Genomic DNA, 124069 nt, shown 5'->3' with positions numbered 1-124069 from the left:
TCAGGCAGGTCAGTACTCCCACCCAACTTGGTGTCATCTGCAAGCTCACTGAGGGTGCACTCGATCCCCTCATGCAGATCGTCAATAAAGATGTTAAACAGGACTGGACCCAGTACTGACCCCACCAGCTGGATGGAACTCTAGTCACCACCACTCTCCGGGCTTGGCTGTCCAGCCAGCTTTCATCAAGTGAGAGGTAGATCTGTCCAAGCCATGAGCAGCCAGTTTCTCCAGGAGAATGCTGTGGGTGATGGTGTCAAAGGCTTTACTAAGTTTCAGGTAGTCAACCTGCACAGGCTTTCCCTCATCCATCAGGTGGGTCTTCTTGTCATAGAAGGAGATCAGGTCTGTCAAGCAGGACCTGCCTGTCATAACCCCCTGCTGGCTGAGCCTGATCCCCTGGTTCTCCTGCATGTGCTGCATGATGTAGCTCAGAATGATCTGCTTCCCATAACCTTCCCCAGCACTGAGGTCTGGTTGACATGTCTGTAGTTTCCCACATCCTCCTTCCCGCCCTTCTTGTAGACGGGCATCACACTGGATAACCTCCAGTTAACTGGGACCTCCCCAGTTTGCCAGGACTGTTGATAAATGATGGAGAGTGGTATGGTCAGTTCCTCCACCAGCACCCTCAGCACACTTGGGTGGATCCCACCCAGCCCTATATACTTCTGTACATCTCATTGGAGCAGCAGGTCACTAACTGTTTCGTCCAGGACTGTGCAGACTTCATTGTACTCCTCTTCATCCCTGGCTTCCAGCTCAGGGGGCTGAGTACCCAGAGAACAAATGGTCTTACTATTAAAGACTGAGGCAAAGAAAACATTAAGTACCTCAGCCTTTTCCTCATCCTTTGTGACAATGTTCCCTGCTGCATCCAGTAAAGGATGGAGATTCTCCTCGGACCTCCTTTTGCTTCTAATATATTTGTAAAAACATGGCAATGGCCAGTCTGAGCTATAACTGGACTTTCACCTCTCTTAATGCATAACCTGACAACTTCCTTAGTCCTCCAGAGTTGGGTGCCCCTTCTTCCAAAGGTGGGAAACTCTCCTTTTCCCCCTGAGTTCCAGCCAAAGCTCTCTGTTCAGCCAGGCCAGTCTTCTGCCCCACCAGCTCATCTTTTGCCACGTGGGGACGGCCTGCTCCTGCACCTTTAAGACTGCCTTCTTGAGCAGTGTCCAGCTTTCCTGGAGCCTTGGCCCTTCAGGAATGTCTTCTAAGGGACTCTGTCAACCACACTTCTAAACAGGCCAAAGTGAGCCCTCCAGAAGTCCAAGGTAATGGTCCTGCTGACCCCCTCCTTACTTCTCCGAGAAATGAAAACGCTATCATCTTGTGATCGCTGTGCCCAAGATCTCCTCTGACCACCACATCACCCACCAGTCCTTCCCTGTTTGTAAACACCAGGCCCAGTGGGGCATCTCCCCTGGCTGGGCAATGACCACCTGTGTCAGGCAGGTATCTTCCACACGCTCCAGGAACATCCTGAACTGTTTCCTCTCTGCTGTGTTGCATTTCCAGCAAATGCCCAGTAACTTGAAGTCTCCCACAAGAACAAAGGTAGTGATTGTGAGACTTCTAGCTGCTTGTACGTTTCGTCCACCTCTTCATGCTGGTTGGGTGGTCTGTAACAGGCCCACCAGGATATCCCCCCTGTTGGCCCTCCCCCTGATTTTTACCCATAAACATCCAACCCTGTTGTCACCATCATTCAGCTCTAGGCAGTCAAAACACTCCCTGACATACAGAGCTACCCCACCACCTCTCCTTCCTTGCTTATCCCTAAAGAGTTTGTAGCTAGCCATTGCAGCACTCCAGTTATACAAGTTATCCAACGATGTTTCTGTGATGGTGACTATGTCAGTCTCCCTGCTGCATGGTGGCTTCCAGCTCCTCCTGTTTGTTGCCCTTGCTTCAGACATTGGCATAGAGGCACTTCAGCTGTGCTGTCCATCTCACATCAAACACTGGTATGCCACTCTGAGGCTCATCTCTGATGATGATTAACAATTTTGTTTTATTCTCTTCACCCTTCCAAACTCTCCCGATGAGCTCTGTGAACTCCTGACCTGGGATCCTTTTCCCACTTTCAGATAGGTGAACCCTATCAGCTGCCATGTAAACTGACCCATGACCAAACCCCCCAAAATTTAGCTGGTGACACCAGGCTCGGAGCCAGGTATTGATCTGTGTGACCTGATCAGATGGCCCACAGTTCCCTGCAACTGGCAGGATAGAATAGAACCCTACTTGTGCTCCTGATCCCTCAGCCATTGCCCCAAGGCCCTGAGGTCTCTCTTGATTGCCCTCAGACTTCTCATTTGGACTTCATCATTGTCTGCTTGGGGATTTTCTAGTAACATCCCCTCCCCAGGCCCCAGGGAGGCAGCAGGCTTCCCTGTGGGTTGTGTCCAGCCAGCGCATTGGGCCCTCCATTCCTCTCAGAGCAGAGCAGAGCCGCCAATGACAACCACGTTTCTACTCCTCCTAGCAAAGCTGGTCGTGAAGCCTGGGGGTGACCGACTTTCCCTAGGCAGCTCCTCCACCCGGGATGAATTTTCATTCACATCATCATTTTACTGGCCCTCAGGTTCCAGAGCTGCATACCTATTGTGTAGGGGCAACAGGTGAATCACCTCCCAGCCTACTTCACCTTCCCAGGTACCTGAAGGAAAGAGTTTCATTCCTTCTCAGCTCTTGGGAGCACCCCTTCTGCCTGGTGGTGAGAGGGTAGGGGAGCCTCCGCTTCTTGTGGTGTGCCCATGCAGTGCATTTACCTCAGTGACAGCAGAGAGCAGCTCCGCCAGTCTCTCTCCCTCTCTACTCCTTAAACCTTTCTGCTTCACCTTTCAGCTCTGCCACCGGCCTGAGCAGATAGCCCACCTGCTCTCATCTCACGCAGGTGTTACCCCTGCTGCCCTCCGCTAGCAGCGGCAGGCTCAGGCAGCCCTGTGGCTGGGACAGTTACATGTTTGCCTGGAGCCCTGTCTGGGTTGCCACGTGGCTTCTGGCACTGGCTTTTGGCTGAGTGGAAACCATGGCTAGGTTTCTTCTGGGGGCGGGGGGCGATGGCCACTACCAGGCCTCACCCTCTGGAGCCATCGGGAGGACAGCCACACCATGGTCCCTTGGGGCTGCTTTTGCACATGTGAGGTTTGGCCGCCTGCACTCCTGCGTTCATGGTTTCACCGGTTCACAGAAAGCTCCCCACAGCCCCTTGGCATGCAATGCTCTGCTTTGGAGCACCTCTGCAGCAGTAGCACGTCTCAGAGGCTTCCTGAGATGCTTGCTGCCAGGGAAGACTGAGATGGTGCGTGGTCTTTGGCTCAGCTCCTATTCAATAACAGCTCTCTGAAAGCTTATTTCGAGGCTCAGAAAAACAAACAGTGCATCTGTGTGAGAAAGAACTCCAGTTTGCACTGGAGCCTCAAATTAGAAAGAAACGGCTTTGACTTGGCCTGAAGGATATTTCTAGCTCCTTGGCTAAATAATAAGGCTTTTTGTGTATTTATTGCCCAACTATAAACATTGCACTGGGAAAATCCAACTTCGTATGAAAGGATCCATTTGTTTTAGCGAGCCTGCCTGGTTTGACCAGCCTAGTCCTTGTTGTTAACCCTTTTATTCCTTCTGCCTCCTATCTCCCATAAGACATTTGTGAGGGATAAATGGGAGATTCAAACACTATAAAAAATTGTTTCTGTCAAAAATTTATCTTTTCCTGCCCCTTTATTAAATTCTGCCTCCTCTTCACTCCAGCACACTCATATCAGCTCAGCTTTGGTGCAGTTATTTGATTTCCTGCTCTTTCTCAGGCCTGGAAAAAACTATAGCAGCAGTAATCCTCGGCTTCCTCAGGCACTATAACTGATATAGGAAGGAGGAAAAAAATGAGGGAGCTATCCTTAAACCTATCAGAATGAGATGGAGAGAAAGTTCCTTAGGTAGATAGAAATTTCACCTAGGGAAAAAAATAGCTTTAGAGGAGAGGAGAAATTATTATTTTCTTCCTTGGGATCCATCACTGACTGAATATTCTGCATGGTGGTCGAGCAGGGCAGGGAGCCAGGCAGACAGAGGAGGTTCCCACCAGTGCTGCTAAAACACGCACAACCCGCATCACAACTAGGCACCGTGTCCAGAAATGGCTGTTTCTGGGGCTGGTAACCCATTGTGACCTGGTGGGCTAAAAGAAGGGTAATCTCAGTGCATTCCTCCAAGTTCCTTTGTATATGGCCCAATGTGAAAATTACTTGGTTTCTGCCTGAGCTTAAGTAAAAAGATTATATTTGGCCTCTGCAGGTGCCAGTTGACTTAAAAAATGTCCAGCTCCAACTCATCTGAATATCTATCCATCCTTTCTTAAAAAGAGAAGTTCAGTCAGCCTCAGAAGGTGAGAGGAGAAAGAGGGGTAGCAGGATGGTTACCAGTACAGCAGGAGGAAATGTGAAGGGGAGGGCATAGTGGGAAAGAAAGGCTACGATAACCACCTTTTACAAAAATCAATGACCCACAGGATAAGTAACGAGGGACAATTTGCCATTTCTCCTGCAGGAGAAAGTTCCAGGAGATACCCACTGCTTCCCCGCTGCTGCCTGGGACGCCCAAGTGCTTCTCATACAAGCACACAACGAAGCTGTGCAGCAGGCTTCCACACAGCCTCACTAAGGCAGAAACATTTGCGGGTGAGACCCCAACAAGAAGGTGCCCTTGCTGGGCCTTTCTAGCCCCGACAGGGCTGTCGTGCTCACCTTGGCACGGATGGCATTTTGGCCAGATACCGTTCCTGCCGATTAGAGGTGACAGGGGCCGCCAGGCAGAGGCCTGGGAGAGCGGACACTGGGAGGGGTGGGCTCTGGGTCAGGTCAGTGCGACAGTTCAGACAGCAAAGGGCACAAAGGTTTTGCATTATGAGCTACATTCTTCTAAGTGTGTTGTGATTTTTCAGGTCCCATTTCATAGCTCTACAGCTGTATACATGTACTTAGTAAGCATACTTCTCACACACACTCATCAAGACGCAACACTATCCCCAAATTAGAAAGCATATCCCCAAATTAGAAAGCACCGAGTATGTATTAGAAACATCCGTCACTTTAGATCCTGATCTTTCCACACCACAAGTTAACAGTGCAAGTAACCCCCATGTTTTTTCACAGAGATTTCTATCGACAGATGCAGTCCACCGCCGTGGCCAGTAAGAGCACATGACGGATCCTCCTGGAAGGCATCTCAAAACCCACGGAAGACAGGGAGGTGATTAGCGACAGCCAGCAAGGGTTCACTACGGGCAAATTGTGCCTGACTCCTCTAGTGGCCTTCTGTGGTGGAGTGGCTGCATCAGCGGACAAGGGAAGAGCTACCGATGACATATACCTGGACTGCTGTCAGGCCTTTGATATGATCCCCCACAACATTCTTCCCTCTAAATTTGAGGGGGATGGGCTTGATGGATGGAGCAGGAACTGCCTGGGTGGCCATGGGCAAAGAGTTTTATAGTCAACAGCTCAGCATGCAAGTGGAAACCAGGAACAAGTGGTGTCCCTCAGGGAGGGGTTTCTACTGGCACTGGTAGTACCTCCACTAAGAGCAGACAGTGGGATTTGGTGCACCCTTACCAAGTCTGCAGTTGACACCAAGCTGAGCAGTTCAGTCGCCAGAGGGACCTTGACAGGCTTGAGAAGTGTGCCCATGTGAACCTCATGAGGTTCACCGAGGCCAAGCGCAAGGTCCTGCACCCGGGTCAGGGCAACCTCCTGGTATCAATACAGACTGGGGATGGAGAGCAGCCCCGCAGAGAAGGACTTGGACATCCCGGTGGGTGAAAAATCGAACTTGTACCAGCGATGCGCACCCACAGCCCAGAAAGCCAATTGCATCCTGGGCTGCTGGGTGGCCAGAGGGGCAAGGGAGTGGATTCTCCCACTCTGCTCTCCTAAGACCCCACGCGGAGTATTGCATCTGGCTCTGAGGCCCCCAGCGTGAAGCAGGTCCAGGGGAGGCCCACAGAAATGATCAGAAGGCTGGAACACCCTGGAAAGGCTGAGAGAGTTGGCCTTACTCAGCCTGGAGAAGGGAAGGCCCCAGGGAGACTTCACTGTGGCCTTTCCGTAGATAAGGAGGGCTTGCAAGAATGACGGAGAGAAACTTTCTACAGGCCTTGGTAAAGCCAGGACCAGGGGCAACGGTTTTAAAGGTAACAAGGGTGTGTTTAGATCAGATTTAAGGAAGACATTTCTAACACTGAGGGTGGGAAGACCCTGGAACGGGCTGCCCAGAGCAGCTGTGGATGTCCCATCTCTGGAAGTGCTCAACGTCAGGTTGAAGAGAGCTTTGAACAACTTCATCTAGTGAAAGATATCCCTGCCCATGGCAGGGGGTTGTACTAGATGATTTTGAAAGGTCTTTTCCAACCCAAACCGATCTGTAGTTCTGTGTTTCTATGAAGAACTACCGTGGGATAGTTTTTAACATGACGGGAACAGAAATTTGAGGGGAGACATCCTTTAAGGCAGAAATAGGGTCTCATAACTTAATCAGTGCATTTTTTACATTCTTACTAGAAAAACAAGCTGCTACTAGATAAAAAAAATTAAGAAATACCTGATTATTTAACGTTCACATACTACAACTGATGTCAAGAACTCATTTGCTTTTGCCTAAATACCAGGTACAACTACTCACACATGCAAACACCTTTGATTTTGGACATTGAATTCTGTACTTCAAGTAGAATTGCACTCTATTGTTTACAGCCTATAGTAAAAGCCCAGAAGAGTAAAGAAACTTATCATTATGCCACCAACTGCATGACGCCAGGTGTCAGAGTTCTAGCTTACAGCCACATCAAAGGTATATGACATGCAATCGTATTCTAGTTTACCCTTCTCTTTCCAAATACAAGCTAAACGTTCATATGCAGTTCCGACTTCTGTCTGGTGTATAATTTTTCGTGCTGAAAGGCCCAACCCCGGTGCTCTGGGGTTATTTGGAAGGCGTTTGATCCCTCAGAGGCATTTCAGGCAGGTATCTTAAAAGGAGAACAGCAATCACACGCTGTCAGCTTTGTTCATTAAGTGCAAAACTGACTACGTAAGAATTTAAGTTACATAGAAGGCAGATTTCTACCCACGAGGAGTGATCTTGGTTGCTAGTTAAACTTCTTTCCTGCTTCCTCCTGCCAAGAAAGTCCGTAGAGAACAGCATCACACAGATCACGAGAAAGGCAGGAGAGTTCCCAGAACAGTTCACACTGGTGTGGGAAGTGTCTGGACAACGTGTTTAAAAAAAGACATGACAGAGAGACTTGTGAGCAACATATATGTAGAACATAATTAATCGGGACAAGGTAGAGCTCTCCTGCCGTCATTCTCCATCTCAGAGCAGCAATAGAAAGAGGTTACTGCACTAAACGTTGTCGTGGTACTCCTCATACTTCGCTGTGACAGCTTCCTCAAGGTGAATGGCTGCGCCACCCATTAAGGCAAACATTGGGTACATTATGCCAGAGCAGTTCACCTTGCACTCATAAAGGCATTTCATGCGGCCTGCGTCATAAAACCCCACCTTGCCATTGTCACAATCAAGGCAGATGCCCAAGCACGATGGCAGGGGAAGGATTCTGCTTGCTGGATCCTTGGGGGCAGCAGGTGTCGTGGGGATGAAGAACTTCTTCATGCCTAAAGTGACCAGAGTGCAAGGCTTCGATGAGTCAGAGAAGGTATCTTCACTCCCACTGTCATGACCACTGTCTTGCTCGTATCTGGAACAGAAAAACAACTGTTTGTTTTTGTGGGAACAGTGATGTGAAGTGGAGAAAACACTTCCATAAGATACGTAACACTACACAATTACCTGGAAAACCTTGTGGGGTAAAAATCTACCTAAGCCAGGAGGGAAGATGCCTGTCGTAGGTGGAGGACACTCACATGGGCCACTTCAAACAATAACAGCTAAACACTAATACGGATGAGACCACAGAAGGCTTTACTAAGGAACAGGTGTATCTGAGTGTACTCATGCTAGGCAATCATTAATGAACCTACAGGAACAGTAAATTAGTTAACTTGAGAAGTAATTTAGCGAAAATGACTAACCATTACAGACAAGATACATTTAACTTCATTTACATAATGTTAAGCGACACCAGTAAATACGTTTAACATTACTGTTGTTCTATGACTTTTCCACACCACTGCTGTATTACATTGCCTTTTAAAATTCACAACACAACACGGTAGGCTTCGGGTTTTGGTGCATCTGGTTTGTTTGGCTTGCCACTTTGTTTGTTGCTTTTAAAGTGCACTGCCTGGAGGCTTCCCTGAACCCCTGTTTCCCAGCTGGTTACTGGGGAAAAGTTTGTAGCCAACTTTGTTCAGTCTACTTGCTTTTCCCCCTGCTTCTGTCCCCAGAAGAAGCCAGACTGCAGAAGCAGACATTCTTCTGTGCAGACAATTCCTACCTAGATTTGCGTTTCTGGTGGGAGGCTGGACGTGTGTCAGCTCAACTTTTCCAGATATTTGTGTGGATACGGAAAAAGAGATCAGGAAATCAGGATCTAAGTCCTCACTTTGCAAAAAGGCTCCATCTGACTTTAAGCAGCTCAAGACATTGGCTTTCTTACACTTCCAGGAGGAAGCCAATACATTTGTCAGATTCCTGGAAAAGTTCAGAGTCCCCAGCAGACAGCCTCCCAGCCTGCAGTTCTTAGGCACGTCCAGGCTTAGTACAGCTGTAATTGAGAGCTGGAAATCTTTTTTGCTCGTTTGTCCACTGTCCACTGAGCTTCTCCTCAGTTAGCACTCCAGTACCACATGCAAGCACACAGCCTGGGATAAGCCAGTGGCTTGGAATCCACCGTGACACAAGCTACAGCAAAGATACACAGATGTGCACAGTGAACATCGTACCTCTGAATGGCTGCCAAACTTAGCATGCTTAAGGAATGAAGGCAGAGTCTTACTACTGACAATTAAGCATTGCTTCAATCTTGCAATATTTGTCTTTTTTACCTTCTTGCTTTAAGTGACATATCTTGACATCTATAGAAACCTGATTTCTACCCTCAAAAGAAAGAAAATAGGACTCTGGGTAACTAGCACATTTTCCCCGCTAACTGTAGACGATGAACAGGACAACCTGCTTACACCATATCCTTCAAGCTACTTTGCACTCGTTAGGTTCACCTTGTGTACTAATTGAGGCCAGAACCGCTCTTTATTTATATTTTAAAAAAGACATCTCCTTCTATAAAACATGTGTTAAGCAAGAGTATGCAATTTACCTTGGGCTGGTCACGTCATGGCTATTATGGAACAATTTATTTATCTTGTGGCTAGAAACAACTCCCACTTTCACCAGGTATGAATAGGCTTCCACGTGAAAAGCCCAGAAGTGCTTCCCTTTGGCAATCCCAGTGTCACCAATGATGTAATCCAAGGTTGTGTAGCATCCGACCTGCACGCGCTCAGATCCCAGCAGCAGAGGAAATCCAGCCCTGCTCTCCACAGAGGTTCTTCCTGGGTTCAGCAGGAGATGTTCACTGTTGTACCCACATTTGTCATCAAAAAGAAAACTGAAAACTGAAAAACAGTATCCCAAAAAATTGTCCTCTTAGTTAGGTATTTGGCCTCCTGTGCTTATAAACTACATTTGCATATACACTGGCACTGGGATTTCCCACTTCTGAAGGCTACCAGGAACATCATGCAATTTAACACAGTCTCAGCATGCTACCTACTTAACCCATTAACAGTGCTTCTCAACATTTATGCAACTAGTAACTGTATAGTCAAAGTCTGGGAGCTACTGGAACTACGTACGCACAGCTCTCAACACCGACAGACACAGATCCAGCACCTTGCGGAAAGAAGAAAACCCCATACCTGGAGCTGGAGGAGTACGCAAAACAACTTCTCGGCTCCAAGGGCTACAGATGGAGCCTTTATATCCACGAACTCTAAAGGCATAGCTGCTGTCGTCATCAAGATCAGATATTACTTTGCTCTTGCTGCAAACTTCGACCTGCCACATCTCAGTCTCGTCTTCTCTATTAAGCTTACGATATTCAAGGACATAGATATCAGCCGAGTCGACATTCCCAGGGCATTCCCAGCTGATCAGAGCTTGGTTGTATATTCTGCTTTGCTCTTCATTGATCTCTGGTATTTCCAGACCTGGAACGACAGAGACTCAGGAGGCATAACCCTCACATTTAGATACACCTTGGTCTAGAATTCATGTACAAGCCCTTTGTTGAGTGGCTACAGCACCATGAGTCGCAGGGGGGAACCTGGCTCAGTTCACGAGTGCAGATGAGCATGGTTCTGGATGTGCACTTAAATAAAACCTTCGCTTTCTGTTTTTACTTTCAAAGTTGTATCGTTCGTTTCTACTGGCAGCTAAAAAAGCGTATGAAAACTGTTCTTTTTTGTCGTGCAACAAAAAGCATCTGCAAAGACCTAGTAATACTGATCTACAATATTTTGGAAGCCAGTGTTAACTGGCACTGAAAGCAATGGCGTCTTAGCTTCGTTACCAAAGCTGAAGCTTCATTACATTGCTGCCAGGTAATGCCTTGTGGATCACAGAGACAGAAAGGACAACACAAGTCACAAGACTGACTTCTGCAGCTGCAGCCCTGCCTAAGTTTTGCCTCTTTCAGAGCAGCCCTTAAAGCTGTAACTTGACAATGAGCTGGTGTGCTCGCAACTTACCATTGGAATGGAAAGACAAGTCACCAAGGATCTCTTCTTGCTTGGCGATGTCCACCACAAAGTCTTCAAAAGTAGCTCCAGCTGCTGGCCTGAAGCTCTTCAGAGATTCGGTAGCTTTTTGGATTCTGACAGCGCAGAAGCAGAGGCATGGCAGAAGAGAGAAAAGGGAATTCACGTGTGTGCATTCCTTAAACAAAATTGCTAAGCTTTGCTTTCCAAAAAGTTCCATCTTCATATAGTTACTGATACCTCCCAGAAAGTTCTGCCTCTCTAGACAGAATTCAAAGGCAACATTTAAAGGCTGTTTGTACATCCGCGTAAAGGTAAGGAACAGGCAATTCTCTTGGCAGAGCATTTTAACAATTTGAGGCATTATGCTCAAAGAGCAAAATAGGTGTGAAGCACTCATGGAGAGCAGCCATTAAGATGAAAGCGTTTAAAGCCGGAAGAGACATGTTTGATTAACTTGCAAATACCCGATACAATCTCTGAGCAAAGGAAAGCGGCAGTGAGCTGAGCAAGCCACCCTTCCACTGCAGTCCTACTGAGGGAGGCTCGGTCTTGCCACAGGACAGGGCCCCTCCTGCGTGCTGTTTTTGAACGCACACTCTAATTACTGCTACTGAACGGTACCGGGACCACCTCCTGAGCCTCCGCAAGACATTCCGTACTTTGCTAGCAGGTGTCAAAACGATACGGCTGACCAGACATCCTGGAAGGGTACCCGTCCCTCAAACAGAAGGTAACTCAGATACCTGACGTGAAGTTGTTTTGCTGTTTGAACAAAACAAGATGGATCAGTCTCTTTAAGCACTTCTTGGGCATATCCGACAAGGCCATTATTTTCCAGGAGCCCCTGGCATTCTTCTGCTTGCATTTGCAATTTCTCCAGCCTTAAAGTCTTAGAAGCTTCAATTGCCCTAAGGGCTGCAGACTTCTTCTCTTCCAGGACATGAAATAATTTCTCAAAACTCTGAGATGCTTCTTCTTTAGCCCTTTCACTGTTGCACTAGAAGGGAACAAAAGACACTCGGACAGATTCCACAGCTGCGGCTGTGTACAGAAACATACATAAGGTTGTTCAAGGTATCACAGCAATCTAGTCAGGCGCTTGACAGACAGGACTAATGAGCTCTGTTGTGCTCTTTGGGACTGACAACGCGATCAGCGCTGCACCCAAGCTAGCGTTTAGTACCCTAACACCGAGAACCAAGAGCAGGAAAGTGTTCCTCTGACTGCGCCTTGAGTTATGCATGGCATTTGTCTAAACAGCTCATGGAAAAGCAAGCAGGTCAGTCTCAAAGTCTTTGTGCCCAAGAGCTAGGTGCTCTTCCACCTTCCCCCATCACCCTGAACCGGAGGTCCAGCCCAGTTTCTCACGGATGCCCTCAGAACCGTAGTGCTACCTCTGACTAGTGCCCTGAACAAAAGGCACTGAGAAGCACTAAGACACGCATGAGTTCTGTGTTTTCCTTCTTTTCATAGTCCTGAAACTGTATTTGCCCTTTTGGTCAATACCGAATATTAAGCTGACATTCACAAAGGTGGTTCCTGCAGTATTTTCCACACAGTCCTGTGGTCTAGTTGTACGTAAGCCATGCAGATAAGGGTTTCCCCACCTTGTGTGAATTCTGCATTTGTTAATGTTGAGTTTCCTCTGCTCGTTTACCTGATCACTTAGTCCTGAGGCTCTCCTGCAGCTCGTCATTCACTCCTAGACTTGAATGTTCCCGAGTAGCTTCATAAGTAACACAAATGTGATCCTTTTTTGTTTGCTTGCTTTTCCAGATCTTGGAAAGTTGTAAGTGAGAGTCAGAAAATCTCTTTCTGCTGTTAAAATTGGTTGTTCCTTCTACTTTTTTCCCTCTCGTTTAATAAACCATGATTGGCTGGGCAAGCGCTGAAAACCTTTACACATTACTACGCTGTGTTGAGTAGGTGGCTGACGTTCTTGTGTGTGTGAGCCCAGCAGTCAAACAGACCCAGGAGACAGGATTCTCTCTTCAGTAGCTGTGATTCTCCCATTGCACAGTCACCATTTGCCTGTTCATCTATGAAACCCAGTGTCTGTCAGCTGAAGGCTGTAGATCACAGTGTTGAACTTTCCAGTTTGTTGTTCCCAGGCTAGATGTCCTTCCATAGACAAATGCATCATTTTTGGTTCCTCTGTTTCAGAAACTGGTCTAAACTAGAGGTTTTGCGTCATGGTTAGCACTGCCCAGTTCCACATTTGGATGCACCTGGACCAATACCATGAGGCTGCGGCGTTTTGTTAGTTCATAGAAAGATGCATAATCTGGAACACTCCATCCTGGACACGAAGACGGTCTCTCAGACTCATTTATTAAAAGATAAATTGAGATTTACCGGTTTGAGAATATAGAAGTAAGACATAAAAAATTTGTCCTGTCTTCCGCCGCCCCCCCCCCCCCCCCCCATTAGCTTTATCTAGCTTTATCTTACTTTCATTTAAGATTTGCTGTGCTATGCAATTACTTACTCTACTGGACAGAGCCTGATACTATTTTAAACATTTATCTGCCTTTTGGTATGTCTGCTTGTATTTATTTCGTTCTGAGTTTAAAAATGGATTTGGCTTTTGGTGTTACTTGAATACTTGGGATGCATTCATGACAGTACTCTGTGGTGCTTACTCCACCGTATTAAATGACCCCCCCCCCCACTGTCAGAGGCACTGGCAACTCACTGTCAGAGTTGTTCGGCTACAATGGAAGCGTCACATTTCAGAACTACAGTTCAGCAGTACTTGGCTATCCAGATACTTATTTTTCCAGAACAATTTTCTTCCTACGGAACAGCACTTTACAATGTAGACTAAGCTAAGAATGGTGTGGTATTGTGTGGATCTTTGTGCAATATAGCTGTTTGGTGACTACTGTGTGATTTGCAAAGCTCCATGCAGGTGTGAATCATGTAGACACTTTTTAGATATCTAAAGCTTTAAAAAAACAGCCTTGTTTAAAAATATCCTGAAATGTAAACATGATGTGTGTAGTTCTTATTCTTTTTTTTTTTTTTTTTTTTTGAATAAAAGCTGAAAATACAGGAGCTGGGTCGTTCCCATTATTACATTCCAGCTCTGCAGTACCCCAGCTGGAATTGTATTTCTTACAATCGATGGCAACAGGTGACTTGCAGGGAAAAAGTTCTCAAGCGTGCCCATAAACCAGTCACTCTAATTTGCGGAGAGGCTAAAGAATCTAGTTTGTCCTAATTGCCACATCAGGCTTTTACTTAAGCTGCTCTTTAGGAACTTGGCTGCCTGAGGGTCCCTCCCAGGGAGGGGAGGACAGTGTGTGTGCAGAAGAGCGTTGGCTCTTTGGCCTTTTCAAGGGAACCTACCCTTTCCCTAACGGAGGCAGAAGATGGCCCTTAGCTCTGCAGCTGAGCAGCCCAGCCAAGAGACCTGAGTGCGGTTGGACGGAGCTGCCTTGCTCTGCAGTTCTGCAAATTGGTGCCAGTGCTGGAATCTGCGTTTATTTGAAAGTATGGTGTTTCCATTTGTCAACGCTGCTGCTTTTGGGATGCTTTTAAGTTCCAGCTTATGGTGGCAGCTGCCTTCAGGCCTGCTGTATGTGCACCTGCGAGTGCTGGAGGCTGTATTCACAGTGAGTGTCCTGTGACCTGTGCTGGTGTGGTTAAAGCAGCCGCAGAGCTGATATACGTACGTGTATACTCTGGGACAGCAGGGCTGGAGCTCCTGGGAAAGCAGGAGTGTTGAAACCAAGGGCAGTATTCTGCTGCATTTTCTCAGCTTTCCTGTTTGACTGCCATCCTCACGTACGTGGTTCAAAGACACAAAAGACATGTTCATTGCTTGAAGTGGAGTAAAACCACAAGAGAGAAGGGTGGCTGAAGAAGCGCAGGAAGCAATATTCCTGGCACCATGTCAGCAAATGAACGCAGAGCTGGCGGGCACTTAGAGCCATAGAATCATTGGGGTTGGAAAATATCTTTGAGATCATCATGTCCAACCGTTAACGCAGGACTGCCATGTCCATCAGTAAACCGTGTGGCTAAGCACCGCATCTATGTGTTTTTGAAACAGCTCCAGGGCTGGTGATTCCACCATGTCCCTGGGCAGCCTGTTCAACGCTTGGCCACCCTTTCAGTGAAGAAATTTTTCCCAATACCCAATCTAAACATCCCCTGGCATAGCTTGAGGCTGTTTCCTCTTGTCCTGTCACTTGTTATCTGGGAGAAGAGACCAACCCCCACCTACCTACAGCCTCCTGTCAGGGAGCTGCAGAGAGCAGTAAGGTCCCCCCTGAGCATCCTCCTCTCCAGACTGAACAACTGCAGTTCCCTCAGCCAGTGCTCATACAGCTTGTGCTCCAGACCCTTCACCAGCTTCACGGCCCTTGTCTGGACACGCTCCAGCATCTTGACATTGCTCTTGAAGTGAGGGGCCCAACACTGAACAGAGGACTGAAGGTTCAGCCTCACCAGTGCCCAGTGCAGGGGGACGGTCACTGCCCTGGTCCTGCTGGCCACACTGCTGGGGACACAGGCCAGGGTGCTGCTGGCCGCCTGGGCCCCCTGGGCACACTGCTGGCTCCTGCCCAGCCGGCCGTCACCCAGCACCCCCAGGCCCTTTCCCACCAGGCCCTTTCCAGCCGCTCTGCCCCAGCCTGTAGCGCTGCGTGGGGCTGGTGTGACCCAAGGGCAGGACCCGGCACTGAGCCCTGCTGAACCTCACACAACTGGCCTGGGCCCATCGCTCCAGCCTGCCCAGGTCCCTCTGCAGAGCCTCCTGCCCTCAGGCAGGTCAGCACTCCCCCGCACCTTGGTGTCATCTGCAAGCTCACTGAGGGTGCACTCGATCCCCTCATGCAGATCGTCAATAAAGATGTTAAACAGGACTGGACCCAGTACTGACCCCACCAGCTGGATGGAACTCTAGTCACCACCACTCTCCGGGCTTGGCTGTCCAGCCAGCTTTCATCAAGTGAGAGGTAGATCTGTCCAAGCCATGAGCAGCCAGTTTCTCCAGGAGAATGCTGTGGGTGATGGTGTCAAAGGCTTTACTAAGTTTCAGGTAGTCAACCTGCACAGGCTTTCCCTCATCCATCAGGTGGGTCATCTTGTCATAGAAGGAGATCAGGTCTGTCAAGCAGGACCTGCCTGTCATAAGCAGGACCTGCCTGTCATAACCCCCTGCTGGCTGAGCCTGATCCCCTGGTTGTCCTGCACATGCTGCGTGATGGCGTTCAGGATGATCTGCTTCCCTGGCACTGTGGTCAGGCTGACAGGCCTTTAGTTTCCCATACGCTTCCTGCCCTTCCTTTAGATGGGCTAACCTCCAGTTAACTGGGACCTCCCCAGTTTGCCAGGACTGTTGCTAAATGATGGAACGTGGTTTGGTGAGTTTCTCCTGTCACTTCTTCCCTTATTTAGAAAGTGCCATGTATCAGGCATCCCCTGATACTTCAGGGTGTTTATGCAGGTGTGAAGTCATTCGTGCAGGTTTTATTAAAATTTTTTCATGCCTCACAGCGGAACAGCCAAACCATTACTGAAATTAAATCTCAAATTGTTAATTGGTGGGGTTTTTTTTTCAAATGACAATAGAGTCTATTTTAAAGAACTTCTGAGGCAGAAATATAAAGATGAAGAAGGGTAAGACTAGGACTTTTTATGAGAAAAAAGTCATGTATAATACCAGGTTTGTACTATTTTAATTTTATTTCAGTGCACTTTGTTTCTTTCAAACATAAAATTTATGAAAAAATCATTTTCAAGACACTAGCAAGGAAACATTGTACCGGTAAGATTTCTCTCTGCAAATCCTATTTCTTCTCTGGACACCTTAATTCACAGCTTTTTTTAAAGATTTATTTTATGTAGCTTTTATTTTGTCAGGCTCCATGGAGGCAAGCTGTCATTGCTCTGAGCCCCATCCAGTTCCCCATGCACCAGGCAGGTCCTGGCAGTCACATCACCCAGACTGGTGTGCTACTACTGTAATTAAATAGCAGTAACATAGAGCATGCAGTTTTGCAGGGCAAATATATTCAAGTGCATTTAAACATTAGTTTGTCTTTCATCACCTTTTTTTTATCTTGTCATGAGAGCAGCCAGTACAACAGGACACATGCATGGGCTTGGGGGGCCTTTCCTCAGGGTTTTTCTATCATTTTTTGTTCAGTCCCAGTTGCTGGTTTTTGAGCTGAATGAGCAGAGCTGAGCATGTGGGTAAGCTCTGATTTCATTGACTTTCTAGTGTCTCACCCTTTATTTAGATTTTCCTTCTCAAGTTCTTCTGCCTAGCTAGTTGCTGGATTTCTAGTGTGAATGCAAGCAGAAGAGATTTTTTAGAGAAGCAGTGCAAAGAACGCGCCCTTGGAGACCATGTAATCACTCATGAAGTTATTATATATAATGAGGAGAAAATACTAATATTCACTGGTTTAGTGTATTGACATACAACCCATTTTAGTATTTTATTATTTACAGTGATTTTTTTAAAAAGATTGCTTTATGAGCTTGATTATTTTTTAACTTTAAAAAAGACCTTTCACTACTATTTTTCAAAGTGTAGTCAACATTGTTTAAGAAATACTAATTTCTTAGTTGTGATTTTGTGGTTCTGGTCCAACCATTAACTGTGCCTGTTTTCTTTTCAAAAAGGGGGCAACAGCAACGAGCATTAGCACCAGCTCTGAGCTCAAGCTCGTGCTGCAGTGTTGTGCATCCCCTTGACTCACCCCCTGCTCACCCTTGGGGAGATCTTTCCTCACAGGACCTCTAGCTCCAGGATCACCCTAATAAGACCAGTTGCATCCATTGGTGTGACTGGAACATGTAGCAGGGCAGCAAGGAAGAAACACTGAAATATTTTTAGGGACATCTGATCAAAGCATATTGGCTGATAAGTAGAAACGAGAATAGGAGAGGTGGGCTGTGTGGTTGCACACCAGCCATTGGCAGTATTTCCTGGGAGACAGGCTGAGCCTGCTTTGTTCAGCTCATGTATAGTCAGTGTGTGCTTTGCTTTATACACTCTGCGGTCTCATAAGTGCTCATTTACTTCTCAAGGGAGAGGCACAAGATTTGAGATTGCGTGAAGTGCCCTTTGACATGGGACCAACCCAGGCCTTAATATATTTTCCAGTGCTGCTGGTAGCGTTGGGCTGTCCTCCACAAAGCATAGAAGAAATGCTAAGGTGCAAGGGCTGGCTGCTTTGAAGTAAGTCTAGAAAATGTTTCTTCTGCTTTGAAGTGCAAACCTGATGGCAAGCCACTGCTCCAGTGGCTACCATTACTTTTGATATGGCACATACAATGCAAATGAATGCTGGCAAGTGACAATCAAAAGGCTTTGAGAAACAGAGGACCAGAGAAAACTTATTCTTACTTTCCACAGCTGTTATGCTAAAGAATACTCAACATGTTGAAATAGAGTTAAGCAAGTAGGTCTGCAGAGACCAGCTTGTTGGAAATAAAGTTAAAAGCCTGCATCTCCCCAGTGTGACTCAACGGATGATTACACTATGTTTCACTGTTGAGATCAGCATTGCTCACATTTGCAACGTGTTTGTAATGAGAAATCTGCCAGAAGTTATTAAGTTGTCATTAGGGTGAACTCTGAATTAAGAAGAATATTCTTTATCAATATGAAAAAGATTTCTTAGTCATCAAGTTGACATTTTTTCCTGTTGTGGATTTACCAAAATGTAAATTCCTTACACTTGGTTATTTCTTTTTAAAATGATACAAAACTTTTTTTCCCCTATGGTTCTATTGTTTGCTAATGATACCAAACAAAAAAGCAAGTTCTACTGAGAAAAAAACCCCAAACAAACACCTGTTTCTAATTTAATTATATTTAATTATATTTATTTAATATAATTATATTTATATATATATATATATTTATATAATTATATTTAATTATATTATATTTAATTATATTTAACTATATTTAATAACTATATTAAACAGCATTTTAACCATGTTCTTCAACCCAGCATAGCTATCTTTATGGTCTGGATTTATTCAGTTTACAAAGCAAGCTTGGGCTTCATTCACACCTGTTTACATCATGTGTGAATAAGCCCAAACATGCTTAGTCCCAAACTGGTTGAAGTTATGAAGTGCGCTCTGTTCCAAGGCTTGCCAAAACAAATAAGACATAAAAGGAAAGCAGTTTTAATTCAAGATACTGGCAAAGAAAAAAGGATATGATAATAAACTGTGCAGAAAATTTAGGAAGTGTACAACCTTGTCATACTGGAGCCTGCCAATGTTTGCTTCTCTCATCCATAACTGAGTTACTGACCAGAACATTTATATCTCCCTGCCCTTCCCTTTCTTATAGTAGGTTTAGTCTAAATGCTCGCAGAATATTTTATGTGTTGACATAAATAGTGGCAGAAATATTTAACACAATTAATTTTACGTTGTTTTGTTTAACAGCTGGGGCTTTTTATCTTATCAAAGCGATAAGACTGCAATATTGCAAGTTATCAAGCTATTTGTTGAAAAGGAAGGAAAACACTGTTCTACACCTTCATTAACAAGTGCTGATTTTATCCCTGGGTAGTTATAATTTGTTAACATTAATGTTACAGTTAACGTTAACAAGCTTCAAATTCTTCAAGTTTTGTGGTATTTTTTTCACATCTAATTATTAAAACCTATTTCTGGATTCAACAGAAGAGACAAAATATGTGTTGAGCCTCCATCAGAAGGTATTAAATAATCTTTCTTATTTTGAAGCATAGCTAAAATTGTCCTGGCTTCAGCTGGGATAGAATTAATTTTCTTCTTAGTAGCTGGTGCAGTGCTGTGTTTTGGATTTGATGTGAGAGCAATGTTGGTAGGACACTGATGTTTTTAGTTGTTGCTGGGTGTTGTTTATACTAAATCAAGGACTTTTCAGTTCCTTGGGCCTTGCCAGCCAGAGGGCTGGAGGGACATGGGGAATTGGGAGGGGACATAGCCAGGACAGGTGACCTGAGCTACTCAAAAGGATATTCCATACCACATGACATCATGCTGGGTATATAAACTGGGGAAAGAAGAAGGAAGGGGGAGACATTTGGCATTATGGTGTTTGTCTTCCTGAGTAACCATCACACAGGATGGAGCCTGGCTTCCCTGCGGGTGGCTGAGCACCTGCCTGCCCATGGGAAGCGGTGAATTAATTCCGTGCTTTGCTTTCCTTGCATGTGCAGCTTTTGCTTTACCTGTTAAATTGTTCTTATCTCAGCCCTTGAGTTTTGCATTCTTTTCCGATTCTCCTCCCCATCCCTCTGGGTGGGTGGGAGTGAGCAAGTGGCTGCCTGGGGCTTGGTTGCTGGCTGGGGTTAAACCACCACAGTCAATGCAAGCAAATATAAATTGGCTACTATAAATGAAGAGTTTCTAAATGTCAGTGAGGAAAAAAAAAAAAAGGAACAAAGACTGAAGGCTAGCGGTATCTGAGCTGCCTGTTCCAAAGGGTATCTGTTCTCAAGCACTCGCAGTGACAACGATTTAAAAACTGTTGCTTAAAAGGATATGACACTTGCTTTGACTTCAGCTTCAGTGTGTCTGGCCATCTGTTTGAGATAGGTAGTTGTTTTTTGTTTTTTTTTAGGAATGTGACCCTCCCGATGGCTTTGAAATGAGTCAAGCAAACAAAGCATGTATAAATGTGGCCCAAAACGGCTTTCGCTGCGGCACACCCGAAGTGAAATCCCGCTGCGTTCAGAGCCAGCTTTTCCGAATTGTGATTCAAGAGACCCAGCCAAAGACCGGGAAAGCCCAGCGGCAAGCTTGTCAGTGTAGCGGGACTTTCTGCCCAGCAGCCAGCCGGGGCAGCCCTACCGCTCGGACCTTGTTAAAACCAGTCCCGGCGCTCCCCGGAACGCGGCGCACAGCGCCGGGCCCCGCTCCGCGCCCGGCCGTGGGCAAAGCGCCGGCCCGGCCGCCGTGCGCTGTGCCGCGGCGCTGCCGGCAGGGGGCGGCCCTGCGCCGAGCCGCTGCCGCCGGGACCGGGGGCGCCGCGGGGACCGGGGCGCAGCGCGGCGGCCGCGGCCCTTGGTCGGTGTGTGCGGGGGAACGGGGATGCAAGCATGGGGGCGGCGCTGGGCTGCTGCTAAAGCAGCCCGACGTGTGTCGTGGCGGAAACCCAGGGGGGTGTCACAAAACTGTTGTGCCAGGGTTCAAACAGGTTCCTCCATCTCCCAGGGATAAAATCGGGCCACCCCCTGGGCCGTGTCCGAAGAGCAGCTGCAGGGCTAACGAACGGACACCGCGGCACTGGCTCGCAGAGTCTTGCTTGTGTCTTTGCCGGGTCCCCGGTGGGGTGCCCAGCCCCACGCGAAGCACCTGGGAGTGCTGCAGCCCCTCCAAGAGCTGAAGCGCAGCCGAGAAACGGCTTTGCCGGCAGATTTCCACCAGGAGCAGAGGCAGCGAGGGCAAAGCCGCCCCTGGCCTGCCGAACAGCTGCTGAGGCTGTGCTTACCCGCAAAAGTCTCCCACACTAAAGGGCGACAGCTGAACCCCTGCGCTACATCGCTGCCAGCACTGAGCACCGTGCTGCCTGGCGTCAGTGGGCCGTCTGGATGTGGCAGAGGACACGGGACTGCAGATCCCGCACCCTGTCGCCTTTTGTTGCACTAGTGCTAAGAACTGGTTCAAAGTGCAAGAACAAATTGCAGGTTGTATACACTAGGTGTACATTAGGTATTAGGCAGGCTACACACATATATGTTTATAGGGGTAAAAATTCTGCTGTGCCCTGGTCCATTTAATTAAGATAGATTTCAAAGGCTACCCAGCAGGTAAACATAAGATGGATGCAGTGAAGACAGATATAATGGAGGAAAAGCATGTTTGTTCACTTGGCAGTGCCAAGGAGCAGGCCTTTTGACAGAAAAAAAAAGATTTCTGCCTGAATTTGTTTAATGCATCTAGCAAACACACTTCAGGCCCACAGTTCAGCTCTCTTTAGAAATGCCACAAGCACTCAGCTTCGTGCCACCATAAGCAGGAGTGACCAAAACAGGGTGCTGCACTGTGCAGTAGGTCTGCTTGCTCCACTGCTGGATCAGCAGGTGATCGAGGGTTGCTTGTGTGAGTGCACAAGCCAAACAAAAAGGATATACACCTTGTAATTTGCTGAAAGAGTTCTGGGTTCTGAGCATGCTTTTGAAATCCCATTTTTTTTCCACTTAAAAGTAAAGTTGAACACCTACCAACTTTCTTCCCTCCTGCATCCCTCCCACGTTCATAGTCCAGAGGCAGTGTCCTGTTTACAGTGCCAACACTTCCTGCAACGCCTATGCACTGCCTTTGCTCCCCCAGTCCCGTGCCTGCCAAACACAGAGGGAACAATATGGTCTGTGGGCAGTAAGCCACCCCAGGTGAGACAATGTGTAACCTTCCTCTGGCTCAGCAAGCAGGGACTGTGCTCCGGTGGTCTCGGGTGGAAGACATTCTTGGCATATGTCCATTACGTTTCTAGAACACACAGCTTGTTCTAATACCAAACATTCAGTTTACAGTCACTGTGTGTCTGAGACAATAAATAATTGCAAACCCAAAGAGCCTGGAGAAGACCTTTTCTTAAACTGCAAATGAAAGTACAAGAGGGACACAACAGCCATTTATACTGCAGGCTTCTGAGTTAGGAGGACAATTTCTAAATTTGTTGTCTGGATGGGCCTACAGCCATCTTAAGCAGTTCCTTGGGTATCTGAACACCTTTGAATCGTCTGCTAAGAAATATAACTGTCCAGGTTTGGAAAGGACACCTGCAGGGTGCTGCCAGCTGGCAAGTATACCAGCAAGAATGTTTATGAATTTTTTCCTTTCTTTTTGACCACACATAGAAGAAAAAAAAATCTTTCATGATCAGCTCTGTAAATGATTGCTTAGTAATAGGGAGTGAAGTATCAGAATAATCGATCCAGGAGGGTCCCGGCCATGCTGTGAGGTGTGATCATTGATAACTACCCTGACAAAGGATTACCTACCATGTCTTTGGCCCTTCCCAGCATGGGAGTTTCCGCAGACTCCCTAGATAGTCCTGGTTGTGTCTCCCTCTCCTGCAGCAGTGTGGCTTGCCTGATGAGGTTTTATGTATGATGGAATTGAACAAATCATCCCTTTTTCTATGCAGAAATGTCCTGAGTTTTCTAGGACTTTAATCACATCCTCCTTTGTCGCTTCTTTTTTAAGTGCTATTGCCCCCAACTTCTTTAATCTGTCTCCAACATGTTTTCTAGCTTGCTGACTGCTTCCCCCACCCTTACCCTGTTCTAGGCCCTCTCAAGCTGTTCCTTTTTTTATGGAAAGACAGCTCTAATGCTGAATCTAGAGCTGGGGAGAACAGACAACTGCTTCACATGTCTCATACATGGAAACCTATGGGGTAGAGTCTGAATTATTGGTGTCTCTTTCCCCACACTCTTGATGACTTCCTGTCTGTAAATTCAGCAGATATATGTATTTTTTCTTCAACAGGAAAGAAAATGAATTTAAGAGGAAAACTGCTGCTCTGGGGGCAAACTAGAAACCTTCTAGTTAGACACATAGAAGTTATAAAACTAGTGCTTTTGAAGGAATTGATCGGAAGACTATTATTTCACCTGGCATTACTAAGCCAGCATCTCAACACCTGGGGCTTGATACCCCTGGTTTCATAAACTGTGTGCTTGAAGAGGGCTGTGGGAGAAGGATGGACTTGTTTTTGACAAGTTCAGCTACTGCAATGTCCCTGAGTCTTTCATGGCTCACATTTCCATGTCACCCAGCATGCTGACTCTGTATTCACCATGTATTTTACCTGCTTCTCTTGTCTTTGTGCTTTTTTTTGTTGTTGTTTATTTCCTCAGCCCTACTGAGAAGCATCATGAGTCTACCCTACAATTAGCACATAAATTGTTGTAGTCATCTCCTCTCTGACACATGCACACTTGTTTCTCTGAAGCATCTGTGTTTTAGTTAAGGGCTGTGCCATCAACACTGTGGTGTGACTAAGTGAAGGGATTTGTTTCAGGTCAAGGCTGCTAAGTCACATGTTCTGTAAAGAATAATGATGTAATTCTGTATTATGGTTTCAGCAGCAGAGCTAGCTTAAGATGTTTCTGGCCACACTGCCACCAGCTACCCCTTCCTCACACCCCCAGCCTATTGTTTTTAAAGGAATTGTGACTGATAGTCCATGGATGAGAATGAGCAACATGCAATGGGAAAGGGGTAACTTCTTTGGCAATAAAACCATGTTACGAAAATCTAACATGCAATTATGTGCTAGATACTCCGTAACCAACTACCACTAGAGGCAGTGATCTCTTCTTTGTAATTTCTTTTTTATTGTATGCTATATTTTAATCCTGATCTCTTCTAGTTGACATTGACTATAAGCAGTGCTGCCAGGTTTGTGGTATTCTTTCCATTATTATGCTGTAATTTAACAAGATAAGCAATTTTCTGATAGCCAACCTAAGCAGCTTACTGACAGCCTGAGCAATGTGATCAGCACTGACCTGCAGAGCAGAGGGCCCTCTAGCAGTCTGAAAGCCCAGCAACTTCTTAAAAAGAGGTATTTATAAATAGTGTAATAGAGTGGGAAATAATTTTACTCCCCAATCTGTTTCCATAGGTGTTTTTAAAGTCTCTTCTGGCAGTGATTTTTTAGCACTGTGTTGCTTACTCTCTTGATCTGCTGATGCTAACTCATTAAACAGCGGAGAGCTTTGTTACAGTCCATGCCTGCTCCTGAATCAGGGTGCAGCGGAGGATTTCCTCCACAAATAGCTGAATAGTTATTTTATGTTGAGAAGTATAACCAAAATAATAAAATAATCCTGGTGGGGTGGCAAGAAAGCACACAACCCCCTGCAGGCTCCTTCCCAAGGCGTCCTGCCTGTCCATGTGTGTCAGGGTACACTGGGGCAGCTGGCTCTGGGAGCAGTGGTGGCAGAGTGGCTGCATGAGTGCTGGCTGGCTGAGGGTGCTGCAGGAAGCCACCTTGTCTGGGAGCGCTGCCTGGGCCACAAGGGAGTGACAGTCATGGGAAAGGGCTCTGAGGGACTTGGCAGCTACAGTAGTACAATGTCATACAGCAGAGATTTTTCTCTGTGGAGGGGAAGGTTCATCTAGTGTGTGTATGTGTCATGGAGGGACAAGCCACAGAAAACTTCAGTAAGCTTGACCTGTAGCATCTTGGTCTGGGACTTTGCATAGAGATGTGAGGGTTGTTTTTCAGGACGGTTCTGAGAGCCAGGTTCCCACATACATGAATCATGAGTGGAACCTTAAAGCCAGGTAACAGCAAGAAAAAACAAAATATTTGCCAGGTTCCAACTTTGTTTATATGGTTGCAGAGACTGTATGTAAATGCCAGTATTTAATGTGGTGTATGCTTTTGTGTGAGAACAAATGTGTATCACTTAGGAAAAGTGATCTGTTTGTGAGATCTGTTTCTTCCTGGATGTTTAGAAAGATACCCTCATAATGGTCCTTACTTTATAAATAGCTTCCTTTAACTGTTGCAGTTATTTGCTGTCATTCAGTTAACATTGGGAGATTCCCTCAATTCCAGACTGACAGGCAAAAGAGACTTCATAAACATTACATTATTTCTCTGCTTCAGGACTTGATGTTATCACAGTTAATGCTTTGTGAAGGTAGCTGGTAAGAGGAATAAACATGGATTTTATTTTCTTTTCAATTCTTGTGTCATGACACTTTGTTCTTTGTTTGGAATTGCAGTGAAGTGCCCCAGCCTCAGTCAGTGTTGTTCTGCTTCCACAAAGGAAGATTTCATGAAGACATCGCTTTTTTAAAGGATAAACGGTTTCCCATCAGTTTCTTATGAGTACATTCACAGCTCGAATACAGGAGACCACACAAATACTTGACCGTACTGTCATGATCAAATACCTGTGTGTACCAAGCACCTGTCTACTCATGCTCAGAAATAGGTTGCTGCAGTGCTTCTCAGTCACTGCTCCTCAGCCTCTTAGTGCTTTGCTGATGAACTCAGCGAGGTATCTGTTGGAGATTTTTTAGCAAGGTGTATATTTTTTGGATACAGCAAGATGCATGGGATGGCTGAGGTGCCTTTCAAGCACTTTGTGTCCTGTGATGATTTTTCATTCTCGTAAAAAGCTGCTTTGGGGGCTGAAGTGCTTCCTCATCATGATATACATTCAGCTTGGATAATGAGTGTGTAAGCTTCCCTGTTAGTCATTCTGGCCCTAACAATTTTTGCATGAGGAATGACAGAAAATTTTATTGTACTTCCATGTTCACACTTCTGTCTCCGTTTCCCCACTTTGGAGGGATCCTGTGATATCATTCCATGGTAGGTTTCCCCTGGCAGTGAAGGCAATGTAGACTCTCCCTTCCTGGTTGCTAGTATCTATCTTATGCTATAATGCATTATGTACCTGGGTCTTTGTGGAGCTACACTGAGGATTCCCTCAGACTTCAGGTTGATCTATGAAGCTTTCTACAAAGTTGGGAATATGCCTAAAATCCATTACCTGCAGTCATAATGGCCAACACAAAATCAGCTGGTGATGGAGTCACCAACTCACCTGTTTTGGGGGTTTTTTATTGCTAGTGTGTGGGAAATCCTTGCATAGAAGTGGAGAGTGCTGTGGTGAGGGTGAGGAGTGTGGTCAGTTGCTCTTGACCAAGTCCATGAGTCCCAGGGAGCTCAGGGCTTACCTGCTCCAGTGCTAAGCCTGTCAGCCAAAGGAGGTTAGCCAGGGGTGATGTGAAAGGATTTGGGTAAACACTCCCATTAGAAGAGGCAGAACCCTTCAGTGCACTGAGCTGTGACAACTTCCCTGTTTGAGGAAAAATACCTGCTTTCTTAACTTTGATTACTCTCTGAAAATTGATGTGCAGAGGGTGCTGGAAGGAATGGTGGTTTTGTGAGCTGACTGTGACACTGAGAAGAACACTTCATTGATTAAGTAAGAAGTAATTCCCTGAGATACAAAGAGCTGTGTGTGTTACACCAACGAGTGTGGCCCTTTTTTGTTAATGACTGTGTGCCTCTGCATGGCAAGCCTTCAGTTTGGATGCTGATGTCCTCTCCAGATTTGACAGTATTCTGGGGTTCCTTTCTAAGTACAGAAAAAAATGAGGTTCTGCTCTTGCTCCAGTTCTGCCTAAAGTGAAGTCTGTGCTTACGTCTCCTATTTCCTAACTCAGGGACCATCTCAATCTGTTATTAGCAAACATAATTTCCCCCAGTCTTGCCACAGTTCACCTGGCCAAGACATAGATGTGTGTCTGAATACTCAACCTGATCACCTTCAATAGATTGCTCCTTAGCTTGCTTCCTGGCATAGCGTGGATATGTGAATCTCATTCTCCTGGCAGCCCATACATCCTTCGCTGATTAAAAATAGAGTAATGAATATTAACAAAAGAAGGAGAAAGCCTCCTGTGCCAGGACCACAGCCACCAAACAGACAGAAAACCAGTCACTACCATCTTATCTTTCAGTGGTCCCTCTGTTGTTAGGATTACTCTTACAGCTGGATGAAAGGTGAAAATAGATTATCTTAAAGCCAGAAAAAAAATCTGTGCCCTTCCAGTACCCAGCTCTGCTGCACACCTGGCCACTGTCTTCCACTGGTTTTGCTTCTGAATTTCCAATCTGGATGAAGGGCGTAGTGACCTAGCAAGTCAGCTAAAAAAAAAAGAAATTAAAAAGCACAATGCAGGTCACTTCAAGAGAGAACCTCCCCAGTCTGAAAGGCTGCTTATGTTGTGATATTTAAATAGATGTTTAGTGCAGAATAGTCAATACTGTTCATGTCTTTAAAATAGAGATTGATAACTAAATAATAACAAGACCATTAAACCAGTTGTTTTCTGCAATGGATGCCGTTAAGTAAGATGCTGGACGATGGAGGAAAAAAATGTTGAGCAGGCAGCAAGCAGTGATCTACCATGAAAAATACATTTAATGTGTAGTTACCAGATACTGGCAAAATAATCATGAAGTCTGGGCCTTACAAGCCTCAGCAGAGAGCTTTACCTTTGACTTCAACGTGGCTGAAATGCTCCTCACAGTTCTTCCTCTGGCCTTACAGGGGACAGTGTGCCATGCCATGCCAGGGCCTTGTGACCTTGGTACCATGATTCATTTATTTCTTAGCACGTCTTCACTGGAAGTCCTACATGGCTTTGTGCATTTTTGCTTTCATGTTCCATAGCAATGTGAATGTGACCCATGAAAGCTCCCTCTGAAGATGTCAGTGATAGGCTCAGTTTGCTGAATTGTCCTGAAAGTTAGAGATAAGTCTGTTACATAAGGAATCGCTGTGTGGGGAAATGTTGCAACCGTGCTTATCTGAGGCTATCCATGTCTCTTACTTTCAGTCATTTTCATTTAACGGTTGGGATTTTCAAGCCTTCTACCAGTCTGACATGCATTTTGTTGTAAGTACTAATTATTTTACAGAGACTAAATACTATTCCAGTCTATTTCCCCCTCCCCAATACTTTTTTCTGATACACTAGGGTTTTTTATTATTATTATCATTATCACCATCAACTCTGGAGAAAGAAGGGTTTTGATGGGCGTGGCTGTTGAGGTATTCATTATGAAGAGGGCTCTTTTGCAAGCAATGAGATGAGGTGGTGTTCAGAATGAAGGAGCAACAAAACCCAAGGTCCTGAAAGGAAAATTAACTTAAAAGAAGTCAGAAATTTCCGACTACTTCAGTTAGAAAGAAGATGTATGGAGAGGGATAAATCCAAAACCAAACATCCTGGTAATGCTATAAAATGTTAAGACTCAAGTATTGGTTCAGAAGGAAAATATAGTGTAAGCAGTGTATAATCCAGGGTCAGGACAAATTATATTTGAGGAGAAGTCGCTTATTTTACTCAATGGTCTTGCATCCCCCCATGATGCAATTTATAGTTCATCCTAAGGGGCAAGTCCTCTTCCCTCCCCTGTGTATATTGACTTATGCTGCTTTCCCAGCATCCAAGCTCTTCTTCACAGGGACAAGTGACAAGCCCAAGGAATTTTGCAGAAGTGCCTATTGCAAATCTCTCAGCATAGGGTGGAGTGCACCTGAATATACATTAAAATTCTGAGGAGAGAATGGCCAAGGCAGGTGTATGAGAGCAGTATGGATTAATGAGATACCACCTCTCAAGCTGGAGCAAACACCCTCAGGTCAGGAAATGTACAGGCTGGATGTCCAAGTTCCTGTAACCTCTTCCATCCTTTTGACTCCAGCAAGGGTACCGAGATGACTGAAAATTGCTTGTGTTTGTGGTAGCCATCTCTGGGCCAAGTGTACACTTTCTTGTAAATTTGTAACTGCATACATTCCAAGAGGCTAGGGACAGTATGAAAGTCATGACAATATTTTTAGAAAGGTAAGTGAAATGACCTGAGTAATTTGAGGCCAAGCTTGCATTGATTTGTGGCCAGAAGATGGAATGATTAAAAGATTGAAGTAGAATTATGTCAGTCAATAGGCCTTAAAAGAAAAGAGGTCTTGTCAAGTGTACTTAATTTAATGGCTTGAGATCACAGGTTTGGTTGATGAAAGTATAATGGTTTCTTGGCCTTCACTTTTTTGGATGTATGCCAGTCCACTGTATTTCTTCCACAGCTTTGCCCATTGTCTGCTTTAGGATTTTGAGGAGATTTAAGACGTTGTCCCTAGTTTGGTGGCCATTATTTGTAACTGTATGACCCTTGGCATGCAGCTGATCAGGCAGCCTTACATTCAAGTCACAGATACCTTCTCTGAACCCCAGCTAGTTAAGTGGCCTTTTGGAGTACAGCAATTCCCACTATGTCTGCAGCATAGACACGTTTTTTTCCTTAGATGCTATTCTTCATGAAATTGCTACATTCCTTTGTCATCTAGTGTGGATGCAGTTACTCATGTAGGCTGTTCTGGTGTCTAAAATTAAACTGAGTTTAGATGCTCTTACATTGAAATGGATGGTAAAAATATGTGGGGCTAGGAAAGCACCACAAGAATGTTTTGAAGTCTGATCAATGGCCATACAAAGGGAGATTTAGCTGCTTGGTCTCTAGTTTATTTTATGGTACAAAAGGGTTTATCAGGGATGTTGCATCTAATGCTTTGCATTCTTATAATCTAACACAAAATTATAACGAAAAAGCATAAAAGTCAAAATGAGAAAATACATGCCTTGAGCAATCCCATCAAGGACTAAGATAAATGGTCAGTAATTCAGGGCACTTATGCCAGTTGACTGATACGTTTCTTCATGAAATATGTAGATTGGCCTCAATTTTGGGGCTTCTGGCAGAAGATGCTTAGTGTCATTTCATTGCTTTTGCTGTTTGGTTTCATACATTTACAAACCAACCAAACCTATGGCAGTAAACACCTACCATTAATTACAGAAATACTTGTCTTCTGAGGTCTGATTCTTGGCTGAAATGCCTGAGCTCATACTAAGATATACACTATGCTAGATCCTCAGCTGTTAAGGATTTATTTAGCACCACCAACTTATCTGGGGCTACAGTCATTAGCAGAAGTTTAATTTTGCTTATGATAATGCCAATCAAAGAAAGGCAAGCACTTGAAACTCACTTATCTCTGGTATCTATATTGAGCATCAAATGGAAAATTTTTATCAAAGCAGACATGTCATCTCTTGGGAACAAACAGAACTCTTGACTTCCTTCTACAGCAAACTTTTCACTTACTATTTTGTAACATGGCTGACTAGTTTAATTTGTCATAGTGCCCCTGTAATTCAATGTTCAAATCCAAACATGACTAAAGGAAAATAAATACTGTACCCTTTCTTACACCCTGAACCATCAAGGCCTTCTTCTAACCACTGCTTTGACTATACCTACTGCTTTGTATAGAATAAAAACAAAGACACATGGACATAGTCAGCTATTGTGTCAGCTCTACAAGGCCAGTATTTGACACAGCTAGAGGAGTACAAATGTACACAAAATTCAACCATTTGAAAGCGTAACCCTTTTGCAAGTGTAACTTGCAGCATCTATCAAGGTCATGGAAAGTGCTGTAACCCAGTGAGATTCCTACAGAGATACTGGGCTGAAATAAAGATTCACTATGGTTCTTAAAGCAGTGAGAATTAAGCACATGCTTAATTTTTTTAAGTTTTAAGTTTTGCTGACTGCAAATGTACTTGAAAACTTACCTGAACAGAAACAGACAACTAAATCAGGCCCCATAAGATTTCTGCTGATATTGTACCCATAACAAAATGTATTCTATGAAATAAAATAAAGATGCTACCCTTCTCTCTGTTCAGCATCTCTAAACCCTTATTTATTTTTACCTCCTGTCATTTGATATTGCAGCAACAAAATAACAGATAGCTAAGTCTGTCTAATAAATTATAGTCTGACTTTCTTATATATATTGACTAGATATGCAAGATGTCTGGTTAATTCTTTAAATCAAAGAAACACAGATTTAGAAAATTCTGCACAATTACACTATCATAAAATTTGCGAGTAGTTTACTACAGAGAAGATAAAATTACATACTTTTAAGATCACCATAGGCATTATTACTACTCAATCTTGCAAGATGTGTTTGCATTCACTGTACTCAGAAGCGTCCCCAGCTTCATTATGGTAATTTTAAAAAGCGAACTGTATTTTGTATCCGAGCATTTTTTGTGAATAGTTGTAATATCCACTCATTCCCTTCAGTGGCTGTGTTTGTAGAGAGAAGAGGACACCAGGCATATAAAAGATTTATCATTCTGCACCTGAAAGAGTGATTGTGCATGACTTCTCCTGTGCTCTCTTCCCTTGCAAATATACTTGCCCATTTGTCATGGCTGGCAGTCCTGGTCTTTTGGCTAGTCAATTCAATGCTTAGTTTAGAGGCATGTTTTCTTTCTCCAAAGTTATTAAAAGAACTCACAGCAGTCAATAATCTATATCTGTATCTCAGTCAGGTTCCTGATGGACAGCCCAGAGAAAAAAAGCCATTGGGAAGAGCTCTGCTGAAGTCAGAAGGCTTTGGATGGCATCTTCAGTGGGGGGATAGCAAGAAAAGAGAAATGACATCTTAGTTTTAATTTTGAGTGAAGAAAGTAGGTTATTAGGTCATGCCAGTTCAGCTATCTAATGGGAATTGCTCTTTTATGCTTTCTGGAGTTCCATATAGCTTTTTATCTAGTGGGCATGCACAATTCATAAGCAGCTGAAACAAACGAAGACAAAATTTTACAGAGTAGAGAAGACATAAAAATATAGAAGACTGTAAGACAGTAATAACTGGAAAAAAATAGATTAACAATATAATAGCAGAGGCAGCCATTTCCTGCTATTAATCATGACTGTAGTTTTGAATGTTAATAAACCCAAATAGCTGCATCTGTTAATTCATACTTTACCTTTTAGAAAGGGATTTCTGTCATCAAAGACAAGATCAGTTTTCAGCTGTAACTCCTTGGCTGGTCTGGGAGATATCTCAGTCCACATTTCAGTCTTTCCTCTGTTTCATCAGCTTGATCAGATGAGGCTGATGGCTCCTGTCTGAGATTGTAGGGTAGAATCAGTGAGACAATAACCGATGAGCCCTGCTTCAGGGTTCCTGAGTTTCTACCTGGTGGCTGTGAAGCAGGTTTTGGTTTACCAGAACTTGGCTTATAAAGGTGGTATTATGCCAGGAAAGAGAAAAAGAAGAGGCTGTTAGCATCAAATCTGAGCTTCAAAAAGCATCCCATCACAGAAGAAGGAGGGAGGGGATGGGACTGTGGATCTTGAGAACCACCTAGGCAAATTGATACAAAGCTCAGAGTTCTCTGGGAGATACAATGGCCAAACAAGTTACCCCACTTCAGGAGAGGCCATACAGCTCCTGAATTAGGGTGCAGCTCAGGTAAGCAGAAGTCTACTTTAGGCTGTGCCTAAAACATATTGGTGATAAACAGTACTGGCACTGGGGGAAACAAACCAGCAGTGCTCCACAGACAGCCCAGTTCTGGACACGTAGCTCTGAATTTTGGTGGATCCAGAACCAGCCCACCCCATCTCATTGCCTGCTACAGGTAGACAAGATTAATATATATGATTAGAGGTCCATTTAACTTACAGTTTGAAGGGCATCAAATAGGTCCCCTAGAACAGAACTCCCTTTCATTTCAAAGGGTGAGCCTTTATAGCTGTGCAGAAAATAAGTGTAAAGAAAAATAATGAGCTGAAAGCAACCTTTCTGACCTCCAGAGGACTGAAACAATTGAAGGGAAAGGTGTCAAGTGCTACATCCATCTCAATAGACCAGAACCACAACCTAAAAATGGTCATTTAAATCTCTGCAACTACAAGCCAAAGACTTCAATGGTCTCATTCGTCTCCAGGCAAAAATTTCCAAGATATTAAAACCTCCATTTCTTTCCCCAAACAACTGCTCCAGTTCAGCTGTTAAATATTAAAACAGAGATCTGCAGGGAGCTGCCTGTCAAAAATGTGGGGACAGAGCAAATCAGGAGTAATTGAACAGGGACGCTGTGCTGCAGGCTGAACAGCCTGGGTGATGAGCACTGCCTGATGTCTCTGCCAGCCAAGGACAGCTGCTGGGTGCTGTGAGAGGGCTTGTTCCTGTTGCAGTCATCTGAATGTACTGCATGGGCTTTGTACACAGCTTTTGATTTTTGTCTTCTTGGCAAGCTGGGTGTGTCAGGAATATCCGTAGTGAAAGGCAGATGAAGGTTTGGGTGTGTTTACTTTGCAAGCTATTACATGCAAACTGTGGGTAGCTTTTCCAAAGTATGTTTGTTTTTTGAGTATTTTCCTCTCTCATAGATATACAATGCATTTGTTGTTACCATTCACACGGGTTCCCCCAAAGGATCCTAAAGCAGGATCCAAACATTAACATTAGCATATAACTGGCTACAATATCCTACTGTGAAAGCACAGCCAACCACAGAAACATTCCAGGATCCGACCCCTCAGTCTTGATTCACTGGGGCTGTCCCATCTCATGGGTAATCCCATTCAGCTAAATATTTGCTACTGAATACTCACTACTTTTTAAAGTTGTTTTTGTGTTATTATATATATATACACAATCTTGTTTTATTCCTATTTTCAAAGGTAGTACTTCAGGAAATGGAACAAAGCAAAAATATGTCTTGGACTGTTCTATAAGTTTATTTTTGTAACTCCGCTCTTCTGATGCTTTCTTGGTTTTTGTTATAACTTAGATGTAAATGTAGCACTGCTGAGGCAGTACAACACAGGACAAATGACCAGCAAATCTAGAAATATTTTAGCATTTTTTTTTCACACTGTGACTTGCGATAGTGATAGCATGGAAACCTGGGTCCGGAAAATACTTTCTGAATGTCTCTGTGCTCTTTCATATTTTAACAACTGGTATGCTATTAAATATTTTATTAAGAATATTTTCTTAACATTCCATATTCTATATTTATATTCTATATAGGAATATTCTTAAGAATATTTTCTTAAGCTTCTCATACCTTTAGGTAGAGAAACACAAGAGGGCACTTTAGTCCATTTATTTAAGCTGGCATTAAGGAGAATCCACTACTCTCAGCCCTGAAAGAGTTAAACCAGTGAAAAGGCTTTTTTAACACTTTTCTCCCTTGCCTAACAGAAAGAAACCACAGAGCACCTGTAAAACTACCAGAGGTGGTGAACTAGGCAAGCGAGTGACAAGAGAGAGAACTGGGAAGAAAATGCATGCTGTGCTTGGGGGATGGAAGTTGCCTCTTGTTAAACAGCTGGTGATCATGCCTATTTGAGCTGTGCTGGTCTGAAACACTGGGATTAAGCAGGGGTAGTTACAGGCAAGGTTAGAAAATACCTTAGGAAAGGTTTTAGAAAATGGGTAGCTGATTAGGTGACTTGCTTGCCTTTAGTTCAAAATCAGGCTGAAAGTACCACTGGAAATGTAAGCACATGAAGTGTAAAATCAATGCTTCTTTTAGACCTTTAGACTTTTAGAGAGTTTTCTTAGGCACAAAGCTGAAGCTAGAGGACCAGTAGCAGTCATTTTGCAATGGAAGTTCTCCTTACCTTCTGAGTTGCACAGTGATTATGAAAATGGGGTTATTCAGGTGAGTGTGGCTATATTCAGCTGCAGAATGGCTGCTATATTAATCAGTTGATGCATAAAAATTAAAAAAAAATTTTTTGGGAGAGGGTGCAAGGATAATGGCAGTAAACTATTGCCTCAAGCGCCAAGATTTCCATTCTGCTGCCTGTAATCAGACACTGTCAACAGCACTGCACAACCAGAAAATTCCTTTAACCCTCCAACAAGCTTTATGATATATGTTGGTTTTAATTTTTTCTCTTTCTTATCCCCATTTTCAGCCTTTATTATTTTGGAGCAAATGGGGATGTTCCACACTCCCTGAAGTTCAGTTGTCCTTCATTATGCTTCTGTATTACAAGGAACATTTTGCTGATAGTGGTATTCCCAAAGCCCCTTTCTTTCCCTGTCTCACTATAGAAACGTGCTTTTCAAGTTAGTAGTTGGGCAGACTCATCTTAAGTATGTAGTTGTATAGCTACCTGCCACAATGTGTTGCATGCCTTATTAGGTTATAATAAGGGTTATATCCTCTCTCTCCAACACCCCTGTGCTCCTGCCTCCCGTGGTTTGGGTGCATTTCTGTCTGGATAATAGCACTCACTCTTCATAGACATATTACTGTTTCTGAATTTGATTAGATTTATTGACAAGGAAGCACAGAGTGTAGAAGAGCTTCACCATTTTCATTTCACCATTTTCATTTCACCATTTCACCTACCACATTGCCAGAGGATTCTTCTGAGGACCAGAAAGGAAGACAATTAGAAAGGAGCTCAAAGGAACTTGAGGCTAAACTGCACAGGATGCAGTGAATTGCCCCTCATCAGTTCTCATTGGTATTGATAGTTGCATGGCAATGAGTGGACAGATTTGAAAGTGACATAGCACATGCTTTTACTAGTTTAGATTCCCTAAAAATCCACTCGCCCAATTTATCGAACAGTGTGTATGATGTCTATCCATTGACAAGCTTGTTTCCTTAGTTCAAGCTGAAGAGAGATATGAAGGGACTGAGTGATAAAGGTTGCTAGTTCAATTCCTAGTGTCAGCCAGGTTGAAGATACATCATATATCACAGCAGCAATATGACATGTATTGTATATGATTGAAGAATCCCTTGAATATTAAGCAGTGCATAGTAAAGTCAAAGGGAACTACAAACCAAATTAAAAAGACCTAATTTATTCCTCATTTCATAGCAAATCTAAATATAGGCATACGTGCAAGGCACCAAGGAATAGATTTCTTACACATGAAAGATTCAGACATGAGTTGCTATTCTTTTTTTGAATATTAAACACTCATATGTAATAAACTCTCTCTCTCTCTAACTATAACCATGTGTAGAAAAGATGCAAAATTACAGAAGTGCTAAATTTCTTAGGCCCAATATTGATCTGATAAATTCTTTTTAGCCTGTGAGATTCAGTCTAGTTTTATTTGTATTGTTTATGAAGTACCCAAGACAAAGTTTGTAATGGAATCCCACTAAGATGATAAATTCACACCTAGAAAGGAATGACTTTTAAACCTGTATTATTGAAATTGATCAGAGTACCCGTGGTACATAGGGTGTTTTTTGAAGCATGCTACACTTGACTGAGGATTTTTTATTAGTGCTAGTAAGCTAATTAGAGCTGAGATGCCAAAGGCCAGAGTGAGCCAGGGACATGACCCTTAGCTTTGAAACTACAGGCAAGGTGGTGTATATTACTGTGCCACATTTCTTACTATTCAGTTAGGATGAAAACTAGCAAGCATACAAAAAATGCTGTAGAGCTATTGTATGTATAATACAGGAATATACAGTATGCGTATACTAGAAAGAAAACATAGTGATACATCTATATGCTATATATAAGGCAATATTTTAGCTCTAATGCTATTGTGCTATTTTGGTGTCAGACAAAGAAAAAACAACAAACAAACCCCAGCTAAAACCAAACCCACAAAAAATCAAAAACATTTTGGAAAGTGATCCTCTGGGTGTTAACGGCCTTTGTCATAGAACACATGTATTTGATTTACAGATCAACTCAGTCTTATCTGCACAGCTATAGGGGAATAAAAGAGGTGAAGGCAGGAAGATACTGTCATAGCAGGGTGTGTGCAAATATATTAACAGCAGACATATGCCTGAACGTATTCACATTTTTATGCTGGTGATAAGAATGACTGGTATTTATGAAATATTAAATTTTTTTTAATTTATGTTGCAAAATAAAGTATAAAAATATATAAAAATGGGGAAAAAGGTCTAATTTTCATTCATTATAAAGGTGTATATATGAAGAGTTTATGAGTAGGACTATAACTTAAATCACTGGTAAAATATTTGTATTTAAGTAAAGCCTGCTTTCCATATTCCTTTGCGAAGTGGATGGGATTCCTTTTATCTATCCTTTACAAGAAGATGGGGCTCTCATTCATTCAACTCATTCATGCTTTGAGATTTAACTGAGTCATGAGGGATTTGCAAATGAGCAAGGCAATGCTTGCTGATGCCAACGTTTGGACATTTGCAGTCTCTGCAGATGTGTGCTTAGCTGTGCCTCTGCTACACTATCAGCTGAACTCTTTCTGGCCTTTCCCTGTCCTACCCCTAGGACTTTCACTGCTACTTTGCAGGTCAGGAGAACTTGAGGCCCTTATATTGTTTGCATTGCTGTGCTAACACAGTTATATAGGTGGGCAGGGGACATGCTACTGACACCCCTCTGGTCTGCCTTGCACTTATCTCTGACTTGCTCTTGCTTGCCCTTTCCAGTAGTCAAAAACCTGCAGGTTCACTGTGGGAAGGCTTATTGAAATTCGAGAAAGCTGAAGAACAGCAAAAAGGCCAGGAGGCAGCAGGGCTGGCAATTGTGAAAACCTAATTTATTGCTCTGACTCTGTCACCAGCTAGCTGTATAACCTTGAGAAGGTTGTTTTTATCACTTAGCCTCTGAGAAAAAAAGTGAAGAGGACTGCAGAACCTCTGGCTCAAGAGATGCGATAGCATGAGCCCTTGTGCAGAGGCAATATGATTGTTACTACCAGACTCTGGGCAGCACAGATGCCCCCATCAATTCCTGGAGCTGGGGTGGGAAATGACTCTGTGCTCAGAGCAAGGCTCAGGCTGGTTGACTGCAGCTTGCAGCAGTGCAGTTCTGTGCCAAAGGGGCCTACTGCACGGTGACCTGCGGTGAGTGGCTTCCCTTGCTGGCAAGAAGATGGAGATGCTAGCTCACAGGAGTGATGGGTGCTGCACTTAATTACATCCAGGACAATTGCTGCAAAGTAATAAGATTAAAAGGCAAACTGTTGATGTGTACTGATATTCAAAGAGCTTTGTCACACCACATCTGAGAGTTACTGACTTGACAGAAGTGCCAGAGGTAACAAGCTGAGGATTTTTGACATTTTCTTCCTTTGCCTTACTAGTTAACATATGAACTTTTGCAGGTGCAGTAGCACAGTGTTTTGCTGCTTCATTGCACTTTCACTGGGTTGTCCCTGAACACAGATGAAAATATTCAGACAGGCATTGCTTTTTCTGAGTTGTGTCCCTGTAAAACCCAGGGGCAAGGGGCTTACCTCCACCTTGCCCCTCAGCCATGCCCCGGCTCTGGTGCCAACACAGCAGCGAGGAGAGTTTTGCTTCCTTGGAAAAAACCCCGTACCCTTAGCAGCTTGGCACACTTGTTTAGGATTCCCTAGAAGATTGAAATCAGGTGGAAAGATAAGCTGACACTGCCATTAGCTTTCAGCTAAAAAAATCAAAGTGTTCATAAATTATCTTCCCAGTTGGGAGGCCATACGAATGAGGTCAAGTACCAGTATATTTGAGCTATACTTTTTTTTTTTTAAACCCAGAGGAGGAATCAAAAACACACAGAGGTCCTTCTCTGTACCCCAGGAAAGCCATCCAGGATAACTCGGCCACCTGGGCTGAGAAGGGTGCCCTGGGCCTTGCCCCCACTCTGGATCCGGGCAGATGGGGCCAGCAGGGCTGAAGGAAGGTTAATGCCAAGTTGTAAAGGCTTTTACTGGGCTCATGGTCTTCACTTGCAGGCTGCTTTTGGTGCGGTTGGGTGGAGGCAGTAGGGGAAGTCTGTTGGCGTGGGGCAAACTGAGACATGCTGGGGCAGCACGCTCCCCCAGACCTTGGGTGGGAGGAGAAGGAGAAGCAGCAGCACTTCACCCAGGAGAGGGACAGCTGCTTTGGCTGTTCCCACTGGCCAGCCAGGATCAGTTGCCTTAAAAACAGAGGGTAATTTTGCTGGTTAATGAGTTGTTAATAAAGTCTTTCAAATGCAGACCTTTGCTTGCCCCCCCACCCCCCCACCCCCACCCCCACCCCCCTCCCAAAAAAAGAAAAAAAAGCAAAGAAATAAAAACTTGCTCTGTGAAGGAAGTCCCACAGGCTTAATGGAAGTCATGCAGGGACAACAAAACATGCCAAGTATCTTGCAGTTACATTGGCACTTGAAGAAGCACTATGTAAGCTGCAACACCAGGCAGTTGAATGGTCAGGGTATCAAAACTGTACACTAGACATGAAATTGTGTCATGTTTGTAGAGTCAATCAGGTTTCCAGAGCCATATGGGTGATGATGACCTGTGTTCCCAGTATTGTAGGAGAGGTTGCAGTCTAACTCTTCACAGCATCTCTCAGAAATCCAGACCAATAAAATGTTTTCTGTCCCTGATTGCAGTTTCTCCTACATAATCTCCCTGATCACTCTCCTTTTTTTAGTGTGTCCCCTGTGGGTTGCATACAGAACAACATTTTACAATATTTAAGTAATCACTTCTTCAGAGCACTGCTGAGAAGGAGTGTAATACAAAGCAGGCACTGCAGTGTTTCCTGAAAGGGCTGGGGACCTTTGCTGGTTATTAAATCTACGTGCATGCCACTTTTCTGTCAGCGGGCTGCTGCAGTGGCTACCCAGACAATGCTGTCCTACTGGGTCAGCTGGGAGCCTGGAGAGCTTTGATGGGGCTTTGTTAGGGCTAAGCAGAGTAGCAGGTGGGGAACCACTGCATTTTATTGCTACACTAATAGTTACTTTTTTAAAAGAAGAGCTTTTGAAAACTAAAATTCTTAAAGGGGTGTTTAATTTTGTCAGGACCGCTATTACCTTCTGCATTAATTCAGTACTAACTGATCCAGAATAACATGCTTCTTGACACTTATCCGCTGATTGACAGGGCTAGAAATGTACAGGCTTTTGGCAGGATAATAGCTGGGCACTTGTGAGTAAACCAAAGGCTTTCCACCTGCTGGTGGATGTCTTGTTCCAAAGGGCTATTTCTCACTGACCTACCACAGAGCAATGTGGATGGAAGTACTTGGGGATTAAAATAAACTGTCATTTGAATAATCAGTGTCCTGTTCAATTTGTGTTGCACAGACAGTGAAGGTATAGCAATCCAGCTTGCAAAACCTGGATGGCCAACGACTGAAATGGGAACTGATCAGATATACAAGCATCACTGTCATGAGGTGCAGGTCAGCTGGGGCAAATGTACTTCAAATATACCACCCAGAGGAAAACATAAAGTGCAGGGTGGAAGGCTGTTGTACTCCTGCACCAGGACTCACAGACTGCTGTACATACAGATTTCTTAGAAGGGATACTGTGGAATTTTCTAGATGTGATTGACCTCTAGGACTAACTAGGTCCCAAATAATTGTCTTGGCTAATTGTTGCAGCAGTGCTTTTCTTAACATATAAATGTCCTCCATAAGTAAGCTAGATAAATACTCCAGGTCTTACTGCTGTAGGGTTCCTGCTCTTGGTGTTTTCTCAGTCTCCTTGAACTTCTGTTTATAAAGAGTATCAGTTACTTTTTATGATTCCTGTATGTCACTGATGTTCCCAGGGCTGTCCGTGTTGTTCTGGGTCACGTCCATAGGGATTGCATAGAGCTGTTCAGTGCCAATGGTGAAAGTTATTTTAATGGTCCATCCTGTAATAAGAGGGGGGCAATAAGAAGCAGCCCTAAAACCCTTTTTTTGAACAGTGCTTGGTGACCTGGAATTAAGGATATAGTGGTAGTCTTATTAACAGCAGTAATAAATCACTTAATCTTTCATTCAGCAGTGGCATTCTGAGGCACTTTTTCAGCCTTGATTTGGACCCAAGCCCAAGGCACAATCTTGTCTGTCCTGAGTCCCTGGTAGCATTTTTTGGGGAATACTACCTGTAGAGAAACTATTTCTTTAAAAAGAAATAGTGCTTATAGCACAGTTATCAACAGAATAGTTTGGCAGACAAAAAGCACCTAATTAAAGGAATTATGCCAACAGAGTTTCAAGAAGAGCTGTGGTGTGGAGACTATGGTATGCATAGTGGGGACTGCTAGACATATCCTGTTAATGATCTGTAGCTGGATAACTGCATAGGTTTTTCTTCCAGTTCAAGTGGATTTAAATACAATGAACTTGCTTTTAATGTGAACATGTATTTTTGATTATGCACTATAGTTATTTTTATTGCTATGGAGAACGATAGGCAGGTGTATCCATTGCAGGTGATGTAAGATGATGCAGCAATAAAAGATTAAAAAAAAATAAAAACAAATAAAAAAAGCATTTTGGCTTTGGATTCTTGCATGCATTCAAAAATTACTCAGTATGAGCATGTACCAAAGGTCTTTACAAATACCATTTCTGATAAATTATAGCCTTTCTTGGAGTTTTAACAAAGCCAGTCTTCCTATTTTGTTTTGTTTGCACATTTGCAATTCAGCAAAATGGATAAAGAATTGAATAGTCAACGCACCTATTACTAGTGGTGATTTAAAAAAATGCTATTAAAAAAATTAAAAATAATATAGCATTCCTTTGACCAGATGTCCAAACATTAACTTAAGCCAACTTGCCTTTCATATAATTTTGTGAAATTACGTCCAATGTTATTAGGTCATTGTCTATGGGTCAGCCTACTAAGCAGTAAGTGCAAGATAATAAAAGCAGGGCAGGGGAACCGATTCAAGACATCAGACTTCCATTGCATGGAACTGACTCAATGCATGCTTTTGAAGTTGGATATGTAACTTAAAGTTCACAATGACAAAAGTATTTTGCAAACTGAATTAGTTTCCTTTCTGATTCCAACTCTGTGCATAGTACAGGGAAGAAGGATTCTTCATTCTGTCTCTCTAAAGAAAATGAAACAGGGAAGGGTAATTCTGACCCACTACAATCAGCAAGTACTGGCATTTGGAGAAAAATCAGGAACTTACATGATTTACAGTCTGTATGTCACTTGGTCATTAGCAATGTTTCAAAATATTCCAGAAGATGTTGTGGTATTAATTAATGGTTTCTATTATAGTCACACTCATTCTATCTTTCTGTATCTTGAGAACTCACTTGCTGTGTGGCAAAAGCTGAATAACTGTTAGCTGGAAGTGTGGTTAGATGTCTGCATACAGATAAATGAAGTCCAGAAGTTATTTAATAGGGGAGGAGAAAGAAATAAGGAATGTATGCATGGAAGAGAGAGAACACAAACTTTAAGAAGTTGAAAGGATGGCTTTGAAAGTAAAGCAGTTACTTCAGGATGATGGTTGGCATGAGGTTTGGGTGTGTTTTCTCCATTTTGTTTGGCTTGCATGTAAAAAGGACAAACCAAACTATTTTTAAAATGTGTGTTATAGGTATTGTTGGTGAAATGTCTGGGCACAGTTCCAGAAACTTATAACAGAAGAGTGAATAATAAATGCATATGTGAATTCCTTTTATTTTAATGAACAGCACTATAATCAAAGTTCATGCCTGAAATAACATCTGAAAAGATAAAAACTAGTGGTACTTAAAAATACCAAAGCATGCAAATCTGCATATATCGTAAATAATGACTGATGAATCACAACTCTGTGGCTATTTTTAGAACATAATTTGAAACTGTAGTAATAGTGATGAGAATGTTTGAATAAAGATTTATTAGTTACTGTATGCATAGTTATAAATTGTGCTGAATACCCTTGGAATAAAATGTTGCTTTGTTAAGAACCTGCTGTGATTAGGTTTCATACAGAAGACTGCTTATTTTGTATATTCAACAGGAATATTTGCAACATAATCACATATTGCAACCACTAACGAATGATTTGGAAGGCTTTTCTGTAACCCAAGAAAGAACGGTGTGAAAGGCATGACACTACTGGATCTGCCATGCTAACCTTTACAGAGCCTGTGCTGCCTTTGCCAAAGCTCCTCAGGATCCCATAGTCTCCACATCAAGGATAGAGGTCAGACCTGAAGATTCTTCTCACCTCACTGTAGGTAAGGGCACATAGATTTTAAAACACAAACAGTAACTGCTTGTTGAAGTGTAGCATTTGAAGTAACATCCTGCCAGTGCAGCTGTGTGCTCAAAAATTTTTTTTCATTGTAATTTCCCTTTGAGAATGAAATTGCAGCTGAGTTACCCTGATATAGATAAGTGACATTTGTGTTGCTCCCACAGGTGCTGAGTGGTAGGGAACTGTGCTTTTGGCAGATTCAAGAGAAGCTCAGCCTGTGACTTCAGACCTCTGAGACCCTGACCTTTCTATTAAGTTGGCTGAACATTTGCATGATTCCATTGACAAGTTTGCTTATTATCTCGGAGACATTTGTGACTGCAGAACAGATATCAGCTTGGTTGATGTCCCTAGTCTGACATGATCTCTGTGTCAGAGCCATGCTAGGCTCACACTTTGGCTTGTTATTTCCCTGGGAGCAAAAAACCCTCCACAAACAGAACATGATGCATCTGCCCATAACTTTTCAGCTATCCTCTTTAGTAACTTATTTTTTTCCAGTCTGTGAATAACTATAGCAAGTACTGGATATTCTATACTGACTGCCTGTCTCCTGACCCTACAGATACTGACCACACTGTCCTGTAGTATCACTGATACAAATGCACAGACTTCTGGGGAAGCCTGATGATCTGTATCTCCTGTTACAATCTGCTTTGGGGTCTACTCCTGCAGGAACACTCAGGAGTCATGAAGACTGGCTGACTCATCTCCCCAGCTATACTTGTAATTTTCCATTTATACAGGGCTATTGCACAGAAAGTGCTGGAAAATTCCAATTGTCTGTCTCCTGAGCAAGGTCAAAGCCTGACTGGATGCCACAGGCAGAAACCATAATGCAAACCTAACATACAGTCTATTGTGAGTCAGTTGTGTGCACATCACTGCTTCAGATCAAAATGCTTAGGGTTGGTAAGTCTAAGGACAGCGGACTAAAGACAGCCTAGCTAGTTATCTGGAAGCTGCGACCAGTTACTCTGTTGTCAGGCTGGGATGGTAGCATCTGTTTTAGAAAACTTTATCACCAAACTGGATCCTGTTAAAATCTCATGTTATTATATAAAGGGCCATGCTCTGCTCTGTCTTTTGGCAACGATAAGCAAGTCTCAGTCTCCAGCTGCATAGTCTTTTAGCAAATTGAGATCTCCTTCTAATTCATCTGAATATTCAGACCTCAGAATAGCACAGAGACAGCACTTTTGAGGATAACTAATGATATTTCACAAAATTCAAATTCTGGCCATCCACCAGTACTCATTTTGCTAATCAAAGCGCAGTGTTCCTTTGTGAGCTGATACTAAAGCTGAATGCAATTAAAGGTATGCCGAATAGTTTACCAGAAATCAAGATCTCTCTCAACTGTGGAAATATTTCTGGCTTACACTAAAAGGAGAAAAATAAAACCTTAACTCCTGTTCCCATGTCCAAGCTTACTGTCAGCATTACAGATTATAGTGGGATAAATAGAGTGTGAACTTATATCCCGTCAAACCCTGCAATACAAAATCACCTTTACTTAACAATAAAAAAAGCAGTTTTTTCTATTTGTCACTGCGGGGTAACCTATTGGAAACTATCTAGTGTCTACCACCATATGGGACCACGCATACAGCTATGTTGAACAGCTGCTAAACAGTAATTAATTCTGTGCCTATACACTGTATTTCTTTATTTTGGAAAGGAAAATGGATATGTTTGTCAGACTCATAGCTTGATTGCCTGAGCACTAGCACTCTGTAAACTAGGGGTTCCCAATTTTTTTTTCCTTAGGTACCACCTCCAGCAGCAGCAGCAGTGGTCATACACGTAGCCCACCATTCACTGAATTTTCAGCTTGGGTGTGTGCCAAGCCTCTACCACTCTGGAGTGATTTATATACTGCAGTCTGACAATTCATTTCATATGCTGCATGTCCTGGTAAGCTTCCTTCATCTCAAAAACCCAAACAAACAAACAAAAAGAATGGAAGGGAGAATTGTGCAAATATAGAGTATAACGGATATTATTAATCAGCTCAATGTTGATTTGTAAGCATACTCCTTATCATTAGGGAACTTTTAAATGCAGTTTCAGGTGAATAGGAAAGTCTCAGGCCACAGCTGTCTGTGTGATTTCTGTAGATATGAATGTTTTCTTTCAAACCTGATTGCTGCATAATTACAGCGTCAATGACAGACAACCTCACTGCCTTATTTTTCTTCCCCAAACCCTCCCATTTGATGAAAGATTTCTTTGAATGTGACCTTTTTGGCCATACCAGCAAGCATGCTTTTCTTTCCCAAGTTTTGGTAGAGGTGTTGGGATCTCTTATTGATTCCCTTGTAACAAGATTGATCACTGACATTTGCTACCCATAAGCTGCCTCAAAAGCAGCATGGCCTGAGGATGTGAGGGTTACCTTGTCCTTTGGGAATCTCTTACTTTTGAATGGAACAAGTGTGCAAAACCCAGATTCTTGACAGTTACTCTTAATAAAAAGAAAATTTAGCAATTCAGTTAGGCTGTCTCGACATTTCTGTTTTTGCAAGCATGCACACAGTTCTGTATGCTTGCATACAGGAAGAATCAAACACCGAGAACTCCAGCTCAGCATTTAGAATTCTGCCAGCTGAAAGCCTGACTCAGAAGTGTGTTTAGTGCTCTTGCACCAGCAGAGGTTCAAGCGTCTTTTCCACATTTGTTTCTGAACTTTCTGTATTAGCCTGTCTCATATGCATCTGTAAGGAAAAGAAACCTAGACATCCATTTTTCCTATGAAAATATATTTCTAGTCAGACTTGAGTGTCTGTGTTTTGGCCAGGCACATGCCCTCTGTGTTTTATCTGCTAAAGAATGAGTAAGGGCTGTGGAGAAATGTCTCCCTAACATCATGGAGATTCAGCAAGGCTATCCCTGCCAGTGGGAGTCCACTAATGTTGATGTGAGAAGTGTTCACATGCTGAGTTGTTTCTGTTGTTCAGAGCATTAACAGGGTCTATATCTTCTACCCAGCTGCCTGCTTTCATTAACACTGCAGAAATTAGGAGGATGAGCAGCTCCCATCCACTCTTTTTTATAGTTCACCACTACTCATTCACATCTAGTTGTGCTGGTTCAGCTCTTAGCAAGGGTAGCATGGAACAGTAAACAAGCTCAAGGAACCAGTACACATTTAAACTGTCCCAGCAGGAGGGTCTAGCAACACAAGCAATTTTATTGGTCCAGTTAAGGGGCAGTATAGAAGAAAGAGAATTGTGAACCACCAAAAGAAATGTTTGTCAGACATATCTGGACAGACTGAACTGAAATCAGCCACTCAGCTCAGAAGTTAACAGGGACATGCATGTGTGCACACATGCACAGATGAGATGAGTGAAAGGGAAGCACCTCAAAGAAAGGCAAAAGCAGAATCATCTTTTTAACCTTATGAATTAGATGCAGTAGACATCTGGCCAAGTGCAGTGGAAGGCCTACATCAAATCTATGTGTTTCTACAGCTTGCACTGGTGTCTTATTTACTTAGATTTTCTAGACATGTCCTACCAGAATAGTTCAGTACAAACACTGAGAAGAAGGACTAACTGACTGTCCTGTAAAGCTAAATTACAGACTTTCCAGGAATATGACTATGTGCAAATCCTGAGGTAGTCCTTGCAGTTTTGGATTAAATGAATTCTACTTTTTAATCTAAAATATTCTTTAGTTTTGATTTTTGTTATAGCCAGGTTAATGAAAGGAGAGACACCCATCAAATAAAAAAAAAAAAGCCTGAGAAAAATTAAATACCCAAACTTCAGTCATCCCCTAGCGACTAATCTGCTTGTTTCGTTGAATTGTCACCAACAAGGACATTATTCTTACTTGTGTATGGCACTCCGCTGTTTTAACAATTCAGGTGACTCATCCTGAGGAAATAGAGCAAAAGACATCTATTAACTTTGTATTCAGTCATAGGTGGAAGCCATTTAGATTTTCTAATTTACAATGCAACTAAAGAGAAATCACATTTGCAACTGTCCTTGGAGGGGGCGGAGGGGATGATTAACTAAGAATTACAACACACTCATTGAGATAATGGAAAAACTTTGGGATTATGAATGTGAGAAATCACTGGATCCCAGCAAGGGGAAGAATGTCCTCAATTTAACATGACTTCAATTAAATGAAGAACACATGAGTTTCCCAGAGGTTTGATCCTGACTGGGGAAAAGATAAAGAATTTGTTCATATCTAGTGTCTGATAGTGCAATACAGCAGAATGCTGAATATTGTTATTGGTGTCTAAAATGGTACCTTGTCACTGGTGTTAAGTTGCAGGCTCTCCTAGTGTGCCTTATGCCCAGTCTATTTGTAGTTATGCTTGTTTAGGGATGGTGTGGTTTCTTTTTTCTTTTTTCCCAGTTTGTTCAGCCCTGCTGCTAAACAAGAGTTGATTGTCAGATCAGCCCCCTGGAATCTCTGGACGCTCCTGATAAATATACAAATCTCTGTCACATGCATATGCCTACAAGGGGTACACTGATCCTCTGATGGTATCTTATGTCCTTGGCTGTGAGTTTTTTAAAGCACATTTCTTGATTGCTTTTGTTCTTTTCACTTGCCTTTTAAGAGCTATGAAAATGTTTAGGCAATGGGTGGTTTGGTTAAAACAGTGACTCCTGACACACAGAGAAACTACCCTTGTGTTTCTCCCCCACTTGCCTGCTGATTACATTTCTAACCTTGAGTTAATTGTTTTTAATCCCAATATATTCCCTTGGTTTTTGGTCCATAGACTTTGTGACCAAAATATGGACAAGTGGGAAAGATTCCAACTGACTGAAAAGGACGAGCACCTTCCGCCGCTCGGAGCAGCACCTGAGCAGAAGATGCAACCCAGACTTCTCATCAGAAACCAGAGAAGTGTACTCAGGGAAAGCAGAAATCTGCCTAGATATTACATGTGAAAAGGGTGTGTTTGGCTATGGTATTAGCAGATAAAAATACCTTATCGATGGGCATGTGCTCAACAGCTGCCTTTTGGTATCAGTGAGGACTGGAGTGGGACATCAAGTATTTTGGAGACAGGAAAGAATGTTTTGAAAAGAAGCTACTAACAGTAGCTAGTAAAAACTGCTTTTCCAGAAGAGATCTGTAAAGTAGGAAATACTACTATCCAAGCAGAAAAATGATTGCCAAAACCAATTCTTCAGGTACATTGACCTGATACTCAAACATGTATCATAATCACTGGATGAAAGAGAAAAGAACCATGTGAACAGTGACATACTACTGCCTATTACCTACTGTATCTTAATTAGATTAAGCTTCCTGTTGTTTCAGGAGTTTAATATCAGCTGTTACAACACTGACAATAAGAACATTTCTTCTATCTTTTCCTCTTGTGTTTCCCTATCTTGTTCTAAGCATTAGTCAAATGAGTTTATCATTTAATGATGAGATACAGAACCAGCAAGCAAGATTTGCTTCAGTGTCACCATTTTGTTTTGTTTTGTTTTTCTTCCATAAAGTTACATTTTTTACACTTTGGTTATTGCTTAGTTGTATAAATAATGTCAGAGATGGATATCCTAATCCCTGTGCAAACTTGTGAATATTCCCCGTGTAGTATCTGCCTGCTTATTTTTTTTAATTTTCTGTAGCCCACAATGTGATTACTTTTTACCATCACATGCAGTTCAGTAGTGTTGTGCCAGCTGTTGCTGCGTTAAGTGGTTTCCCAACAGGACACTACTTTATGATTATGTGTACAGATCTAGAGAACACGGCTTTCAAGAAGTGTTTGATGACACAAAACAGCATCTGTGGAAGAGTAGTCTGGATATTACACTGTCTTGGCTCTCTGTTTAGGCACAGATACAGAATTGTTGTCAGAGGTGAGTTACCATCTGAGGTATGTAAAACTGGAAACTAAACACGTTACAAAACAGACAAGTGCTGGGAGCAAACCAGTATCTGTAACACCACACCAGCTCTCTACCCAGGCCAATTAAGACAGAGAATTGATAGCAACTGCGCTGTCTTCAGATCACAATAGCAAAATGAGAAAACTCCACAATGGTAATAACAAGTCTGTATGAAAATGGAAAACAAAATAATCAAAGCCAAAGTATTCCAAAATATTGAGTGTATTGCAGCTGACCTGAAGACTAGAATTCTAGGATTTTTCTTCTTCTTTTGAAACTCTAGATTTTTTTCAGTCCAACAAACATAAACTAGCTTACTCAAAAGTAATCCTGTGTTCAACAAGCCATGTTTCTTTAGATCCTTATTTATAAATGACAGGCTATTAAACTTTACAAAAAGAAATGTAAACAAATGTCATAAGTTACAAATTAAGATAAAATGTGAATATCGAAGTCTGTTTGAACATTATGAAAAATGGTGACATATGCAGAACTAATGAAATGCAGGAAAAGGACAGTATGTGTGCAGAAGGCATAAGGACTTTACCAGCCATAAAATGCTTCACAAACATTATGCCAAACATCATAAAACAAGCAGTTTGCAAAACTCAAGAAAACTACTTGGTGCACAATAAAAGAGCTTCACTCCTGAAATGCCCAGAAACCCTTGTTTTCAGAAAACAACCCCCCAACAAACATACTTTTGATGTTGGTGTGTAGTGGTTTAACCCCAACCAGAAACTAAGCACCACACAGCCACCCACTTACTCCTCCCCAGTGGGATGGGGTGAAGATCGGAAGAGTAAAAGAGAAAACTTGTTCGGTGAGATAAAGACAGTTTAACAAAGCAAAAACCGCACATGTAAGCTAAACAAAACAAGGAATTCATTCACCACTTTCCATGGGCAGGCAGAAGCTCAGCCACCCCCAGGAAAGCCGGGCTCCATCCTATGTGCTACAGTTACTTGAGAAGACAAATGCCATCACTGTGAACATCTGCACCTCTTCCTTCTACTTCCCCCAGCCTTATATACTCAGCAGGACATCATATGGTATGGAATACCCCTTTGGCTAGTTAGGGCCATCTGTCCTGGCTCTGCTCCCTCCCAACTTCTTGTGTACCTGCTCACTGACAGAGCATGGGAAACTTGAAAATTTCTTCATTTAAAGTAAGCACTACTTAACAAAAACTAAACCATCAGTGTGTTGTCAACATTATTCTTGTACCAAATCCAAAACACAGCATTGTACCAACCACTGAGAAGAAAATTAACTGTATTCCACCTGAAACCAGACCATGGTGATACTTAGCTAGAACAAGTGGCTGATATAATAAGAGACACAAGCAAAAACTGAAATGCATTGAACAACTTGTCTATCTGTTGCTGGAAGCAACACTGATACTCTACTGGCTGATTTGAATTCCAATGGTGCAACCTTTGTTTGAAAGGAAGGAAGAAAGAAGAGCTCACTAAACCAAACAGAAGTGTAAGGTATTGCTTTTACAACCAGAAGGATGACAAACTGAAAAGAAGACAGTGACTTTTAAGATACAGAGAAAGCCACATTTCTGTAGCCTCAAGGCTATTACTGAAAATCACTAAACAAAGTTCTTTTTCAAATGTCTGCCACTGAAAACTGCTGTCAGACTGGGTAAAAATAAAACCCTCTCTAGAATTCAACAGCATAACAAAACAAGTAGAATGACGGCCAGAGTCCAGCCTGTTTTTGGCTTCTTCTGTTACTCACAGTGTATCAAATCATAGAGCTTGAAACTGATCAAACCCCATAACTAGTTTCTTATGCAGATAGTTAGGCAGGTAGACATACTAAGTTCAGTATCACTGACAACACTTGAACTTGCTAATTCAAGACTATGCTTGGCATGTCTGTATTGATGCTGCTTAGATATGGCTTTACATCGCATAAAGCAAGCTGCAATGTTACTGTCATGCTGTGTTCAGAAACAAACAGGTAGCTGTGGATCACAGAGGACAAGATATTGTGGCAGTCATTTAATAAATGGGGAAAAAAATTTAGGAACAGAACCAAAGTAAAATCTATTCTTACTTCCTTCTTCTTTTCATCCAAAAGGAGTAGAAGAGCCAATTGAGATACCTTGAATGTCAGATATTGTTTAAAAACAAGAAAAAAGTAAATATTTTTTTTGTTCTGTTTATGTTTCATTCCACTGTAGGGCAGTGAGTATTTCTTTTCTGAAGTAAAGATTCAAAATGAACTATTGCTTTAAAACTCAAAATGTTTTGATTTCAGGATGTTTTTGGTCTCAAAACAAGTTTCAGTTGCCCTATACACATATTTAATAGAAAATAGCACTGAGCCAAAATTTTCACAAGGCTGTAATATTAATAGAGAACATGAGATCCTGATTAAAGTTTGGGGACTATTAGGTGAGAAAAAATGGTGTACAAATAAAAAATGCCCCCCAAACCACCTTTCTAATGTTCATCTAGTTCTAAGAGCTCTTTAGATGTACAGCACTAGCTGTATAGTTTTGCTGTTTGGCTTGTGTTAATGGCAGAAATGCCCATATGTGTGTGTGGCACAGGGTCCGCTGCTTGCCCCACTATAGGTGGTTGCCCTGTCAGGACAGAGGCCGTGCATACCACTCCCAGCTGCCTCCACACCTTTGTAGGCAACTGTCCTATACCTGAGGGTTTTCGTCCCCAAATTCCCAGTGAAAGATACTGCACATAGAGATAGCAAGCATTGCTTTGAAACCAGCATCTGTTACGACCTCTTTTCATCTGGAGGGGTGTTTCCCTCTCATGTTAGGGAGGCTATATGATCCTTCACTGCTGTATCGTGACAACCGCCCATCCTTCCGAATTTTCTGACAAAGAGCAAAGGTGACCTGCACATTTCCCAGACTCATCCAGGATCTTTTCCATCTCAATAACTGTTTTGCACATCAGCCTTCAGCTGTGACATACTTCAGGCTTGTTCAAGCACTCAACCTTAGTGAAAGTGTGCACAGTCACAAAGAAGTTTTCTACCCCATTTACATGGAGGTGCATGATGTGGTTTGTTGGGTTGAGGACTGGCCCCTTAGGTCATACAATAAAAAGTTTGATGTCTTCTGTTTCTGCTAGGCAGGGAAAATAATTTCTGTTGTAGCTCTTGTAAGCACTTAGCTAGCAACTTACTGGTATTAAACAGGTTTTTGTGTCCCACTTCAAATACTGCAGCATACAGGAGATAAAACTCTAACCCACTTAGCTCACGAGGAAACTGTAAACACTTCATAAACTTAAAATTGTTTGGGACATGGTGTCCAAGAGCTTGAATTATTTTGTAATCTATTGGTGAATTTCAACTGCACCCATCAGGAGCATACAAGTCTCAAAAATTTTTTTTCTCAAAAGTTTTGTGAAAATTGAGTAGAGGGGAAGACCATGCAGGTATAATGGAAAGAAAAGGGGACTTTGGAACTTGCGTCTGAGTACTACTGAAGAAATCTAGGTGGGACTAAGCTTTATCAAAACTCTGACAATAGGAAGAATTTCAGCTGAGACCAGTTATCTTTAGCCACATGAACTGATCCTCCATATGCTGAGCCATATGCTACAGGAAATTAAAATTTATTAGTTTCAATGCATATGAAACTGCTTGCTTATGAACTGCAATGAAATGCAATGCCACTACCAGCAACATGGCAAGACAGTATTTTTCAGATACTTAGAGTCTGTATAAATGATTAAGAAATGTTTTAATTTGTGCATCATTTTTCTTCTAGCCATGTATGGATTTGTAAGTACATTTGTGTGTATATGTGTGTAGGGAAGGAGGATTAACATAGATGTTTAAATAATGGTGTATTTCTTTGAATTTGCTCATGTTAAAAGAACTGGAGCCTTTATCCTTGGTCTATTGTCTAGATCTGCAGCCCTGCAATCTACAGTGTGTAGATTGCCTTGTAATCACAGCAAGCCATTTGGTATATTGTATGCTTCACAACTGGAATGGGTGCAAAATGAAACCTGCTAGTGCTTATGCTAAGACTCTTTTAAAAAGCCTTCTGAGTAAAGATTACCATTTATGAAGGATCATGAATATCAGCCTGTGTGAAATTTTGTGAAGAATGTGGGGGCAGAATTTAATACTGACCTATGTGATTTTATTGCTAAGGAAAAAGAGATTTTGGCATTATCACAGTAAATTATATACAACAGTCAGCTGAGCAGAGATCAAAAGCTAGATTTAATGGTAAAAAATATTAAAAAAGAAATAGAGAGCAAACCAAAAACTATGTTACCATGTAAGTATCTGGTGCATCTTATAGAGTGATATATGCAGATCTATATTTTGTTCTTTCCTCCTTTCACCTCCAAAGGCTATATTAGCATCTGACAAGATAAAAGAAGAGCAGTAGAGAAGGGTCATCAGGCGTCTGTAACAAGGAGTGATTAGATTACATGGACTAAGTATGCAGTTTTGAAAAAATGGTTGTGAGGGGGATATGAAAGAGTTGGATAGATGAGGAAAAGGATGGGAGCGGTTAAAAGAGAAAAGTTATTTCCTGTTCCTCTCAATGCAACAACATTGTCACAAAAAGCTATGGAGGTGGTTGGCTTAAACTAAAGAAATGCATGCAATGATTCAGCTATGAAACTTACTGTTGAGGGATAGTGAGGTACTAACATTCTAGTTAAGTCCAAAAAATATAGACATGGATGAGTCCCAAAGGTAGACTGTAAGAAACTGCATTAGTGCACTGAAAGAGATCTCACTGAGTGATTGACAGTGCCTATGCTTTCTTCCTAACCTTTAGTGGCCACTATCAGGGTATTTAGTCTGTTGCAGTGCAGTACATACTTTTTATAGAGTACTTGAATCCTAGCTGCATTTACAGTGAGGAAAGAAAACTGTCAAAGATGTTCAAGATAGCGTTTTTTTTGCATTATTACACTGTATTCATCACTGTTTTTTCACGAAATACCATTTTAAATTGTATTGCAATTCTACAGCTTTTGGTGATACATGCTGTCTCTAATTCTATGAATCATCATAGAATTACAAAATCACAGAATGGTTTTATTTGAAAGCCACCTCTGAATATTGTCTTTTTCAAATGCCTTGCCATGAGCAGGGACAACTTCCACTAGATGAGGTTGCTTAAAGTGCTATCCAATCTGACTTTGAACTTTTCCAATAATGGGGCATCCACAACTTCTGGATGTATGGAAAACTAATTTAATACAGAATATATAGATAACTAATTGGTACAGATATCCTGTGCACTGTGATTTTAATTACAAACTAATTTTGGATCAGAACTCTAAAAAATGTGCACAGTAATAATTTATGCATTAGAATTATTTGGGTCTTCACATTTGTATTCAGGAAACATTTAGACATCTACATACTAATAAGTATTTGGTGTCCAGATACAAAGAGGCTTACCTGATTATGCATGCTGCTTGAAGACTTGGCCAAGAGTTTCAAAAGAAACCTCTCATGTTGTGGCACTGTTTGTTGATGCCAGATGATAGCAGTAGGGCCTGGCTTTTCACACATTAGACAATATTTGAGACACAAGTTATTGGGGGCAAATGGCATTCACCCAACAGTGCTGAGGGAGCTGGTGGAGGACCTCGCCAAGCCACTCTCCACCATTTATCAACAGTCCTGGCGAACTGGGAAGGTACCAGAAGACTGGAAGTTAGCCAGTGTGATGCCCATCTACAAGAAGAGCAGGAAGGAGGATGTGGGAAACTACAGACATGTCAGCCTGACCTCAGTGCCAAGGAAAATTATGGAGCAGATCATCCTGAGCGCCATCACACAGCACGTGCAGGACAACCAGGGGATCAGGCCCAGCCAGCAAGGGTTTATGACAGGCAGGTCCTGCTTGACAAACCTGATCTCCTTCTATGATAAGATGATCTGCCTAGTGGATGAGGGGAAGGCTGGATGTTGGCTACCTGGACCTTAGTAAAGCCTTTCACGCTGTCTCCCACAGCATTCTCCTGGAGAAGCTGGCTGCTCATGGCTTGGATGGGTACACTCTTCACTTGGTAAAAAGCTGGCTGGACCAGCCCAAAGAGTGGTGGTAATTGGAATTACATCCATCTGGTGGCCGGTCAGAAGTGGTGTTCTCCAGGGGTCAGTACTGGGTCCAGTCCTGTTTAATATCTTTATCAATGATCTGGACAAGGTCATCAAGTGCACCCTCAGTGAATTTGCAGATGACATTAAGTTGGGCAAAAGTGATGATCTGCCTGAGGGCAGGAGGCTCTGCAGAGGGACCTGGTCAGGCTGGAGCGATGGGCCCAGGCCAGTTGTATGAGGTTCAGCAGGGCTCAGTGCCGGGTCCTGCCCTTGGGTCACACCAGCCCCACGCAGCGCTACAGGCTGGGGCAGAGCGGCTGGAAAGGGCCTGGTGGGAAAGGGCCTGGGGGTGCTGGGTGACGGCCGGCTGGGCAGGAGCCAGCAGTGTGCCCAGGGGGCCCAGGCGGCCTGCAGCACCCTGGCCTGTGTCCCCAGCAGTGTGGCCAGCAGGACCAGGGCAGTGACCGTCCCCCTGCCCTGGGCACTGCTGAGGCTTGCACCCTCAGTCTTCTTCAGTTTTGGGCCCTGTCCTTCAAGAGGGATGTCAAGGTGCTGGAGCTTGTCCAGAGAAGGGCAATGAAGCTGGTGAAGTGTCTGAAGCAGAAGTCTTATGAGGAACAGCTGAGGGAACTGGGGTTGTTCAGTTTGGAGAAGAGAAGGAGCCTTGGAGGGACCTTATTGCTCTCTACAACACCCTGACAGGAGGCTGTAGGCACGTGGGGGTGAGGCTCTTCTCCCAGATAACAAGTGACAGGACAAGAGGAAACAGCCTCAAGCTACGCCAGGGGATGTTTAGATTGAGGATTAGGAAAAATTTCTTCACAGAAAGGGTGGTCAAGCATTGGAACAGGCTGCCCAGGGAGGTGGTACAATCACCATTCCTGGAGCTGTTTAAAAAATGCATACGTGCTGTGCTTAGGGACATGGTTTATTGATGGACTTAGCAGTCCTGGGTTAAAGGTCTTTTCCAACATAAATCACTCTGTGTTTCTATGATTTAGGCTTGGACCTGTCCAGCAGTCTTCTCAAAACATAATAACTTAAGGTAAAACTAAAATTTGTTCAGAATTTTTAAGATTAGAAAGTTATGAACAAGCGAATCTTTGCAAGTTAGCTAGGCAATGAATGTAGTAGAATTATTCTTTTTTTGTTTTGACACAATTATAAGTTCTATTCCCTTATAAGAGTTTTAATGATTAAATAGAAAGTTAAAACAAGATACCAGGATCAAGTCATATAAGCATGTAATTCTCATCAGCAGAATCTGATTTCTTTAAAGTCTATTAAATATATCTTTAGTAACTGCAGTGTGGCCGCAGTGTGGCCTTCTTATGCTCAAATGGCTAAAAGTCTGAATGTCTGTGTACATTAGTCAAAAGTATTTATAGATTTTACTTTAAATCACATATCATACCAGATATGTAATCTGAAAGCTAATCCACAGTTATTTGGTTATTCCAAGTTTCACTTCAAGAATTACTGAAGTGTTTCACAGTCCATTTTTTCAACAGGAGGTCATTAACGGAAATTAACATTCTCTGTCTACTTCTGTTACGTAATTTCTGTCCTACTAATTATTATTGATTTACTTTGGCAAATGATAGCCCTGGCAAGACCAGCAACAATGATTGCTATTCAGGCGTAACTAACAGACAAATCCCAAATTTTACTGCCTACCTGAAACTTCCATCTTAAATAAACAAAAAACCTGTGTACTTAACAGAATAACCTTGCCTCCCACATTGCAATTATCAGGTCGCTTCTAAACCTTACCTAGCTGTCATACTACCCTGGAGATAGGCACTATCAAAAACATATGAAATTACATGAACATATGTCCTAATTAATTTCACCAGATACATATACAGGGCACTTCAAATTATCTTTTATGAAGTTTTCACATGGGGTTGTTCTTCAGCTAATAAACAGTAATGTACAGTTTTAAATGCTGTTGGATAGCAGTCAGTATCTCCAGGGACTTCAAAAGGCTAATTGAAAACATATTTTTTTTATTTTACTCATGCAACAGGTCACAAGCAATTTCCAATTACTTCCTTTTGAGGTCAAATTACTGATGCAACTGTCTAAGTCAGCTGAATTCTAAGGAAACCGTAATTAGAAACAAGATCAATTGAAACCTACTTAGTTGAAATATCTAACAGATGTTTTCAATGATAAGAAATAGTTACAAATGTTAGAAGTCATAAGCTTTGTGGGACATGTATAACAATCAGTTATAGGATTTTGTGGCAGACATACACAGTGCATATGAAGTACATGGTTTTAAGGTTCAATTAATGGAACTGTCAGAAACCATTAAGGATGATAAAGCTGTAACTCTCAAGACCTGGCTATAGGGATCAGGAAGAATCGGGTATGTGCTAAAGTAATGACTATTTTTCTGGTGCCACCCTTTAGAATGTGAAAACCAGTGCTAAATAGTCTATGACAAGCTTGTATCATTGTAGTCCTTTTAAAAATACGGAGTTACTACTGTACGCTCAAAACTTGGTGAAATATCTGGGAAAAAATGCTGCCTGCTACATTTTGAGTGCAAAAATTTCCTACAATATTTGTGCATAACCCAAATCTGAAGTTAAAAGAATAATTAAAATAACCACAATATATATTTCTAAATTTCTGCTTTGTTTTTCCTACATAACCTTTCTACAAGTATTTGCAATCCAAAGCTCTAGCCTAATGCTCAGTGCGAAACACTTCTTTGGCTATTTTATGTGGTCTTTTGAAAAAGACTTTTTGGGTCTCCCTGTCTTGGTACCTCAACATTTTTTCTTCAACAGAGTTCAACTATTTCAGCTGATACCTCAGTTTGGCTAGCCTCTGGAATTGATTTGCCTCCAGCTTCAATGGCAGCAAGTTTTGCTTTCTTGGGTCATTATTCAGATAACTTAGATCCCTGTTTTTCATATCCTAAAAATATTTGTCCTTATTAATAATGTTTTATAATTATGAAGTCAGTGGCACCATTCTGACCTTAGCACATTTGCTATAGGATCAAGTCAGTAGTTCAAACTGAGGTAGAAACCCCCAGTGATAACCGGTTTAAGCATTATCAAATTGCACTGTCAGGAACATTTCAGTCATGAAAAACAATGCTGTAAAAGCTGTTGTCATAAAATCCTCTGTATTATTGCCTTCTAGTTATTCTCACGTCAGTTATGCTCTTTTGACAAGTGAAAAGCTTTTTTCAGAAACTTTTGGGCTGTCAAATTCCCAAGGGGTCTGAAAGTGCAAGAGATAAACATGAAGACAAAGGTAAAAGCCAAGAGCCTGACAGGACATGGAAAATGAGACAGATTGGTAAAGTTCAGTCAGTAAACAATACCATCTACACCAAAGCTCATGGTGTCTTGACAGCCACAAGCAAAATTTTGAATTGGATTTGGAAGTGAGAAAAATCCAGTAAAAGAGAGAGTGTTATTAACTTTTCTGGTGTGGAAGATTATCTTGACTTACTGAAAAGCATAAATATTTAGCAATTTTTTTCTTTAAACTCTCTGTGAGCTCTTGTGTTTTTTTTTTTTTTAAATGTTTCTAAAATAGTGGGAATGCTACTAGTGTGTACATAGATAGATTGTGTGTATTGTACACTGTTAGTAAATACAATTACTTATGCATAGGAATATTTCTATTATATCTGTGATACAAAGTGTGAAAGGCATGCCAATAGGAATACAGCTACAGCATGAAAATGGAAATGTAAAAATTAAGTTTACGAAGTGTTCTAGTTTCTGTATGAATTACAGCAAAACCAGGGATCATTTAAAGATGAATTCTGATGTGTGAGGAGCAGGGGAGGGGGGGGGGGGGGGGGGCGGGGCAGATCATGATTGACTTGAACAAACTGAGTGTCTAAGCTATACTCCAAAATGTAGGTGCTGTGGCTGTGATTGTCAAGGATGTACCTCTGTACATAATGAACCATTTGGATTGCTGATACTAAATTCTCCGTTTTAATATTGGATGTACAGTTTAACTGTGTAATATTTCTAATGCTTTGAAAATGAGACCTGCAGGAGAGAATATTTTGTTTGAAGAAGTATGCTAGTCAATCACTTTTTCCTGATTTCCTGTAAAAGGACAGTATGTAAATATAAACTATACTGTATTATTCATGTCTGTCATAAGTTAAATCAAAGCAGCTTTCAGAAGAATTCATTTTTTGTTGCAGTTGTGCATTTACCCTTTTCTCTTCTCCTGAGGGCTGATGGGGGTAGCCGTTCCAATATACCTCCATGTGTGATGTTCGTGCATTTACTTGAATCTAGTCCAGTGGTACAGTCAGGTTACCTGTGAAATAGCAAGTGTGTAAACAAAATGCTATCATCTGCTTTGTAGTTTTCAACACTCTTAGCACCACAGTTGTTACTCAAACTGCTGAGCCTACTTTCCAGAAGTGATTTGTGTTAACATCATGCATTTGTGAAACTTCTAGTTGTGTGAAAGTTTGCAAGGACTTTCAGTTTATTTTCCCTAAGCTATCATCGTTTTCTTTCCAATGTGGTAGGATTAAGATCAGCTTTTTGGAGAATGTCATTCAGCGAGGTCAGATTCTTTACTAATTCTATGCATCTTATGTGCTGTGAGACCCATTCAGGGCCAAGAAAAATAGGCAATTATTCTATGTATGGGCATTCATCTATCGTATGAGAAGCAGAACAGAACTTACTTACCATCTCTTAATTACTGTATACAAAAGCACACAAAATGAACTGTCTGTCCAGATACCTAAACAGTGATCTGTAAAAATTTTGAGGGAGAAGCTTAACAAGCAAATTCTCCCTGGGAGTGTATTATGGGAGTGTTTCTTGAGAACATTCTCTGTGGATGTATCCCACAGGCCTCATGGAATAGCTTGATGGATGTTCCCTGATTCACTGGTCATGCTTTTTACCACAGGTATACTAGTTTTACTAAAACACTAAGTTAGGCCCTGAATCAACAGGTATGTAAAGGAAAGTTGTGCTTCAAGGCTGGAGCAGTCTCACTTTTTAAAATGTCACTTTCAGATCATCAAATGTGTTACATTTCTTTAAGATGACAACACTGGCAGCTGGGAAACCTTACGTGGGGTTGTATCACTGAGGGGATGTAATAACCAGGCTACTTCCTTTAAAGTGCTGAAGACTGAGATTTCTTTTGTTTTTACAGGTTTATTCCACAGGAATCTTTCTAAAAATGCTTTGGGTAGATAATATTTTTGACATCATAAAAAGCTTTGGCCAGGCAGTGGCCTGAGCATTGTGCTAGACCTTAGTGGCAATGATGAAACCAGAACATTTCTATAATTAGAAGCTGAGCCTTTACTATGCAAAGTTTTGATGTAAATGAGTCATATAGTCTGTGAAGCTACTGTAAAAGTGGTGTACAAGGACTTCTGAGACATGTCATTGGAAAAAGCAAGGGTGGCTTGACGTTTGCCTCATCATATATAAGCACAATTTTTCAAACAAGGTTTTTGTAGGTATTTGCAATGCAGACAGTGTAACTTATGCCACGATTAATAGCGATCCATGTATCTCCATGGTGCTATACAGATGTCATGAAAAAGACTGTGGGTGAATGTTGAGCAGGTTCACACACAATAGAGAGAGGCATAAGGAGAACAAAAAACCCAAAAGATTTGTCCTAACATTTTTGCAATTACTCTCCCCATAAGCTCCCATTAATTGTAATATTGCCTGCATATAAAACAGTGATTCAGATCTGTGAGCTGCCATCTAAGGACTGGGCACAAATGCTTTTCTGTTCTGCTGTCTGTTCACATGCTGTGAGCTCTTGTGCTTCCTTTACGTTTTACTTTCTCATAACCTCACTTTAAAGATTTTTGGCTGTCAAGAATAACATGGCATGCAAATTGCTCCATAAATTGTGTGTCTTATAAAAATGGAGCTGTGAAAACTGCTTTGTATTAGAAACTCCCTTTTGAGTTTTTGAACATAGACTAGGAACATTTGCACAACAATTGCTGGTCAGTATTGGGGAAGGGAAGAGAAATGCCTTACTCTTTTAGTGTTTTTTTTAGAAAACAGTTATGGTAGATAATTTTGCGACATTGATAATGATAGTAAAATTTTTAGACCAGCCTTCCTGCAATCCAGTGCTGACCTTTATAGTATTTCTTCCATAGTGCTTCACCTTGAACTGGAGCATACTGTTACAGAAGACTTTTTTTTCCTCTGGCTTTTCTTCAGAAAATACATTGTCAGATCAGAATACCTTTTGTGTTAATAGTCTTTATACTTGATGCCAGTGCATTCTAGTGCGCTATAATGGATTCCTTCTCAAGGAGAATCTCTAGGCACTCCATATTCAATAATATATCAAGTAAATATTCTTTATTTTGTAGAAGTCTATACCAACTCAAGTTCACAGGAGCTCTCAAAACAGAACTCCTTGTGTTGGCATCTGCAAAGGGATCTAGGTTTAACCTAGCAGAAAATATAATCAGAATGGCAAAGTGGCTCTGGATGAAGTGCATCTTTTCCAAGACACAAGAGTGCCTAATGCAAAATTAGGTCCAGTTACTTTTAAATATGCCTTCATACTGCATACGGCTTCCAGGTAAACCCAGTCTTTTTTAATCAAGTTGCAAAAAGAGGCATATAACCAGACAAATTTTATCCAGCACTGATAGATCCTTTGTGTGTTCCCAAATATCATCAGTGTGACACCGATTTTTATGACATATTTGCTACCAGTGATGCACAAAGATGTGAACAGTTTTCTGTTTCTGATGTGTTTTTTTCAAATAGTCTTGTAGTATTTGCTGGTTTTATTACATATGTTATAAGACTGTTATTTTTGTGATACAAGGTACAGGCCCTAGAGGTAGTACACCTAAGACTAGAAAAATCAATAGTTCAGGCATACTTTTTTTTTCTTTTTTTAAGATACATGTAAACCATATTGGTAAGTTATTATCAGAAATTTGTTTCATGTCATCATGAAAGCTTAAAACATACCAGAAATATAGAGGGTTTGCCTTGAAAAGCAAGAGACCACAAATTCTACCTGTGTCTCATCCACTCCAGCTATAAAAAGCAGCCTCCCTGTTTGAGCGTACACCTATCATACTATGCTTTTGTTTTTGTCCAGGCTTCAGGCACACCATAATTTAAGTGGTTCATAATAACAGTAAATCTAATAAAAACACCTTTATACTGTAACAAATATGTCTGAAAACATTTCTAACAAGCAGAAACCATCTGAAAATTCAGAGTCTAATGAACCTGGGGGAATGAGGAACATTTTGCATTGTGTTTCAGATTTTGTTATAGGGCATTACCATGACCTACCATAGACCCTAATGGTTCTATGCTTTAATGGTTTGGCGTTCTAGTGCTGCAGGATTCTTGGGTGAATCTTTATGGTTGTGCTAGCAAAAGCCTTTGTAAATATTGGTAGATTTTTCAAAAATAAACATTTCAGTTGCCACAGTTTTCCAGTCTGTATAATTCAGTGATGGCTAAGAGATGTTAAATCAAGGCTCTTTATATTTTCCTCTTAACTTTTAATTATAACAAAATTGTGCTTACACCTTGAAATGTATATGTATTTGAAGAAATGTGGAATTTCAAACCCATCTAAATCAGAGCTTCTTATATTAGATCTACAAGTGATACAACTGTCATACCCAAAGTTCTAGCTTAAGTTATGGCCTTGAAATAGAATTACCAATAGCCCACGTCCACCAGGATGTTTTTTTGATAATTTCAGATTTGTTAGGCTGACCTAAATCTCAGTCCTGTGTACTTTTAGTCACATAGCGAACAGCACAGCTGGATGTCTTTGTTGCTGGGTTTCTCAGTGCACCCGCCAAACTCCTAACTTTCTTGCCTGCTAAGCACTAAACTGCACTGGGAGCACTGGGTGAAAGGAGGTAATGTATGTGCTTCCCACAGCAAGAATTCACATCACCTAACATATCTGGAGCACTGGATGTAGGTACTGGTCAATAGATGTGTTAGGCAGGCCTAACTTCCACTACAGTGCAAGAGATTTGGCAGGTCCGTATGTGTGCTATTTCACTCACATTGAGAGTGGTAATGCCAGTGTAATAAATGTTACCCTCTACAGTTCTGACCTGTGCTCCTGGGAGTAAATACTAGTTTTGCTGTCAACTACAGTTACTTTAAGATTAGGCCATAAACAGAGCATAAATCAGCCTAGCATTTTCTATGGAATATATTTTGTTTGTGCACCCACATGTATGTATATATTTTGTGCCTTGAAATATGTCCTTGATAAAACATGTGCTTCTCATTCACTTGAAGCATCCCTCTACTATTAAGGAACTCACAAAAGGTTGCCTTGTGGTCGCTTTCTGTCTGTTCTCAGTTCATTTCTCTTTGTGCATTTTTTTTTTTAACGGATGCCATAAAAGTAGCAGTTTCTAGACTTCTAAGCTGTTGCCCTCCTTCAGTTGTGTTTGTGGCCCCAAATATGACTGTAAATGTTTGTATTTCTGTCTGGACCTCTGAACTTCAGTTGAAACTGTCATGAACCCAGCTGGGACCATGACACCTAATTTGAGAACTGTTAAGTTAAGGTGAATGGGGGAGAAGTTTTTTCCTCCTGGAAAAAATCCCACCAACATTTACCAGTTGTTCCCCTCCTGGTAGAAGGAGGAGTGCCAGAGACTCAAGGCTTGGTCTGTGTGCTGTAGTCCAGCAGTATGCAGCTTTTGCTAGGAGTGTAATGCAGTCATTGCTAACAGTCTGGTTTGTGCTTCCTTTATGTTTTATTATATGTTATTGTTCATTATTTTTTGTTCATTATTGCTTCATTATATGTTATTGGTGGTGTGTGTCATGATATTAATTTGAGATTATTGTGGCCACTTCCAGCAGTCTTTTAATTAATCTGGGACACTTGTGCTCCAGCCCCTTCCCCAGCCCCGCTGCCCGTCTCTGGACACGCTCCAGCCCCTCAATGTCCCCCTTGCAGTGAGGGGCCCAGACCTGAACACAGGGTTCGAGGGGCGGCCTCAGCAGTGCCCAGGGCAGGGGGACGGTCACTGCCCTGGTCCTGCTGGCCACACTGCTGGGGACACCGGCCAGGGTGCTGCTGGCCGCCTGGGCCCCCTGGGCACACTGCTGGCTCCTGCCCAGCCGGCCGTCACCCAGCACCCCCAGGCCCTTTCCCACCAGGCCCTTTCCAGCCGCTCTGCCCCAGCCTGTAGCGCTGCGTGGGGCTGGTGTGACCCACGGGCAGGACCCGGCACTGAGCCCTGCTGAACCTCAGCCCATCAGTCCAGGCGGTCCAGACCCCTCTGTAGAACCCTCAAGCAAATCTACACTCTTTCCCAACTCAGTGTCATTGGCAAACTCACTGAGGGTGCACTCAGTCCCCTGTAATATCATCAGGAGTAAAAATCTAGGATTAGTCATCATGGCAATCACTGAGCATGTGTTAGGTTTCCTGTCAGTGATTTCCTAGTCCATGGAATTTTTTAATTATACTGTATTTGGTACAATAATATCTTGCCATTCTGCTGCTCCCTTGCCTCTGGGAGTATCCAAAGGGAATGGATTATCTCTGATATTCTGTTCTGTTCCATTGCCTAGCATACCAGATAATCTACCATATAAAGTGTTAATCACCTATACAAATGGGTCCAAGTTCTTCCCCATTTCTGAGGGCTCTGTACTGCAGAGCTGAGGAAGGCAGCCAGTAAAAGTGTTCAGTATAAGGTGATCTGTGGATACTGTTCACATGGAAATAATTTCATCTATCCAGTTGTGTCAAGCTAGGAGCCTTCTTATTTAGTAAACCCCCAAAATCAATAAAGAGAAAATAGCTACTTCTAAAACATGATTTTTCTCCTCTGAGGAAAGTTAATGAAAACATATGGTGTAAATTACTACCTGGAGGCACCTGTTTCTGCCTGGTGACTACAGAGGGAGCTTAGATAAATAGCCTAGATACATCAGGTTTAGAATACGAAGCTGAATGAAACAAATCCCATTCTGTGTAGATGGCTTTTTACAGTACTTATTCCACATGGGTTGTGGTGGTGAATCTTACAGCTGCCACAGCTTCAAGAGCTAATGACAAAACACATTTAAAGAGGCAGCTTCAAGCAATGCCATCCCATGGCTTCTAATACTGTTGTTCTAAATGCAGCCTGTTTCCTAGCAAGTTGTATGATGTCAGAAGATGGGAGAGTATCTCATAATTTAACCACTTAAACACTATGTGTTTTTAATAGATATTTGATTATTTACCTCTCCAAAATGAGCAGGTTTTCTAAATCCATTCATGTTAACCATTTCCAATAATGTCAGAGGAAAGGATGCCGCGGACTGAGTCCTGCAATCTTTGCTTATTTCTTAGAAGAATCTGAGTATTTACTGCCATGGATCTTTTGTAGCCATTTGTACTTCCTTGCAAGCTTGCTATAAAATATCACTATTCTGATTGCCTAGTGCTTTAAATCTACTTTAAGTCAGGATAAGTGAAAACTGCAAAATGCAGTTGTCATTTGATACCTAGGGAAAAATCTCAATTATGGCAAGAATAAAGAACAGAATTCAACACAGCACTGTGGGGATAAAGGTTAGCAAAGGAAAGTATTTTAGGGAGGGCAGAAGAGAAATCATATAGACAGAATGAGTAGATAATACTTGAGTCCTGGAACAGCAAGTGAGATAAAGCTAAATAAAAAATACGTCCTACACTGGTGATAGAGGCTTACCATTTCAGAATATTTTCCATTGCTCTGGATCATAAGAAAGCCTCACTGGGGCTGCAGGAAACCTGTCCATAAACAGAGTGAGAGAAGTATGAGGCTGGAGGAAGACTGGATGCTTGAGAAACAGGCAGCAATGCTAGTGGGTCAGAGGACCCTGAAGAAAATGAATAAAATCTGTTGGTTTCTGTAAACAATTTCAGAGTCTAGATTTTTTTTTTTTTCATGGACTAGGGACAGCATCTTTGTTGATGGACAGCACTGCTCCATGAGGCTAATGTAAGGGCATCCCTGGTGAGTACAGTAGTTTGTATCTGCAGGGCAGTTATTGAGCAGTAATAATTGAAGTGAGAGATATTTCCCTGACATGAACGACCTGCTAGGTGTGGCAAGTGGCTCGAGTCATAGGTGGTGGCCATTAACCTTACCAGATCGTTATTCTTCCAGATATGCCATGCACATCAGTTACCATTGCTGTTAGAAGCAGAGTATGGAAATAAACATGCACTAAAGCTACATTCATCATTATAGACATATTTGAGCTTATTGACTACATAAATGTATACCAACATTGGAATAACTGGTATCAGAATGGAGAGAGAATGTATTTTGACTGCCAGTTCAGTAGTCTTCTATGTATTTTATGACCTAAGAATGAGTCAGTTCAGAATGTTTGAACTTTCAGAGTGTTATTCAACTGATACATTTTGGTCTACATTCTTCACTATTCTGATAGAAATTTTTAAGAATTCAAGCTTTCTATGCACATTTTTTATACTAGTGCTTAAGCAGTATTTGTCCTACTTGCTTTACACAAGCTTCTTACCTTTCCTTTAATTTTATCTCTACTTCCAGTTTTATAGTAGGGCAAGAGGCAAGAATGGAAGTAGTATATTAAAGAAGGATGTTGTCTGTAACACTTGATGTTATCACATAGATACAAATGTATTTCAGTGGTTCATTTTTGTTTCTAGCACAAGTTAAATGATCAAACATCTTTACTCAAACGTTCCTAAATTTGCATTCTGATGTACTAGAAATGGCCCTACACCAAAGGCCCAGAAAAGAACTGGATATATGCATAAGAAAACTGAACCAATATCTGCATTCAAAGCCAAATATTACCTATTTTATAGCCCAAACCACTATTGTGCCCTGAAGCACATTTCACTTTAGAATGTTTAAAACTCAAGTCAGCTGCACAGGTCTCATGTCTAAAAACAGTAACAGCAAAATGTTTTGGACATTAAGGAGTAATGTGCTGGAAATCAAAATTGTGACCACTTTGAATCTGCTTTTCTCATGTATACTGTAAATTTGCCACCCAGACTTAAAATTTTCTCTGAAATTTTCACTATTTTCTGAGCAGCAAGGATTTATCTTGCTGGCCCTTTGATGTGCACAGGTGGATATTTAAAAAGTCATTAGCACCTTCAGACTGAGGGTGCAAAAGAATCAGTTGTCCTACATTGCTGCCACATGACAAATAATGGGTGTGTAAAGATAATTTGCTTCCATAACAGATAAAATGTCTCATGGAAGTAAAGAGATGACGATGACTGTTACTCTTCCTGAGGGAATGCTGAGTATATACATCTGTGTGTTTTGCTACTCCATATGTGTGTGTGTATATATACATGCATGTGTAACAAAAAGAAAGAAAGCAACATGATCAAATACAAAGAATATGCTAAATTTAAATCATCAATGACCTAACCTTATAGAAGCTGAAAGGTACTGTTTTATGAGGTTTACTTAGTTTATCTAGAGACCTGGCTGCTCCAGAAAACTACATACTTGATTTAGAAGACTATTTGTTCCTCCATCTTATTTGTACCATCAATAGGAGCAATCTGATTTGCTATGGTTAAAAATATTACTGGGAAAGTATCTTTATGACTTTAGGAATTATCTACTTCTGTTTGCACTCTGTGTTTTATATTGCCTGGATCATTGTTTGCAGCAATGATTGCAACATCACAGAGATGCCATTATGAGGATTTTCACCCGAGGGATAAGTAGCAAGTCACTACAGAAAGCTAATGTTCTTAGTAGTAAAAACATGGATAAAGAGCAGAAAATACTTCCTATATGATGCACTATCTGCAAAAGTGTTTCTAAATGGAAACTTTCTGGGGTTTGTGTGGTGGTTCTGTGACTCTGAGGATGAGTAGTTACAAAGAACTGAATGCTAAATAGCACAAAAACTATTTAAAAAAAGGTGCTGTGGACAGCTCTCAAAGAACAAAGTGCCATTTGGTGTCCTTTTATTAAGGAATATCATGTAAAGGGCATAATTTCTGAAAAGCCACTTTTAAAAATAAAAGAGGTTGTGTTCAGTGAAGATTTGGAAGCAATGTTTGGGAATACACATTTTAAAAAAGGCAAAAGATGGAAGCTAGGGGCATGCTAGAGACTAAGAAAAATACTCAACAGAATTCATCTGCCTTAATCTGCACCTAGTCATGTTATTGTAAACCAGTTCCCATTGCTAAAGTGTGTTCAAGTCTAGTTTTATCTCACTCTGGAGCTCAAAATTTTGTGATTTGAGATCCAAACCAAGTTCTCGTTTTATTGTTTCCTGCATGTCCCTTGATTTGAAATTCTTTTGAAACTTAGAGGACTTTCTGGATTAACTTATTCAGTGTTGAGTGGTCTTAATATTCTCTTTGGAGTAGTGGCACCATTTGGTAACTAAGACCTACATCTCTAATTTAACAAAATTTCTGGCCACTAGAAGCTCTCCTGGAAGTGACAGGCTGTTGAATTTATGCATATATTTCCACCACAATTCCTCTTCAAGACACTGTAGACACTAGACAGCTGCCACAAGTTTATTGTTAATGTTGATGTTCTCATGTCACATATTCTGGTTTGTTGGAGTCTACACAGCACCACCAGTAGATCCCCACTGCATGCTGTACTAGCACTCTTCACAAGTAAAACTACTGGTGCGTTGGGACGATTGATAACTTTTCCAGCATTCAGTATAAGGATTAAATGTCTGTGGAAAATGAACTTGATGTAATTTCTCTAGACACACTGGAAGGGCAAGTCAGGCCATCTACTGCTTTACTGCTACGTACTGTATCACCTCTCTTGACTTCAGTCACCAAGACGTTATTTGGTACCTTCCTGAAGCTCCAGATTCACTCAGTACTTAAGAAGGGAGCTTGTTTTGGATATGAAAGCTTGTATTTTGCTTTATCATTTACATTCCTTGTTAAAGGTGTGTATGTTTTATGTAATTGGTTTTGGAACATAATTTCTGTAGCTTCAAGTAACATAGCAATGAGTCTTGTTTAATTGAATGTTCTGTTTCTGAGTTAGTCTATGAAAAACTGAAAGCAATCTTTATCAACTGCATGACTAAGGAATTTTACCTCCATCTGTTCTTTATATGTTGTAGACCAGGGGTCCTCAAACTGTTTAACCAGGGGCCGGCGCGGATGCAGCGGCAGGCAGCCATCTGCGGCTGCTTGGTTTCCCCCCCCAACCCCCGGCGGGGGGCGGGGGGTCTGTAAATACCGGGGGCCAGATTGAGGACCCTGGGGGGCCATATCCAGCCCGTGGGACCTAGTTTGAGGACCCCTGTTGTAGATGCTGGTGGATTAGAAATGGTATGAACAAACTGCAAACTGAGAGTGAGCTTTTCGTTATTCATTTATATTATTAGTAAAATGCCCACATCTACACTGTACAAAGCACAGAGGAAGATAAAATTCCTGGCTTATTTAGTATGTTGTCTATACACACAGGCAAAATGATACAGTCTGTCCTGAATGAGCAAGCATAGTAGCATTAAAGTAGAATGAATTCAACTGCTAACATGGGTGCACTGCTGAGATGCTTGGCGGAAGTCACTGTTAACACACTTAAACTGCATAGTCTTTCTGAACTGTGAAAGTAGTTTTCTATCATGTATTCTGTCCTAGCTCTGCGCTTGGAGCTCACTGATGTCAATAACACATCTGCATGCAGAACTGGGCCAGAATATGATATAAAGATTCACACTGCAGATATGATAGGGCTCATCTGGTGCCAGAAGCAGCATATTGCCTTTAAGCTAGTGCTTCTTAAAACAACGCAGAAGAATCTGTCATTACTCAGATAGCAGGCACATTGATTTCATATGCTTATCTTTTCTGGATTTCTTTAAAATACATACGACTATACCACATAAACAATGACAAATTGTTGAATTTAATGTAAGTGTAATGGAGATGAAACCACATCTGTGGCACTTTCACATGAGGTGCCTGTCTGATAAAGAATAAAGCTACTAGCCAACAAGTGCTTGCAGCTTGAGGGATAGTCTGATATTAATGGCTTCACTTCTTTCTGTTCTGTGTCCTGAAGAAAATAGTTTAAGAATTTAATGAATCAGGTCTGCCATTTGCTGATTGAGCATAGTAAGTATATTGTGCCGCAAAATATCTCTGTTGGAACACATTACTAGAAGCTGTAAGGTGATCCATCTCCTTCTCCGAAAAGTGTAGTACAAAAGCAAAGAACTCGGTCTCAGAATCTACTTGTACCACCATTTCTACGAGAAGCTTGCCAGTTACAAGTGGGGCAACTAGGATATTTCACATTGTACTGTATGCCACCAACCTATTTTTCCTGACTCTTTCTTGCGGATTTTTGAGGGTGTCTGCCTGATATTTAGAGGAAAAAAGTACACTTAAGCTGGAATTCTGAATTCATAATTTCAACGATACTGCTTTTGACTAGAGTTACTGATTTCAGTGCACACTGAGCAGGGCTTAGTACATTATCATACCTCAGATGTGGGTCTTATCCTTTCTGTAGGACATTTGAATATGTAGAGTTCTGTTTCCATTATGTCAGTAAGAAGAAGGGCATTAATGAGATTTTTTTGAAATTTTATTTGAAAATTCTAAATGTGTATTCTATTCCTACTGAAACAGCCTTGCTAAAAACTGCTAATTTTTTTTTCAGTCTGAAAAACAAACTATGGATATAAGTTATGACCAAGATAATGCATTATTTTTTGCATGTTTCCCATTCATGGTATAAAACTATACGTGTACTTTCTAGATGCATGCTTCAGGAATGTTCTAGATGAAGCTTCAGATATTCAGATTCCCCAGAGATAAAGCTGCTTTTCCTTCAGAAACTTAGTGTAAACTAAGAAGCAGTCAGCGCTGGGAATTATGGCTTACACTCAATTGCTTTTTCTGCAATGCTATAGAAGATAAATTTTTACTTTCATTTAAACTATTTTTAAATGACATAGGTTCTTATGGATTTTGCTGTCACAGCACTCTCCAAACTATCAAGCTGCAACAAGGTCTTTTACCATCTCATCAAGCATACTCTTCATACAGTCCCTCTGTTGCCTTCTCCTCATCTCACTCATCCAGGACCTGCTCTCTCTTCTCTTGCTTCCTCCTCCCTCTGCTTCTTCCTCAGCTGCTCTCTCTTCATTGGCTCTCAACCACTTAAAAGAACCAGCCACAGCTGCACATTATCTACATTGGCCAACCCTGAAGCCAACCCACAGTTGTATATTATCAATGTTAACTAACCCAGATTCATTCCTCTACATTTTGCTGTGTAAGAGGTTTAAAACTCACTGTAGCTACAGTGACTGAAAGTGATCAAGATGGACTAATTTAATTTTTTTGCATGAATGGTGTTGTTCAGTCAACCAGTAATGACATATGAGAAACATAGTGTTAACTATCTCTTTGCTAGAAATTAAAAATGACACTTTTATGATAAGTCTGGTCTGTGTTGCGTGGTCAGAGGTCTGGTATGCCATGTGAGACTAACTGACAGTGTATGAAAAACCTTTACAGTGCATTTATCTGCTGTAGTTTGGTGTAAGACACTGAAATCTCTTTCTTGAGGGAGATTACCATTTCATGTTCAGATTTCACATTCTGCTGCAAAGGCTTATGCTTTGTGGCTTGTTTCGGACTGCCTTTTTTACACTGTTTTCTTGTACCCTTTTACATTAACGTACCCTTTTACATTAATGTACCCTTTTACATTAATTACTGAAAGTTCATTTGGAGCATAAGTTTATGTTCAGAGTCTGGTGTAGGTTTAAATTCTCTGTGATAGAGGCATAAAAGCATGATGCAAACAGTGCTATAAACAGAGCATTTCTATCTATCTCATTCATATAACTCACAATATTTTAACAATAGTTCTCTCACTCTTCAGCTGATGCAGCCTTTCAAAGCAACATGAATAGTAAGTAATCTGTAGTTACATTTAAGTCACAACATTGGTATGTGCCAATGGTAGGCAAATCTCACTGCTGTGAAATGCATTAAGATTTGCTTCTGCTGTGGGAAAAGCCACCAAGGTTTAAGAAAGTATACAGGATCAGTAAATGCTCTTTGTCATCATGGCAAGTCTTGCTAACTACAGTTGTCAGCAATAATTACTTCAGCAATCAATGGCTAATAACTGTGGGTTCTAGGAGATCCTAATGAAAAATTGCTGGGAAATTGAGGAAAACATCTAAAATGCACATCATAAGTGTATATTCCCACTAAGAAATTACAAAGACATCTGAGGCATAGCCACTGTGGATAGGAGAAGAGGCTTGAAAAAGAAGCTGCATAAAAGAAAGTGAGAAACAGTAATTTTTTTTTTTACATAGGAGTGTTTTCCTTTTGAAGAATGAATTTAAAAAATGTTTTAAGATGCTTCTTTGGTATTGGGTGTTGGAAACAATGAAGTGCCACTTACTTTATGTACAAGGTTTTATTAATAGATCAGAAATAGTGTTCAGAAGGAAGACCAGCAGTTTTCAGGTCACTTTGAATATATGTTGTCCTTGGACAGTATTTGAATTGTGCAGTGATTGACAACCTCTTGTACAACTTCTCAAAAAAGAATGCCATTTCTGCTTCTGATAGAGCTAATCTCACGCGTCATCTGATGGCAACCTGTTCTGACCCAAAACTCTCTGAAGGCAATTTAGAGTTCAGTGTGCCCTGAGACTTCACTTAACCCAGAAGGAGTATGCATGAGCATGCTGTTGTAAAAGTTATGGAAAGCTCAGATAACCCTCACAAAGCAAGTGTTTAATTAATCCATTCCTTGCCTATTTCCCTGCTCATATAACAGTTGTGTACACTGGTTACCTACCAGCCTAGTCTACAGTGCCCAAGAGTTTCTTCTAAGTTACTGAGTACGTTCCATTCCCATTTTCAACGCAGGTAGCGATAACGCTTTGCCATTTTAATTGATTTTAAGACTTTAAGTTTTCATCTAGTTGTAATACCTAAAATGAGCTGATAGCTGATCTTGGAGCAGTGGTAACACAGGCTATGCAATTAATGGAACACCTGCCTTTGTGCTACAGGTGGGGAAGATGTGCAGTGTATAAGTGGAAGAGAGAAGAACAAAATCCGTAACAAAAATTACTAACATGTCTGGGAGAAAAATGCTGATCTGTAGTACGGGGCAGGTGTTGTAATCCTATCAAGTTTCTTTCCTCCTCCCTCTTTTGTGGGGGACTGCTCACTTTGCCTCTGCTGTCTTGAGCACTAATACTCTTGCAGTGTTCTCTCCATGTATAATCATACTTGCATAAGCAAGCTAGTTAAAGTTGGAATTTTTAAGAATTGTTTTGACATGCCAATTAAAATCCTGATACAACATGGCCTATGAGCATTGCCAAGGAGGAAACTGGTACATGTTAGGACAGTAGAAGTATTTTATTTTAATTTGGTGAATGATGGTGAAAAAAGCAAGACAGTCCAGACAAAGCCTTAGACAGCATAGTATGCAAAGGCTTAGGAAGAAGGATAAAAAAGAAATTAGAGGAGTTTTGATTCTTCAATGATTTTCCATTTTTCTGTGCTTTTCATGGTCGATGGTACAAGTGCAAACAGGACTTGAAAGTCTGTACTTCATGGTAACAAAGTTTAACACCTCTTCATACATATATAAATGATTCCGCAAGATGCAGTTAATCAAAGTATAATACTTTTTAACTTACAGTGTTTGTTCTTGGTGTAAATGCTTTCTCTCCCTTTTTCTGCAGTTAATGAGCATTTTGTCTCCTACTCTTGTGGAAATTTCATTCCTAGGAGAGCACATCTACTTTGTGAAATGGTCATGAGATGAGACTGTACTGTGTATATTAACCTGACCGGGTTGTAAGCATCACAGATGGGAAAGGATGCATAGAACAAGAGCTAAACATTTGGCAAAGATCCACTGTAGAGATCTAGATCTTAGAGTGAAAAGGACTTTGCTTGCAGGAAGATATCCAAGGACTTTACTGGTAGAGCTCTTTATTCTAGCATCCTATCCTGCTCACTTCTTATAGCCTAAGCAATAAACCCCTCATACTGGTTTGCTGCTTCTGCTTTTATTCAGGTTTAGACTTCTTTGATATTTTTAAGCTTGAGAAAACTTTCTTCGTGAAGTATATTTCATTAAGTTTAAAATAGGCAAGATGCTTTCTCAGGTAAAATAACAAAAGGATAATGATAAAAACATTGTTTCAATTAATGCTGTGAAAGTTAGTTTGCTTCTGTTGAGGAAGTAATTAATAATATGTCATGAGTGACACAGAAGTATATATTTCCATGGGTTAGGTCAGAAGAGCCGTCAGGAGTACAAGAGTATGGTGATGTCCTCCCAGCAGCATCCGTGCCATTAAGCTTAGCAATGGTGGCCAGCCCAGCACCTCTCCCACACAGTCTGGGTCCCTGCAGCTGACATGGAGTGGGCACATTTAGCTGTTGCTGGGGGATGTGAGAGACCAGGGACAGGTACCATGGTGAGGAGAAGCACTGACCAGCCTGAAGGAATAGGGAAATTCAGGACCAGCAGTCCCCAAATCCTAATCTTCTTTCCCCTGCTGCTGCAAAGATGGAGTCTCTCTAAATTATGGCATCACTGCCAAAAAAGGAGTCTTCCTTGTGGATTCACATTGTTTTGATTTATAACAGTATATATCCAGAGTAACTCCATTGACTTCAATAATCAACCGTATTGTTGAACACATATAATTTTGCAACTCTGTCCTGTCATTCTTATTTGAGAGTCTTAGAAAAAGCAAGAAATTATTGATGAACATGGCTAATCTTTAAGTGATTAAAGTGATTAAGTGATTAAACTTAGACTACTAGTCTTCTGATTCCTCCAAAATACAATAACTGAAAATACTAATTCTAAAATAGCATGCAAGTAAGAACTTGCAGATTTCAAGGAAAGCTGGGCTGTAAGCCATAATGAATATTGATTTGTATTTTGCTTTAATTTGTAATTTCTGCTCAGTTGCTCTGAACTCAGAGGCTATTCATGAAAGTTGACATGCTATATATTTGATGTTTGTTTGCTGCCAAATCAGAATGAAATCTTGGAGGCAATAAAAGAAGTGGTTAACTGGATATGCTTGGAAGAAGTTCACATTTATATAAAACAAAAAAAATGCAATTATGAGTGTAGTCCTGGGCCTCACATTTCTTGATTTCGATCTTACTGTAACATATAAGAAACTACCTTCCATTTTTAAATGAAATATTTTCTCTGTAAAACACTGAATTAACACCAAAACAAAGTGGAATTTAAAAGAACACAGTACTCAGGTTTCTTACGCTAAACTCAGTAACTACTTGGATTAAACAAAGTGTCAGCATTCAAAACTTTAAGGAATATGAATTTCAGCTTTCAGAACATAGTCTTGTTTGAGCAAATTACAGGAAAGTACTTCAAGTAATTGTCAGTCTACGTTGTTTTTTTGTTTTTTTTTAGAAAGCATATTTTTATTTTCTTAAGTAGATGAAGAATATTTACCAGGCTACCTTGGTTTACAACAGTCACCAATGATGAGTCAATGCTTAATGTTTCAAATTATGGTAGGATAACTGAGGTATTTCTTAGTAAAAAGGTAGTGGGGGTAGCTAAGATATCACTGTGTTGGTGACTACAGGTCATTTTTATTTCCTTCAGCTTTGTTCTCCGCTGTGCTGATGATGTGAGTCATTGCTGTGCTGATGCCATCTCCTGTGTCTAATTTAAAGAATCTTTATTTTCAAGCATTCCAGCTTAGTATCTGCCAACACAACAGTCCCACGTCTATTAAAACTTCTAGTACATGCCCATTAATTTTAGGGCTATTTTTGTCTCCTGAGATTTCTTACATTATAACTCCTGAAAAGAAGAACTGCAGTGAAGAAGGGAGAAAGTAATAGATGCATTTCACTATCTTAATCACAGAAATCACAGGGATTTAGACATAGTTAAGTAGCATGAGAATATACACTTCTGTTGTTACCCACAGCCTAAAATGGAGATGATTCTGCTGTGAATTTTTTGCCTCCTTTCAGTAAAATGCTGAGCATCATCTTCTTTTGTAAGCCAATGTGGTCCTGAGCTTTTTACTGCTGACTCATTTTCTTTAATATTCTCCTTGGAAACCGGTACCATATATCTGCATCTAGGCCTTGAGACCCTAATGGGAGAAGCTGTTAAACCAAATCTGCTCATCTTTTACAGCTGTTACTACAGGTATTGCTTCTTTAAAAGCAGCCAGTAAGTCAGGACCAACAAAAACTGTTGTTTTGATTCTGCTGGTCACTCACCATCCATCAGCACCAGAAAAATCAGAGGTATGGAATGAGACATGTCAGTGGGGCCAGCCATACTAGCTCACACTCTTGAGTGAGTCCCCTGGTATCTCATATCAGGGTGACATGTGAGCTAATAAATCTAGCTGTTCTACATCAGCAGAGCTAGAAAAAGCATTCACTAGGACTGCAGCTCTTAGTGGGAGAACGGTGAATTACACGACAGGTACATGTCCTTGCTATGCCACGTAACTGCCTTGTCTCCACTGATTCCCAGCTGTGAGCTGGGAGAGCCTGATCTGTGTTTTATGAGAAACTTCAGAGGAAAGACATTACTGAAAAAGGGATGTTCACCCATAACTTCTGTATCTTTGTGCTGCAAAAACTTACAGCTGAAAATTAAGGTAGAGTTCAAGCTGATCGACTGGATGGCTCTGCTATTACTAAATCATGTAATTGCTGAAAAGTTCTCACAGTTTGCTGCAGCACAACCAACAGACTTTCCTTTTGAAACATTATTTCAAGTACATGGAAAAATATAACCAAGCAACCTTGTGACTGCAAAAGCCTTTCTCTCTATTGTAAACAAGTCACAAAGAGCCTCCTACTAGTTACATAGAGAAAGACGTAAGTGGGCATGATTAGACGTCGGGCAGGTCTCCTACTGTTCCTGAATACGTAACTTGCAATTCAGAGATGGGTGATCAGTTACTGGTGCTGTCCACCAGTTCATGCCACCTCTCGAAGCAAATCCATTTCTGTCCATGGAGTTTGGGCTGAAGGTAGATAATGACTTCATTGAATTCCCCATATAAAACCAGGAAACTGAACTGTGGGCTTTGTGGTGAGAATGTATGCACAATAACTGCCTCCTTTTCTGCCCTTGCCACCCTGCTTCTGTCGGTAGGAATGCTGGGTGTTCTAGCTGAGACACCACTGTTTCTCAAACCTCCTGTTTGTTCACAATCAGATCTATTGAGAAACTGCCACTCATCCTTGGCAGAAAAATAACAAAGCCAATCATTAACACAATATGCTTGAGGTTATCTGAACAACTGATGCTTCTCGTGGGCTGTGGTACAGCTGCTGCAGGCGCTCCTGCCAGCCCTCTGTATATGCTGACAGGTGAGGTGTGGGTTCAAGGTCCTGGTGCTAAAAGACAGGGGAAGGAGAACTAGCTTGCGAGACAAGCACGTTGGCCTTGAAAAAACACTCAAGGAGCAGCATAGTTGGAAAGTGTCTGTGAAATAAAAGAACTGCAGTGCAGTTTACAAACTGTTCATCAAAGACACCCTCTTCAGGAGATAGGTAGGAATGGCTACTGACTGAGGAAGGCTTTATGATATATATTGGCCACAAAATTAAAAGATTCTCTGATGAGGGGATAGGAAGGTCCACGTAAAGCTGTCAGACTTTTGATCCCCTGAGAAGATGTGAAGAAGTGTGCCCACATTTTTCATGTACGTGGCAGAAATGTTCCCACTGCAGTATTTCCTATGTTTTCTCCTAGTCTCTGTCTCAAAGTTTTCCTTCTAAGCGTTAACTGTGGACAGTAAATATGCGAAGGGATCATGTAGTCCACAGATCTCAGCACGTCAGCCTGGAGAATATATATATATATATTCCACTAGATGCTCACTGATATTTGTTGTGATTTACAAATTGTAAGAGTTCAAAAAAGCAGAAGTTCAGATTCTTCTTTAATCTCCTGATTTGAAGAGCTAATCTGTAAACAAAGACCGACTGTAGCAACAAGGCATTGTGATTTCACCCCAGCCGACAACACTGCTCCCACAGTGGGTTGGGGGAGAGGATCAGAAGAGTAGAAGTGGGAAAACTTGTGGGATGAAATAAAGACAGTTTGACAAGTAAAGCAAAAGCTGCGTATGCAAGCAAGATAAAACAAGGAATTCACTCACCAGTTCCCATGGGCAGGCAGGTGTCCAGCCACACCCAGGAAAGCAGAGCTCCATTGTGTGTAATGGTTACTTGGGAAGACAAACACCATAATGTTGGAAATCCCCAATTCCTTTTTTCCCCAGCTTTATCTGCTGAGCATGATACTATATGGTATGGAATATCCCTTTGGTCAGCTGGGATCAGCTGTCCCAGCTGTGTCTGCTCTTGTGCCCCCAGCCCACTCACTGGTGGGGTGGGTGAGGATCAGAAAAGGCCTTGGGGCTGTGCAAGCACTGCTCAGCAATAATGAAAATGTCCCTGAATTATCAACCTTGTTTCCAGCACAAATCTAAATCATAGCCCCATACGAGCTACTATGAAGACATTTATCTCTATCTCAATCAAAACCAGCACAAAAGGGCATGTACCATTAGGGTCTGGATATCCATACTCTGTAAGGAAATTTTTGCATATGCAAAGATAAAAAAAAAAGAAAATACAGAACACAACATTAGAGAAATAGTTAAACTCTGTTTAGCTTAAAAGGTCCAGTGAACGCCCCACTTCACCAAACCAGAAACTCTGAAAGTCTGTTCACAGCTTTAAAAGACTGTGTGTGCTCTGCCTCGCCCCTGCACAGGAATCAAGGGACAAGGAGATAATCAAGTGGAAAGCAAGTGCTCTGGGTCTTGGTGGAATAAGAGAAAAAAAGGTATGTGACTGATCTATATAGTCATTAGTGAAAAGTGGGATAGGAAGAAATCTACATGATGCAACAAGCATTAAAAGGGTTAAAATTTACAGAAGTGCCTTAGAAGAGCTCTACATATGAAACAAAGCACAAGACAGACCAACCTTTGGCAAATCTGAAAGTCTAAATCTAAGGTTCAACATAAAAATGAGGCAAATGCTGAAAAGTATGAAAAGGTACTGCCGAGGCGACCTAAATCATCTTCATTCTGCTCTTGTATTACCCATGTACACTGATAATCTATAAGGCAACTCTGGGAAAAATCTGTCCTGTATTAAAAATTTCTGGGTAATGCCTGGTACCACTGGGCATTGACCCCTGATTGGAGCATTCAGACATTATGAAAATAGATGTAATAATTACATTAATATTTTTTAATGATTTTAAAAATTAAAATTAACATTTTAAATTTAAAATTTTAAATTATTTTTTAAATAATAATTACATTATAGCTTGGCATATCAGAATGCAGCACAGGCCATAACACTCTGATTCTGCAAATGCATACATAAGCTTTATAATGCCAGTAGAACATAATTACCTCACCGACTGAGGCCTCTGTAACATTGCTATATTTCTTCGATGGCGTAGCTGGAAGATACCAGTAAAGCCATTTGGAAAGGATGCTGTTTGTGGAGAGAGTGACAAAATTACTTGTGTACTGTATTCTGTAGAGTTAGTGGCACAGCCAGGATGAGATTTGAGGATCAGACTCGAAGTCTTACGTTTATTCCTTCCCTCAGCAAATGGGCTTTGCACACATACAGGTGAAGTGCACATTGAGAACAAAAGGCCATCCTCGGAAAACCTTGTTCCTGGGAGGTCCGTGGGGGAGCACTGCCCCCAGAGTGGTGTTTAGGTAAGAGCTCCTTGCCTTGTGCTGCTCTGTTTGTTACCACTGACACAAGAACTCCCCCAGACAATTCACAGCTTGTCACTGCATATCAGCAGTCTGACTTACCTGACTGTAAACTTCCATGGAAGAGAAAATAGGAAGATGTTGCTTCCAGAGATTACAGAAGTAAAATAGTTTCATAAATTAGGTGTTCAGTGACAATAATTTTAAAGCAATTTTGAAGTTAGATCTTCAAGTTCATTCATCTCTGAAATCAGAAATATTCCATGTTAAAAATGCAAACCCGAAGCAATTGAAACAGTATTTCTGTGCCATAGAAATAAAAACATTTTTCTTCCTATGTTCAAGTTTTCTTACATTTCACTGAGTAGATAAGAGCCTAACGTTATGTCTATTGTACTGCGGAATTATGTGTTAACACAGTATTTAAAAATTTGTTAAGAAAAAAGCTTCTTCCCCCACCCCTCCCTCACCCCAAGAAGACAGTCCACCAAGAGGTCTCTATGTGCCAGGAATAAAAGATTCAAAGACAGGTTTTGCCAAAGCCCTTCTTCATTCTGTCATTCCTTTGTTGGTACATACACACTATTTAATGTGTTTCAGAGTTAACTTAGGAATAGGTGAGGCATATGCTGTTAAGCGGTCTGTCAACTGAAGGTTTCATATGGCTGTAAATCCTATAGCAAAAACTGTAACAGCCATCGATACACTCCACCATGGAGAAATTTGAATTACATTATTTTACCAACTATATTTTGTTGCAGTTACCCTTACTCAGTGCTGATTTGGAAAAACAACGGTTCTAAAGGGTTCCTCAGTGCATTAAATACTCTTCAAATTCTGGTAAATAAAGTGCAAAGAAGGCATTAGAAATCCCTAATGTCAGCACACACCATTTAGAATACTTTTCAGGTTTGCAGTAGGCTTGACAGAATAGGTCTTGGAAGAAGTAGTAAAGTACTTAGAATCAGATTCCATTTGTTGGTTTGTTTTGTATTTTTTTAAGGAAAAATCTTTTTCAGAAAACTCCCATTTCAAATTACTTCACTGCTGTTTGTGTGAAATACAGACTTAATGAGAAAAGGGAATTTCCTCTAAGAGATATTGGCTTGAGCTATAAAATTAATACAGGCAAAGTACAAGGACATGAAATGTATCTATATGAGTAACTTCCATCCTGGGACCCATTAACACTTCTCTCAAGAATTATCTTAGATAGATGGCTAGCAATTTCTCATGACCTAGGCACTATTTTGAATTATTTTTGGGATGGCTGTGGCTGATGTTCTGTCCTCTGGGGTTTTCAGATGAATCAGATAAGCATTCAAAATATAGGGCAATAAAAGGCATAAATTATTTCAAAAGGATCAAGGGAATTAATTAAAAGAATAGAGAGTGCCTTTCAAGAAGTTGAGAGAAATTTTAGTTTATATATTTCTCTGACACATCAAGGGAAAACTTCGGAAATATAATACTGAACATCTCAAAACTATTAGGAAACCTTATTATGGGCTAATAGTTGAGTTTGGTGCTGTCATTACAGCAATCCAGTTGTAATCATTTTCGAACATTGATGTTCTTTATGAAAATCATCTGGTAGCTTGGGACAGTGTGTCTCTCTGTATCCCAGGTTTTCTGGATCACATGGGATCACAACAGGTACAGAGCTTTCACTAATTATCATTGTTGGGCATTGTATTTCTCAGGTTACTTTCTCAGATCAATGCCAATCATGGCTTAGCTACCAGCTGGGAAGTTATGTACTGTGTTTGTGAGATGGACAAACACTGATTAACTCTCAAATTATGTCATATGGGTTACAGAATAAAGCTCAAACAATGTTTTCCATAGAAAGTCAACTCCTGAAGAACAATCCCATTTATATAATATAGATGCTAAAGTACATGGTTTTTCTTAATTGTAGACTTAGGGATTATGTTCGTAGACATTATATATGTAAATGTCTCTATGTGAAGCTAAGATTTGGAGTAAATATTTGACAGAATAAAACATTTGATTTCTGGGAGGGAGGTTTTTTCACCCTCAAATGTAGTTGTTTGCAGACAGTGCATGACTGATTCAGCCCCTTCTTCCTCACTTCGATTATCCTGCAACTAGAAAAGATTATTTTTGAACCATCCTACAGAATTCTGTATGATTTCAGATAATTTCAATTTTTTGTAATTTGATTATATTTTCAACTAACTAGTACAAAGATTGTCTGAAAGAAACATTGATTTTGTAGAGGTACTATGACAGGAAATGTCTATTCAGAATTCTCAAAATACCTAATTTTCAGGTTAGAAAGAGAAATATATACAGCAGATTCAACACCCATCCCTGACAACTTCTTTATTATAGAAGCCATAGATAATTTTGTAATTTTTATTTTTTTTATATTTTTACAGATGTATAAATAATATAAATACATCTATTACTAATTATAATAAAATAATTATTTATTTCCCTGGTTTAAAAAAGGACTGCAAGTTATAGGAAGGAAATATACAAGTCCATTTCATTGAATTTGACTTATCGTAAGGAACCTAAAGCACCTGGGAGTATGCAAAGTGCAGGTTGGCTGACAATTCCATTGTAGCTTTGGTCTATAGGAAACCAGTAGGATCAGCTTTAGGACCTAAGATGTCACCAGTGACTTGCCACCAGAGAAATATAATCTCCAGAGTCTTTACAAAATGGTATGTGCTGGACTGCAGACTTGACCCTCCTACCACTAACCTTCTGAGAGGGACCTGTTCGTGCTACAAATGGATTTAACCTAACAAGTGAAACGATAGGTGACATACTTACTATAGTGACTGCATTCAAAAGCAAGGCTGTAAATTTGGTTCAGTCATGTGTTTTCCAGATGCAAACTGTATCCTCCTTCCTACCATATCACTTATAGGTGGGAGATATCAAAATTACTTGACTTGATTAAGAACTATGCTGTATAAACCAGAAAGCTGGGTTTCATCACAGTTGATATGTTCCTACCCTTATTCCCAAAACTCTCAGGACACAAACCCACATCCAGATAAAACTGCCTGCGTGCCAGCCTTGCCAGTACCCTGCAGGCTGCTTACTAGTGTTTATTACTGCAAGAAACTGCCTTCTCTGTGGAGCTGAGGGTAAGGCTGCAACAGCAGTGCATAAATGCATGCCAGCCCTGTGTCTCCTTCTAGACGGGTGTATAAAGAAAGCAAAACCGAAGTCTGAGCTCATCACTGCTGTTCAGGAAAATACCTTCCTGACTACTGCTAAACCCACTGATGAGACCTCCTGAGAGGCATGATGGATGCATTCCTCACCTTGTATCTGAAAGCAGACTGGGAGATGCTTGTGATGCATGGGGAAAGCCAGCTTGTGCACGTTGAAAGCCCTGGGCACTGGAGACTTGTGATTCCCCCAGAGGCAGGGTGGGGAGGGATGCTGTCTGCCCCCTGGGGGACACTTTGCTGTGCACCCTGTCCTGTTGGTTCCCCTGTCACACTTGATATACACTTGACCCTTGTTTCAAGGTTTTTTTCCACCAGTGAACATTTCCACAGATGGTTATGAGCAGTTAGTTCTGTGTACTGTGGATGTGGTCCTCAGCACCTGGACTTCAGCATTGTCTGATCTGTGAAGCCACCTCAAGGTGAGGGGTGGTGACCACATGATGAGTTTAAATATTTTATTTCATTGCATTCATATTTCACCACTAAACCTATACATATGGTCTTAGATGCACCAGGTGAGATGTGACCCCTAACCTGGCATTATTGGTTTATTCATTGATCTATTCAGTCTTTCCAGGAACAGCCCCTTCTTCAAGAGTCTGGACCAGGAGAATGTGGACACAGAGTCTGCAATCCAGGGCAGTTCCCATCTGTAGTGGAAGTGGACTTAACATGACAGAAGGTTCTTGGAAGTCTTTGAAGGTTCAAGATGCAAAATATTTCTTATATTTCTTACAAGGGTCAGCTTGATAACTGGAATGGTAGAATGTTGGTTTAAAATGTAAATATCCAAAATGCAATATTGCCTGTAATCAGGAGTTAATAGTAAAAGTACAGTTGATAATCTGGGTTTTTATTCATTGAAAACAAAGGAAAATGTGGCTAACCTCATTGAATTCAATCACCGCAACATTACTTTAGATTTGACTTGGCTATGAGAAAAATAAGCATGAAATGTTAGGCAAGTGATTTCCAACAGAAGGAGACACACAGCATTCTAGCACAAGGCCACAGTGATAAATTTTGCTGGGAATCTCAGAGACGGTGCTGGTCAGGGATGCTTTGGAAAGGTGGGCTCAAACTGAAATAAATGCATCAGATATACAGAGATGATCCGGGGAGCAACTCGAAAGGCATGACTTTTCCATATTCTTACATTAAAGCAGGGAGAGATGCTGATTGCTATTGTCATGGTTTAACCCTGGCCTGTATTTAGGTGCCAGGCAGCCGGAGGGATGGGGAGGAGAATTGGAAAGGAATGTAAAACTCAAGGGTTGAGATAAGAACAATTTCATAATTGAAATAAAATAAAAATCAAAAAGCAATAATACTAATAACAGTACCTGCTATAATGAAAAGGAGGAAGAGTGGGAGAGGAATGAAATCCAAAGGGAAGGGAAAAAACCAAACAAGTGATGCACAGCACACCTGCTCACCACCCGCTGACCGATGCCCAGCCAGCGCCTGAGCAATGGTCGGCAGCCCCAGACAAGCCCCCCCAGTTTATATACTCAGCACGGCACCCCATGGTGTGGAATATCCCTTTGGGTAGTTCGGGCCAGCTGTCCCGGCTGTGTCCCCTCCCAGCTCCCCGTGCCCCCCCAGCCCTCTCGCTGGCCGGGCCTGAGACACTGAGAAGTCCCTGACTGAGGATAGACACCACCCGGGCGCAGCCAAACCCACCCGTGTGCTGTCAGCATTGCTCGCACAGCACAGCCACAGCACAGCTGCACCCGCTGCCGAGAAGGAAGTTAACTGCACCCCAGCTGGAACCAGGACAGCTATATATGCATAGAGCTGAAGTAGAAGCAAGATCAGAGCAGTGGGCCTTCCAAAGGGAGCAGAAAGAGGACACAACTACCTGAAAGATGGTCTTTAAACCTTTCATTTTAGAGAAAGATATTATGACAGAAATAGTTCTTGATGCCTTTTATAAAGGTTGCATCCTGTCTTTTTGTTCCTAGAAACATATTTCAGTCACATGTGACTTTATCACAGGTGCTTGAGACTGTCTATCTGATGTATTGATGAACTAGCTCAGCATTATTGGACTTTTCATATAATGATGCTGAAAAAGTGTTTATTTAACGGTGTCCAATTTAGAGAATAAAGCCCCAAAATATTAAAGTAAAATAATATTATTTTAAAATCAAGCTGAGAATATTGACACTTCACAAACAACAGGCCAATCGCACTTGTGATAACATTTTCATTCCTTAGCACCAATTTTCTTGAATTTCACTAATCCCGGAGATAGCATATACCAAATTCTGTAGTTTTCACATGGACAAATAGCTGGTGCTTGACTATCATTCAGGAGCTTCTGAAAAAAGCTTGCTGGCTTCTGAAAATTAGGTTTGTTCTGAGATGCTGCTGCACAGGAATGGCTTGTTGTCCAAATGTACATGGAGTCACGGTGACTTCTGAGCATTTATTCTTTTTTGCATTTGTTACTGAAACTAGTTTTAAAAAAGCAGAATGTTTGATACTTTTTGCAGAAGGTGTTGAAACCCATTTGTTTTTCATTAATCTTTTTGACATTAGTAGTTAATTCAGAGGACTTTATGAATGCATGAGAATGAGAAGAGGCAAAATAATATGTATGGTGTAGGTAAGGCAAATAGGTGGGAGAGATCTTACATGGGCACATTCCTGACTGAATACACACATTTATTATACATTGGAATAGTCTTCAGGTTACTATGCAATCCAGATTCATTTCTAAAAGGCAAATCTTCCAGTGACACTGATTTAAATTAAACACCATCTACTCCATAGGTAAAACATGGGTTTTTTTAGAGTTCAGCCTATTTTGCTGTTATGAACATTTACCGACACATTGATCCTAATATTTCCAAGCAGATATTAGTCTTGCATCTCTATCAATCAAAGTGTAAGAAAAGGTCTATTGGCCCAACACCCTAAGATATTATTTAATTATAAAGCAATCTAGAAATACAGGAGTTTTGTTTATGCATTTATGTGACATTTACATTGTAAAAAGTAGGAAAATATAAATAGGAGCTGCCTTGAGTGTCAAGAGTAAAGGTCTAGAGTTGTAGGCTAGGATCTGAGTGAAGTAAGATTCGTGACAGTTTGATTTTCTTTGTTCTATAGGGATTTTTAATTTTTCTTTCTGTTTAAGAAAACTTCAACAGGAAAATTCTGACTGGACAGGGAGCAACACAAAACCACAAAAATAAAATAACCAAATCCTTCTCCCTGTGGCCTTGTCAGAAGAACTGCAAGGGCTGATGTATGAAAGGAAGGGTCAGAAGATGACAAACTGCACAAAAGGCTGATGGTAATTCTTCTCCTGGTTGTTGAATGCTGGTAAAAGTGTACCATTTCAGACATTGCCATTATAACATTAGTATGGATTCAATTAATTCCTATTAAGACAATATTCTAGACAATTCAATGATGTTAAAAGCTGAAAAAATTAATCTTCAGGGATTTTTTAGTTCTTTCCCAAACATGAAGCTACCATGTTAAAACAGTTTCCTGACTAAGCCAAGTCTTAAAGCAAGTTGTCTGATGGAGTATTGCATGGGTTTAGGGATTCCAACCACTTTGCAATGAGCGACCTCATTTTGCCCCTAGTTAGCTTTAGTACAAAGAATGACTGCTCTCTAACCTCAACCAATACTATCCATATGAAAAAAAAGAAAACACCACCACCAAGAGACATCAAGAGACACAACCTTAATATTTTTCTGCTTTAGTAAATAATTTTTTTCACTGACATAAATTCTTGCAGTCTTATTCTGCTTGTAAACAAGAATCTACAGAAAAATAATATATACTTTGTGGTTTGAAGTTTTCCAGGAAGGTCTCTTTAATAACTCTGCCCTGCTAATTAAGGCATTTTATTGGCTGTATACAAGTGTTCCAAAAACCAGAAATGAAGTCGGAAGGGGGAGAGGATAGCCAGCTTTGCTCTACAAAGAATAAATGAAACTCCTGAGGTGCTTTTTACTCAGTTAGGATGTCTTTAGCTTTTCAATTTGTAATGAAGATTATCAAGTGTACAAGTATTTGATTTCCTCTAACATCAGCTATAAATCATTGTTGCATCTTCCCAAGATTAATTCAACCAAATAATAAAGAATTCTACAGGCTGGATTGTACAATGTGTGCTCGTTTATAGTCATTTTCATGTCCGATCAATCACTTAAATGACATTAAAAAACATATGCCTGATCATCCTATTAAATAGGCATTTGCTTTTAATGGGTCTTCCTACAGGTTATGTTTAGCAGTTTCATTTAGACCATTTTATAACCTTTAATTTTTTTATCCTGTTACTAAGCTGTGGCCAAACATTTAATGTGCCCATTAAAAATGGGCTATAAAGCTAGAAGGCAACAGCTCCTTGTTAAGTTCTTCACTCAATTTATGAGGCTCCAAGACCAAAAGATCCTTTTTATGTACAGTTGTTACATGCAGCATGAAGTCGAACAAAACTGACTGCAATTACAAAGATGGGTTCTGCTCCCAACAAATCACAGCCAAAACAAAATGGTTTCTTTAACCTTGCTGATCTAAAAGCTCTGAAACACAGGAAAATCATCTGCCTTTCCCAGTCACTAAGGGTACAGTACAGGTTCTGATTGGTATTTTAAGTAGTATGTAACTTCAGGTCTGTTTCCACAGAGCAAAAAACTCAGTGAAGAACATCCAGAATATCCATATGTTTTCATTATTTTAAAGAATAGTCATAGGTCAGTAGATAGTGCGAAGAAAAAAAAGGCAACAGAATCATCCACATGCACATTCTCATCTGATCCCCTAAAACTTCCACATCATTTAAAACTAGCACCATATTTCCCACTGATCTGGCAGGTGAACCACAGTTTTCAGGTGTATGGGAGAGAGTCCTGCAGTCTTGGTATCTCTAGGGAGTTTTAAAAATAAAATGGAGTGTCTGGGAAGAGCGATTGAATGATATATGTACCTGCCACAGCAATGCCAAGGGAAACTTACTGCAGAGGTCCTGCTCAGAAGGGTGATTTCGATCAGTTGTTGTGGCTACACAGGGTTTCCTCCTGAGCTATGAAAGACTTACAGTTGGGAGCTAACATGCCATCTCTTTCCTCAGCGCTATCTCATAACCAACTTAAGCTCTAAGCTTAAGTATTTTGTAAGCAGTTTTAGGGCTTCCATACAGTGCAAGGGATTTTGGGAGGACCCTTCCTCTGCAACACGCATATACAAATACCCCATATCAGATTATTAAAAAAAATAATCAAGCATGTGTTGACTCTATAATTTTCCTGCCCTTTGTTACCCTCCTACAGCTAAAGAATGGCCAATCTGCTGTGCCAGTGCTGAACTCTCTCTTCTTTGGAAGAGCATTATCTTACTTCCTAAAGTGAGGGAACATGTAATTCTCCATCTTTGCCAGAATTTTTTTTAGCTTCTGGAGCAGCTGGAACCTTGTTGCTTATTCTTTCACGTCATATTCCTTCTTTGTTCCAGTAGCTGGCTCCCTCAATCAACTTCTCCACTGAAAGAACAGCCTTGTTGTGCAAACTCCAAGGCGTTGTAGGAACTGTCCTCATAAGAAGAGTAGATAAACCAGCTGAAATGGGTACAAGCTCCAGCAATCTTCTGCAGTGTTTTCCCTATGAAATTTTAGAGAGAGGTGAACATTATCATCATTTCACCACCAGCATTTGTTGGGGGAAGAGATTGCTTGCAAGTTGTCTTTGCAAGAGGACATATGAGTACCCTCATACACAGTCATTCCCCAGCTGCCTCTGCCCACTCCCTGCCCCCACTCCAGCTTGCATTGTGTGTTTAGTTCAAGCTATAGTTTCAAGAAATTCCAAAATTCCAGACTAACTTTGAATACTTTTTGATTTTGGAATGCAGGTATTTTAAAGCAGAAAATTTATGAGTTCTTTTTTTATAAAAACAAAAGAGTGGCTGTTCTAGGAAGAGAAGAATACTTACTGAAAATATTTTACTGTTTAAATGTTTAAAAAGCACTGTGGGCAAGACAGGAGCATTTCGTAGTGTTACTATGTAAATGTTACTTGTTGCAAAAGCGAGAAATTACTTCAGAGCCGAAATCTTAAAATACAGATAGCAATGCTTTTATTAGTTAACGCTGCATGAATCATTCCCCAGAACTCAATAACAAAGCCTAGAATTCTTAAGACCACTGCCTCTCTGGTTTTGCCACAGGTGTTCTACTGAAATTATCTGCTCCCTGACCATTTTGATCAGGTACAGTTTTATAAAGTGTGTTATTGAGTACCTCAGCTTGGTTATTAAATTTTGTTATCCAATGTTACTGACATTCCAGTATGGTGATAATATTGTTTCTGTTCTGGTTAAGCTTTTAATCTTTCAATACATTTTCAGATTACGGATTTGGAATTCTAGATCTATCAATACTGACAGACATTCATCCAACTACTTCCAAAGGCATTACATTTTCTGAAAGATTGGCATAAATATTCTTTGCTATATCAAAATGTGAAGGGATGAAACAGAGATTTAATTACCAAGACTCAATTGTTTTCTCAGGTTTCTGCTGCCTTACAGAAATTCAAAGGAAACTCTTTAATTAAAGTAAAATTATATTCTGTGTTCATTTTTCCTATGCCTGCTTGTTGATTTGGTTGACAGGTTCCTTTCTTTTTCTGTGTACGTACTAAGAGGTTTATTTAAAAGTAAACAAACATGATTTTGAATGGGCTATGGCCAGAACGTCTAATGCTTTCCCACTGCCTGTTTTGCGTTCTTTCAAGTCTACAGAATTTCAGTACTTTGGACTGGTATTTTCTGATCAGGTCTTTGTTTCAAGCTGGTTGCTTGCAAAGTCTGACATTAGAGAATGACACTCAAAATAGGTGCATTCATGGGAGGAAAGTGGAAATGTTAAGACCCAGTACTTGAAACTTCTAGCGTATTGGGCATTACAGCTTTCTGTTTGGCAAGGACTTGCTCTTCATGTCAGAAATGCATTTTTTCTACCCTTAAATTTTGTCAGGTTTTAGATCCTTGGGCAAAAATTACCATCAGCAGAAGCACAGTGTATAGTTTTGGTGATTTTTAGTGGATAATGTCCCAGTTATTTCTGTTTTAAGCACTCTCCAAGCAGGGGATTGAACAGTTTACTTTGCAACTGCAAATATGAGCTGTTGTACTCTTTGCTGGTGAGGTGGCATCTTGAGTATAGTACACATTTCAAGAGCAAGTGGATCACCCTGCGTCTAGAAGAGGACAGCAAAACCCAGGAAGCTGAAAAAATGTGGCTTGCCTAGGCTGGAATAAAGAAGACTAAAGCAAGACATTAGGGTAAGACAAAACAGCTTTAAAGTTATGAAAGGAGACTGTTGCTAGGTATTCAATAGTTCTTACTAACTGAATAGACAAGCAATGGAATATGCTGCTTAGGAAAGTTGTAGAATACCCATCACTGAAAGGTTTTCCAGAAATGCTAAAAAAAAAAGCATTATCTTCAGCGGTCGAGGCATGCTTGTTCCTGTCTTGAAACAGATGATGAATTTAGAAGGTTCCTTTCAGGCTTATATTTGTATAAACATGAATCTGATCATAAACCTTCAAAGTAAGACATATGATATGTGCATCTTTCACCTTTTTGACCTGCACCTGACACAGATGGAAAATACAACAAACTCTTACAGTGGTTATGAACTGAGGTTTGTCTTCATTACAAAAGTGAGCATAAATTAACATATCTGAATTATTCCTTCAAGGCAGCCTCTTTCCAGGGAGAGAAGAATGACAATGGCCATGATGCAGAGCAGCAATAGAACAGTAGAAGGTAGTTTCTTAGCAGGGTAATTGCGTAAGTAGCTGGAAAGCTGCACATGCATCTTCTGTTTAGCAGTGTTGTAATTTGAGCTACTTTATCCCCCTTTCATTACCAGTTCAGATGTAAGCAAGACTTTAAAGGCAGTTTCACCAAATGGCCACCAAGCTCCGTATTAAAGCACCATTTAAGTCAAGCTGCAAATGCTTATGGCTAGAAAGATACCTGGATAGGAACAAAATCTGAGTTATAGTTTGGACAGAGGTCTTCAACATTTAGCAGTGCAAATCATATTTTGACACTATTAAGGAGCTACCCTCAACATTTGCATGCACAGTTGTCTGGATAATAGCTACCAGTTCTATACTATATGTGGCAGAAAGGAATGTGAGTCAAAGCATGTGGAGCTTTAGTTCACGGACTGCTCTCTTAACTAAAATTTATGTTGTAAATTCAGTTAAAGGAATGCTGGAGACATAGGGATTATCATGTTCTCATTATTTGCATCAAAATTTGCTTGCTCTCATTATAAACTCATTGTTCAAGTAATAGTTCAAATTTTGTGACCAAATTGATTTATGTCTATACATGACAGACCTAGTTTGGATCATCTGAGAGTGTCAGCAGCGCAATGAATGCCAGTTCTCAGTGGCAAACCACCTAATGCCACTAGGAAATGGTCAGTAATTACAGTATCATGTGTAAGCTTTCAATTTACAGAGACATCTCGACGAACTCCTTCACAGTACTGAAGTTAACACCAAATCTGTACGCTTGGCATCCCACAAGCGGAGGGGATTGATTATTTTTATTCCTGAAGTTAATTAACAAGTATTTTTCTATTTAAAGTGTCTCTTGGTGCTCTGCTTTCTATACATGCAGTGCAATAGCAGCAGCCTCTTTTTAATAGCAGCTTCAGGCAGTCAGTAATAAGCTATTATTGTTATTACAACCCTATTTTTTGTTGTCTGTATTTCCTGTAATCTTGACTCAATAAGAAGTAGGTGCAAAGAACTTTTTAATTGTATTAGAGGTGGAAAAAAGGACAGAAATGAAAAGAACATCCACATTAAAAAAAAAAAAAAGAGGGTGGGACAGATGACATAGGAAAACACAAGCAGCTCTAAATGTTCTTGTCTGTTTTCCCCAGTTTGCAACATGTCCTAATTAATGGAATATTCCTGAGTGTTCATAAATCTGGGAAAGGAACTACAAAGTGACAGATATCAGTAAGAGAGCATTGCTTAGACACAAATAGGTACAAGTTTTGTAAACGAAGTGTTAGGAACCAGAACTTACCCAGGGCATAAGGAACTGGTGATGAACTGTCTCAAGCAACCCTTACTTGGACAGTAAACCATTCAGAAAAGGCAGCTGCAAAAGAAAAAGACAGCAAGACTAAGTAAGTCAATAGTCTTTAAGCCTTATCTCCTCTTTCCATTCATGAGGCAGAAACTCATCAAGTGAAATGGTGTTCATTTTGATGTGGATTGAATTTCTGCCATTACACATTTCTGTACCTGCTTTGCAAAGACAAAGTGAGATGCAGGGGAAACTTCTGTCTTTCAAATACAGACAAAGGGATTTAGGTTTCCTGACTTCTATGGTTCTGTCTAGTCAGCGTGACTTTGAGACTATCCAGCATATCACCTTATCAAACTGTGGGGTTTGGGGACTGACACTTAGTGCTGTCTTAATCCAAATAAGAAGGAATTAGCACTTAAGAGTAATGACCAAGTGAAACAGGAAAAGATGGTTTTGGCTCTATTTTGGCAGAAAGATATATAAATGATTCTAAGTACCTCATGATTTTGGTTGAGGTCCTCTGTAAGGGATATAAGACTGTATCTAGAGAATAAGGCTATATGGCAGGCTACATGCGTAGGGAGCAATAAAAGTAGGTAGAGCTTGGTAACACCACAGACCGGCTGTGATGCACAGGAAGGAAAGTGGTCAAATAAAGTAACTAAGAAGATAGAAGGTTACAAAGTATTCTTCTCTCACTGCAGTTGTGTTTTCATTGAGTGCCTGTTGATTACTTACATAGAAGCCACAGCGTTCTCTCCTATTTTGCCACAGAAACTATACAGGCATGTGTCAGGAGCATATTTTTTATTCCCTATTAAAGTGACTTCTAATGACACACAAGGTGGTGGATTTACTACCAAAATTTTACCACCAAATACCACCAAAAAGTTGAATTTACACCCTTTAACTTGAGATTATCAAAACAAAAAATGAGCCTCAGTGCTTATTTTTGTTTAAGTGGAAAATGGAAGAGCTGACTATTATCCCAACAGAGTCACTGATACTTCACTAATCTATTGTATCTGGATTTACCCAATTAATCTGTCCTTCCTCAGATTCCTGGTAGATGTCCACTGAACCAACCACCAGGGAGTGACGCCTATGCCAAGGCAGTGCTCAGAGTACTGAAAACTTGACTACTTTTGCCTACCTTTATCAGATTATTTTAATAATCTGATATGGGCTGGACAATAGAAACAATCGATGAACTTTGTTATGTAAATGCTGATGACTTCACACTTGTGTAATACATTTGGAACGGATGATCAGAGAATGAAAAGACAACCTGGCTGACAGGAGGAGGTCAAACAGACTGGCCTTGGACTAAATCATCAGTGAGGCCATTGACAGCATATCCCAGCATTCTACTATATCAAGTGAGAAATAGCTAGCATAGTAGGCCATGCCTAGGGGAAAAACCTCCATGGGCATCCAACACCATGTCAAAGGCTAAGGAGGAGGAAGTGCTTCATGCAGGGACTGGGTGGCCAGCCAGGATCTGTCCGGTCAAGCAGTGGGAATGAGTACCTGTGGTGGTGCACTTCTCCCCACTTGTCCCCTGGGCTGTTCTATGACCCCAGGAGATGCTGACTAAGCCTTGGCACCTTGAGTAATGAGTTGGCCAGTCAAGCAGCGCCCTGGACTGTAGCAATGACTCTTACTCAGCTAAGGCAGAGAATGGCCCTGCTTGTGCTGGAGCTCCCAATGAATGGTCGAATCGGGGAAAAAGAAAGGAGACAATCAGTTATTCCCTGACAACCCTGGGATGCTCCTTCCCAGATCATAGCCCAACTGGCAACCTGAGTGGAGTGATGCCATTGTTCTTAGAATTTTTGAAAATGTACCAGCTTGGGTTGTGGCCAGGATGGAAATTTACTGATGACTAAAGCCAGTCATGTCACAACAGCGGTCCTAAAGTGAGACCCCTTGAGCTCTCCTGGACTGCAGCAGGCTGCGACCAGCATCTCCCTCTGAGTGGGACACCGCTCAGAGCTCACAAACCACCAAGTCTGTGATACTACTGGGACCGTCATGGGAAGCCGACAACAGGGCTGGCTGATACCCCTGCTCCTCGAGGCTCAACCCTTTGCCTGTTGAGGAATGCAAAGGCATCAGATGTGAATATTTATGAGACTGAACTCGAGGGGAACCTGTAACAGGTATACCTTTGTTGTATTATGCATTGTAAGCTTGAAGTAGTTAGGTTAATTCTGTAATTTTTGTGATTTAAGCCAAATTGTATTGATTTGCTTTGCTGCCAAAATCCTACGGATAATCTTGAATTGTGAACAAATTCTCTCTCTTGCTGTCTCTGCCCTTTAGATACAAACCGTTGTCCAAGTCTGAGACTAAGATTGGACCTAGCCGCACTTAAACTCTATGAGAGTTTAGGAAGCAAGGGAGTCTATTCTGAACTCATGACTCAGTGGTAGAATTCCTCTCGCTCTTTGTATTTCTCTAGATCTAAGCCATTGTCCAAGTCTGAGGCTAGGGATAGATTCAGCCACACCTAAACTCTGTGAGAGTTTAGAAAGCAATCCACTCTAAACTCCTGACTCAGCAGGAGGATCTCCCTACTCTCTTATGCCTTTGATCATTATGAACTATTTTCAACTCCGTTCTGGCTCAGTTTTAACTTCATTTACCTCTGTGCATTTACTCCATGTAATAAGTAGAAGAGTGAACCTTGCCATTGAATCTTGTGCAGTCGTACTTCCACAAATTCATGTTAAATCTATTTCACTCAAACCCTGTTGGTGGTGATTCTTTAAACGACCTGACCTAAACCACTTCTTTTGTGACAGTGTCCTGCTCCCAGTCTAAACTGGCCCAGAGGGACTGGGCATGGGTGTGTTGCAAGACAGAAGTTTTAGATCAGAAACCACCATCCACCCCCTATGCCCATACTGCTGAGCAAATATATTTTAGATTATATGTCACTGGGGGTGTAGGTCAGTTCTTGTGGCCACCCCATATCAATGCCACTGTGACAACCAAGGAAACAGCTGCAGCAAGCTAAGAGGTTTCCTTTTTACTGGCTGTTCATTACAACCTTTTTTGGAGAGGCTACTGACCCCTCGGAGAGCAGGCAGACTGGGCAATGTGCCCATGCCACAGCCACTCACATTGATACTCTGGTGTCTTAATTCAAAATCACATTTCGGTTAGTGATGTAAGCTAGTATGCTGTTTTTTGAGCTGGGTTTTGGAGGTGAAGCACCACAGCTCATTTTGCCAGATCAAGCTGTCCATATAATGTCTGCTATTTTTAGACCTTAATCCTCAAGAACCCATAAACATACTTATCTTTGAAATGTCTACATGCTTAAAATTAAACATATTATCTGAGATCTATCCACTCAGTGCTGAACTCAACATCTACAAGGAGCTGGATGTTCAAAATTATTGAAAAAAGGAATGTCTTCTTTTTATATTCCTGTATATCCCATTATACAGCAAATACAGACAACAAAAATGAAAAAATGAAAGTGTCTTTAATGCACTATGGCATTTCTAAGTTGGAAGAAGCATTTCCCAGGTATTCCTAAAAGTCTTGAATTAGGTGCATTTGACAATAACTTTGATTTCCATTAGAGTCAAGAATTGCTTGCATACGCATTTTTAATAAATATCTTCCCCAGTATACTTCAGAACAGACTATCTGAAGAACTATTTCATGTGCTTGTTGGTATCCACGATTAATTGGCAAAACTGGTCAGAAAGTTTCAATTGAAACGGTGTATGTATTGAAACACTACCACACTCCTTTGTTCAAAATCGTATTTTACTAAAAATTTGTTTCAAACATTCTGAAGACTATCTTTATGGTAAACAGTGTTTAAGAATTACTTTTCCATTTCCAAATGTATTTTGAAAGGACTGTACTTCAAAGGAAACCTTTCAGAAGGCCTAGAAGCACTGCTGATAGATAAAAAAAAAGAAATTTTGATTGATTATCTCAAATTAGAAAAATTCGTCTCCTGAAACCTCAATTTTTTCCTCAAGATTAAAAAAAGGAGGTGGGGTGTGGGTGAGTTTTCTGACCAAACCTGTTAACTTATGTGTAAGGCATTTGTAGCATTATCTTGCAGAACACCCTTAAGTTGAAACATATTTTCCAGTCTGGTTGAAAAAAGAAAAGTAAAGAAAAAACACTCCCAAACCAAACTAAAACCAAACCTGCCTCTTTTACAATGACACAGAAGACTTCTTTGGAGGCAATGCAACACTGACTGGCCATCTAGATGTTCCAAACTGATTAAGAGCTCCCTCAACCCTGACAGATATTTATTGATATTTGAGGACTCTCCTTCAGTGACAAAGCATCCTCCACTGCCTCCCTGCTTTCTACAGCTTGTCAATCTGAGGTGAAGATGAACATGTTAATTGACTGCCTTGTTAATTTATTGATGAGTAATGACAGAAAGTGTAGTGTTGAATGCTTATAAAATTCATCTTTCAGTGAAGAACAATCTAAGTTTTAAAAGAATACTTTTAACTACCTTTCATTACTAATTTACTTATCATTGTACATTACAGTTAAAGATCAACAACACCCAGCAAACTGCTGCATTATTGTGAAGGTGAACGTATTGAAGAGGAAAGAATTAAATGTACCAGACCGCAGTTGGGGCTTTCATCTGTATTGTATTACAAGGAGAGGTGAAACTGCATTAGCATTTGAGAGTAGGATGCAGCATAATTATCTTCAATTAACTAAGAACTCCTTGGGCAGCAGCCCAACAGAGAACTGCAGATAACAAGACCAGGCAGAAGGGAGGGTTGTAAACTGGTTTGAATTCTGTACTCCCCCAGTGCTAGTGAATGCAAGCACTGCACCATGGCTGTTAAATATGCAGTTATCGGGAATGAATAGCTGATTTAATTCCAGAAGAAGTAGCATTATTTACTGCTTTACAACAGTTCTGTAAGCCTCACTGAGGCAAGCAGGTGGTATTTGGCTTTCCCTGTAGGATTTGCTGTCCAATATACACACACAGTCCTACTAAATACCCATTTTCATACTTTACATTCTACCTTACTCTGATGTGGAAGGAGTTCGCGTTCATCATCAGGTATTCATGCTTCCTTAAAGCTGCAGTAATAGCAACAAATCTAAGGAGCATATTCCTCCACAAGCAGGGCAGTTGTGTCCTCCAGAAGATTTCACTTACTGCTGTAAATGAGGCAGGTGGTATCAGTCTATGAACCTGGCAATAAACAGGGGATATGTATTCCCACACACGATACAGAGAGTGGACACACAGAAAGGTAAGTGGCTGCTTCCAAGGCACTGCCAGAAAGTGCCCAACAAAACCAGCATTAATATTTTCTTCAGAATAGCTTTCTACCCTCTGCTCCAAAAAAGAGCAGAGTTTCTCCCCAGATGCATGACGTCCACTGAGGGACATGTGGGAATGGAGGCTTTCTCCAGTGGAAAACCTTAGCTGGCTAATTGAGAGAAGACTGGCTGCACCTTGTTGAATGCCAGCTGGGAGCATGTAACTTCCATAGGATTACATCCTCTAAATGTGACCTCTTGAATAAAAATATTAGCATGCCTTAAAATGCTTCGATTTCTGTGAAACTTTAGAACAGCTGTTGTAAAGACACATTGTAGTGAAACATTCCTGGATGGTCTTACTATTCTTCAATACCCCTTCTTTTTCAGCTTGGCCATTTAAAAGATGTTATGGGTTAGACCATATCTTGCTAGTTGGTCATCCTGTGCTTTTAACTATCTGCAAGAATGACATAGTTGTCCTTCCTAGCTAGTGTACTTTGGGTTCATTGGTACCATTACTCTCTATTTGTTTACATCATGAGCTTAGTCCTATAGAGGGATAACAATTAGCAGAGGAATTGTAACTGTTAGAGTTTTGGCAGTGGCATTTTTCACTTTTACTTCCTCCCTAGTTCTTATGTCTGAAATATATGCAGCTTTTTGTGTGCCCTAGTTTAGATGCCAAGGCTGATGGATAGAATTTGCTGCTAGAAGTTAATCATCTGCATGGTCTTCTCAGTGTTTGGTTACCTCAGGAGATCAGTAGGGTTCCTGCAAAGATTTTGGCATGCTATCAATTGTTACCATAAATCTACCTGCAGCCCGGTGGAAGAAAACTGCTGAAACACCTGCATGAAAATAACCTTTGCAAATTTTTAGTATTATAATAAGTTTTATTCTGGAGTCTTGTCTCAGGCAACTACCTCATGTGCTAGTAAATAGTTCATAAAGGACAAAAAAAAGAAAAGAAAAGGAAAAATAGGCTTATGTCTGTTTATGCGTCCTTATAAGGCAAACTGCAGGCTTGAAGGTGGTCTCTCAAAATGTTGCTTTTCCTTTATACATTAATGGTTTATGCAACATACGAATAGTAAGAATAAGTGGTGACTGAAGAATTGAAGTGATGGTTTTGAAAGAAAGAAATGGCTCAAAGATGGACAGCCAAGAACGGACTGATTTTTTTATCAGACTTGTGAATACTTTGTTATTTTTTCTCTTTCGTTAATAACTGTTTGTCCCAAAGCTTGAATTGTCACTTGGGTGCAAAGATGGCTTTGGCAGCATTTCAGCAATGGCCTCTCAAGACAGATCTTGAACACACCTCTGTGAAAGTTCTGACAAGTCCATCAAAATCAAGGAGGAGAAAATCTGAATTCATTTTATCACTTGAAACACACATATATGTAGTTTTGGCGGGGCAAAACAAAGGCCTTAAATGTTCCAGAGGGATAATTCATTAAACTTTAGGCATGTTTAGGAGGGAAGGAAAGAACATTAGACAGATCTTTCAGAAAAATAAATGAGAGAAATACACCAACAATTTAAATAAACCAGATTAATCTCCAGACCTCCTAGGACCCACCTCTTATAATTTGCATAAGAAAAATAGTTGTGTTATCTGCACTTACATTTTAATACCTTGTCTAACTTACATTAATGATACATTTATTAGTGGTGTCCATGCAGCCTAAAAGGGAAAAGAATTTTGAGGAGGGTTTTTACAGTGACTGACTTTTTTACTTTATACTAATCCTTTCTGTGGCAGTTTCAATTAAGATTTTTTTCAAAAGAATTATTAGGATGATCCAAAAATCTGTAAGAATATTCTATTTAGTGTCAGAGGACTTTTGAGGATGCTTAGTAAGAACAAGGATTAGTGTCTCTTTAAGTAACATAATATCATATGCTTTATTGAAGAACAATATGGTTTATTGTTCTGTTTTCTCTGTTCAGCAAATTCTGCAAAACATGTGACTCTGAGTTGCTAATGCCATAGGGAATGAATCTTCCTCTTTAAGAGAGAGACCTCTGATTTTTCAGGTAAATGCATTGCTAAGTCAGGCTGTCTGTTGTCTTTGCAGGATACCCAAAGTGACATCTTCCTTGGCTTCAATTCAGGAATCTTATCTGAAAAGTGCACGGCCAAGCAAGTGCACTTTTTCTGAGTGAGGCCTTATAGAAACTGAGAGAAGCCTGCTACTGCTGTGACTTACGGAGGAAAAAGGGAAGTCACTTTTCAAGTCTAACTGGAAAGCTTTCCTTCTGAAATGGGGAATCTACTGACTTTAATTGCAAGTGTGTTCTAATTTTGGGAAGAATTGGCATCAGATGCTTACCTAAATGGCTGCAGATTGCAGGCAATAGCACTAAAGTTCAGGAAGGTATCCCCTGTAAAAATGGTATGCAATCTCTCCCTGAAAGTTAGCTTCAAATGTATGGGAAAAATATGTTTCCAAAGTCTCATGTCTCAGTCCAAATTCAGATCAAGACTTCTGAAGTGAAATTTTGGCATATTTCTAGTGAGAGTATTCCTTTTCTAGACCCGACCATAGCAGCAATGTTTACAAAATGCACTCCTTGATTTTTGATGAAATGCTTTTTAAAGTCAGCTTTTGCTTTCTTTTTTCCAGATCAACTTTCCAAAGTCCATTTTCACCTTTCTTTCTTAAAAAAAAATTAATGATGAACAAATACATATAGATTACTACTCCCCTACCATTCTCATCCACACATACATGTTTTGCTTCCCAGTAAGGTAGTTACTGTAAATCCCAAGAACAAGGGTTTGTCCTCCCCAGAAAAGCTGTGCAGCTCTGCCCTTTTATGGCTCCTTTCCATGGAAGTCATGTCAGCCAAGTGAAGCAGCGTGGAATCATGTCAGTGCTCACAGTGTGTCTCAAAGCTCTTTATAAATTAGTCCTCTATAGTGAATGCTTTCATTTTACCATATGTTACTGCTGAGTAAAATTTTTTGTGGTTTTTTTTTTTAATTCCTAATGTGCCAAGGGTCTTTATGAATTAAAGATAACAAGTCCTATAATTATTGTTACTTATTGTAGTTGTATGATTATTTATTATTTTGCATGACAGCTTAATTTGCATCAGTGCTTTGCCTGTCTTTGACAAGCCCAAAAGAAAACAATGACATTTTCTTCAAGTTTCACAGGAGCAAATGGTAGCATCTAGTGTTTATGCATATTACCCTCCAATTGCCGTTCCCCCCCCTTTTAACAGTCTTGTAGATTTTTTATATCTTATGGGAGAGGAAAAAATAATGAACAGTTTGTCATAGATGTAATTCATATTGCTTAGGGTGCTCTTGGAAGAACCCCAGGTACAACTGAGGTGAGGGTGTGAATTAGAAAAGCATGGAGTAGACTAGAAGAATTTAACAAGTGCAATAATGCCGTTCAGTGGCTGCTTCCACAGGCAGTATTGTCTCCTATTATCTGTCCTTGGAAAGGACCTTCCAAGAGCAGCTTAGAATCTTCTGAGGCAGTGCAGTGGTCCCAGGATTTTGAACTTGTGAACAAAAGTGTAGTCTCTTTTTTTTGCAATATATACAGTATCTGTTTCTTGTTCTACACGTATTCAATATATGCAGCTCACGTACTGTACATGCAAACTCAAACATGTACTTTACATTCCTAAGGTAATTTAGAAGTTTAAATGGGTATTCACTTCCTTCAGTGGAAAATTTTGTACCTGGCTGTATGCTTGGCGCATTCCAGCTCAGTAACCTGAAATCCGGGCATCTAGATCCAGAGGTGAAGTAAACAGAGTATTTGGTGTGGATTCAGAGTTTTTTGCATGTACAATGTTCAGCTTCAAAACTAAATATAACTGCACTGCAGAAACGGGTGTTTATAGTGCTGAGGTAAAATAAGAACAGATAGTGGCTATATTACTATATGACCTTTGATGGGAATAGAGATTTGCAGGTGGCAATGATACCTTTAATAGAAGAATCCCAACTTCATTGTCCTCTTGAGCGATGCCAGAGCAACCATTATCATTTTCCTAAAGCTGAACTGGTCTAATTGGTAGGTTTGATTCAGCTTTCCACTGCCAGTTTTATGCTAATGCAATTCCCTTGTTTTCATTGTTTCTGTGCTGGTATAAAAGTGGAGTAATATGGAGAACCCCCAAATCTATTGCTCCTGAATAACAACTAATTATACCACTATTTTTCATAGCAGAAATCTGAACTATTTAATATAGACAGTGTAAAGAAAGTGGACCAGTACTTATAGCCATTATTATCTTTAAATGAATCTTTAAACTGGCACAAGAAGTACGTCTGTGCGGCATGTATGGCAGTTGTTGAGTAACTGGGAAGGGGAAGAATGTGCACTGGAGTAGGGCTACAGTAAACTTACAGCTAGTTTTTGTCTCTTATGCAGCACAAGAAATATGTGCCTGCTTGCTCTCGTGGCTCTCTGCCTGTTTTAGCAAGCTGCTGGTATTTCATCTATGCCTCATCCACTTGCTATGAACTATTCTTGTAAAGAGATCTTATCCACTGTGTCATACTTACCAACGTAGAAAATCATTTAGAGCTCAAGCATGGAGTCATGATATCCCTGAGATCTTCTGCTCTGTATGTACTTGAGCGTCTAAATAGATGGTAATCTGACTTTGTATTTCAAACATAAGCCTTTGGAGTCTCCTTTCTGACTGCTAGGATATGAAATATCAGTGTTATTAACTGGACATTAGTCCATTTTAGTATATCCGTTATATTACCTTTATGGGCACCAAGATTAAACCAAGGCCATCCATAGTTATCAGAGTGAGCTGTTGCTGTTCAATAGCCCTTGGCTCTATAGTAAACCGGGAGGCCTGAGAACGAAAAGGAGTGCAGACTCCGCAGTGAGGAGTCGTTACTGATGTGTGAAGGTGGTCAGTTTTCTCTGAGCCTGTGAGGCTTCCCTCCCTGGGCTTGGATAGTCTGTGCCGTCAGCTGTCTTTCTGGGACAGCTGTTGTCCTGCTGGACACTACAAACTGACCTGACCAAAGTGACCTGGGGAACTGAAAGTGTCTTATCCACTTGAAAGAAATAGGGGGTGTAACCTTTATGAGCCAAATACAGCAAAGAACACATGAAATGCATGGACTGGTGAGTTATAGTCACCTCAAAAGGAAAATAATTTTTTAATTACTTTGATTCAAGGGGATAAAGCAATCCTCAGAATTTCTATTCTTTTCTCCCTTTTTGCATATTTTAGTATAAATTTCACATTATGAAGACGATGGAAAACTCCCAAAATGAACCTTGAGGATCACAAGGGGAAAATATTATAAAATAGACTTTTAGAGGTAAAAACTTCCAGGTTTTTTTGGTATAAACATAACTTTTGTGCAATTTGCAATTATTTTCCCATGAAAAAATTAGTAGCCTCAGCCTGCAGATCTAAAATCATGAATTAAGAGTTCTAGTCCATTGTTTAGTTAATATAATATTTACTTTTAGCTGCAGTTGAGGAAATAACAAAAAGTAGATTCTAGTCAACAGTTTAATCAGTTTTGTGAGGACAGAAAGAAATAAGGTAGGGTAAGAGTAAGGGGGCTGTTTTTAAGGGAATTCCACAGCTTTTCAGCAACCTGCTGTCCCACAGACATTACATACTCAAAGCAATCAGCATCAAAACCAGGTTTTCATGTTTTCACAGCTTTATTTTCTCATTGAAGGTCAAGCAAAGTGAGTTTATAGAACACATAGCTAAAGTGCTTGACTTCTGAACCTCTTTATATGTACTATATCGATGCAGCCTATAAAAATGGGTTTTCTTTATAAAATACAAAATATATTTGTAATTGTTATCAGAATAGAAGAAAGAATCATAAGTCTATTTCTTTTCCCAATAACGCTGCAATACTAATTAGAAATGAAATTTTAGAACTGTTGTATCAGGCAATGGAAAACAGTTTGGCCTTTTCTACTACAAAAGCAAAGCTGTCTGTATTATGAAGCTATATTTTCAAAACAGCTACAAACACTGCACTATCACACAGAAATGACTGCAAAGCTTGCACATCAATGTCATTCTTTATGCAGGGTGGTTTCATTTTGACAAATCTAGAGGACAGCTAAAGGACAGCATACAACTTGTGGAAAGTCAGCATGTGGGACAGCAGAGAACGCATTACATTCAAGTTAACCCATTCAAATTAGTCTGTCCCTGTAGTGTATTGGTGAGACCTTCTTGGTGCAATGACATGGCAGAACAGGAAACCTGAAAGGTTCATTTGAAAAGCAAGTTATCTGGGATTATTTACATTCATATTTATAATTTCCAAAATTTTCCATTTTCATTTTGCTGCAGATATTTCTGTTAGTTAATTACTTTGGGGAAGTTGCCTGAAAGGAAAATAGATCCTTTTCCTTCTGAGTTCACAGTTTGAAGTTTTGGTATACTAGAAAATGTTTAAATTTGGGAACTGATGTACAACTGAGACTTGAGAAAGTAGATTTTCCCTAATCCTGTGGGAAGGGCAGTTCTGACTTTAGACATGTTGCTCCTCTGCCTTCTGTTTCACTGAAATGGATACTTACTGTATATACCACTTAGCCCAGTAGCCTTCTACAGGGTACAGCACTGAAATCATCACTGAACAATTTCACACTGAACTGGAATGATCCTCATAAATCGTAACAGCCAAAGATTCAGAATATGATACTGTAGTTTTGAGTAAGTGTGATTCCATGGATTCTCCTGGAGATGTTCTTGATCTAGTCCAGTACAAGGAAAGGATAAGATTTTCTCCTTCTTTTTTGTTTGTTTGTTTAATGAAAGTAAATATTTGGAGTCAGAGTGTTAGACGGCATTTTGTAGAGCTGCATGATCTATGAGTTTTTCCAGAGCCAGCTTCTTAGAAAAGCATAACAAAAAGCTATATCATCTACATCTGATTTTCATGAGCCAATGTATGCAATTACATGCAAAATTATACTAAAAATTTCACTTTCTAACATTTGCTCATTTTGGAGAGTGAGAACCGCTATTGTCTCCATTCACTTAAACTTTCTCTGACTGAGCTAAATGGCTTTGCTAAATAACTGCTGCTCCGCCCATCACTTCTGTCCATTTCTGTCTGACTCCAATCCTCCATAACCCATACAGTTTTCCTGTTGGAATAAGTTGTCACCAATGTTGTCCGCTACTATACATTATCACACCTATTGCTCTCCAGCCCTGCAATACCCCTTCATGTCTGCCTAGCCCCCTGACTGTCCTTATTCACCTCCTTTCTTATAATCCTTTATCAGCTTTTGTTATGTGTGCACCTACTGTGACGTACTTATTAAATCAAAGTTTTTTGTAAAAGTAAATGTTTAAGCAATTAACTATGCAGATCTCGAATTATTTGATGCATCATCACTGAGTTTCCCATTGTCTTCCATTGTAAGGACGAGAGTATTTTTAAAAATTTATTTCATCTGTACAGTTACCTAAGCATTAATAAAGAAAATATAAAGGGAGAAGCCCTACACATTTTTATATAGGTTATACTCAAGAGGCAATGAATGTAAAAACATGCGTTTATAGACACAGACTGTTGCCAGCTCCTCGGTAGCTAACGTGCATCAGCAGTAACTCCTGTGAACCCACCAGACTTTAAACAAATGCCTGGGAAAGCAGTCATGGCCAAAGTAGCTGGGGTGGTACACCACATCGTGGCATCAGAAACAGGTCTTTAAGGAGACAGAGCAGTGACAGCCAGGATACTGTGAATGAAATCTATTCAGTTTTCTGTTATTAATTATATGCCTATTTGCTATATAAAAAAACCTGTTAGGTCACCTGAAACCTGCCCTGATGTGCTGAGCTGCAATGAGTTTTTCATATGCTTGAAACGTCACAAGACAGGAGGTTAAAAGATCCATTTTAAAAGATGGTCAGGCTGTGCAGCAACCCCTCCTCTGAGGGACAGCAGTAGATGCCACAGGACCCCTGGCCCCCAGGCTGTAAGGGGGCAGGTCCGTGCTGGAGGGTGACCTGGCACTGTTTGCTAGAGCGTTCTTGGGCTTTTCTGGTTCTTTTAATTTTCAGTAACAGATTTTATTTATTTATTTATTTTTAAATAAAGATTCAAGTGTTTCTTGCCCAAGATAAATTCCAGAAGTGTAAAACATGGGGAAAGTGATGGTGCAATTTCAACCCTCAACAGGCGTGCCAAAAGAGATACTTTCGTGTACATGCTGCAGACCACAAGACAGAGTGGAGCCATGGCTGTGCTGACCTTCCCTACCCAATCAATCTGTTTCATGTTTCACTTATACCCTGCAGTACCCCATGAAAGTCAGTAAAATGAAAATAACCATTGTTTTCCTACCTGTCTTCAGATGTTCAGATAAATTTGTCAGTCTTGGAAAGCACTCTTCGCTTTATTAATATAATAGCTCTGTGGTGCCGCTTGGCAAACAAACCATTATGCAACCTTTAGCTCTTATACAGCAAAGCCTCAAAGGGCATATAAATTTTAGCTTTTCTTGAGGTCTTAGGAAGGCCAGATAGCTTAAACACTTAAAGTCATTGAACTGGGAAAGATTTCCTGCACTACTGATGCTGCTCACCCTCTTATTTTGGGCAACCAGGTCATACAAACTCATGAAGGAAGTTAGCAAGCTCCTTATGTATAAATATTTGGGCTTTTTTGAGCAGTGGGGAAATCATAACTAAGGAGTCAGTTATCTCTAGGGTAAGGAAATACACCAATATCAACTAGCAACTTCTAAATATGGTTATATATTCAGGACACACGGCATTGGTGAATGCATTTGCAGATTAGGCATGGAACTTTGTATGCATATTGTGGATTTGCAAGAGTGTGACTGAACTGAAAAATCTCTGCTATTTTTGGGATAGAAACTAAGTGTGTAAATCTTCATTGATCACATTTATCTTCTTCCTTCTACATACCTAATTTATCATTCTAATGCACAACATTTTACATTAAACTCAGGAAAGCAAAGCAGATTGAAAAGAAGTGCTTCAACAGCATTAACATACCATTGCAAGCAACCCAGCAAAGTAACCCTTTCCCCTAACATTTCACATCAATGCCAAACAGGTCTCCATTCAAAAAGTTATATATTATTTTTGTATTACACTTGCCAAGAGGAAAATATAGATAAGAATCCCTTTCAGAAATCAGGGTTACAGAAGCAATTTTCAAACCTGGCTTCCCATACAAGCTCTACAGATGGAGAGGTGCTGTCAGGGCTGCAGATGACCATATGTTGATACTGCAGACAGAAGCTGGTGGTTACTAGCAAGTGAATTACTGAGGTCAGATACAGCATCATTTCAGCTCTTCTGGATATAAATTTAGTGATATAATTAGACATAAGCACATTAAAATAATAAGATTTTTCACTGTTCTGTCATTCAGTTTCAGTATCTTTGACCAAATTTTATTCTTCTCCTGGTTGGATCTGTTGCAAATTTTCCCATCAGTTTTTATTAAGTGGTTTAATGTTTGTCTGGCATTAGATCCCAGGTAGACATGAAGGCCCCCTTGTGCTGGAGACAATATTGTCTGCCCTGTCATAGGGAAAAATTTGTCTGTGATTTAAGGAGGTGGTAGAAGAATCTGTAGTAAGATAATCTGAGGTTCACCAACAAAAAGGAGAGTTGTGGTGGTAGTGAAAAATCAAACCGTGCACTTATACTGCTTAACTATTGCACAACTGGAGAGCCCCAAATTGTCTGAATTTTAAAACCATATAAACAAACGCAAAAATAACCTCAGCTGCTGTTCAGGCTGGCCTTCACTGTTTGAAACTTGGCCAACATTGCTCAGAAATTGCACTGTTTTTATCCACGAAGAATGTTCTGTTCTAATAAATCACTAGGACATTCCACCACATCCTGTCCTGTCCTGCTCTGCCTTCACTTGGTACTGAGAATCTTGCTCTGCCCTTCTGAAACCAGTGGAACATACACCTACTTGTTAGTTTATGCTTATTTTGAATAATAAATCGGGCTCTCCTTGATAAAGACAATTAAAATAGCAACAAAATCACTGCTCAGCAAGAGTGAATAAGGAGTAGTCATTGCAATGCTGAGAAAAACACCGGTGGCAGCTATCCACCCCCTTTAAACAAAAATTCTTGGAGGTTTGAGACATAAAGGACTTAGCACAGAATTATTTTTTTTCCCAGAAAAGCTGAAAATTTACCTTCTTTTTTTCATTTTGGTATTTTATATTTATAACTTTGAGACAGTGAGGTGCTTGGAACAGTGATGACAGTCTTTCTTCCAGCAGAAGGACATGTATTTGTAGAATTTCATTGACAGATTCTTCATATGTAAAAGTAGGAGGCTATGTTTCTCTTTGTATAACTCATGCTACAGTGGTTCTGAAATGAGACTGTAAATTAGGGTGAGATAAGTCCATAGGGACAAAGACTCTTCCACTCATTTCAGTTGAAAGAAGGGAGATGAATGTTTCTCAGACCTGCATTCCCCCATCTTTATCCTTTCTCTGCTTAATCTAATGGGATTACTGGGAATCGCATAATTTTTGATTCCAGTTTTCTTCTATTCTCTCTCTGACTGCAATGTTCTCGTATGTTTTTCTCTACTACAGTATCAATCTCAATGAAGTTTTACAGAAAGCTTGCAGTTGTATCAACTGGTATCCAACTGATTCCATGGTATATTATTACAAGAACTTTGTTTAGTGGCTGTTAAAGCTATGGTGGAAGAGATCCATTGACTCTAGGATCTACAAAGAAAATCTCTAAGGAGAAGGAGTAATTCTTTTACTCTGCCATCGTATTCCTTAATGTTATGAACATAACAGAGAGTAACTGTGTATTCACAACCATCACTGGACAGTACCACAAAGCAGTATGTTCCTAACTTCATCAGGTTTTCTAAAGTCAGTCTCCTACTGAAACAGTGTAGTAGAACAACACATAGATCTGACTACTGTTTGTCCTACATAGCAAAAAAGTTTGAGACTCAGTGCTTCTACATTAATTTTTTGTGCAAACAACTATGTGGTAGCACAACAGAGAACTCACCTGGAAAATTGTCAGCAGTCTCCAGAGAGTATCATACCTGGAGTTCTTATCTTGAACTGGTTTGAAATATATGGACACGTATACACACAGATTCCATTAATTTTACTTCCAAACACAGAAACTTCACAACAAAATTTGTCCAGACAGCAAAGCCAAGTGTCAAAGAACATAAAAGACAGCATTAATTTTGTCTGAGAAGAAGTGCAAAAGAAGCTTAAACCAAAATTCACATATTCTTGTAGAAGGTCACTGAAATATAAATCTAGACAAAATCTGATAGATTGGTCTGAAAAACAGACGCAAGAAAAGGAAATGCAGTATAAATATTCAAAGGAATTTTGATTACAGACATGTCTGCAGTTTCAGCAAGCCTGAAACGGAAGCTTATTTTCAAACTGCAGCCATCTGCTAATGGTGTATCATAACCCAGCACAGCAGTCTTCAGTTCTAGACCAATTTTCATATAGGAATTTTTACCTGAAACAAACTTTCTTATGTCCAGGAAGGAAAATCCATGTCGCAGGGTCAATTGCTATTAAACAATTTTCTTGACAATGTTTCAAAACGGTACATTCATCCATCACAGAATTTATGATACTTGTTATTTTAAATTTATTATATTTCAGTAAAGCATTAACATTCAGATATGTTGTTCTCAAAGGCCATGACCTTCCAGAGACTCAGCTTTACATGTTGAGAACATTCCCCTGGAAACAGACAGCTCTCACATAAGAATCTTTGGGGGGATCCAAACTATAAGGTGTTAACATGAAAAGGGTTAGCAAAATGTCACATGTCCATGTCTTTATCTGTGGTTCATTTTTAGTTCATGCCAACAGCAATTTCTTTTTTCATGGTGATCCACACTTTCTTTGTAAATTGACTGTGTCCCAGTCAACACACATCACCACAGCTGGCTCATACTTAGGCTTTTTTTAGTGCTTGGTGCCTGGTTTCTGCAAATGTCTCCTTTTCAAGGTAATTTTAATTTATCTCCAGGACCTAATCGCTTCTTTTACAGTTAAATTTGGTTAACACACATACTTACATCAGGGACTTCGAACTCTCTACACCTTTGACCATCTTTCTCCCGTCAAGGCAAATATATCTCAGGTGCAGCAATTCTGTGTGCGTCTGCTCACAGAATGGCATGAGAGGGCAGAGTGCAAAACAGAAGGATAATCTGACTGCCTAAATCAAACAAGATAAATCTTTAACAGTACTAATACCCGTGATAATTTGTCTAGTTGCAGCTGATGGGCCTTCTAGAGGTAGCTGATGGAAAACGGAACATTTGCGGAGGACAGTGTTTCAACTACCTGGTGCATCAGCAGGCAGAGTAGAGACATTTCAAAGAGGAACATTTTTGTTAAAGGATAGTGTTCTGTTCTTTCTGACATCCAGCTTTATGCACAAGTTCTGGTTTTTTTCCTCTACATGACTGATATTTTCATGCTTCAGAGAGCAAATAAGTTCTGAAGAAATGTAACAGGGAATAGCAAATGATGTTGCAAACCCAAATGTAACTGGAAAATATGAATGTGACAATGAAAGCCCCTTATTTTTCTTACCTCATTTGATAATGGAGAATTTGATTGGCCTCGATTGGTACTCAAAGTTTGCCCTGATACATGCTGGTACATTTTTAACAACATTAATCATATCCTGTCAGTCCTACTGTGATGCATCGGCTTTTCAGACTAGAGTCATAGAGCTATAGAGCAGTCTTTCAATCAAATCTGGAAAGGGTGTCTGTTGAGGCATTGAAATGAGAGCATTATGGATTTTAAAAGCTTCAGTAATAATGTTTTTAGGTTATCAGCTTTGATTTATGTACTTTAAAGTTTGCAATACAGAAATGTGCAGATTGGTCCAGCACTTAGCAAAGGACTGATATTAATTCTGAAAGTACTGAAAGCTTATGCTCCTGTGGATGGACCAACCCTTGAAGTACAGGGTTCAGAAAATCTTAGATGTTAAATCTGAATGGCTAGACAGATGCTGCCAAATATGTATTTTTTTCTTGCCATTGCTTTAGCTCTTTCTTTGACTGCCTTGTGTATCCCCTCCTGCTCTCTGAAAGTTTGTCTGAGTACCTGTGCTGTGACTACAGAAACAACAGTGGAAAGTCTACCTGTGATAAAACGTAGAGACATGATGACCATTCAGTGAACTGTGCACAATCATTCCTGTATATCTGTGCTCTGAATGTGCCTGTTTACCGAACAGTCCGGTGAGCATAGGTATACCTTCTGGGAAATGGCAGTGGGTGAGTTTGGAGAAGAAAAAGTTTTGTTGTTTGAAAGGTGCCTGGAAGACAAATGTAGATCAGTGAAACCAAAAAAAGTGAAGCCTTCAGCCTTAGGAAATAGTTGCTTCCCTCACAATGAAAATCTCATTACACTGGCAAAGAACTGAAATCTCATTCCCTAAATGTGACTCCTATTAGATCCTAAACTCTGCAATGAGTACCTTCTAGATGTCATGAACCCTTACATGTAGCATTGAGGTATAAGACAGATTGTGACAGAGGGCATGATTCTCTTTGTTTGCCAACATATATGCATGCTATGCCCTGTGCTTCACTAAAAATGTATTTCTGGATAGTCTTGTCTTGGCTATTGCATGCTGGGCGATGTGAAAAATCTCTGGAAGTAACTGGATACTTTCAGCTGGGAGCGTCTTTCTAGTGTGCAGGGTCAGGCCAGGTGAAGAGAGGTACAGCTAGGAAACAACTGAAGAACTGGTCCAGACCCGCTGAGTGGAACAGAGCGGAGGCAACAAGGCAGATATCAGAGAGGGTGGAAAGAAAGGGACCCGGAAAGTCTGTAGCAGCTCAGGAAGTCACTGGAAAATGCTGGACTGGGATCAAGCATGAAAGAAATGGCCTGTCTTGAATGGGCAGAGTGGGTAGGGTAGAGATTTTTTTAGTTACCTTAGTCCTTTGTTCCACTGGGAAGATCTAGGACTCCTTCTAGTTAAATTTCTCCTGTTCTAATGAAACGAGAAGGGAGTTTTGAAGATCTCGTGTTGAGTACATTTTAAAGAAAAGGTGCAGGCAGGTCTGTCATAAAGCTCTGGCCAACACAGAGCTGTATCAGAAGAACATAACAAATGTCCATTTCTGATTCAAAGGTTGTGCGGAGCCAAAGAAATGTTCTTAGCCCTTCATGGGAGAGCCAATACTAGCTCTTGTTTTGCTGTTGTAATTAAGATAATCCTTATATTGTATTTAAATTACTCTCTTCTTTTTTTGTATACCGGTTACATAAGGGTTATTCAACAATCCAAAGGTAACCATACATTAGAAAGACAGTCCCTGCTCTCCTCACCCCTCCCCAGCCTGGCTACAAAAGCATTTTGTTTCTCAAGGCACTTGTAGGGTAATTTCAGAGATGAGAGAAGCCATGCCAGTTCTCTTCATAATGGTGAAGCAATATTTAACAAATACTGTGATGCTGCCTAGCAAAAAAGCTACTGGAAATACGCTGATTACTATTATGCAAGTGTGGAATAAGGAATGCCTAAATCTTAATTTAATCTTAAATCTTAATTTAAACCTTAATCTTAAATTAAATACTGTCATGTACACAACAATGTGCTCATACACGTGTGTGTGTGCATGTGTGTGTGTGTATGTGTCTGGAGTTCTGCCTAGCATCATTCACCCCCACCCCCACCCCCTCATTTTACTCATGTTTCTCTTGAAGGTCAAGCAGAAGCAGGAGTGAGATGTAATCTATTCCTTCTAATTAGTCACAGACCGAACTGGTCCTTTACAAAATCGGTCAGCAACACATGAGCAAAGGCACATGAGCATACCTGACAGGCAGTAATCTGAACCCTTTCTTGAGTCGTGATGTGTAAGAGTGAAAAGCCCAACTTGACCTTTATAGCTGAGATTGAATTTTCAAGACAGGTGGGGAGACACTAATTGTGAACTGCACAAGGGCAGTCACCAACAGATGATGCATGTGGATTCACACAACTACTTGCTACAGGCATCAGTGCAAAAGTTTATTCTGCCGATTATTTATTCTCATTTTTACTTTCTTCCTCTCAGCCTTTTCCCCTTTCCTCGTCTGATTGATACTTGACTAATACAAAGGAAGTGAAATCCTGTAGTGTCTGCTTGTCATCTTCACACTCCTTCTTTGGCACTCATTTGGCAAGAAGTGCAGGTATCTTGATGGGTATTTATTACAGTGCCGGATCAAAGCTTGAGGACACTGGCAGTGTCTGAATCTGCCTTTGATCCACAGATAGTATTTCAATTAAAGATGGGTTTGGCAGTACCTCTTGGTTTTCCATCAAACTTTACATCACTTTACATTCCCCTTTTCAGTCCTACGCTGGAATTTTCCAGGGAAATGTCATCTCATTATTGTTATTTGTTTTTCAGATCCTTCTCAAGGACTTAGTCCTCGTCATATAACAGTACAACTCTTGTTTGATATTACCCCTTTCAACTGTAATGTTAGACTAGTATAATCCCTCTGTGATTTTAAATTAATTCTTCCCAAGATAGCGTTCCTTTATCTTGTATGCCTTGTTTATTTTATTATGAGGTATATACCTTTACATTTAATGGTATTAAAACAGATTTTAGTTCCTCGCAGTCAGTTTACCTGATGATGGACACCATTCTGTAACAGGGACTCCACCTCTCATTTTCAAGAAGGTGGAAAATGAGTTAGATAAAGAAAAGGATGTTAATACTAACAAAAACATGAAGATAAATATCAAATTAAATTCTTAAAAAAGAGTGAGCATTAGAAAGCAAGGACTAACATTAGTCTCAGGAAAAGGAGACTTGGAGACAAATTCATGCAGTTAAAGGGGAAGAAGGAAAGAGTAGGGGTTTTTTTTGTTTTAAAAATATTTTATGGGATAAGTTAGCTGCTGAAGAAAAAAGTATTTGCCAGTCATTTGTAAGAAATTATTTGAGCAACTAGAAGAGCAACTCACAAACAAGTAGATAAGCCCTAGCACTTTCAATACAGCTGCATCACAGTATAAACAGAAAATTGGTAGTGAAGATATAACTGATGCCAACCCTTCCTGCTGCAAAACCTAGGCAGATTTTTAGGGAAATTGCAGGCTTTGTTGAGACATTTATTCAAATCACAATGTCATTCTTGGATTCTACTAGGTGGTGTTATCTTAATCTGCATCCAGCATATTACTGTCATGTTTTGCAATAATGCATCACACTCCATCTTGAGAACTTTTCAAGTATTTTTATATCCAAAGTCTAGAGTGGTCTTTGATCTCTTGCCAGCAGTGGTTTGTGTTGGGTGCACATGGAGTCATGCTGTCTCTACAGCTCTTGCCTCCTGCTGCCAGGTAAGAAGTTTGTAACTTCTGTTTGTCCCTGGCTGGAGCAGTGGGTGATGAGGGGGCCCAGAGGGCAGCTACCCTGACCAAGTGACCCCGTTGAGACAGACACCCTTTTTGTGTGTGGAGCCAGAACAAGCCACTGCCTGGCGTTTCATTTAGAGGTCCATGTCTGACCACCAAGAGCTTGCATTTTTTCCTTTGGCAGTTGATTTGTAGCCCCTGTTAGGGAGGAGCGTACCTATGGCTACACCTACACAGCAGCACACAGCCCCGCTTCTCAGTTGCTAACCTGGGGACGTGAAAAGCAGCTGTCCGTACGCTTGCAGCTGCTAGTTGATCGACCAAACAATAAGGTGGGTAAAGCGCAGCAACAGGTCATATTTAAACAACATATTATTATGAAAAATACCTGCAAAGTTTTTAAAAACCATGTGTAATTTTCCGTTTCTTATATAAATCTGCACCTGTTCACACACCAAAAAGGAAGGATCTGAGAACTAAATATACCACAGCCCTCAGAACAGGGCGGTCAGTCATTTCTTTTTACTTCAGGATATGCTGGTCCAAAAAACCATTCCCGTTAACTCTGAGACTAATAAACTCACTTGTTGACCAACTAGTAATCTCCCTGGAACAACATGTGTCTCTTAACAAAAGCATTCTGGAGGGAAAAAAACTTAAATAAAACCAAAAGCTTATCTAGTTTTTCACTAAAATGTAACATTATTCTAATCTGACATAATACAAATCATCTAGATTGCTACCTAGAAAAAATTCTCTGCTGGTTTGTCCAGCATTGGCTGTTAGCATGTGAAGCTCTCCCACCTCAGAAATATTTTGTCTTCCGGTGAGTCATGGTTTGCAGGAAGAGGTAACAACTTTTAGATCAAAAATTATCGTTATAAAAAGGCAAGCTTTTAGGTTCCAACCCTCTTGTGGGTTTGGAAAACAGTAAATTTTTACTTTTGTTTTGATCTCTGCACTTCCTAGTTAGTGAAATGAGGTGTTCGATGCATCAAAGATAGGGACCTTGGAGAAGATGACTTCCAAGAGCTCTTGAGAAGTGCTTTTTATTGAACTGTTCAATGTTTTTTCCAGTTTTCTGGTTTTGCAGTCCCATTTTGGTTTAGATTTATACACTCTTGGAGTAAATTCTAGTTGATTTTCTAAATATTAGTGATTCAGGGACTTTCAATAATCATATTATTGTTTATACTTATAGTAATACTTTACTAATGTAATTACTTCAGAAATATGTCGTGGTTTAACCCCGGCCAGCAGCCAAGCCTCAGGCAGCCGCTTGCTCACTCCCTCTCACCCAGAGGGATGGGGAGGAGCATCGAAAAGGAATGTAAAACTCAAGGGTTGAGATAAGAACAATTTCATAATTGAAATAAAATAAAAACGGAAAAGCAATAATAATGGTAACAATAACTGCTATAATGAAAAGGAGGGAGAGTGAGAAAAGAATGAAATCCAAAGGGAAGGGAGGAAAGAAAACAAGTGATGCACAGCACAACTGCTCACCACCCGCTGACCGATGCCCAGCCAGCGCCTGAGCAATGGTCGGCAGCCCCAGACAAGCCCCCCAGTTACATACTGGGCGTGACGCCCCATGGTGTGGAATATCCCTTTGGGCAGCCCAGGCCAGCTGTCCCGGCTGTGTCCCCTCCCAGCTCCCCGTGCCCCCCCAGCCCTCTCGCTGGCCGGGCCTGAGACACCGAGAAGTCCCTGACTGAGGATAGACACCACCCGGGCACAGCCAAACCCACCTGTGTGCTGTCAGCATTGCTCGCACAGCACAGCCACAGCACAGCTGCACCCGCTGCCGAGAAGGAAGTTAACTGCATCCCAGCCAAAACAAGGACATATTGTTACCTTACTTATGTAATTACCTAAGTGATACCTTAATGCATAGCACTGAGTAAATACAGATACACATTTTTATGACTTCTATATTACAAGCACACAGTTTAAAACATTTTTTGTCTGTGTGCCTGAGCTCAAGAAAGTAAGTTTTTGTGTTCCAGAAGAGTTATGCAAATGAAATTCACCTCTGGTCAGAGAGGAGGAATGCAGTGTATGTATCAGGTAAGAATTCATAGTTGTTTTTATATAAGCTCATGTGCTGGCTTACAGAGACAAATTTCATCCACACCGAATGATGTACAAACTGCACAACAATACCTTAATGACTCCTCAGATATCTAAGCTGTTAATTGCTATTCTGTTAAGAAAATGCAGAAAATTATTGATATGGGACATATTGCGCCATGCTCCATTTCTTCCCATGTTATTGACCACAGAGCTAACTTGTTTTAATGACTCTGAGAAATTATATATTCTGCCATGTAGTGGAAATGTGGTAGTTTTAACATCCATAAACCAGACCACTGGATTGGTTTGTGTGACTGCCACATAGTATCAGGAAATACACTGTGGAACAAAGTTATTCACGCAAAGGATGTTATAGATTCAAACTGATTGTTTTAATTTGGAAAAATTCAGGTTTGAATTTTATCCTCAAGTTCCGGTTTTCAGCTATCAAGTAATGGTGCTAACTACTTCAGGAATGGGATTGTGCCTTTTTTTTTTTTTTTTTTTTTTTTTTTTTGTGTGTGTGTGCATTGGAGATTCTTTCCTTGCTTGTAAATTAAGTGACAGAAAGGATATATAATGTGATTATTTTAGCAAGCCTGCAAAAGCTAGGAAAATTCTGATTGAGTTGCAGCAGCAAACAAAGCAAAATTGCCAACAGCTTAGAAAGAATTGGAGGAAATCACCAGTCAAAGGGAGTATTACAAAATGTAATGACAGAAAACAGCAAACTCAGAACACATTTATGCTGAGAGACAAATGTGAGACTGACACAGTCCAGAGATGCTTCTAACAGTGCTTTGAATTGGGGCACTTTCTAAACCATTTACTGAACATGGTCCTAAAAATAAAGTTTAGCAGGGGAACACAGGATGCGTGTGGTTGCTCACTGGGGGAAACTACACATCAGAGAGACAGCCAGAAGCAACAAACAGGGGAAGAAGCACTTCTTGCCCTACAAATGATTATATGGAATATTAAAATATGTGTTGCAGCTAGGTCTAGCACAACTGAAACTTTTTGTAAACAAGATATTTTTAAAACCCTTGTGGAAGACCTAGCTTGCCACATTTCAAAGGGATCTGTGTTCAGAAGGCAGACGGTCAGCACACTGCATAGACACGGACCTCTTCAGATCTGATCAGTAAAACTGAAGCACCCAGATGACTTAGTCACCAACAAGTGTTTATGTGGCTGCCTGGTTTTGATGAGATTCCTCACAGACTGACATAGGAATTGGGTTGATAGTCCCCATGCTTTGGCTCTCATACTTTGGATTTGGTCTTTCTTCTCTGAGCAATTACTAGAATACAATTGCAAGTTGTTTGTAAATACGAATTCACAGAAGATTACTTTTCTACTGAGCTGAAAAGGAAGGAGGTCTATTCCTATATAATTATGACTCAAGAAAACACTATACAATGAGTTTTTAGTTAGCTTTTTTCTTTAAACCATTTTAATTAAACATTTAAGAACTAAGGCAAGACATAATTATTGACATAATCTTTATTTCTGGTTGTGATTTCAATGCAGTTTTCAATTCATTAGAATCCTGTATAGCAAGCCTTCAGAGATGTTTCTGTGCTTACTAATCAGATTCAAAACTAGAATATTGTTGCTAAATACTTAAACATCTACAGTAAACTAATCAAATCACCAGATTTTCTTGTTTGCCTGTGGCAGAGAGAAAGTCACTTAACCAGTGGAATTCCCTCAGCAGGAAATCTATCTTTAAACTGAGTAAATGTATAGACAGGCACAAAAGCATAAAGAATGATTTTCTATAGGCAGAAAAGCATAGAGTATTTTTCCATAGTCCAAAGAGTGAATCTCATGGATACTTCCATAATTCAGTTTACTTTCTGAATCTCACATCACAAAATAATTAATGAAAAAGAGTGACCAAAGGAGGTTTTCTGATTTTTCTTAAGATCTTGATTTTTCATAACACATATATGATAATAGAAATGAGATAAAAATTACTATCTGCTTTGTGTCAATGATTTAACCTTTTCCCCACCATTCCTTCCAAGTGGCTAAATCTCCTTCTGTCCTAGAAGTGTAGCATATTGAACCAACAGTTTGGTTTGTTTAAAACATCTTTCCTAGTAACTGACTATATACATGTTTTATCCTCTGCTCAATTTGGTTGTATCTAAGTGAATCCCATTCTAAGGGACAAAATATTTCAGTTGTCCTGTGGCTTGGAAGACTTTTAGTTGTGTCAAGAATACTGATTGCATTTAAAAAGTTTAGAGTAAGTCAAACCCCTGAAAATTATCTTTGTTTATAATACACTATAGAATATAAACTGTATGAGACTGAGAGTGTTTCTCAAAGTTTAGGCAGTGCTACAAGCAATGATGCTCCTATCTTATTTGTGGCTTTTTAATAACATGTCAAAAGCTTATTTATTATTATCTCTGTTACAAAGAAATATTCTTACTAGGCTTATATGATAATTAGCATTATGGTATACAGTACTAGTTCTGCATTTCAGAAGTGTTTAGTTTTCTTGTATAAGACGTTAATTATTCTATATTCTGCCTCTCTTCTAAGAAAGCCAAGCTTTTGCCTAGTTTTGCCTAGGATTTCAGAAATTTAGTGACCAAATTGGACTCAGTCATTGTTTCCATCACAAGACCATCTCTCTGATGTCAGTTACATTCATAAAATTAAAATGCCTGTTAGTCCAACTAAACACAGGTGCCAAATAATAAAAATATTAAAGTAGCATTGTGCCTCTGTCAGCCTGTTTTGACGTCTACATAATCATGCATATTTTGTTTTTAAAGGCAGTTTTATACTGTTAAATTGATTACTTGGCTACTTTTTCCATTTGGATTGCCCAGCTCTTGTTCAATTCCATGCTGTTTTCCTTTGAGTCTTAATTACTCTTCACATAGTGAAGAGTACAAGAAATACAGTCCATACAGAAAACATGAGGGGTTCTAATAGCATGGAAACTGCTGTCAAGGTACAGTGTTGGTGTATTTTTGTGGACATCAGTTGAGTTACTGCAAATGGGAAAGCAGAAGGTAAACTTCTAATAGTAACAGAATTCTTTATTATTATAAGCAAACCTGCCAAGCAGCTTGAGAAGTAAAGCCTTAATATAATTTTGTGCTAATAAACCAAGGAAAACGAATACAACTTCAGTATTTTAAAAGCTTCTCTCTTTTTTGCACAAATGTTGTCAGAAGTTCTTGATGGCACAAGCCATTAAGTTTTCCTGGCAGCCCCTCAACAAGCTGCTTGTTACTCTAAGTAGTTGCTCTGTGTTGTCTGCAAATCTGCAGCCATGTCTGTACTCTGATGCCAACATTGTGGTCCCTCTTGGCCTCACACAAGATGGTGCTTAAGCACCAAGCTGGTCTCTGTGCACTGCTGTGTCTTGCTGCACCTTTCAATCATTTTCAGGTGTCTTATTTTTTTGTTGTTGTTGTTGTATCCTGAGCATCAACCTCACTTTTACACAAATCCAAACCTCTGTCTTACTCATATACTCCAAACCCCCCCTAGTTTAAATGTAAACATGGTCTTTGTTTATATGAACCCCAAAACATAGCTTGGCATCACACTCTGAAGCTAGGCACTACACCCTCCCCTCACCTTTGTTGGCTAGAAACCAAACACCTCTGTCGAGAAGTGTGCCAAACAGTCTTATTCTGTCCAAAAGTGGTAGTTCGCTAAGAGACATCATACAGGTTGTCATAGCTCCTCTGAAATTGCATTAGTGAAATTTATGACCTTGCATAAGGTTACCAATTACATGGAAAAGCCAAGCTGTTAACATACTTTTTGGTACTTTGTAGTTTTGTGTATTTCTAGGCAAAATGAGAATTCTGGTTCATCAATGACTGCAGCAACGGCCGAAGTTTAAACCAAGTCTTAGAGGGAGCTATGCTGCTGGTCAACACATAACACCCATTACACAGAAGAAGGATGTTTGAGAAATAGTTAGGACAGGGCTTTAATGAAGCTTACGTTTGCAGGCTTGGTTTCATCTTACGGTGACAGAGATTGCTAGACCACAGTAACAGATGGGGTCAGAGGTACAGAGCTACAGCCATGTTTTTTCAGCCGATTACAGTTGTGCTAGGGATGAAGGGGGCTAATGGACTCCAATACTCTGGAACTTCTTTATGGCTTATTTGCATTATTGCATTAAAGTCACTTAGTTTCTCCTAAACAATAGACTAAGCCTAAACTTAAAATGAACTCTGCAGCCCACCAGGTACCTACATACACTGCTGCTCTACCATACCATATAGTTCCCTTACATCCCCAAGATGGTAAATTCAGTCCTATGTTGAGGTCTAGTTCAGTAATCACTAAATACAGAAAACAAACATAAGAAGGGTGTAAATTCTAGCCTTGGTTTAGTCTGGATGATTTATTTAACTGCACTGCATTCTCTTTTCCTACTTTTAACCCTAAACATAATGCATTTCCAAACCAAGTCAGCTGCCTATTCCATCTGCATTTACCTGCTGAGTCTCAGTACCACTTCAGCAAAAAATCAGCACTAGAGTTTGACAAGCTCTAACTGTTATGGCTTCTAGGTCTCAGTTCAACATGTTATGCATCAAAAATATGTTGTCATTGACTTAATATACTTTTATCCTGCTTAGTTTAGGGTTTTTTTTGAATAACAAGTAGAATGGATAAATATTCCTGTTAAAAGTTCTTTAACACAAATCAACAACTGAAACATTTTCTATTTAAGGTATCATAAGATTTTTTACTCTAAGTTACTGTATATTTTAGGATAATAAAGAGTAATTTTAGCTACAATAAAGTTAAATTTACAATTTTACAATTTACAATTCCAATATTTCTTTACATGCAAGCTGTTTTAAACTCTGCTGAAGGGAATTAACTTTAAAATTGCTTTTGAAACACTGTTTTAATTAAATCTTCATTAACTAAGTTGTGTGAAAACATTAGGGAAATTTTGCACATCAGATGTTTTGAATGTTCAGCATAGGTTGCTGGAAGAAATCTGACTGATAAAAGGTTTTTATATTCTTTATATGTTGGCTACACTAGGATACTGAAAAAAATTTACAAAATGGCAGTTAACAATTTACAATGATTTAAAAAACTTAAACTATTGGATGTAAGAATAGTAAGATTTACTTTCTAGTAGAAGGTAGTCTGACATGTCATCCTTCTGAATCAAGCATTCCAATATGGATTGACGGTATTGCAAATCTGTACCTCTTAAGTATTTGCCTGCAATGAATTTTAAAGGGAAAAATTTGTAACAAAAGGTCAGACTTTAGTCTTTTACATTTATCTCAATTGCCTATGGCCACTGCTGGAGACAGGATACATAGCTACATGGACTTTTGATTTAGCATAATGTGTTCATTTCCAGATTCACATTGCTGTGAATGGAACAGCTAGAGATCTGATCACTAAATATTATTCTTCTATTACATTGCAGTTATTATTTGGAAAGCTCTGGGTTTATTTTTGGCAGCAGTGCAAGACCTATAGACATATACTGGCCCTGCAGTTTATCTTGAATTTATTTCAGCTGAAAAGTTTAAGATATGTGTGTTCACTTTCCTACCTATACTGGTGCAGAAAACTGAAGATTTTTATTCCCTGTATGTAAGGTCATCATAAACTTGTGTCTCTTTTAAAAACTTATCAGAATAATCAGAAATCTTACATGACTATTAGGATTCTATGTTCCCTTGATTGACATTATTTCCTGAGCATGCTGTCCTTAATCTAAGAAGGAAGAGTATGAAGGTAGTCCATTAAGTTTGTGTAAAACATTGAAAAAAATTTCTGAGCATATTTCTCAATCATCGCACACTTTTTGAAATTTTAAATTCTCCCATCATGCTACTTTTAATCTGTAAAAATCTGCATGATTGCTGAATGTATTTAAGTGTCCTTCATATGCTTGGCAAAGCTGTGTGGTGATTTCAAATCAGGTTCTTTAGGGCAGCTGTCTAATTCCTCAGTGCTGAAGTACTGAGCAATGCAGAATCAAGGCTGATTTGTGGGTCTCAGCTGTGGTCCACTGTAAGGTCTAAGCACAACAAGTTCCAAACTTTGGATAATTTTATTTTAGTGCAAGCTATACAAATGAGGCTGGAAGTTTCCTAAAATGGAGACAAGCTTTTAGTTTTCTCAGAAAAAAAATTCTTAAGGGATTTTGCTTACTTATTCCCACTACAAAAAAGCAAAAAGTCACCTGCCCAATGTGAAACACAACGGATTACTCTCTCACCATGTAACGAAAAACAGTCATATGAAACCAGGTCTTACTCCACAAACAGTTTTACAGTATTTGCAGCAGAGAGGAGAACAATGTCTGTTACAAGAGTGACTTGCCCAACCAATTGACTCATGTTTAAGTTGAACACCATTGTCAGGATAGAAAGAGGGAAAACATGGAAAAGATTAAAGGCATATTCTAAGAAAGCAATAGATGTAATATTGCAGTATTGCATAGTTAGCAGTTCCTTACTGAATGGAATGCAACTGCAAGAATCATGAATCCTCTCTAATTCTTTGCCAATCTTGATGTTACAGAAGCAGTGGGAGTAGGACTAATGAATCTGAGCACGGATATTAGTTCTACTTTTGCAATTTCCTGTTTCATTTGTATTCAGTAGAGTACTTCTGCAAAAGAGGAAATGAGACTTCAAGAAGATATAAAACAAACAAGGATGTTGAAAAAAAGATTAAGTAGCTCATAAGAATTAAGAACTGCCCAAACCCCAGTAATTTTTAATCTTTATAAGGGATGTCTCAGATTTACATCATTTCAGGACAAAGAACTACCTTTCCTTTACAAATGTCCTTGCTGGTTCCCAAAATGCCAGGAAACCATCTACAGAACTGTTTCTCCTTTTTATTCTCCCTGCCATTTTTCAATAAGCATAATGGTAATCAACACATACTCCAAAACCTCCTTCTCCATCAATACACAGAGTCCTCTAGGACTCAATAGGCATATGCTACATTTGCCACAATTTAAAAAGCTACCATGAATAGCTCAAACAGGAATGAGTAGATCTGTGATCTATCTTGTAAGCTTTTGTCCCTAATGACTACATAACATCTGGTTCATTTCCTGAATCATGCTGAATTCAAGTTTTTCTCTAGGAGTCAGCTCTGGTCTGAGTACTCTTGCATCATTCAGCTAGTAGCTAGGGATAGTGCTCTGGTCTGGGACAGCCCGAGGCAGAGAGATTTGATGTTACACCCTGAGTGAGATGAAGATGCAAACAAGGTCAAATGCCACCAACCAGGAAGGTTTATTGAAGCAAAGTGTTGATAAGAAAAGAGTGATAGGAAAAGGAAGAAAGGATAGAAAGAAAGGAAACCTACTAAGCAGTCAGGACAGAGCTAGTCACCACCATGGATCCAGCAGTGTCCCATTGGTCTGTAGTTTCCTTGTCCGTCAGTGGTGGGGGTCTCCGGATTGCGTGCTTTACTGTACAGTGGTGCAGTCTTTTATAGGGTATTCAGGGAGACCATTTCCCTGACAACATCACGTACCACACGTTCGCACATGCTCCCCATCTTGGCACACTGGTTCTGAGGGGCACATGTGACAGCTGCATGGTCCTTTGTCATGGACTGCACGTGCCTCAGCAGGTTGAGGTTGTCGTGTCTGGACATGTCCTCCAAAACAGCGTAGTTGTTTCTTGACCCCAGCCAATGTCTTGTTTTGGGTAGCTGTTTGGTCTTTGTCTGGCCTACAACTGCCATATTCCCACCAGGTAGCTTTGCCAAGCTCAGCAGGGATGCAGTCAGCTTACAATATGCTGTCCCACAGACAGGCAGTCAGAGGAAGAAGAAAAAGTGAAGGGAACATCTGATCAGGGATGGCTTCACATTTCTTTTTCTTCTTAAAATATCCAGGATCAGAGAAACATAAAATACTGTAAACAATAACAGAGGTCATCAGGAGATAAATGGACTCTGTGGAGGCTTTGAGCTGCTAGCAAGAAGAAAGACTGCATGTTTCAGGGACAGATGAACATGCTGTTCCAGGAGCACAAGATAACAGACCAGGTCTGTAGGGGCATCAGCATCTACTCTGGGTTTCTGAGCCCCATTCTATTTCTGGTGCTCCTGCTCCCAGATCCCAGTAGGCAGAGCCCCAGCAGCAAATCATCCCCTTGAGTGCTGGTCTTTCTTGAA

General features: G+C 40.6%; 1 protein-coding gene across 1 annotated transcript; it reads right to left on the bottom strand.

Moving 5' to 3' along the window:
- Window positions 1–4384: 4384 nt before the first annotated feature.
- On the bottom strand, window positions 4385–123634 carry LOC114018114 (E3 ubiquitin-protein ligase TRIM36-like). The gene is made up of 6 exons (XM_055698309.1): window positions 123422–123634; window positions 11474–11727; window positions 10719–10843; window positions 9888–10178; window positions 9287–9584; window positions 4385–7765 (listed from the first exon to the last, which is right to left on the bottom strand). Exons 1-6 carry the CDS (start codon window positions 123632–123634, stop codon window positions 7411–7413), a joined length of 1536 nt encoding a protein of 511 aa, XP_055554284.1. The 3' UTR covers window positions 4385–7410.
- Between the last annotated feature and the right edge of the window lie 435 nt (window positions 123635–124069).

This window comes from Falco cherrug, chromosome Z, assembly GCF_023634085.1.
Source record: "Falco cherrug isolate bFalChe1 chromosome Z, bFalChe1.pri, whole genome shotgun sequence".
NCBI classification, from domain to species: domain Eukaryota; kingdom Metazoa; phylum Chordata; class Aves; order Falconiformes; family Falconidae; genus Falco; species Falco cherrug.
This window is presented reverse-complemented; position numbering and strand designations above follow the sequence as displayed.

What these genes read in the sequence shown, in the direction of transcription:
- LOC114018114 (XM_055698309.1), bottom strand. Translation starts at nt 123,634, where the DNA reads ATGGCAGTTGTAGGCCAGACAAAGACCAAACAGCTACCCAAAACAAGA. An exon ending in GCAAAACAACTTCACGTCAG is followed by an intron (nt 10,844 to 11,473) that starts GTATCTGAGTTA and finishes CTGCGCTGTCAG; the next exon opens with AATCCAAAAAGCTACCGAAT. An exon ending in CATGACGTGACCAGCCCAAG is followed by an intron (nt 7,766 to 9,286) that starts GTAAATTGCATA and finishes TTTCTGTTCCAG; the next exon opens with ATACGAGCAAGACAGTGGTC.